This window comes from Molothrus ater, chromosome 1, assembly GCF_012460135.2.
Source record: "Molothrus ater isolate BHLD 08-10-18 breed brown headed cowbird chromosome 1, BPBGC_Mater_1.1, whole genome shotgun sequence".
In the NCBI taxonomy this organism is placed as follows: Eukaryota; Metazoa; Chordata; class Aves; order Passeriformes; family Icteridae; genus Molothrus; species Molothrus ater.
Genome location: NC_050478.2, coordinates 113,234,117 through 113,378,295, shown reverse-complemented (window position 1 = coordinate 113,378,295; position 144,179 = coordinate 113,234,117). Strand labels below are relative to the sequence as shown.

General features: G+C 36.7%; 1 protein-coding gene across 2 annotated transcripts; it reads left to right on the top strand.

Annotated features, from left to right (window-relative positions):
* Positions 1 to 27,234: 27,234 nt before the first annotated feature.
* On the top strand, positions 27,235 to 93,726 carry RB1CC1 (RB1 inducible coiled-coil 1). Of its 2 annotated transcripts, none has more exons than XM_036400594.2 (24): positions 27,235 to 27,483; positions 40,256 to 40,364; positions 42,366 to 42,493; positions 44,895 to 45,021; positions 45,287 to 45,457; positions 55,180 to 55,382; positions 56,443 to 56,878; positions 60,755 to 60,925; positions 62,726 to 62,910; positions 63,880 to 64,066; positions 64,148 to 64,229; positions 65,073 to 65,134; positions 66,143 to 66,246; positions 68,676 to 68,802; positions 73,867 to 75,782; positions 79,594 to 79,753; positions 81,979 to 82,087; positions 82,207 to 82,447; positions 84,028 to 84,079; positions 85,147 to 85,194; positions 88,197 to 88,255; positions 90,010 to 90,137; positions 91,681 to 91,751; positions 92,083 to 93,726. In XM_036400594.2, exons 3-24 carry the CDS (start codon positions 42,423 to 42,425, stop codon positions 92,158 to 92,160), a joined length of 4,788 nt encoding a protein of 1,595 aa, XP_036256487.1. In that variant the 5' UTR covers positions 27,235 to 27,483; positions 40,256 to 40,364; positions 42,366 to 42,422; the 3' UTR covers positions 92,161 to 93,726. The 2 variants fall into 2 exon arrangements, with proteins under 2 accessions (XP_036256487.1, XP_036256478.1); XM_036400585.2 differs by having other exon boundaries at positions 90,010 to 90,146.
* The last annotated feature ends 50,453 nt before the right edge of the window (positions 93,727 to 144,179 follow it).

The following is a 144,179-nucleotide window of genomic DNA, read 5'->3' as shown; positions in this document are numbered from 1 at the left end:
GTTAATAAAAACTTAAGAGGTAATTTGAGATATGTAGGTTTAAATCAGGCTTAAAAAGTTGCATTTATGCATTTACTATATTTCCTATAGTGTGCATCATACGGTAACAAACCTTTAAAAAAATGTGGTAGGCAGTGCTATGCACAGATTAGCAGGATTGGCTTAAACAACATCCAAAGCATCAGACTTACCTGAAGATAAGTCAGAACTTCTGACTTTTTCTTTGACTTCAGTAGGTGCTAAAGAAGGGTTAGTTAAGAGGCTCCTCATATAATGACCCTTAATTTTAAAATTAAAGCAATGCTGTAATGTCTTAGGTCTATAAATGTGTATTTAAGAGGTGGCTGTGACATTCTCACTGGCAGGGAACACACAAAGTGTTGTGCCTAAATGCTTTTTGTAAATTACCAGCCAACCTGCCTAAAGGTGGCATCTGATTGAAGCAGATCAGTAATAAATATCCTTTTTAAGGATTAAAACTGGTCTGTGAGAAGGGAATGCTGGGGCATTTTCAACATTTTCATAGGAACAGTAGGATAGAGGAACACTACTTCAGTAATATCAATTCAGACCCCGTGGGACCATTCCTCGTAGCAGATGGTAGGACACTCCTGTGCACAGAAGCATGGACCCCTCAGATGTCTTTGGTATTTTTCACTCCATTTCTTACCATTGTAACTCTGATATTTTTTCAGTATCTCTTAGCCTATTTTGAATTTCATTAAGCTTTTGTCTTCACTACCATTTGTGACAGTTAATGACAGCATCCAGGACATTTCCTTACTCTGTGAAAATTTCTGTTTCTGCTGTGAAATGTAGATTTGGTGCTTCTGGTTTCATGCACTGGCTAGGGACTCTCACCTTGGCATTTCAGGCTTATCTAGCTTTCTTTAGGTGTTTTCAAAAACTGTGTATATGGTTTTATAACTATCCCACGTACAGGCACAGTTTGTGTATCTATACTGCCTTTGACAACTAATTTGATGCGCATCCCTAATTTGCTCCCTCTAGAGGGATTTAGTTTACAAAGCCTTTGCAAGAAAGAGATAAGATTCAGTCCTGAAACACTGCATGTGCTTAGGTGCACTGGATCCATGCCTAAATCAAACTATAAAAAGCAGTGGCATTGTCTTGGAAAATGCTAATGGAAAAGGCAACAGTCACACAGAGGTGATTGTCACAGTACTCTTCCATTGCATTTTCATGCCTACAGAAAGGTAATTTTACAAAAAAATTCAGTTACATTGAAGCATAATTTCATTTTGAAGTTGCATCTTCATTTGATTTTAATTCATGAAAATACAAATGCATTTACATTCAGTTTCCTTTATTAATTTTTTGTAGATCAGAAAAGCTGACTTACCATTCCTTGTTTTTGAGGCTGACTCTCTCCTCATGCTCATGGTGATAGCACTACACTTTTTCACAGTTATAATAGTACTTAACCAGATGGATGAAAACAGATGGGCTGGTTTTATATCTTCTTTTTTTCCCACCCTTTTAGTCTCTAAATAAGGCTAAATTTCCTGCACCTAGTAAATTGCTCCTACTTTTGTATGGGAAAAAATAATTGGATCTTTAATAAATTAATTATTTAGCCATAATTAGCAATTCATGCGTGAAAATTTTAAAAAATTCAGAAATATGTTCATAAAAATTATGCAAAATCCACAAATCAATACAATTCCTCCACTGAACTGTAAGAAACTATTAAAATGCAAATTCTTTTATTATTAACCTTTTATTTAAAGTTATGGCTTATAGTATCACGGATGCATTTAAGAAATTCAATTGAGTACTTAATTTTATTAATTCCTCTTAACAATACTGTTAAAATGTATCTTTACATACCTTTTAAAAAGGTATGTTTAAAAAGTACAAAACTGTGTGAAGCCTAGGACTTTTGTTGCCTTTAAATGAGGTTTGTGCCTATGAAATTCTTCCTTGGTCCACATTTTATTCTTCAGAGAGAAAACAAAATCACTAACTCCTTCATCAAAGAAATTTTATGCACTAGTGAAGAGCTGACCAGGTATGTATAATTTCAGAGATTTTTGCTGTCTGCTTCAAGGAAGCAGCATCTTCTAAAGAGCAATTTGACAAATTGTCTGCTCCAGCCAGCCCAGATGTGATGTGTTTGGCGCAGGGAAGATGTGGGCAGAGCTGCAGGGAAAGCAGTCACTGCCACAGGCTGCCTCTGCCATGGTCTCTCTGTGTGGAAATACAGTTCAGCTTCTTGTGGAACAAGACAGCTGAGCCTGAAAGAGCTGTGACCTCGGAGTAGATCTGCCTAAGGAAACAACTACACATGCAAAAAGAAGCTTTTAGTAAGGAGGCTGAAGGTAAACACAAATTGGTTTGTCTTGGTTTTGATTTGTTTCTGTTTCAGCAGCAGCATGTTTGCAACAAGCAGTAAAGTCTTGCAAAAGAATATGTAGAAAGTGTTTGTAGGTACAGAAAAATTCCACCTCCCACCCGACAGCAAGTAATAAAACACAAAGCCTTTTGGAAGATTTACAGAATCATAGAATCATAGAATGGTCTGGGATGGAAAGGACCTTTAGATATAATCTAGTCCAACCCCCCTGCAATGACTGAGGACATCAACTGGATCAGGCTGCTCAAAGCCTGTCCAACCTGACCTTGAAGTCTACATTTGTTATTTCTAATGTGCTCTCTTTGGGAGAAGCACAGGGAAAAAGGCTTGGACCTGGCAGGCTTTTGTCACAGTCCTTCACTGAGGCAGCTGGACACATCTGGACAGTCTCCACCTCTAGACTGAGGATCTTGTCCCTTTTTGGATGTCAGAAGGTACTGAGAGGAAGCAAAGGGTGCACATTTGCTGTGGTATGTAGTGTTCTTCTCCAGGGAGGTTTCAGATCATCTGAAGCTCTGACTGGAAGGTCATTTCTCCTGAAAAGCATTTTACAAAGGCTTGAAATGAAACTGAGCCTACTCATTTTTTGCTGAACAAGGTTTTTACATTTTAATGATAATAAAAATCCCCTCTACAACAAATCCTTTGCTAACATTTTATTATCTTTTTTCCTTTTGGACAAAATCACAAGGCATCAAACATGTCTTAATGATGGGACTTGGAGGATGACACTATGACTCAAATACATTTAAGAGTGTCCTGATTTCAGCCACGACAGAATTAATTTTTGCAGCAGCAAGGAGAGGACATGTCTGGGACAAAAATTTTATTCTGTACCACTTCATGTTATTTTCCAGGATGAGGGAAGGGCTCCCTTCTGGGTTGTGCAGTGTGGTGGAAGGGGTGGTTGGGTATTATGGAGGTTTCTGTGAGAATCATTTCCCTGTTCCTTGTACCCCGAGTCATTAGTATTGCTGTTAGTGTTCTGTTTTCTTATCTCATTGTTGGTTTCAGTAAACTGTTCTTATCTCAGCCCCTGAGCTTTGTGCCTCCAATTGCCCTCTCCAGCCCATTTCAGGGAGAGACGGAGGGGGAGTGGGGTGCAAGAGAGTGGCACATGGTTCGGAGAGTCTCAGTAGAAGCACTAATCTGGGGAGTACCAATCCTAAACCACAACAGCTTTATTTGAAAATTAACTCTGTCTTGGTTGTAACCCGGACAATGAGTATTCCAACCACCCTACGTAAAACTCCTGCTTTCTGCAAATGCAGTTGTGATGGTGCCAACTCTATTGAACCTGTTGTTCAGTAGAGTTGGACTTTAGTGTTTTTAAAATACTAAAAAAATGCCATATTCTTAACCTTCCTGGGCATAATTTTAATGTATTCCTCTTTGTAACCATCAACTTTATTTGCATTTCATTGTTATAAATTTGAATTTCTTACCTCTATTTCCTGTGTGCTAGGTATTGGAGATTTATTTTCTCACAGTTTTCTTTCCAACTCAACAACTATTGAGTTTTAATTAAAAGCACTTTCCTTCTCTGGAACATGCTGAAATATTTTAAAATAATTCCCCTTTTTTTTAGTAACATATATAAAATTTTATTTTTCTCCTCTTCAGTCTTGTATATATACATTCCATGGAAAATGAAAAAAAAATATTTACCTTGATTTGTGTCTTATCTTTCTAAATTAAAAATTAACCATCTTTTCACTTTTTACTGACCATATTAGAAATGAGTTTTCAGCTTCCAGACCCAGCAGCAGCATGTCAGCATTTGGGTATTGGACTAATAGCAAGTAGTCATAATTTTGTCATGAAAATATTCAGGACAATGTAAATAATTTTTTAGAAATGCAAAATATAAATCAGAGGGAAAACTAAAGGATTAACCTACCTGTCTACAACTGTTAATAAAATTGCTAATCTGCTGCTTGCTCAAAAAATGAAAATCATCAGCATTTTGATCCCCACAATTTTCAGTGACAGACAAAAAATTACAGGGAAGCAAAGCTTACAACAATTCTAACTTGGTTTAGTGCATATATTTATCTCTCTAGCCACACTCAATTAAACAGTGTGGTATGCGGCTCATCTAATTTCCTTGTTCCAGCACAAAGACGCCCACCACTGAAGTTAATGGGGTTTATACTATTTTACAGAGCTATTCTAACTAAGTTGAATTAACAGGAAAATTTTACTCAGTGTTGCAGTGGAGAGTCTCTTGCCAGTCTCAGGGGCATTACAGCTTGGTTCACACAGAGGGTGTGCCTGGTAAAACACTTCCAAACACTGATATGTGCTCAACTCATCTCATGAACACAGACAAACTGGCTGAATTGTATCACATGATCAGAGCTCCAAGAAGCTTGAGTTAATGTCAACATTACCTTTCTTGCTATTTTCAATCTGTAGAATGAAATCACAGGTGGAGTATTTGGAAAAACATGTCTATTATTATTAATCTTTGGAAACTAATGGATTGACCACTGGTAAGGCTAAGGTTGAAATCACGACAGTTTCTTCAGGATCTAGAAAACAACCCTTATAAGCAACAGCTCAGGGAACTGGGGTTCTTTAGTCTGGAGAAGCAATGGCTCAGGAGTGACCTCATTTCTCTCTACAATCACCTGCAAGGAGATTGCAGTGAGGTGGGGTCAGTCTACTCTGCCATGTCTCAAATGAAAGGGTGACAGGAAATGGCATCAAATTGTCCCAGGGGAGGTTCAGATTACATATTAGAAAAAAAAAATATCACTGAAAGAGTCATCAGGCATTGGAATAAATTGCCCAGGACAGTGGTGGAGTCAACATCACTGCAGGCATTTGTGTGTGGGAATATGGTCTTGGGGTGATTATGGTGATGCTGGGTTGACAGCTGGATTAGATGATCTTAAAGGTCTCTTTCAACCTTGATGATTCTGTGATTCTGGGGTTCTTGCCTTGCTGTACTTTCTCCAGCATGGAGATGTAGTTTAATTCTCAATTGTACATTGTGAAACATTTGGTGTTTATTTTTTTTGTAATTTTTAGGAATGGTACCTCAATAAAACATCTAATTTTAATGTTCACTTGTTCAGTAGGAGCATTCCTGTGAGACCTCTTGTATTTTCCTCTATCACCGCCCACCAAAGATGAAGTAGAAAAGATACAACAGCATCTTTTCCTGAAAATAAAATTGACTTAAGCGAGTCTTAAGTTATTAACAAATAGCACTATATAACTAACAGAAGGCAAGTCTATTTTGTCTTCTGAAAAGAATAGAATTACTATTTCCTATGTATTCCTAGTCTTTTTCAAAAATTGCATCAAAAATCACAGGAAATGTGATTGCATTAAATGTGTTCAAGGAGTATATTTTCACACTAGCCACATAGAAAAAAAAGGTCTTTATTTTCACACATAATACCCAAGATACCATCCCAAGAAGACAGAGACTGGTTCTTCATAATGGAGCAGGAGGAGTATGAGAGAGCACAAGTACAACATGAAAAAAGAGAGAGGCTGCCTGGATATGCAGAAGAACTTTTCCCCATGAAGACATTATCCATCACTTACTTGGATCTGGTAAAGCACATCCCATTCAGCTGCACCACGTGAAGTAACGAAGCCTTGCATATGGTTTATAGACATAAAATCAGGATAAGTAAAAATTCAACTCTCCTTTGGAGGGTTTCAGTTAGTCCTGAAGAATTCTGAAAGATTTATAAGAAAAGTATTTCAAACTCAAAAACACCTTAGTGATGCTTTAGATAGCTAAAGCAGATGGAAGAGCCTGTGAACATTTTACTTAGGCATTTGGAAAGGCATCAAAACCTCCCAAATTTATTGCTCTGTACTGATCATCTAAAAAGAAGAGAGACAATTCCACTTCTCTTCTGTAAGATCTCAGGTAATTTCTTTACTTAATACTCTCTCCTCTTTATTAATAATAGCAATAGGGTTTCATAGGGAAAAAATCACGGGGAAGTATTTCAGTGTCATTTCTCTTAAGAAATGACACAAGTGTTGCATTGTACTGACCCAAAATGTAGTCTGAATTTTGTATTTTATCAATATTAATCAATATATCTAGATCACTTGCTGTTGTATTTCATGAAAATTATTGTTCATTCACACTTTCAGTCTCCAAGAGATCAACTTATCTTGCCAAGTATTTAATACAGCTCCTCAGTGTACCATAACCTTTTCCTTCTGGGTGAGCTAGGGGAGGATTTGATGTGGAATAAAAGTAAAATTAATTAATTTTGGAATTTTCTGTAGGATAGGATTTCAGTTTTTCAGTTTCTTTTAAACCCAGTAATTGTGTCCTCCATAATTCTCCCTGATCATGTTCTGAGAGGGTAAATAATGTGATCAAGTTGCACAGGCAGATCTCAAAGGATGAAAAACACTAGTTGAGAAAATTAGCAACCTGAAAACATTGTAACCAAGTTCCCAAGCAGAAGAACTGAAGCTGTGTTTCAAACAGGAATTTCCATGTCTTGTACATTCCAGATGCCAAATTGTGCCAAACCTCGAAGTAGAGTTACCAGCATATGAAGCAATTTCTTACAATAAAAGAATGGGCTGCTTCCAGCCCCGAACCCTGCTTCTGTCCCACTGTCTTATTAATATACTGTGATCAATTGGAAGGGGAAATTCATGGCTGAAAATTAATCCAGTGGTGAAAACAGGCTATTTTTACCTTGTTCCGCTCCTTGCCTATCAAAAAGCTTCACAAACATAGTGATGGAAATGAAGCAATGAACTGGAGCAATAGCTGACATGACTGTTCAAAGAAATATAAATATAAATTCATGATTTTCCTTCATCATGATGAGCTGGGTATAAGTGCTTGTGAGTCTTCTTTCCCCTTATAAAATTATCCTTTGAGAGCTGTGAACTGTGAACTAATTTTAATGAAATACCAACTCTGAAATTTAAAGATGTTAAGGTTACTGCTGCACATCGCTTTGTCACAGCTCATCCTAGCAGAAGGAGCCAGTTAATGGGATCCTCTCCTGATTCTGCATTTCCATTTCAAATATTTGGAACTCAAATGTACATAAAACGTTCAACAAAATTACCAAGAAATTCTTAGTTTCCTGTTCCCTCACTCAATTTCTTTCCAGACTTTATGGATGCATCTGTTACTGACCAACTGGAACTATGACTTTCCTATGACACATACATGGTGAAATGGATATTAATATTGATTCATGCTGTCTTCTTCCCTGAGCATATTTTCGTAAAAAGATTAATATTGAGTAGATATTGTGCCATCTTTTCTTTTCAGAACTACTTAACTCCTAACAGCATTCTTCTCCCTTGCTTAAAGTTATTCTTTGATTTAGGCTCAGCTTTTCTGCACGTTTCATTTTTCCTGCTGTTTGATGTGATTATTGAATTGTCTTGAAGACCGAATATCTCAAAATAGCAGCAATCTCCTGGCACCAAGCAAAAGACAGACAAACAATCTAAGATGGTTTCTTTGTGCTCACATTAACATGCAGCTCTAAGGTCCTCTCAAGCCAGTAATGAAACATTCACTGAACATATTCATCAGACACTGAGAAAGCATGTGAATAACTCTCCAAAATCATGTAGCATATCTTACTGTTACAAAGACATATTTCTTATTAAATAATGTAAATGCTATTGCCTAAAGGAATCCTTAAGTACTTCCACTGTAAAAATTAGTTCTACTTGTAAATGGATAAAATAAAGTTTTCTTTGCAGTAGTCTTTTGTAAGTCAAATAGTCATTCAACTGACTTTTTGTTGTAAAATTTAAATTTAGGTAAATGGTCAGGTTTTTAACTCTTTTAGATCAAATGCACGCAGAAGTAGGACCACAGATTTTGAATTGGTTTTGATTGACCAATTAGTTTAGAGGGAAAGAGGCCTGCTTTGCTCATACAAAATGAATGTGACCATAAATCTGCATTTAGTGATGACTTGTGAAAGTAGTGCATGCTCAGTTTATATTTCAGTCACAGCTGTACAAGAGTAGTGCTGTTTCTTCCACATTGTCATTCCTGTTTTTGCTCCTTTCTGCAAACTCTATGTTGCTACAGTAGATTCCCCTTCTTTCTCAAAAATTAACTTCAATTTAAGTGTTTGTTTTTAAAGAATTGATTCAAAAGTACTGTTTCAGAGCATTTCTTTAAGCCTGGAATTTCACTGAGTATAATTACAGTTTTCAGTCCTTTATCTTTAAATAAATAGAGATATTTAAATAAATATCTGTAAGTATATCTTCTAATAAATCCCTTAAGAAATTTGGAAGAAGAAGCTGTGCAAATAATTTTATATATTAGTTAGAATCATCAAATAAAGTTTTTTTAAAAATTAATTTTCCCCCTTCCATTTTTTTGGTCTGTATTCCTGTCTGATTCACAGTATGTATGTGGGAAGACAGAATTTTTTAGACAACTATTTCTCAGATATCACTTATTTTGACATCTCTAAATCAACTTGAGCATGACTTTCCATACTAAGAAGTTATCTTTCCTGAGTTGAACTTCATTCACCTTTACTAGCAGTAGGGTGAATTTCTGGAGGGGAGGAAAAACATGTTTTTAAATAGATTTTATACTCAGGGATGGAAAAATGAAGATAACAAGTTGTCACAGTTACAGTACAAATTTTTCATTCCTCATGATGTGGCTGCTTTTGAACCTGCAGATTAGCTTTAGGTGCTTCCATGCAGGCATCAATTTGGAAAGAATTAGCTATGGGCATGAGTGAATTTATTGGCCTGATACCACTAGGAAGAATTTCTAGTGAATTTGCTCTAGCACCAAAACTGTTGCTGTTCCTTGTCAAAATTTTAGGTGTTTCAGTAACTCAAGCAAATTTTTCAAATTTCACACATTTTGTTAAGTCAATACTATGGATTTAATCAGTGGAAGTGTCTTTCCTTTATATATGCACATTACATTACTTGGTTTTCCATTACTCCAGTCTCTCTCCTGAAGAAAAGCAGCTTTTTCCAAGGTGCTGCTGTTTGAAGGAAGATTATTCAGGTTCCCAAACACTTGTTGCTATACCAACCCAACTGATGGCACAGCCTTGTTGCTGAGCAGCTGGCTTGATACAAATTGAGGTTTTACAAGCTAAACCACAAACACATGGCTTTGTTCCAATAAATGTTTTACGAGACAAACTACAGCCCCTGAAATCTACCTTAACACATTTGCTGAACTAAAACTCGAAGTTTTCATTTAAATAATTCCATTTCTATTCTCAGGAAAAATAAGCTGTATTTATGAAATTTAGTTAACAAAATATAACTATTCTGTAACAAAACTTCCTACTGTCGTTGATTTTCATGATCTGTCAAGACACTGAAATAAAAATTAGAGAATTTTCATATCTATAATCTGGAGAAAAATCTTATTTGCTCTTGCAAAATTCTCTGCTCTTTTATCACCCCGGAAATTATTTGATAAAGTCTCAGTACAAGAATGAGGTAGTATTTCAGAATCTCAATTAGAGCTAACTTACTTAAACAAATATAAGGGTTTTTTTATTATCTTATTTCTTACTTAACTAGTGTGCTTTATTACCTCTATGTTATAAAGGATGCGCAGTCCCAAATAAGTCAGGGTCAGGAGTAGAGGTTTGGTTCTGGCTGACTGAGGATTAGCCCTGCAGAAAATAGCCTGGGATGATGGAAGACTTTAGGTGATGGAAGAATTTAGGTGAGATTGCAGTGTTCCCCTGTAGTGGTGGTGTGGCTGCATTAGCAAGAATGCATCAAGAAGTTAAGGGAAGTGATTATTCCTTTCTCATTACTATTTGCAGGGGTCCTCCTCCTCCCCAGCACAAAAGACAGTCTGAGGTACCAGAAAAAGTCCAGCAGAAAGGTTCTAACATGGCTGGGGTGATGTAGTTTAACATGAGACACTAAAGAGGGTGGCTTGTTTCAGGCTGGAGAAGACTAAACATGTAACTGGTCTTCAGCTACATAAATGCAGGCTATAGAAGATTCTGACTCGAGCTCCTCTACAGTGCATAGAATAACAGACAGTACCCTCAAGTAGTAGCATGGGAAATTCTGACAGGTACAAGGAAAAACAAAAATAAAAATGAGAGAGGTTAAGCACTGTAACATGCTAACCAAAGAATTCTCTATCCTTGCAGATATCTAAAAGATGACTGGACAAGGCAAGAAATCCCTCCTGGACAAAAATATTTTGTGATTCTAAGGTCAAGTTAAGCAGAGAGGATATCTGCTCTTTCCCAGGAAAGTAATAAATGGCTACATTTAATCACTCTGATAAGGTCAGCGAAAGCAATAAATGCCTCCCTATAACTGCTGAAAATGAATTAAACACTGCCTTCAGCTAACCCAACATTAGAGCCATCACAATCTGTCTACTCTTTCCAACTCATTGTCCAGTGACACATTTTGGCAGTGATGATTTCAGATAAATGTATCAATTGCAGAGGTGAAACTTCGTTTAGTGAAACTTCCCTGGACATCTCTATCATCTCATTGGCTCTCCATGTACTATGCTTAGAATTAGTCTGCCTCAGAGATGAAGGGGTTTGTGTATCTTCTATCTCTTTAAAACCATGACACAGGCACTACTGTACGGCATTACACTGATATTTATGAATATAGGTCTTCATAACAATGTAATCTTGACCTTATTGAAACGAGTGGTTAATCCCCACTAATTGCAGTAAGGAATGCACACCTCTCATGGAAATGGTGTATGGGGAAGAGTCTGGAGAGAAACACCCACAATGATTTCCAACACTTGAAATAAGGAATGAGTAATGCTTTTCCCAGTCATTTATTCAACAGTAGTAGCTGCAGCAGTTTTATAAATCAGATTCAGAATGTATCTCTGAGAATATATGTCATAAAAAATGCCACAGGAGACTGTGCTATTAACCCAAAATGTATAGAAATGAAAAGTTGTATGTCCATGCCATAATAAGTTTCCTGTTCTTTCAAAATATACTTTATGCTTTAAAAAGGTTGCATAAAAATTCTTGAGTTTAGCATTATTTTATGCATTATCTATGAACCATTTATTTTTCTGTGTCTAGCTTGCTTCTACACTTACGACAGCATTATGTCAGGAATGCCTTCAATTTGAATCTTTTCCAAATGATGACACAAACCAGATGGACTGTATTTTCATTTCCCAGGAATACTTCCTGACTCTGTTTAACAGTTTTATCTTTTTTAAGTCTGTGAAATAAAACAAAAAAAAAGCAAAAGGTTAAAAAAAATTATTCCCAGGCAAAAATCCCTGACACATATTATTTGCTATCCAGACAGTGACTATGGCTGTCTGTAGCACTGGAGCAACACCATTTCACCATTTTCAGGACACCTCTGAACACTGAAAGACTTTTGACATTCCTGAAGAGGACTTCTGTAAGGACCCCTCACTGACTTGCAAAATAGTATGTGGCTTGGAAAGATATCTCTGGGTTTAGTTTCACTTACTTTTCAGAGAGAAGAATATGGGGCAACACTGGTTTAGCATATTTCATTCTGCCTTAAAGTTTCTTTGACTGAAAATAACCAGTCCTCTCTTCAGTTTTTTACCTGCCTTTTTAAATCAGTATTTTTATCAGCATTTACCATTAACCTTACATGAGTGTGACAGTAATGAAACAATTCACCCATCACTTTTGGATTATTTGTTGTGCTACAGTAAGAACTGCTTGCTGGATATGAGGAGCTCTTTGTACTATCAAGACAAGACATACTGCTCTATTGTACTCAATATACTACTCCGCTATCCTGAAACCAATTAAATCATGTGGTATGTTAAAAAAAATATATACTTTCATTCACTTGTTGATTTAGACTCACTGAAGAAATCTAAGGTAATTCTGTTTGTCATTTGCTCTAGACCATGTTTCATAAAAACCTCAGTATTCTTGAGATACATCTTGGGTGTAAATTTGTCACTTTTTAATGAGACTGGAAATAGTATTTTCTAGTTTCCCCTCTACAGTCTAGATCTGCTCTCCAAAGGCAGTCTGGATCTCATATCAAAACATTCCAAACTCTTCTGAGACCTGGAAAAGGGGTTGTGATCCAACCTCTGGAGAAGGCTTCCTTTTTCAGTGACAACTATATGTTTGAAACAAAGATTGTTAACTAGTATTTTCAATTTAACTTTCCAAAATATACTGTCTCCATTTACCAAAAGGCATTAGGATTTTTAAAATTAAGTTCTGGTAGTCTATCTCATCCATCTAAAATGCAGTGTCCTATTCTCATAGTTTTATATATCTTTTCCATTTTTATTGCAAACAGCATATTTCTTTTATGTCTGCCCTATTATTTTTCTTGTTTTCCTTTGAAACAGAAATATGTTGCCAGTTTCTTGGCTCTGCTACATGTTTAACTATTCTGACTGGCTTTATTTCACTCCTTCCAAAGATGCTTATTAAAAATATGCTTTTATTCATCTATTATTACTCTGGATTTGTTATTGATAACAGGAATAGCTCAAGGCAAGAAAATTTGGATGAATGCTTTTTCAGACTGCAGAGTTTTGTTGCATTTGAATTCATAGATAAAGTAGCTGTTTTAATCTAGTTTTCCAAGTCCTTAATGATAAGACTGCCAGTGATGCAAAATTTTGTTTTCTTTCCTTTCATACACAATGGAACATTTTTTCTTTTGACCGAATAAAGAATTCAGAAGCAGACCTTTTACCAAAGTATACTTTACATTTATCTGGTTCTTTTAACTCTGGCTGTGAGCTGGATGCAGGAAAAATAAAATTGGAAATGATGGAATTGTACCTTAACAACAGTTGATGTAGACACTCAGCATCTAAGATTTCGGATACTGGATTAATTTCAGAGGTGGACATTGAGTTTTAAAATGACTGTGAGCCAAAGCACAAGCTTACTTCACCCAGAACCTGTGATTTTCAGAAATAGTCATGGAGTAGAAGGAAAAAAATCTTTGGCCTTATCAACATATGGTAATTAGAAATAAAAAGAATGTTTCTTTATTGTCCATGCGATTACTTTTATTTTTTTCTTCTGTTATCAACCTCTTCTTTCAAGTCTAATATGAAATGAAAGTGCAGTATGGGTCCTGTCATTCTGTTGTACTAATTCAGCTCTTAGCTGTGTCACAGAACCAGTAATCCCATTTACCTTTGAATTAAACATGCCACAACTTTCTAAGAAAAGGAATAAAATTAGGTCATTAACATTCAAAATACTGAAACAAAAACATATTTAAGCAAAATTGACGACATTGATAATATTCCTTTTTATATGCAAAATATCTAACACCATAAATATGATCAGCGATCATAGTGGATAACCTTACAGGATGTGTTCCCAGTTATCAGTTATCAAAATCTTATTTGCATTTACTATCTTTCACTGTCATCTAGTGTACAAAAATACTTTTTGCAAGTGCTTGGTGAAGAAGAAGAATGCAAGAATGCACAGAAGAATGAAACACTAATTTTTCCCAACTTAATTTAAAAGCTTTTAATCACAAAGTAATTCCTAAGGTTTACTTCTGTCCATCTAGTTACTCAGTCTTGAAAAGTTTATATTGCTGAACATGCATGGCCAGCAAGGAAATATGGAGAGGAAATACAGAGCTTTAAAGACCAATACCATTACAGAACATAGTGGAGCAGAGATTTCAGTCTCAGTTGTATCAGGGCTTTAAGGGCTACAGGAAAGTACAGTCAAAATTTGTCTGTCAATTTGAACAGAAGAAATAAGTACCTAGTGAAGAAAACCATTTAGAATATATTGCTAAATAAAACCCCCAAGCTCCTCCCCCCCCCCAACAACTAAAAATTTAATTGCCCAAACAAGAACATGCATTAAATATATTTCATATTTTCCCATGAATGGTTCATTTTTTCTACATAAATTAGCAAGGAAGCAAACGTGGCAGGTTTGAGTCAAGCTCTCTTAGGGCATTTGTGAGGTATTTCAGTGAGGAGTGTCTCAGTTTCCACAGTGAAGAACAGAGCCATACTCATAGCTTATATGTTTGAGCCTTAACCCATCACAAACACCCATGTTTATAATTTTAATTAGCAATATTGCACTGAAAGTATCTGATCACCTTTTCAAGGAAATATATACAAATTTTCAAAATGAAAGATCATATGAAACTATTGCTTCTACATACATGCTCTTGCCACAGCCACATGATCAAATTCAGTTTTCACTTCACAACATTCAAAGACTACACAAGTTATTCTGAGTAAAGGGAGGACTATATTCACACACCCAAAAGGAAACAGGATTAAAAAATAAATGGGAGTAACTTGAGATGATATTAATCTATTTAGTCCTGGTAAAATTGGCCTCAAGGAACCATGGCACCAGATACTTAAAATAACAAACTTAATGCAGAGCATTAATATCTGTTCTTAAGTGTAAGTTTGGTGCCAAATCTTCATTACCTGTTCACTTCATAAATGTTACTCAAAGGGCAAAAGGCAGTATAGTGAAGCTAAGTAACCCAAAATTACATAAGGGCAATTTATTAACATGAAAAACATTAATAAAAGGTTGTTTTTTTAAAATAATATCTAAAGAAATTGCCTTTGCAACAAAAATCTCGACCCAAATCCCACAAAACAATAAAATTCCACCAATTATTCTCTGAGTAATAATAATGATAATTGTAGAACAGATAAAAGTTGCACTGATTTAGAGTTGTACAAAGAATGGATTCATATTCATCTTCTCATCCTAGCAAAGTGGCAGAAATATTATTGCAGGTTCAGCTGAATGAATCTGGATTGGTGTCCATACAATTTAAGATAAAAAAAAAAAAAGTCCTCACAAAATTTAATTTTACAATAATAATTTTACAGTTAGTGGAAGAGAAATGTAAACCGAACATTCTTTATTAAGGTAGATATTGAACTTAAAACTTTAAGGAAGATAAAGTTTTCAGCCTACTTAATATTACTTTTCTTAATTAATTTTTTCCTGTATTTACTATATTTAGAAGTAACCAATGGCATTGACCAGTTTTCAGTGAGCAAGAAAACACTGTTCCTATTTCTCCACTCTATAACTAAAAAAATTTCATTAGCTCAAGGTTCTGAAAGTATTTGAACTCATTTTCTGTAAAGAAAACAATTTCTTCTACAAATTTGTAGTAAAATTTCCTTGCATTTTTTTGTTGCGGTTATCTTTGAATTATGAACATGGCAATTTTCAATTGGAACATAACTTGAAATCCATTAAGCAGTTCAATCAACTTCAATCCTTTGTGAAATTAAGTACATATATCAAGTAAAATATCTCTGTATCAGTACTTGAACATTTGATGGCACACTGCATTGAACCTTCTGCTTGCTGTTTTTTAATGCATTAGAAATATTCAGGGATATAACTTTTGTAAATAATTAAAAGAAAAAAATCAGACAACTTTGCAATCATTTGACCATAAAAGAAATATAATAAAGTTAAAATAACTTTCTGAAAACTCTCCTAGGCTCACAAAGGAGTCTAAATATGATATTCTGCATTGGAATTCAGTAGATATTCCTAATATTGTCTTATTATGAAAAATATCAAAAACCAAATCCATCCTTGCTAAATGAGAGTTTAGAAAAATACTTAAGAACAAATTAGAGAGAAACAAATAAACTGCACAGGACTGGCATGCAGGTTGCTAAGACCATTATGCTTTTTAATGTATATATTTTCTTGTCTCTTCTGGGATGGCTGTCTTGCTCCTAAAAATCCTTAAAAAAATAAAAATACAGGAACTCTTTTAAAAATATTTCTCAAAAAATCCAAAAGGAAGTGTGAAAACTTATGAAACTATACATCAAGAATGGATATTGATACCAGACGTACTCCGCATTCATGCTTGTTTAGAGAATTTTAAAAAGCAATTCCTGTCACCAAACTGAGAGTTCCCAACACTTGCTTTCAGACAGATTAAAAATGTAAAGACTAGCAATGACCTCTAGTGTTGTGGTTTCAGTACTGCAAAATACTCTTGCTAGCAATAAACTACAGCATCCATGGAGCATCCAGGGAATTTTAGACTGTATTATTCAGTTACTAGTGCAGCACACAAGAAGCTTCTTTAAAAAAGAGAAAATGTTTTGTCTATTAGCTAAAGCTAACAGCAGCAGAAATACTTTGCTATTTCTCCAGTTTAAAAAAAAGTAGTTTACTGTTTGAGTTGAAAGTGTCTGCATCTGATGATACAGTGGGTAACTTTCTGTACTCTTCTTTGCACCAGTTCAAGAACAAGGATTATGTACCAGGTGAAATGCCACTCTGGCTGGGCATTACAAGCCCAGGGCAAGTAGGACAAGGGGAGCAGGAGATAGTGAATGAAATTTCAAGAGGAAGAGTAAATAAGAAGGCATTATATTTCATACTCTTGTTGGACACACATATTTTGGACCATTTGCAGAGAAGGGACAAAGCAGTGTTGCTTTCTAAGATGACCTTCATGCCATTACTGTCCCCTCCACAAGCAAATGTCCATGCTGTTGTGTATTGGTTTTGTTAGCTGTGAGAGTAAACAGAAAAAGCTTCAATACACAAATGTTGTGATAAAATGACAAAATGACAGTACTGGGACCTAAACCAATTGCCCATTGAGGCTTGAGAGGAAATGCACTACTTGTCTTTGGTAATACCACAGAATTATTTGCCTTACTCCTACAGCTCAGACCTTGCTTTTGGATTTTTTTTGCACTTATTTAAGAAGCAGGATCTTTTTTTTTATCTACTACTTTTTTTATGTTGAACAAAAAATCTCTACAGCTTCAGTGAAATATGAAAATGGTCTTTAGGGACACATTGCCACAGCAGAATGGTTAAAAAGATCACATGAAATTTGCTGAGAAATCCTTGTGTGGGTCACCTGATGATTGAGGGGTAGAGCTGAACTGAAAATACAAAGTGATCTTCTGAGGTTTTCCAGGGCTTCCTCTCATCACCAAGCACTGAAGAGAGTAATGTTTCTGTGTTTAATTCCACTTTTGGATCTTGCTTACTCTCACTTGTGCCTCATTTTTGTCCTTAATATTTCTTTCTTTTTTCTCTCTAACAACAACATTAAACACACTGCTGAGTTGTTCTTTACAGTAAGAGTTTTTATGTGCTCTTTATCACTTTGGTTTTGTCTAAATGCCTCCATTTTACTGCTAATTTCTATATCAATGTGGATATGTTGTTTTTTTCAGAGTACACCTGTTCAGTACTCTAGCCAGTCTTTATCTGCGATTTGAGATTATTTTTATCACAGAATTTCAGAAATGTAATCCTGTAGTTAGACACCATAAAACCTCCTGCCACAGGTTTGACTCTGCTAGCTGTAAATTGATAGCAGAACTGTGGTGCCATAGCTGCAAGAACACGGAGCTCAGGTTGGGCTGGCCCTTTGTGGACTTCCCCTTGGCTGGCTCTGCAGCCTTGCCTGAGCCACACCATGTTTCCTACACTTGTGTGAAGCAAGTTCCCCTCTGCTTTGATGGTTTGAAATCCCATATAGAGCATTAGCAGTGTGTGCTCATCCTTAGACTAACTGCCTGCGGTAAAATCACAAAACACCCCCCCTTCGTGTTAGAATATACATCACAAAAATGTTAATAAGCACAATGACCTTAAGGCTGTGTGGGGAAAAAAAAGGCTTTTTGAGATGGTAGTCTGGAGAATTTCTGAATTACAGATAATTGCATGAAATCCTTGAATTTCTATATGGCATTGGAGAGCACAATGCAAACCCAAATTTAGGCAGGCTCAGATTATAAGAAGTATTTGGGACAGACCAAGGTTTCTCCTCTTCTGCATCCTAAGCAAACTCATAAATTGAGTTAGCATGTAAAGAAATAATAAAAAAATTTTATGACAGTTTCTCCAGCACTGTCTTTAAAAAATAGCTTCATGACTAAGCTGGAAAAAAAAACCACCAACAATTTCTTCTTTAGATAAATCCAGATTAACTGAGTCTTTGTGACTGTTGAGCGACCACCAACAGTTTTTATGTTATATTCAAAACAGATATATTTTGTTAAGATTAAAGGACACATGTAAACTTAGCAATTACTTTTGACTAAGTTTCCAGAGATCAAAGTACTGAGAAAAATTAATTGAAAACACACATACAAATTAAAACATAGACAAAAACTGAGTATCTTAAAAGTGATTTAATAAGCAGATAAAACCCCCAAATTTTGCAATCTAGAGAGGGCTACTGCTAAAAGCTTTCTTTTCCAGATTCACCACTTATATAAAAATACAGTTTGAAATTAAACAACAGCAGTAACAAATCTAATCAGTATTATGTAACAAAATATAGAGGAAAACAGAGGAAAAGAGAAACTGATAGGAGTAATGTGAACTCAAAGCTATGAAACACAGTCCATAGCCAGCCAAGGCAGGGGTTGGTTGCTCTTTTTTTCCCCAGAGTCCTAGAACTAAACATTGAGCCTACAACAAATGGCTGAAACCATTAATAACATGAAAATTATCTGCTGCTAATTAAGAAAGTGACTGGAAAGAGATGAAATTTAAGGAAGTTGAGCTAATTTGGGGTTTTATGCTGTGGTCCACTAAAGTTAGTACTAATAAAAATGTGAAAATCAGGGAAACTTCAGAAAACTGCAAGTATTAATATTAGGGAAATGTTCAAGAAAGGCATATAGATAAAACCAATTAATCTATAGTCTGATGTCTACTTTTCTTTGTGATGCCAATGGTGCAATTCAGTTACTACAGATAGAAGGATTAAGAACAGGAAGTGTTGCTCAGAAAGGTTTTGTGAAAATGGACTCCAACCAGTAAATTTTAATTGACTGTAATTATGTATTTGAATGGAACACATACTGCTCACTGAAGTTCATTTCTTCCTTTTTAAATAAGAAACAATTCTAAGCTTTATGTACAAATCCAATTTTGTACCTAGAGTGCTTAAAAAAAAAAAAAGAAAACCAAAACTCCAAACCAGTCCTCAAGGAAGTAAGCAGGAGCAGGGATTTTGGGCATCTCCAGCTGAAACCTCAAGCCACAAGCCAGCCAATATTGCAGCAGTCAGCCTGGAAATCTACATCACCAGGCCCTCCAGTCAGCCAGACTTGGCTCTACAGTTTTGACACAATTTTCTTTCTTTCTTTCCTGTGCTCAAATAATTAGGCAAGTATTGATCTCTATTACCTCTAACTTGCTTATTTCAGTAGAAGAGAGTAACTTGTAATTACTAGAGATTTGCATGTGTCAGTTTCTATTTGGTTGTCCTTCATACACTGCCATAAAAATGTACTAAATGAGATAATTTTAGAAATTTATTTTAGAAAGACATTAATTTAAGAGCCTTGGTATTTCTAACTGCAAAAGAGCCTACCACAATCTCCATCTATCTAAAGAATTCCCTGTCTACACAGATTTGAACAATTTATACATGCTTTTAAAATGCATAGGAAACATAAATGATGCAATCAAAGCAGAAACCATCTGAGCTGCTGTGTTGGAAAGCTCAAGTGAAGAGCAGATTCCAAGGCTGCAAAGCTCTGAAAGAGGACTCCACCAGCACCCACGCCTGAGCTCATCAATGAATATAAAAAAGCTCCTAAGAATGAGTAATGAATGCAAGTGCACTCAGAATAGTCAGATTTCTTTTTTCTTTTTTTTTTTTTGAAAATGATTTAAAACCTAGTTTAAATTAGTCTACTCCTACAGTATCTTTTAAAATAATGTAGCTAGGTATTTAGGAATATTTGAAAGGTATAGTCTCTTCTGGAAATGCAAAGAATCACCATTTCAGTATACTTAGGTCATCATTTCAGTTTACTCTGTAAATTGAGGTCAGTGACTAATTCTTTGAATTGAGACCCTGGGAGCTGCAAAAAAAGCAAGATGGTTTTGTTTCTATTCCATTCAGAAATAAAAGTGAAAGAAAAAGGACTGAATAGTACAAGTCAGCAGAACAAAGGACAAATAGTATTCAATATGTTAACAGATTCTATTTTCAGTTAGCAATTCATCTTTATGTAAGTACAAAGTGGGTTTTATTTATTTGGTTTAAGGCTCTTTGTAGTTTATTTAAATATGCTAATAAAACATATTAAACAAAGAGTTTTGGTATCATAAATTTCTAGTTTGCATTACTAGAAAGGTTGGGAAGGAGAGGGGAATTTAGATGCTTATTTAAAAAAGGCAATTAGTACTTATTAACAAAATGTAAAAAACCCCAAATGTCTAAATTAGTGACTCAGATTAAATATAACCATACTTTTCTAACCTCTAAAAATAGACTGCACATTAAAAGCTAAATATAGAAGTAGTGGACATAGTCTAGAAGCATATGAGTTTAACTCTCTGGAGTGCTTGGTGAGGTACATTTCCAGGCCAGCTGCTGTGATGCTGGCTGGCTTGTGGCCTGTGGTTTCAGCTGGAGATGCCTAAAACCCCTGGTCCTGGCACAGCACTGCCATTTGGATCTGGATTCCCATACTGTTCCATGGGTTATAGTGAGAGACAGGTCCACTGGCATGCAGGGCTAAGGGAGAAGCTGAAGCTTCTATCCCTTGTTTACAGATTCTGTCTTTATGGTTACCAAACCAGGAGAGTGAGTGATGTGAATGATGAAAGGATCAGAGTATTTCATTTGTGAACAGAAAGATCATTAAAATGCTATTTTGTAAATGGAGACAGTATATTTTTTTTCATGACTGTAAAAAGAAAAATACATCAAGTTTCTAGCAGTACAGGCCAAACAAATTCCTGGTATATCTTCTTCAACTGAAATATCTGCATACGTAATAATTTTTTGTTAGCAGGAATTAAACTTAAATTTTAAAACCATGATTTTATATATAAACGAGGAGACCTGCAGAGATTAACAAGGAGCTCCTGGACAAAAGCAGAAAGGGGAAGCCAACAGAGGGTGGAAGTGAGGAACCTGAGAGGAATGCTGGCAAATTGTCCCAGCAACCGAGGATAAGGTTAGGACAACTAAAGGCCTGAAAGAATTGAGCCTAGGGGTCTCAAGGACAACAGTAAAAGCTTCTATAAGTACAAAAGTAGTAAAAGGAAGACTAAGGAAAATGTGTGTCCTCTCCAGAAGGGAATGGGGAAGCTGGTTACCCAGGAAATAGAGAAGGTTGAGGTACTCAGCCTTTTTTTTTTGCCTCAGTCTTCACTGGCAAGTGCTCCAGCCACACCACCTGAATTGCAGAAGGTAAAGGCAGGGACTGGAAAAATGAAGAACTACCAGCTGTAGCAGAGCAACAGGTTTGAGACCATCTAAGGAACCTGAAGATACAAAAGTCCATGGGACCTGATAAGTTGCATGCATGAGTCTTGAGAGAACTCACAGAAAGTGGCTGAGGTACTTTCCATCATATTTGAGAAGTCTTGGCACTCCAGTGAAGTTCCCACTGACTGGGAAAGAGGGACCAAATCCCTTTAAAAGAGGAAAAATGGAATACCTATGACTAATAGCAATATGCCTATGACTAATAGCAATTTGCTCGCTAGTGTCTCCTCAACTCCAGTCCTTATTAAAACTCTAAGATATAAGAAAGAATTTTTTACAACAAAGGTTTTAAAATGATAGAATAGCCTTCTTGAGAGGTGGTGGATGCCCCATTTCTGGAAACATTCAAGGCCAGGTTGAATGGAGCTCTGAGCAACCTGGTCAGGTTGAAGGTGTCCCTACCCACAACAGGAGGGTTGGAAGTAGATGATCTTTAAGGTCCCTTCCAATCCAAACCATTCTAAGATTCTATGAACATGACTTCAGTGCTTTAATATAAAAAAAACAAAGCTGACAGACAGTAAAGAATGGGAATTCTATTCTCAGTAACACTAAATATTCAGTAATGCTTACACATCTATAATTTTCTATAAATATTACTAACAATATTACTGTTCTACATAGTGTACACTGTAATGCTTGTTTGACCTTGTTGTACTCATCTGAGTGTTGAGAAGTGGTGGTATTGGAAGGTCCCTTATACAATGGAGCCTCTTAAATGAAAATGCACACCAAGGGATTTTCACAGGATGATTCAGGCTGCATGTTTCCCCTTGAGAGCTTTTGTCCTTAACCACTTCTGAGGGTATGTCCATTCTGACTTTTTAATCTGAGATTTAAATGTCCTTTGCATATTTCTGCACAGGACCAAGAACTGATCTCATGACCTATATGTTAAATTGAACCTAACTATTCCCTTCCTGCAAGAAGCTCTCACAGAAAACAAGAAAAATAACTTGTGAATTCAAAACTTGTGTAGTCAGAACTACTGAAACATTGGGAAGCCACACGATGTTAAAATCACTGGTTAGGAATGATCCATAATGAGGTCAGAGGGAGTGGCATGCTTTCAAAATGGCATCAGCTGTTCTTGAGTCACCAACCATTCAAAAACAAATTAGTGATTGCTTATGGACCAGTCAGTGCTCTCAAAAAGAAGCAAGAGATGAGACAGGATTTGGTGTTTGCCATGGACTGCCAGGCTACATTAAAGGATAACCTAAGTTCTTGAAGCCTCTCTCAAAACACGCAGGAGCACTGGTGTTGTTGGATACTGCTGTTCATTTTGCATATTCCAGGTCAGAACAGTACTTTGTCCTTTAAAAATATTGGTTTCTGACGTGGTTGTTTAGCTGGAGGGAGTCTTAAATTGAAAACAAATACTTGTTGAAGCTCACTTTGCAAGATGCCACAAAGCATCAACAGAGAAGGAAGGAACTTGGGTTTAAAGCATTAGCCTGACCTAGCAGAGGAATGAATATAGCTGTTTTCAGTATTTGGAAAAGGGGAAAAAGAAAAAACAAACAAACAAAAAAAAACCCTAACAAAACAAAAATCAAGGGAAATTGATGAAGATAGCAATGTGTTTGGTTTTGACTGGGGCAGAGTTAATTTTCTTCTTAGTATCTGGTACAGTGCTGTGGTTTTTTAATTTAGCGTGAGAATAATGTTGATAACAAACTGATGGTTTAGTTGTTGCTAAGTAGAGCTTATCCCAAGTCAAGGACTTTCCAATTTCCCATGCTCTGGCAATAAGCAGGTGCACAAGAAGCCAGGAAGGAGAATGGCTGGGACAGCCGACCTGAATATAAACTGGGGGGAGTTGAGGCTGGGAGGGGCTGATCACTGATCCAGGCAGGGCTGGGCATCTGTCGTTGGGTGGTGAGCAACTGATTTAGGCATCACTTGTCTGTTTCAGGTTTTATTCATCTCTCTTTTTGTTGTCTCTATAATTATTATTTCATTTATTTATTTAATTTTAATTATTAAACTATTTCTATCTCAACTCATGTGTTTTACAATTATTTCCTGCTTCTCCTCCACATCTCACCATAGAGGGGAACTCTGTGAGCAAGCAGCTTTGTGGTACTTGGTGGCTGGCTGGGGTTAAACCAAGAGACAGCAGTGCAGAAAGCAGAAGTACACAGGGCGAATTTCTGGCAAGCAGGGCTAAAGAAAATAGGAAGATGTGGGTTCTGAAGTACATTTGGAACTAAATAAATACTGACAGTACCAGTCCCTTACCAGCATGCAGATAACAATTGTACAGAAAAACAGTCACCAGAACTCACTGATACTGTGGGACTGTGCCCCTTGTCCATGACAGTGCCCCTTGCTGCCAGCCTTGGCTCCCAGTTTGCTTTCCCTTAAAGAGCAGCCTGCTCTTTTTGCTCTCTGACTACAGCTGCATAAATATGTAGTTTAAGAGACATATTCTTTGGTATGCCAAATTTAGCACTCAAAATTAAAAGCACACAGTGGAAAAACCCCTCCAACCTTCCTGGTTATTTTACAGAATGTTAAAAAAAATGTATAGGTGGATCCTAAACAGTATCTTGAAAGAATTCTGTACACTTTGTACAGAACCTTGAAAAAGTGAAGAATTCTCAGTAACCCTGATTCAATGCTTTCTTTTTGTATATCCTAGAGCAAAAACTTCTTCATAAAATGCTTTTTTTTTAGGATAGAAGATAATGCTACATTTTAGGTTTTGTTCAGACAGGCTCATGAAAAAACCCTGTAATTAGTTGTTTGGCATGAACTGGCTCTGGAACACTTTGAGAGGAAGCAACATAATGAAATGTTACAAGAACAAGCCAGAACAACCTGCTCTGCTAGCAGCACTTTGCTTACTCTCCAGAACTGAAGTTCCTGCTTCAGTCCTGCCTGAGCTGCCTCTCAAATCAATCAACAGTTGTCCAACACGTGCTGTAAAAACCAGAACCATGCTTAAGTGCCTGAAGCCTCACTTTATGCAATTGTTGAGAGCCTGACTGGCAGAGGTTCTTTGCCAGAAAACTACAAGCCCTGTTGGCACTGACACTTCAATGTTTGAAGAGATGCTGCTGCTTCTCTTGCCAATGTCTCAGCTTCTCAAACTTCAGGAGGTCACTCTCAGCAGTTTCTCCTCAAGAGAATTTTAATGATACTTATTTGTGCTTCAGGCTTACCAAACATCACAATTTTGTTTTTTTTTTTTTTTTTTCTTGACTTCTGACAATAGCATGCATGCCACTTGTTCTGTATTATACTTCCCATTACATTACATCTGTTTGAGTACTGCTGTCTTCCCTCCTCCATTTATTGTACTCTGAACTGTGATAGGTGTCTTTCAGAATTTGGATGCATCTCCCAACAAGCTGCAGAGATGGGGAGTACTTGTTTATGGGGTGCCACAAGTTGGCAATTGGGGGCTTTTTTTAAAAGGCCAAGAAATTCCTGTCTGGACAGGCTGTGACTATTCAACATAGTCTTTAATGTGTCAAACAGGCAGGAAGCTCTCCAACATAGCAGAGGTGGCTACTACAAGTTTAGTGTGAAAACCATAAGCTTGCTCCAGCTTGTGAGAAGTACCTTAAGGTATGGAAGGCCACAATTAGGTCACCCCAAAGCCTTTTATTTTCCAGGATGAACAAAGGAAATTCTCACAGCTTTTCCTCATAGGAAAGATCCTCCATTCCTCTACTCAACCTGGTGGCCTCCTCTGGACTCTTTCCAGCATGTTGATGTCCGTCCTGTGCTTGGGATCATGACATGCTTGCACTCTTTTTTGCAATTCTCCTCTTATGTGCAGAGTATATTCTATATCTGAATATACCCTGGCCACAACATTGCTTTGTCATGACTTGCTGTCTGTGGTGTATGTTATGGAAGGAGAGGTGAAGGTAGGCAGCAGAGAAAGTACAATCCAGCTGTATGGTGTTCTCAAGGGATCTCGGCTAGAGGATGTTCTTGATGCCAGCATTGGGATCCTCTCCTGGATCTCTGAGTCAAACAAGCCTCTTACATGTACTCCTCTCAAATTCACTCTTCTCTAATTTATGTGGAAATGTCCTTATCCCAAAGAAAAGTTCTGTGGGCTAAACCTCTAAAGAAACTTGTAATAAAACAGAAACTAAAAGTGATGTGTGTGAGGTTTACTTTTGTTTTCTCAACAGGAATAAGAGGTCAGTTCCCATCCCAAGCTTCTGGGCTGCTTTATGTCAAAAGCTCTCCGAGGGCCCATCCCTGGGGGATGGGAGTCCAGCCTGGACAGTGAGTGCACCTGGGGCCACCCTCACTTGCTGGCACAGGGATGAATTGAACATTTGGTAAATTCTGCCTAACAACAGGAAATGCAAACAGCCATCATCTTAAATGCTGAAATAATAGTCAATGCCTATAGCAGTAAAAAGAATATAGTGACAGAGAGTCCCCAATTCCCATCCTATGAATCCTTCTCTTTTTATTTCTTTCCAGTTTATCCTTGCTAGCACGTGTCAACTTTAAAAAATTTAAAAAATTCCTGTGTGTTTGGGAAATAGACACATCCTTTGGTTGGACTGGCCATGGTGATCTCACTTTCTTCAAGTGACAGGTGATACCTAGAAGTTTGGTAGGAACTGGTAGCCCTGTAGTTGTAAGTTACATTTATAGCAAAAGTGTTTGATAAGTTTCTCTAGTAGAAGCTGACATTTTTCTATTTGTGCAGAGCATAAGAAAGTGTCATCTAAAACCATCTCTTTTTTAAGACTTCTTTTTATAATTCCAAATGTCAGTGAAGCATGTAAGTTATTTCAGTATATCTCTTTACAATAAAACTCAAAACACACAGGACATATATTTTAACTTCTCTGTAGATTTCCTAAACTTTTGACCTCTTGTCATCCCAGATTAAAATTAAATTGAATACACCCCCCACTCGGGTAAGGCCACGGGCCTGACTTCCAAATGCCAAACATGTCCTGGGTTGGATCAAAAGCAGAGCAGCCAGCAGGACAAGGGAGAGGATTCTGCTCCTCTGCTCTGGTGAGACCCCACCTGCAGTGCTGCATCCAGCTCCGGGGTCCCACCAAAGGAAGGACTTTGACCTGTTGGGAGTCCAGAGGAGGCCATCAAATTGATCAGAGGGACGGAGCACTGCTCCTGTGAGGAAAGGCTGAAAGAACTGGGGTTGTTCAGCCTGGAAAAGAGAAGGCTTCGGGGCGACCTGATTGTGGCCTCCCAGTATCTCAAGGGAAGGAAGGAGGGAGGAAACACGGGTCAAGACTGTTTACAAGGGCATGCGGGGACAGGGTGAATGTGTTTAAATTGAAAAAGAGTAGGTTTAGATTAGACACTAGCAGAAAATTCTTTAGTGTGACACTGATGAAGAAACAGGTAAGGTGGCAAGATCTTGAACACATCCCTGGAAATATTCGGGGCTGGGGTGGATCGAGCTCTGAGCAGCCTGGTCTAGCGGACGGTGTTCCTGCCGTGGGCAGAGGGGCTGGAACAGGAGCCCTCCCGGGCCCCTCCGCCCCAACCACTCCCGCTTGCGTCCGCCGGGGCCCGCGCGCCGCCGCCGCTTCCGCCGCGCGGTCCCTCCCGCGCGCCGCCCCCTCCCGGCAGCCCTCGCGCCGGAAGCGGCTGACGACAACAACAAACACCGGCGGCGGCGGCGGCCGCCCCAGGCAGGGCTCCCCCGCTCCCCGCGGCCCCCAGCCCGCCCCGCCGAGCCGCCTCTCCCCGCTCGCCGCCTCTCCCCGCTCGGCCGCGGGTCCCGCTGAGGCGCTGCGCGCCCCCGCGGAGCCGCCGGGCCCGGCCGCGCGGCGCGGGGGGGGGGACGCGCCGCCACCGGCGCAGGATGAGCGGCGCTGCCCGCGCGGGACCCGGGGGTGAGTGCCGAGCGCTGCCGGGGACGTGCGGGCTCCCCCCGCCGCCCCGCTCAGCCCCTCCCAGCCGCGGGGAAGGCGGGGACTCCGGTACCGGGAGGGCGGCCTTGGCGAGGGGCGGCGGTCCCGGCGCTGGGCGCGGGGCTGTACCCGTGGGGCGGGCGACAAAGAACTGGGAGGCGGCGGAGCGGGGGTCGAGGAGGACCGGGATCATCCCGCGGCCGGAGCCGGTGCCGGGGCGGCGGAGTGACCCCAGCGCAGCTGCTGGGGGGGGTGGGGCGGCGGCTGCCCGGCGTCAGAGGGGAGCAGCGCCGGGCGGGCCGGGGTGCTCCTGCCTGCCCAGGGCTCCGCTGCCAGGGCGAGGGATTCGCGGTGAAGTTACTACAAGGAATGACTCAGCCTGGCAGCGCCTCCGTGCTCGCCGTCGGCGGCGGTCGGGCGAGCACGGTGCAGAAGCTTTGAGTGTTTACAAACGTTGTTCTGCCTCTCCCTCGGTTGTTTACTTGGTCCTGCTCCCGAGGAAGCATGTGTCCTGTAATGAATTGTCCCTTCGGTTTTTTCTTACGGCTCTGTAGTAGGCTTGCAGGATGTTCTTTGGATCAGTGCTCGCTTTTCTTTCTCACTGACCCCCAAAAGTACTGGCTGCCAGTGATCCAGAGGTAGAAATACTAATATGAATGCTGTGAGAATTAAATGAGCTGACCTTTGTAATGTTCGTGTTTCATACTTAACATCATCTAGACATGAAATAAAAAGTCATGTCTGCTCCCAAGAAATGCAGAAATGTTAGTTTAGACCTCATATGACCATAGCTTTTTTTTCTCCTGTATCATATGTTTTTATCTGAAGTAATTACATGGTATGTCCTGGCCATGAGCCACTTCTTGTGGTTCATATTTTAAGCTTTCACCTTTAATTCTTTGTGGGGAAGAATGAGGAGGTTGAGGTTTGGTTCTTTTTCCTTGTATTCATATATATGTGTGTCAGAAGTAGTTTGTGCTGTTGGGTTTATGGAAGGACTTACACTTCTGGAGGTGTGTGTTTAACTGTATGGTAAAAGGTACGTCAGCAATGCTGGAGAAATGGCAAGGATGGAAAAACATGTTTCAGACAGCTGAATTTTATACAGCTGAGAAGTATTGTGAGGAATAACACTATAAATAGAATCAGAATTATAGAATGGCCTGGGTTGGAAGGCACCTTAAAGATCATCTAGTTCCAACCTGCCTGCCAGGGGCAGGGACACCCTCCACTAGACCTGGTTGCTCAAAACCCCATCCAACCTGTCCCTGAAGACTTCCAGGAATGGGACATCCACAGCTTCTCTGGACAACCTGTTCTAGTGTCTCACCATCTTCACAGTAAGGAATTTCTTCCTTATATCCAATCTAAAATTATACTCTAAGTTTAAAGCTATTGCTTCTTGTCTTCTATACATACCCTTCTAAAAAGTTCATCTCCATACATCATGGAAGTACTATGTAATAATAGTGATAATGAAAACGTGCACTATTATGGTATATTTCCATTGTGAATTTTAAGACTATTTAGTATGTAGTACCTTGGGAAATTTTTAAAAGATGAAGCACATAAAGAAATGACTTTACTCTTATCCTGTGGTCTAAGACAAACTTTTGTGCCAAGAAGCAAATATTAACAAGAAAGGATTTAGACATTCTAGCATTGTTTAGATTAAAGTATGCAGAGGATGTATTTGTACTTACTCTAAATGCTGCCTGGAACTTGAAATGGCTTTATTTTATTATGTTGAAAGTAGTAAAGAAAATTACTTGCTGAAGAACATGTAGTAAGGGACTTCAGCTATGCCAGTTTTAGAGCAGGAAATGCAAATGGGTTCTATTGGGATAGTGGATTATTGTAAGGTAGACCTAATTGTGCTTTGGAAGTCCATTATTGTTGTCCACTCTGTACAAGTAGCTGTTTCTTTTGTAGATTGTAAAATAGTAATCTATCTTGGCCACAATTGTGTTGCTCTAGGCTTGTGCTCAGCACAGATTTGGGTTAGTAGTTTCTGAGATCGTGTCCAAGGGGCTGTCTCTCTCCCCTTGTCAGGTTACTATATTTATAATTAGAAGTGTATGCAGCAGACTTGTGCTCTGACTGGAGAAGAGGGCAAGGGTTATTTTGAGGTCTTTTGTGGTGTCTGTTTAAAAAACGGTGTGTCCCTGCATGTTGTCTGAACACAGCTGTTACATGGCCTTGCAGAAACTAAGGCAGAAAACAATTTCTAAACTGAAATTCAGTTATTTTGTTTAAATAGGGGACTGAATGCATGTTGGGGATAAGGCAGTAGCACAAGTTGATTTGTTTTTGATAAGAGTGGCAGTTACAGTGGAATCACTGGAAAGAATTTTTCTTTATGTTATCAGTGTGTCCTTAAGTCTTTATTTGCTTTTAAACTAGCAGTTACTTTCTGTGAAAGAGTGGTGTGAGAGTCTTGAGATTTAAATTGCCCAGGATGGGTTCATTAGCATGTTGAGGTAAAGGGGAAACAAGTTAAAATGAAAAACTACAGTGTGTGAACCCAGTTGTTACATGAGCTACTTCAGTCTTTTGGATAGTGCCCAAGCAGTCATGTGTCTCCTTCTGCATTTGCAATATTGCTCAAGAAAGTTGTGCTCCTGATTTTTGGTCCACATCTCAATGACATTATATGAATGGTTTCTGAAGATGAGGAGGGGTAAAAACAATTAATAACCTTACTACTTTCAAGGAGCCTATTAATAGGTAGCATTCTGGTGCAGAGTTGCTAATCAGTATTACTGAGTAGCAAACACTTGATTACAAGATGCCAGCTTACATAATAATATTGTATTATACTGCAGGATGTGATTGAATGCAGTGATACCAAACACACCAAAAAAAAATCATTAATATGTAAATTACTAATCCAATTGCAAAAATTAGAGTTTTTCAAATCAGCCTGTTTTCTAGCTGATTTGCCAGACTAATGTTTTTGGTGTACAAGTTGAAAGATCTTCACATGAATTGCGTGTTGTAAAAGCCTATAGCACAATTAATGGTGATAAAGAAATTGCTAGCAATTATTTTTGTGAGCTAATTAACATTCTGTGGTTACTGAGACAGTCACTTGTTTATTTATGAGTTAATTCATCGTGCAGATCCACTCTTTATTTTGTTTTAATTTAAATTTTAGTATATTTAATGTAGCTCAGTTGAAAGACAAGTTGGAAGACATCATGGCCACAAAGCAACTCTAAAATTTTTTCGATTTGTGAGCAGGGTTGGAAGTGGATATGCTTTGTGTTTTCTAATAGGATTCAAGCATAACTGTATTGTTAATAATACATGAATAATTTTTCAATACTAGTTATTGGAAGTTGTCAATAGAAGTATCTAAACAAATTTATTGTTACCACATTTATGTTCGTAGGTTGAGACAGGGCTGGTCAGGAGAAAAACCAAGGCTGTCAGGGCAGTTCTTGCTACTCTTGTGTCCATCTCCAAGTGTATATTTTCCTTTAGTTGTTCAGGTTTGCTGTCCATGGTTCAGAAGGGTTCTGAGCTCAAGCAACAGCTTAGTGTAGCTTTTTATGTCCATCCAAGATGTCGACAGTTTCTTTTGGAAAGAGATTTTGCAGCTGGGCCTGCTGTCTTTATCGCATCAAGGTGAAACGCTTCTGGTGTGCTATATATAAAGCTCTGGTAGTTTGTGCATCTAGAAAATAAACTGTGGTAGAATGTGGTGGACTGTTTGCTATGAGTTAGTACAAATAAGTAAAAAAAAAAGGCTTGTTTGAGTGCTGTATGAATTTCTTTCTGACCTGTGTAAATTACTTGTTAATGGAAAGTAAAATGTGAAACTGCTTTGTTGAGTAGTTGGGTTCCAAGTGTCCTGCATCTGTCTTGTTGTGTAATGCTATAGGATCAATGAGAAGAGTGGTGAGTGAATATTTCAGAGCAGCTCTGCCTAAGTCATGTTCTAAGGATATTTTAACTGACTTCAGAACGTGGACGTATTTTCTCTTTATGAAATAACTCATGTTTTCTTACCTCTTAAGACTTTCTTTTGAAACAGAATTTTTGCTGTTTCAGGAGAGTAGGAAAGCTGTGGTGGCAATAGTGAAATAGCGTGTTCAGTGTTTTGATTGCATGTTGCTTTTATTTGGAGGGGTTAGGTGGAATTAGTATCTGTATGATACATCAATCTTCATTATTTTTTTTAAGATGTATTTGACAGGCCAGTATGCTGTTTTCTTTTTGAACAGATTGAAAACTGTATTTTAGAGGTAGAATGCAGTATTGGAGAACTAATTATAGGGAGAGTTTTACTTACATCATAGATTCAAAAAGTCATACCACCCTCAGCAAAGCAAAAATATAAATTCTGTAAGAATTGCACTTTGCTGAGGTCTGATTTTTGAATGTTTGAGGTAGCTGTTTTTAAGTTCCCAACTTCTATTTTGATTTAGTTCTATGATTGAACATGTTATGCTCTTTTTGTGTTATAGATATTGCTGCAGTACTTTTTGCTCTTTATAATTTGAATAGTGTTTTTTCTGATATTGCAGGGACTTTCAATGTCGGTGATTTATCTTGAACTTTATTTTGAGTTTGTTGAGGCCAAGTAGCTGTGCTGGTACATCAAAAGTGTGAAAATTTGACCCTTATTTATTGTAGTTGGTTTAGGATAAACAGGTGATGCTGACAAAATGGTGCTTTTGTTTATACAGTTATTCTTCCATCCTCCAGAGTGTGTATTTTTATTAAATTCAGATGAAGGGAAGATTCTTACATAAGAATATATTGTGTAACAGGACTAGAAGCTGTCTTCTAATACATTCTGCTTATGTTATGTTGTAAGTGTTCTACTAGTAAATTCAAGATGACTTCTCTATTTAAAAATATTCTTCACAAGTACTTGTGTAGTCTACTGATTGAAAGAAACTTGATTCTCACCCAGTGAATGGTTTGAAAATATGACTCAAAATTCTCAGTTCTTTCTGAATGAAGGGGGGGAGGGGTAGTGTGTAAACTTTCCTTTTTAAATGAAAGGCTTGGTGGTAAAATACCTGTACATTTCAAAAAGCAAATGTATTGTGACAGTATTTTCACATGCATGTTATGGCTCTAAACAGCACAACCAGGGTTCAATAAGGCAGGAATATAGTTGTAATACCTCAGTCATTGTAAGTTGTGGTTTTCTCTGGAGTTTCTTTGGTGATTGTATAGTTCTTATATTGGTAAAACTGCCTTAAAGAATTTATTGTTGCACATTGTTAGCTGTTAGAAGCTACCAATGATTTATATTCCAGGAAGGTAAAGAAGGGCAGATGAAGATTAGAAAACACCTTCTTGAGATTAGAGGCAATTTAATATTCTGCAAACTATCCTGCAGTTTTTCTCATTTCTCAGGACATTGCTGTTATCTTCTTTCGCACTGTTGCCAGTAGAGATATGAAGGTGATTTGTAAATGTGTGATATCCAAAAAGAGTTGATAAATTGATCTGAGAAGAATCTCGACATTTCTGAATATATATACCTAGGGAGACTGGGGCTTATATCAGCTCTGCATCTTGCTGATGGTCCTTTACTTTCATATACCACTGGAAGTAAAAGAAGGTTGATGAATATGAGGAGGTTGGTAGGTGACATATGAGTTATAAGTAACTTAAAAAAGAAAAATTTGATAAATTCTATCTTTAGATCTTGAAAGTTCAAATAATGATTTTATAATTAATGTAGGATAAGAAAAGTTTGAAACAAGTTGTAAAGTTGCAAAGCAATTAAACAGTTTACCAAGATGGTAGAGGATGTCCTTATTACTAGAAAACTTTAATCGTTCTTTTAAAATCTGATTGCTTATGAATAGCAATTAAGGAAGAACCTGTGACTTTTCTGTAGGCAGTCAGACTAAATCACAAGAATCTTTACTTGCCTTACATTTCATTATTGTCAGTCTTTGACTTTCTTTTCCATCTGTAGTGTTTTCATTCCTGTGAAGTAAATACCATTTAATCAGTCCTATGTTCTGTATTTTCATATTTTAAAAGGTTCTGGCTAAGATTTTTCTCTTTTCCATATAAAAGAAAGCAAGAAATAAAAAAAAAAAAGTTGCAGCATTAGGATGTTGTATCTGAAGAGGGAAGAACAGGGGAAATGGCCTCTTGGACTAAATTTTGAGAAACTCTGTCCTTGGTTGCATCTGTAGTAATTGCAAATTTTTAAGTTATCTTAGCCTGCTTTTTAGGAGGGTACTGATTTGGGCTTTTTTACTAGGTTTCTAAGAAGTGATCTATTAGTGGATGGCAAGGGAGTTAGAAATATGAATGATGCCTTCTGAAAATTTTCACTTGTCTTCTTAAATGATGGTTCTGATGTTGAGTAACCTCTGTATTCATTGGCTTTTCTCTAGCCTTGGTTGATTGTAGTTTGTGGAGTTATGTAATGAACCAGATCATGGAACCAATTTGAGCAATCAGTATCCTGGAGAAGTATGATGTTTCTAACTTACTACAGCAAAGTCATCCAGTTTATTCTACAGATATACAGGTAGTTGCACCATTGAAAGTTGATGCAGGGAAAGGAGCAGAAGAACTGTCTGAAGAAAGGGAATGAGTCTGGTGCGCTTTTAGTTTGTGTTCCAGAGTTTGTGTTCTTGTTTGATCAGAGAGAGTGTTAGTGGAAGAAGTGTTGGTGACTTGTCTGAGTTGGGTATAAGAAAGAATGAATTTTTTGTTGTCTGTTTCTTGCAGAATTGTTTGCCAGCACTGGAAGATTTTACATGCTAATTATTTTAAAGAGTATGTACCTACAGGAAGAAGCTTCCCACCACTATGGAGTCAAGTCAGTGACTTGAATAAAACCACCTGAAGCTCCATGTACCTGAGAGTACCAATCTTTGCAAAGAGAATGTATTAGTCTCTGTAATTCAAGGGAGGCTTGTACTCCACAAATGCTCTGAAATGGCAAAATTATACATTTAAAAAAGAAAAATCTGACAAAACCTTCAGTTAACTTTGTCAAAAGTAAGGCGCAGACAGCTGTGGAAAGACTTGTTTCCATCAATTAAAAAGAAAAGAAGAGAAGGGATACTTCTGCAGGCTGTGGGCTGTTTCCTAGCAATAAGATTGTCAGAAATCTAGGTTTGTTTTCTGGCTTGTACCTGTTAACTGAGGCACATAAGTTTCACTTTTTATCATGTAAGAAATGCGAGGTTTTGAAAAATAGGGTAAAATTGTATTTACTGTTGGAAGAGGAGAGCTTTTGTCTGGTCTTTTATATGGGCTGTGTTTTGGCAGCTCCTCAAATCAGTGAAAACAGTGATGTGAATAGATGCTAACCATCAGATTTGAAGCTTTATAATCACATCCATATGTATTCATGACCCAGTGCCTGATCATGTGCTTGTTGTCTTATGAACATGTTTGAAACTATCGCGTTCCTAAAATTCAGGGTAAGTTTTGTCTGAACTTGTGAGAAGCTGCATTGTTTTGGCCCACACCTGATTTCAAAGCACTCTTCAATGCACAGTGTTTTCTTACCTGCCCAGATTTGCTTTTGGTCTGCTCTTTCACCCTTGATGTTGCTGAGGACTCCTGAAGGCATTGCAGCACCTACTTGGCTGAATGAGGAGCTTCCATGTAATTCAGAGTTGTAGGAGCAACTCTGAATATGATGGCCCATATGTAACTGAAGTATTAGGTTAGTAATATATAAAATGATTCATCTTAAAGGAGGGGAAGGAAGGAAGAAGCCTCTTAGACTATGAAATACTGAATTATTGACTTTTGAAATTCCTCTTTAGTGAATTGGGAAGTAGGGGTTTAGGAATGTGTCTTGGCTGCTCTGCAGGATTGCAGCTTGGCTCTTGGGTTGAGTGGAAAAGGCTTGCTGTGCTGACCGGCAGCTGAGTGTGAGAGCTGTTAAGAACACAGTGACTGTTGGAGATGCTGTAATTAAGTAACCGCCTCTGTGCCTGATGCACATCTCAACATATAAATAGAGCTCCAGATGGCTGCAACCTTACAGATGTCAGGGATTGACAGCCTTTCTTTAAGACTACAGTGTGGCTTGAACATGAGGTTTATAGGCTGTGATACAAGGTGGCGGTGGGAGATAGGATCTCCGCCTTCAGTAATATGTATCTTATGATTAAATGTGGTCTTCTCATTAAATTTATTTTGAAGGAGAGTCAGGAGGAGCCCTACTACTTATTCATCACACAGTTTAGGGGTGGGGTTTTTTTTTATTTTTTAATTTTTAAGTTTTTTTAGTGCCTTTTCAAGCATATTTCCTTTCAACAGTTGGCTATCCAGAAAATTATATGCATTTGCACTGTATTTTAGAAACATATCCATTTCTGTTGCATAAAGCATTACTAAAGAATGTGTGCCCTCACAATGAGGTCATACTTTCTATTCTTTCTATTTCTTCTTCGTGGTGGTAGTAGTAATGTTCTGCAAAATTAAGATATTTCTGGTTAGATACATTAGGTTGCAGTATTGAAGAAAGGTTCTTGAAGCCTACTTTTAGAGAGGATCTTACAACTGACATTAAGAAAGGTGTTAGTTGCATTAAATTTAGCTTCAGTTTCTTTTTTAATTTTCCTTTGATTTATGTGCTATAAAATACTGTGCTTCTGGGGTCTGCAAGTTGAAGCAAGAAAGCATTTTTGAGAAGGGCACTTGGAAAAAACAAAGAAAGTGGAGGTAGAAGGCAGGTTTATAGAAGAAAACAAAATGAATTGTAAGGAATATTCTGCACTGGTCTTGTACCTTTGTCTATTATAGAGTTTATTACTAAGTCGAGGTGAAGCAGGAAATCCTGCTCTGAAAGGTGAAATCACAGAAACTGTAGCATCTGAGAGGCAAACCTTAAGATTTGTGGTATGGAAATGAAGCACAATTTAATAACATGGTAATGTGCTCCAAAGTTGACTCCATCTTGAGAGGTAATAATGGTATATTTGCCTTGAGGGGAGATGTTACCCTGATAAGATATTTACTGAATGATGAACAGCACTTGAGTCTTTTTAAGCATGTCACAGACTTGTCAGCCTTTACCTCAGATGAATTGCCCTTTCAACAGTCAGAAATTCTGTGGTGGTGTCCTGTGAGACTCCTGACGCTGGTAATTGGGGGTAAGGAGACACTGCTAACCTGTAGTGTAGCCTCAGTGCTTCTGCAGTAAAGGAAGTGAAACTTCTTTATCAGCCACACACAGATGGTGATCACACAGAAATATGTGAATGCCTAGTAGCAGTGTGAAAATGCAGGCACTGAGTAACCAGTCTTGCCTTGATCAGTTCTGTCTGCTTTAAGGCTTGAGCCCATTTTGACCTGGAGATACACACAAGGGGAAAAGAATTTGGGCCTCTTGGTTCTGTCTGGCCTGGCAGATGAAGCATTGATGAGTACAACACTTAGCATACAGATGTGGAGCCAACACTTCCCTGCTCTTCCCTGGGAGCAAAAAGCAAGATACCATATACTGCTCGTGTGTTGCTGTTGTGGATGGAATTTCACACCACTGGGTTTAAAGGAAAACCATTACTTTGGCATAGTTCAGTTTAAATTTTATGGTGTTAAAGAAAAATTTATCAGTATCTCTGTTTGCTCAAGTTTAATTTGTAATCCAGATTATAAAGGAAGTATGGAAAGTGAGATGTCGGAAGTATGAGCGTGAACAATTAAGATAATACAAGGAAATTAATGACCAAAGTGAAGTTGATTAATGTCCCATTAAACCCAAACAGCATAAATGTTGATTTCTGTCTTTGTCCTGCTCTGAATGCCATGATTCAGTGTTTTGAGTTTGTGAAGTTGGAAAGAATTGTACCATGAAACAATGGAACAGTCAACATTAGGTAATTAGAAGTAGGGATTCTGCATTTAAGGGCAGAAATAGATGGTTAATGTAGCCATAGGATTATATGTAGGGTAGTGTGAAACCTGTGATGCCTCTGCTGTAATTGCAATAAGAGTCTGTAAGCAGACATTAATTTCCTTTTAGAGATGTAACAATGAGCAAATTCTGAACCAAGATACATCTGAATGCTTGTAAACAGCACGTGTTGAAAGTATTGATCAACACCGACTTCAAAAGCAGTTGGTTGTTGAAGAGTTTATATTATAGAAGAAAAGATTGCAGTAATTGCATTGCAGTGTAGAGTGTAGAGCAGTGAAATATGTTGGAACCAGCACAATGTATTTGTGGCTGCTTTTGGTGTTTTATTACCTAATGTGACACTATACATATTTTCAATTAATTGTGGAAGCTTTTTATACTTTGTGCCATTCTTACATTCTTGTAATCTCATTTATTTTCTTTTATTTATGCCTACCATATTCTGTCTGATCTGGCAGCTGTTAAAGAAAATTTCAAATGTTCAGCTATTTTTTTTTTGTATTACTGATAATTCATGACAGTTGGTCATACAGACTTCTATCCCATAGTGTGAAGGATCTAGTTTATATGATAGCATGAATTTAATGCTGCAAGTCACACAGTTTAAACAAATAATCTGAGTAGATTAGTTGTTTGTGGTTTTGTTTGATTACATAGGAAGCAGCTCTGTTTTCAGTAGCTGTCAAATTGTGTAGTTGTTGAACCTCTATTAAAACAAATGAAAATAATTTCAGCTACGTAACATTATAAAAGCCTTGAAACTTGTAACACTACCTAAGAGTTTAAAGCTAAAAATAAATCAATGGCCTGTTGTGGTAATACAAAGAGAAGAACAAAATGTGTATGGATATATTCTGTTGTAACTTGGTGTGACTTTCACTCCATGATTATGTTAAGAACTTGTGTTACTGCTGGATGATTCTGGAATATTGGGAACAAACTTAAAGGCTAATTTGTGATATGTAGCTGATCTTGCCTGTAACAATCAGCAATAACCTGACCATTGAAAGAAAAGAAACTTAGGCAACTGTGATAGGTTTTCATGCATACCCCCTGTAACTTTGAACACAGTCAGGCAGATGTTGTCCAGAGATGCAAGACTAGGGAGAGCTCTCAAAATTAGTTTTCTTCCAAAGCTGTGAAGACAGGCAGCTGGAGAGAGGCAGTTGACATAGTTCCTGCTGATGGGAGGAAGGACATGCTGCAGCATGTGTTTGTTGGACATCAGTGAATCTGCAGGAAAGGTTGCTGCTTAAGGCATATATTCTCTGGAACATTGCTTTACATCATTCCCCTCTTCCCTGAAATGTTCACTGAAGTTTGTAACAGCCTTGAGAGTAGGTAAATTTAGTGGAATTATGTGAATTCTATCTTCTTTTTTTTTTTTTTTAAGAGTAATTTAATACAAGTTTGTCCTACCTGCGTTAGTAGAGTTCTTTTCCCCCAGCATGATTTGATGAGATGTTGGGTAAAGAAACAGCACCTGTTTTTTCTGTCTTAGTGGTTGCAAAGCAATTACAAGGCAAGAGATTATTGTGTTGTATTCCTGGTTTGTGGCAGAAGTATTTCAGCAGTTTTGTGTTAATGTGCATTACTTTGACCTAAGGCAAGTATTCATAAATTCATTTTGCTCAAGTACAGCTACTGACTGCTGATAGCTAAACAGGAGGAGGACAGTTCAATTACAGTTTTTTTTAATGGTAGCACTTAAGCACACTGGTTATTTCCCTTTTATTGTATCTTTGCTTCTGATAAAATGTCATGTATGCATTTTGCATGGGTTTGATGAGGGAGTGGACAAAAGGGAGGAAGATAATTCTTCTGTTCCGTGACAATAAAATAATTTTTTCATTTATTAAGGTTTTAGAATGTAGGGTGGAGTGTTTTTGATTTATCTGTAGTAGCACAGGTTGTGTAAAATCGTTTACATGTTCTAATGGTTTTCAGGCTTCCGCAAGCCTATTTTTAGTAATGGATTATCACCCTTTATAGTGCCTGATCATCTTCTCAGAAAGCTTGCTAGGGCATTAACATGATAGAAATAATGTTTGTTTGCAGTCTGGAATTTGTGCACTTGCTTCACTGCCCTGAGCCCAACAGGTTGTCCACATGTTCTTTGCCAAGGCTCCTTCTCCTTTGGCACTGCTACTTAACTGAACATAGTTAAAATGAACTAGGGTAGCTTAAAAAAGGTCACCTTTGCTGATCTGGCTCATTTTGTAGTTTAAGAAGCAGTAGTTGAAGAAGCAGTTCTGGGAGAGGAAGCCCCTGGCCAAGATGTAGTGACAGTCTGGGAGTGGTAACATCTTCAGTTTATTTAAAAAAATAGAATCAATAAATCTAACACATGCTTTGAAAGTAGGTGAATGGCTTAGCAAAATAGGTAATGTGTCAGGTAAGGAAGGTGATACTGATTCCTGAAGGAATCTGTGGGAGGCAGCTGCTGGATAAGACTGTTCATTCAACAGCAGTAGCATGTATACCTTATAATGCTGGGTTTTCTTAGATAAATTGCATTGTTAAGACTTTCTCTATTGCTCTCAGCATCACTGTACCAGCTTTCTGCACGACTGCTGAAAATAATTTCAGTTAATGAAAAAGGAAACAGTTCTTTATAGTGAACTAAATTTCTCTCCTTGTAAACACTCAAAATTATGATTAACAACTATTTTAAGCAAAAATGATGAGCAGAAGTATTCAGACATATAGCAGATCTGGGCAGACTTGGAAGTGGAGAGCGTTGTTAATTAACAAAACTCCAAACAACTACCACATAATTATTCTTCTGGCATTAACGTACACTGATTTCTGTATTAAATGCAATTATGATCATAAAATACTGACATTTTAGTAATAATTGCATTCTGAATCTTTTCTTTGCAGATCTTCTTCTCTGGCTTTGAACAGCCATGCTACTCTGTTGCCAAAAATCAAGTAAAGTGAATGTGTGCTTGAATTTGAAGAAGGCGGTAGCTCTGTATAATGCCTGAAGGTAATTCTTTCTTTGTCAGAAGTTAAAAAGTTAGAGACTTCTGATGTATGGCAGATGCTGTCATAAATAGCGTTGATCTTAATAATGTTTCTTCTTTCTATGTTTTAGTGAGGTTTAGTGTTACGGTATGGATGCGTAAATGCTTGATTAAAATTCTGCTTTGTGTATGTCTTGGACACATTCTCTCTTGAATATTGTTTTAGCTTGGGTAGTAATGTTCATATGAAAACTAGGTACTGTACAAGCCTTTACCTTTTACTATGCTTAGATGGAAAGAGTTTCTTTTTTTTTTTTTTGTCATGTGGTCTGTGCGTGGAACATTGTATTATTTAACCCCTGTTTCTAATTCTACCTGGATCACAGTCACGAATACCCTTTGGGAAGAGAAGAGTGTGCATGAGACTGATAATTCTGAAACAGGGTCCAAAGAATTTATTAATAAAATCAAAAACTTTTACTTTATTCTTGGTGTTCAGCAGTTTTTACCTGTCTAGTAGCTTAGTTTATAGAGTATGTTCTTTTTCTGATTCAAAATTAAGTTGGTGCCACTAAGTACAGTAGAGTTCAGGTGTAAGGACAACAAAACTCTCTTCAGATCAAATTATTTAACTGGTCCTTTTTTATTTGATGTACTTCTGTTTCTGAAACCTTTTTGTAAAAATACGTATTTTAACTAGGTCTATAGTTAAAGCTTGAAAAGCATGAGGATAGCTGTTCTTTTGTAAGCAAACTCTTATGACTTTCTGGAATAAATTTCTCATAAAACTTCTCCCCCCTCCTCGTCTTAATGGCATGTTTGTTATTTTTCTCTGTGTTTGTCAATTTTTCTATGTCTAGACAAAGAGATAAATGCACATTCAGACTAGTTTTCGAGTAATATGATTGGACATGGCATGGACACGGCATGTGTGTCCTATTAATATTTCAAGGAAAAAGGGATGATTTATATTACCTGTGTAGAAATTTAATCCAAAAAGTAATTTTTATAATTATATAAAAATATTGCTTAGTGACTAAAACTTACAGCTTAACTTTCTGTAATTCCTTCCACGTAAAAATCTCTGGTCATTAGTGACTGCAGTGCTTGTATTTCTGCAGCTGCTTTGGTAGTGTGGTGGAAATTACTCATAAGCTTCCTAGCTCCTAAGGAGAAGAGCAAAAGGCTCAGGAGTGTGAAGTACTTCAGTAATAGAATCTCAAATTAAAGCCCAGTGCTTTATGAGGCAGTTTTTCATTGTCACACACATGATAAAGTTTTTCATTTGTCACATACACTGGAAAAACACATGCGTAGAGTTACTCATCCAGGTTCTTGTAGGGCACAGGACTGAAAATATGTGTTGACTTTCTTGCTTGAATACTTCATGTTTGCTATCAGTAACAAAGAAAGAAGCTACAGATTTAGCTAATGCTGATAATAGAAGAAAAGATTTTTAAAGCTGTTACTTATTGTAGAGAAATACAAAAAGGAATTTCGCCCTTTTTCTTTCCTTTTTTTTTTTTGCCTATGCTTCAATTTCTGTGGGAATAGTATGGATAGGGATAGCAGTTAGCAGATAGACTTAGTAGCTGTAAGTTGAGGAGTTACTAGATTGTATTGCTGTTTGTAAAATCTAAAAAAGATGTCTGGAAATTACTATCTGGGGTTTTAAAAGGTATTTCATAATCGAAAAAAGCCAGGAGATTATCTGGGATGATGGCTTCTGCATTTGGAAGTCATATTTTCTTATATTTTTCTAATTTAGTTTCTTTTATTCTTCTCAGTGTATATTCTCATGTATTCTCCTAACTGTCTGTGTATGCATATGTATGTGTATATGTTACCTTGCCCATGTTTCTGGCAAGAGGAACAACATCTCTGTCTTGGGTAATGAATAAAGAGCTGTGGAATGTGAGCACTGATGTATTCACACACTATATATCTGAAAGAGTGTTTTTGAAAACATATGTCTGTCTTTTTCATAACTCCTGTGAAACTAACTCTTGACATTTTTGTTTCAGTTTCTAAATGATTTTAGCAGTGGAAGTTACAAACTTCAGAGACCTAAAGAAATCATCATGAAGCTATATGTATTTTTGGTCAACACTGGAACTACCCTTACATTTGATACTGAACTTGCTGTACAAAAGTAAGACAGTAAATTAATTGTGTATTGTTTGTTTTAAATTAAAAAGTGTGTATACTTTTATATAGTAAGTATTTAAGTATTTGACAGATGAAGATTAGGGTTTTTTTTAGTATGTCATTGTAGTTTTCCTCTAGGTTTTCTGGTATTTTCTGGAGTGAATTTTGGTGTGTTTTTTCCTTAATTTTTTTTATGATTTTCATAAAAAAAAATTAATTTCAAATGATTTTCATTTTCATTGCCTTGCCAGGTGATTGTGTGTGTGGAAGAGTAGAGAAGTTACTTTCTGGGATAGTGGCAGAGGCTGACCTGCTCCTCACTGAGTGTGGTGTGTTTGGTGATTTTTGAAAAAACTGTCAGAATGGCTTCTGATCTTTTTTTCCTTTTGTTTTTGAATAATATTTTTATGTGGGATTTCTCTAGTAAAGGCTTATTTTTTACTGTCTGGCATCATAGAGGGAGTTCTGGAGGTTGTTCTTTCTCTTGTCAGTACATTCATCCTGAAGAAAATATGTGCTCTGGAATGTTTCTGGATGCTAAAGAATTGGCCTGAAGGTTTTTGTCTCATGGCTAGATGGGTAAAAGTTGGTTTTGTGCTAAGTTGTAAGGCTCCAGACTATTTTACATGATTTTATATGTAAACCATGAACTTCTGAATGCCCATCTGCCTGGAGCATGATCAGTATTAGAGGATCATGGTTAAGTCCCAAGAAATTTACTGTTTCTATTTTTTTTCCCTGCATTCTAAAAGCATCTTGTAAATGTATAGATAGTTTTCAGAGAGGTTTGTATTATATCCTTTTTCATTGTTCTCATGTGCAAGACCTTGGGGTAGCAAGGGCCAAGCTCACCTGCTGTTTTCATAGTTTGTTGGTGATGAATGTGTTGCAAGTAATTGGGTAAGAAAGTTTTCTACCATGGATTTTTTTTAATAATTAATTGTTTCCTTTCTCCTGGATTCCTGTTTGTAATTTTCATGACTGAAAAAAGACTGTCCAGACTGTTTTTGTGTGCTCTTCTCTAAAGCCAACTGACAGTCAGGCTATTACTGAGCATGAAATAGTGTTTCAGCCATTCTGTTTCTGCTGGGTCATTTACAGATGTGCCCACCCCCCTGTAAGCTGTCTGATACATTTAGACATTACATTTTTAAATCATGATAAGTCAGGTGCAGCATCTAAGCTGCCATGCCAGGCTCTTAAAAGTTTGCTATGGGCCCACTTTTTGCTCAGTTGAATTGTTCTTTGAGAAAGCTTTCCAACAACTGAACCATGCAAAATCAGACTCTTCAGTTGAACAGTGTAACTGCTTATTCTGTATATCTGCATGTATAGACTTGCATTTTCTAGTAAGACTGACTTTATTGGGTTCTTTGCCTGTCTCCTTGTACACGGACTGGCCAGGTTATCTTCCTGAAACCCAGGGAGGTGCTAGGTGAATGGTTACTGTAACACAGCTAGCAAGTAGAAGCTTGCACTCATGAGAGGTTTGTAATGCATTTGTGATGTCATGCTGAATCGTGGTTGTTTTTAATAACAGATGTTTATGATCTTTTTCAAGTAACAGTAACACTTATTCTTCCTGCTAGTTACGTAAAAACTGTTGCTGCTTATATTATTCACTTTGTACTCTGAAGCTTTTTTATACCTTTGCACAGATGCTGCCACAGTGTGTTTTGTTAGCTGGGGTCAGTGACTGTATCAGATTAGTGAATTCTTGTTTACTGTGTTTACAGGTGTCTTAATGACAAAGTCTAGAACTGTCTAAAATATGCAGTAATGTTAAGATGTCATCAGCTAGAATTAAATGTGTAAGGCTGGTGAATGAAGACCAGAAATGGTCTATTGATCCACTGTTTCTCTGTTAAAATCTGTGATATTTATGTTAATTTGTTGTATACATATTGATTGTTGAGTTTCCTGTTATTGTTAAGTGCTTTATGTACAGTAAATCAGTCAGTTTATTAGGTGGAATTGTGGTTGTGTTATGAATAATGAAGTGTTGATAGTCTTGACTTCTAGGGCCTTATCAAGTCAGCTCTTTGGTCATACAATAAAAATTCAAGGAACACAATATGACTTTTACTGTTGCTATCCTAAATGCTTGGTGTGACTTAATCCAGAATTTCAGCATGCTAACAGATCTGGGAAAAAATATTGCTGGTGATATATCAGCAATGCAGAGACTGTTTTCTTTTATCTGATAGTGTATTAATTGGATATCCAGAATGCAACACATCACAGCACTTATAAAATTTATAAATATGTCATTGTGCAGAATGAAAATACTTCTTTTAAAAATGTTCTGCTTAGACACAGGCAAGTCACCTGTGTCTGTTACAGAAATACGTAAAATTTGAGACATAAGTAATCTGATAGCATCAACTTCTCATTTTTTTTTTCAGTGTGGCTGATCTGAAATATGCAATTCAAACAAAATATAAGATTGCCATTCAGCACCAAGTACTGGTTGTCAGTGGAGGAGAGTGTATGGCACCAGACAGAAGAGTGTGTAGTTACAGTGCTGGAACAGTAAGTGCATGCTGCATTCTTAGTCTAAACTTTCATTTATAGGGGAAGAAAAAGACATAATTAAGGACCATGCCTTAATTTTTAATTTTGCTTCCATAATTTGCTGGATTTCTTTCATTTGAGAAACAGGTGTTTATATATTCAGCTTCTAAGTGTAGATTTTAACTTGTTCTCAAGACACATTACTGACATGAGGAAATAATTGATAATTAAACAGGAAGTTACCTTTACTCAGTGTTTGGTTTTGTTTCCTTTTTGAGTGTAGGACACCAACCCAATTTTTTTATTCAACAAAGAAATGATCTTGTGTGAACGTCCACCAGCTATCCCCAAAACCACATTTTCAGCAGAGAATGAGATGGAATTGAAAGTAGAAGAATCTCTTATGATGCCTGCAGTGTTTCATACAGTAGCATCACGAACACAGCTTGCTGTGGTAAGTAGATTGTTACTGGATTTGCACACCAAAGGAAAATGTCAGAGGGAAGGCTTGTTGTAAAATATGAAATAGTTTCTTCAAAAGGCAGTAAAAATGCTGTATTAGTGATGATGTACTCTTCAGAGCCTTTGTCTGAGTTTCAAGGTAAGTTTTGAGAGATGTGCTTGCTTCTTCAGCATGTTCAGAGCTGCTTTCAGAACTGTAGTGTAAGGCACCTTTTGGATGTGTACATTTGCAGTATTTACAAAACAAAAACGATCAGATTGCTTTGGACCATGCCTTAATGCACTGCCTTAATTTCAGTGTCCTTAGTCTGCCTCAGCCTGAAATGAGAAAAGTAACTTTGGAAGTGATGTTAACTCAAGTAGAAAATTAACACTATAATTTTTAAAAGCATCTTGCCACTCTTCTGTTTTATGCTTATATTTTATGTCTAAACTGGTGAGGAATTAATAAAACAAAGCTTTTTCCCACAGTTCAGGTTGCTTATTATTGAGTACTGCCTCTTATTTGCATATTGCATATATTTACTTGCAAGTTGGTCAGAAGTGCAATTTGATTATTTCTGTGTTGTTTTGATAGGGAAAAGTTGCTCACTGCAACATGGTCAGTAAGATACCAAGTGTGCATGCAGTAAAAACCAGCTGCATGCTCAAGACACTGACACAATGCCTTCAGTAGCTATGTTTTATTTTTACAGATTGTATTTCTGTACTAAAAACTGATCTCATTTTCTTTACAAATTTTAATTTAATTTTAAATTTATTAAGCATTTTTCATATTTCTAAAGATTATTCCAGTGGTTGGCAGCAGGAGAATAGTTATGTGGAGCACCTCACACAAAATGAATAGTGATAAATTTTTTGTCTTGGTAAAAAGTTTCTTTGTTTCAGTGACAACTTTAATGCAGTTGAGAAAAACGTGTAGCACTTGAAGTGGCTGGGATTTAATACTACAAAGCAGAATTTAGAAAAGTGTGTTAACTGTTGTATAGAGAACAGGGATTTTGGCATCCTGGCCTGTCAGGAGGGGGAGGGTTCTCCTGAATAATGTGAAATAATGTGACCTTGACATACTGTCTGATTTAAGGCAAGGATTGAGTCCCGTAGACTCCCTTTCTCTCTCCCCCAGCTGTTGACAGTTAGAGCTGACTTTGTAAATAGGACCTTGAGTTATTAGGTGTCTGTGAGTCATATGACTGTCATAGGCAAGAGTAGATATCAATGTGAGTTCAGCTAAGGAGTAGGAGGTTTTCAGTTGTGCTCTGGTTTTACCAGCTGAAACTGAAAGTGCTTTAAAACCATTCTTTGTGAAGTATTAAGAGGAGGTTATAAAAGTAAGGAAGACTGATAGCTTCTAAATACTTAACATTGATTTGATGTGAAGGTGGGGCTGTAGTAATTGCTACAGTCTTTGTGTTTTGTTGAGGATAATGGGAGTGAATGGTGATGATACTCAGTTTCATGTTTCTCACTGTTCATTTATCTGGTTTCTCTGCTCTGTACCCTGTTTTTTGCTCTTAGATTCTTAATTTGGCTTTCAGTTTGGTAAAATTACTATACAACAGTGGAACATATTTAGTCCCTCTGGAGTAAGCTTTTTTTTTTATTCCAAGGTTTTATAAAAAATACTCCTATTTAAACTTGAAAAGAATTGTTGGTGCTGCCTAATATTCCCCTTTTGAGTCTGAAGACTATTAATACACAGTGCATGCAAGTTTATTTCAGTATTTATGCCTTTTAAATAGGTTACTTAGAAGATCTTTTTAAAGATCTAAATAACATTTATAGTTGTTTCTACATTCTGGGTGCAGGTCTATAATAATATTTAGCTAGAGACTGGAAACTTTATATAGAGAGACTGATCATGAGTTGATTTGCAAGGAGAAAATAAATCTTTCCATACTTACTGTCACCTATTAGTAGTATTGCAGAACTGGAGGAAGCGGGGACAGGAATTGTCTTTGAACATGGATCCAGGTAGAATGCAGGTGTTATTTTTAGCTTGCAGATTTATTTTCCGGAAGATTATTATTTGTTCCCTACTTTTGACAGTTCTTCCCTGCTTATAAAATTATTATAGTGATGGTATTTGTTTTCTTATTAAAAACTTGGAAATTTATTTAAAGATTAAATTTATTTAAAGATTAAATAGGTAGTAATATTTTTAATCTGATTCACCTTTACATTGACATTTAATTTTGTCCAAGATTTTTAATGTTCTAAAGCCACAGGCTGTGTGTTAGGCTGTGAAAATGAATTGAGTACTTCTCTGGGATGTCAGGGGACTGATAAATCCATCATATGTAATAGAAGATTAGTAAATAGTCTGTTGTGATTTTTAGATGTACCAAGGTGTGAAACCTGTATAAAGAAGTATTGCAGTGTTGTACTAAAGTAGTTTTTCATGCTGCCTGCTTGAAGAATATTGAACAGTAATTCAGAAGAAGCTGAGGGAGGACTGCGAATGTGGTTAGAGCATTAATCTTCTCCAAGGTTCACCATAAGCCTCTTGCTTATGAAGGAACATGGGATATTAATCCTTCTCAAAATTGATTGAGATCTGGGGAGAGCTGGAAAGGCTCTGAACCTCTGTGGTTGTGTGATTGATGCACCCAAAGTCACACTGAGAGTACTGTATGGGAGAGTTCCTACAAAATAATCCAAGCTTTGTCTTTTTATTAACTCTAGAGAAATGGTAAACCTGCTTTACCAGAAAAGCAGAACGGCAGTACTTGATGATGGAGAAGTTTTTGCCTGTTGTAATTATTTAGAGCATTTTGATTAATTAAATTTGACTAATTAATATTTACTGCTAATACATGTGCTATTATATGGTAATGTAGTAGGAAAATCAAGGTTACATTCTAAATTATTGCTTATGAAAAAGTCTTACCTGTTCTTGTCAACAACAAGGAGCAGTGATGTGTAAATATTAAGGGAATAATATTTGATAGCTACTTGTTTCTATTTAATCTGGTATCTGCTCTGCCCAGAGACTATAGGATATGATCTTTAAAAGCAGACTTGATAGGAAGTTGCAAACATAGAGTGATATATGGCCTCTAATTTTTTTTCTCTCAGTAAAAGTAGTTCTAGGGTCTCCTTTAACAAGTATTTTTATGAATCTGTGCATTGTGGCCTCTTCATCATTTTTTCTATGTCTGTTATTGAATTAAATTATGTTTTTGCTTTCTGCCTTTTTTTCCCATAATCTGTTGTTGCTACTCAGGTATGGAAGTCATATTTTAGTTCATAGTGGAGGCCTTGGCATTCTTATGGCCTGTTGCATATATATATTTGTAGGATATAAGTATATGTAAAAGCAGCCATTCCCCCCCCCACCCCCCACTCAATTAACACTAATTTGAGTTACATAAAAAGTAAAAAAAGCTGCATCAAAAAAGTTACAATCTTTTTTTAGGTTTCGTAACTCCTAACCAAAAATTATTCCTGTGTAGAATGTATCTTGCATTTGGTTTTCCATGGTACTGTGTTTGTCATACATCCATTTTCTGTTTCTTTCTGTTTTCCTGATTTTAACATCTATTATGGATTTTCTTAAGTTCCTGTTCACCACCTATGATCTCATTATGTAGAATTCAAAGCATAAAGATTAGGTAGCTTAAAGAAGCTACATCTGTTCCCTTAACTCATTCCTTTACTATTTAAACTGAAATTCTTTTCACAGGTTTTGTCATTTGCAATATGATGTCTTTGTTCATATGTTTTTTTAAAAAGCTCAGTTACTTCAACTCTCTAAGCCTTTTTTCATTTTATGTCTTGGCATTCTGGTTTCTCCTGGGCTAAAAACTTACATTTGAGATGTCTCTGCCTGAAGGGTTCCAGGTTGCCTTTTTTGCAACTAGCCTGGTCTCCCACCTTTCTTGCAGTTGAGCAGTTCTTGCAGTGAGCTGCAGTATGTGGACAATGAGGTGCTCACAGTGTTTGCAAGAAGTTACGTGCACACCAGCTGAGAAAACAAGCTGTTCTCTACGCAGTATGTTGTGCAATAGGTTGTGTTGAGTCAATCTCATGGTCTTTTAACACCACTACTTAAAATAATTTCTGGTAGCTTAGCCTTTAGGAAAGGATTTTTTTTTTTCCAAGTGATCCAACTGAAGTTCCCATGTCATTTGTCTGGGAGGGATATTGAACTTTTTGGGAGCGGGTATCTTTCACACTTCATGGGATACTGCTACTGTCATGATCAAACTGTCAATTCCTGTCAGTTTTTCTTTGAGAAGTGGAAATGAGGATGCGAAACTGTGTGGCCATTTCATTTGGTTGCGTAAAACCGCGACTGTAGTCATAGTACATAGTCATAGATCATTCTCAGTTTAGTTTCAAACACTTCAGATATTTAAGCCAAGAAGTATAGTCATGCTTCCTGAAAACTGTGGATCTACTATTTAGAGAAATGTTTTTTTCTACTAGAAAGTTGCTTTGAGACTCTCTGGAAAGAATTATTTTAAAATATTAATGTTATTCATGGTGTGTAGTGTTTGAAATAATTGTGCGGCCAAATCAATTTTGACTGAATTATTTGTCTAATAGTCAGGCACACTTCTGGCTCCTCCTAAAAAGTCCAGATTTCTCTGTAACTCAGATCAGTCTCAATCTTTTAAAGTAATTGAGCAGGGTGAGGTAAAATGGGTTTTAGTTTATCCCAAGGTATAATGAAAGATTTACTCCAAGGTAGATCTTTCTAAATGCTACTATAGCAGTTTTTTTGACCTTTGTAACCAAAACTTTAGATCAAGCTTTTAAAAAATTGATCAGAATGAAAAAAGTTGGGTGACTTGGAATCAAGCTAGTGGAAGCTGTCTACTGAAAGGAGAGAAGTTGCCATGAGATATCAGTCTCCCTCACAGTGAAATTAACTGCTCCAATTTCAGGTTTTAGAAACTTAAATGTTGAAGTGTACCTTAATTTAGTAGTTTCATGTTATAGCTGTGTATGTATTAGAGATAATTGTCTTGGTTACTAGTTTTGGTAAACAAGGTAACAGTTCCTTGTTGTGAAAGCATTTATCTGCTGTTGCAGTGTGTAAGTCTGTGGAATTTTACTTTCAAGGATCATTTCTATTGGTCTGAGGTTGATTGAAACCTGTAAGGAGTCCCTTTTACAGGATTCAGACACATGGCAATAGAGGACTTTGACTTATTTCCTTCTATCACAGGGTTTTAGAAAATGGAAAGAACCCTGCATTTCCTGAGAACTTTTGTTCTTTAGAGGTAAGTCCAAAGACCACTTAAGACAAACATACCATTGTCAGATTTTGCTCATTCAGATGAGCAGAATTACGACAGGATGCAGAGACAATCTTGAAATTAATACTAAACTCTTCACCAGTTAATTTCTGCTTTAAAGAAAACATACTTTGTTGATTCTACTGATTTTTGGTTGAAACCTAGAAAAAGAATTCATTATAATAAGATTGTTCATCAGAAGAATCACCTACATTTAATTTGTGATTCTCAAAGGAAATAATTCAGCTACACACTCTGTTACAACACCTAGCCAAAGATTAAATGCATTGTGGTGGCCCTGTGGATTTCTTGAAAAATTGGGTCATGAAGATGTCATTATTTACTCTTCAACATAGCAGCATGTGGGGATTAGTCTGGGTCTTGGTATTCATGTTCTGCTAGTAGTGCTCTTTTAGATTCTCATTCCAGTGGTGCAGTGAGGCAATTGCTGTTCTAGATATGCTGCTGTACCTCTGTAGGATGATTGTAGCCCTACAAGGCAACTGAAGTTAACTTTTGTGCTCTGTGAAGCGTTGGGTGTCTGCCAGTAAGACTTGAGTGTGTCTGTGAATAGTCAATGACAAAAGCAAGCCTGTTGTTAGGCAGGCTTCCTTTTCTGTGCTGGAGCTGGCAACCTTACTGAGAAGCATTAAAACATATGTTGGATTGCAGGCCTTTATTTCTGTGCTTGATATAATTCAGTTTTTAGACTTCATTTAGCAGAGAGCTGCTTAATTCTTTCTTGTATAGAGCTATACAGTTATATAAAATTGGTCTAGTGCCTTCTAAAGTAGCTTGAGATCTCTCACAAAAATGTTGTCTATGGAAGTAGACAGTGTGTAGGAAGAACAAGCCACATCACCTGAAGGTTTATTTCAGAATGATGGCAAGATAAGAAAGGTACATTTGTGTAGCTTTTATTTCATAACTTCAAAGAAAATAGTTAAAGTTAAATTACATAGAAACTCCAAATGATGCAAAACAACTTCTCTGCTGTGTTTTCTTGCTGTGTGCTTTCACATTTTGAAAGCAGGATGACTAAAACAAAACAAATGAAATTGATTTAACATAGTGTTCTTCTTGTATGCACTAGTATCTGCTTAGTGTAGAAGAAGTCTGAAACAGTTCTGGCATGTGCACAAATAGTTACTCCATGTGGTTTGACCTTCATTAGAACCATCTGCTTGGAACCTCCTGAATTCAGAGTAATATTCTTTACTATTTAATGTAATAAGCTTATTTCATGATATAGCTTAAGAAACCAGCATCAAAAGCACTGCTGTGCTGTGTTTCTGTGGACTCTAATTCCATGCCATGCTGACATAATTCTCCTGTTTGCCTCCTGCCACCTAGACAGAATTTCTGTGGCACATGTAAAAGTAACTTTGAGAGGATGATACAGGATGTTGTTGTAATACCTTGCATATGTGCCCTGAAACATGTCTGGTCATTTGTACAATCTGATTTGCAGTCTATTAGCATATGGATAACTTTGAATACATGTTACTTGAAAGAAACTTTGCTAATGAATTTTGATCTCAGAGTTAGCTCAGAAAAAAAATCTTTTGCCTCTGAGAGACTTAGTATGTCTCAATGCTTATGATTGACATGATTTATGAACAATATTCATGATGGCTTTCATAAGAGGATTTTAATGTCCATGTCTCCTGTGTATACATTAAGAAGCTGCAGCGTATCTGAAAATGAATACCTGGTTGCATACTTAGATGGCCTTGGAGTATTTTTATATAATAGTTCCTTTGGGCATGTATCTGTTTATATGAGAGATTCTGACACTTAGTAGAATGTCTTCCTGTTACAAAGTTTCTGAAAAATTAAATAGTATTAATTTGCTACTCTGGGAAATACTGTTCACTGTTGCATTTCTAAGAACCAGACTGCTGGGATAGGAGCTCCTGTTCGGGTTAACTTTGAGTAAGTTTCCATAGGTTAGACTCTTAGATACAAAGTGTCAGTGCTGGTTTTCAGTTGTGTGTACCAAATGGTTTCAATTGTGAGGATTTTTTTTTCTACTTGTAACTTCTGTTTTGTGTTTGAAAGTGTTTTGCTGGGGAAACAAGCTTGTTAAAACGAACATCTTAAATTGGCAACACTTAGGTTCTGAAACGAGTATTAAAAATGACATAAAATAAAGCTTCATAGGGCAGCTCTGACTTGTAACTTTTGACTTCTATTGTGAACACAATGAATGGATCTAGCTGAAAAAGCAAACCTTGCCCACTAGTTAAGAATACGTCTCAGGGTGGAAAGTGGGGTCATATGAAGCCTTGTGCATACTTTAATGTGTTAAACACATGAGCTGCGCTGTGAGCTGTGCTAAGTGAGCTGTGCAAAGTGAGCTTGTCCAAAAGAAAATAGAACTGGCAAAAACATCTACTCAGGGCATTTAAAGAAACAGCTGAGTCCAGTCTTTCCTTTGGTTGATACTCATTTGGAGGAACTGCATAAAAAGACTTTATGATTAGTTTTGATTTTGTAGGTGGCTTATATTGTTTTAAACTATTTGAAACTAATGTATGTTTTTGTATATTCTCTCACTTCTGGAACTGTGGCTCATAGTGATTTTGAGTGGTGTGGCTTCTCATTTGGCAGAAGGTTGACTTTGAAAGAGAACAATTTTTGTGAAAGTAAAATGTTTGTGTACATTTCCAGGATGTACATTAGAATGCAGCAGAGACATTCAGTTACCTTTTCAGCTTCATATTATTGGTATAATTTTTTTGTATATCTTAGGGTAAAACAGCCTGTTCTTTTAGTTCCTAATATGATAACCGAGAAAGCAGTAATTTAGCTTTTTTTTATATACTGTGCAATTTGCCTTTGTTCTTGTATACAAAGTCAATTTAAGACAGTAAAAAAATGTTCAAATGTTTAAGTCAATATTGCATTGGTCAGCTTATGTACATTTAAATTGTACAACCAAACGTGGGATAGTCTGGAGAAAATGACTTGCAGATTTCAGCATTGTCTGGATACCATCCCAGTTGTGTTATTGGTTGATTTTTGACTTAGGAAGCAGGAGTTCCCGGAGCAATTAAAATAACCATTCTCTTCAAACCGGAAATCATCATTCTCACATGCACAGAAACCTGCCAAAGTTCAGAAAACAAGAAGAGAAATACCACCTTTACTACAAAGTGATAGATATTTTTATTAACAACCTAGGATTTCATTGGAGTTGCATATATGGCTATTTTGAATATTCATCATTCATCTGCTGATAGCTTAGCTATCAGTGATTTGAGGACAGTAGAACTTTGTCATGCTGCTTGAAACAAGACTTGGACTTCTGAAACAGGGAGGATGATCATAACTTTCAGTATGAATTGTGAAATGTTTGTTTAAAATGCCATGCAGTTTTGTGGTTTATTTCAGAATGTAAGTGTTGTTGGTCCCTAAATTTTTTTGAGTGTGCATATGTGCTGCTAACCATGTGTTAGGCAGCAAATGCATTCTGAAATACATGGATGTGTTAGGTTTTTAACACTGCTTTCTCACTGTATTTTGTATAACTTGTTTTTCCATGCATGGTTTTCTCACATGTATGATGGCACAGGGGAGTTGTGTTCAGTCCTGATTTAACAGCGTGCTCAACCTGCAAAAAGTGAAAATACCTTTTTCTTGTAGGTTAGATAGATACTAAAACCTAAAGTACAGGTGTGTGCCGGAAAGTATTTTCCAAGGAGTTTGTAACTGGTAATGTTCTGAGCTGAAGGATTTATTCTATGCCTTTTTTGTTACTTTTTACTGTTTTGATAGGCTCTTTAAGGGGAACAGCCTTTTTCTTAAATTGCTGAATTTAAAGTAGTTTCTCTTCCTTCTAGTTGAAACTTTGGAATTGATTATAACGGGCATTGCTGTTAGTACACTTTTATTAAGATCTGGTAATTGCCATATGTAGACCTGTTTTAATTTTGCCAAGTGGGGCAGTAAATTCTCACCCTATTATGGCAGTAAAATGCTTCTCTGTCACCCAGTGCTTTAACAGAAAACTTAACTTCTATATTGGTTTGCAGATGCCAAGTTTCAGGATATGTTTTAGAGCTTTGTGAACACTGTACTGCTTCTTGTCATGTTGCATCTGGATATTAATCAATGAAAGACTTAAATTATTTGCCCTTCTGTTTCCTCTTGCATCTGTTCTTGCACCTGACCCACCTGTGCTTTTTGCTGACTGATTGTGCATTTTATTGTCTTGTTCTGAGCTTCTGCTTAGCTCATCAAAAATGTACTCCTTATTGGACCTTGATTGCCAGTTTTTTTCTATCATATAATAATATGATAAATAAAATGAGGTTATTATTCATGTGTGTGTACCCTGAATATTTCATATTATCAGCATTTGATTCATTTTATAAGGTGGTTTTGGAGCTACAGTTTCCACCTCTCTGTTTTGAAGAGTTCTACAACAACAGCCTGATTATTATTTTGTTGATTGTTTTTTCAGGAAATGTATGAGGTTGCCAAGAAGCTTTGCTCCTTTTGTGAAGGTCTTGTACATGATGAACATCTTCAGCATCAAGGCTGGGCTGCTATAATGGCCAACTTGGAAGATTGTACAAACTCTTACCAAAAGCTGCTTTACAAGTTTGAAAATGTGTATTCAAGCTATTTGCAGTCCATAGATGATATCAAATTGAAACTTACACAGTAGGTTTGCTGTTAAATTCATTCTCAGTCTCCAAATTGACTCAATTTTAAACTTAGTTTCTTCAAGTGTTTTATGTCTGGTGCTTATTCTGATTAATCAAGAATGTCTTTGTTTGATTATGTGTCATGGAGAACATTCTTTTTGTTCTATGCTAGTGCCTTTTTTAAACTGACATTTTTCCTTGTATTTGTCAGCACAAAGAAACCTGTATTGAATTATGTGGAGATGATAAGCTCGTTAATGAACAGCTGCTTAAGAGCTGGAGTCATTCCAAATGTGCACAACAAAAAGCTGGATAACAAATTTAGACATTAACATCTTTAAATACCTATTTACACTTTTGAATTAATTGGTTTTTAACAGCTTGAACTGATATTTAGACTTACAATCTGTGTTGAAAGTATGAAGTCATAGCATAAACTTCGAGTGCATTTGTATACTTTTGAAACGGATAGGGGGCATGTATGTAGATATATATCTATTGTTTGTGTGTGTGTCTGTACTTGTGTCCTGCAAACTCTGGGTGTTACTTCAAAGAAAATCTTTTATATATTTGTAGCCACTGTAGTATTGTGGTATTTCTATGAGTTCTTTGCTTAATAGAATATACATGGATATTGGATCCTTAAAAAATACGTTTTAAAATATGTTTTGTCTTAAAAAAAAAAAATCTGCTTCATAGATTTTACCAAATAGAAACTATTCAAACTTTGCAGAAGTAGTTAGACAGAGGACACTCAAAGCTCTGATAAGAAGTGTTGATATCCATGCAGATAGGACACATAAGCCCCAGTTGTGCATTTAAACAAAGAAGTGAGTGTCTCTGTTTATCACTTTTTTTCATTCAGTATAAGCAGAACTTTGACTTCTTTAGCTGTCCTTCTATGATGTTGATATTCAGCACAGAAGTTTTAAAGGGCAGTCGCAAAATCATCATGAAATCTGCTTCAATTCTAAAATGAATATCAATTCATATTGTGGGTGATTTTTAACTAAGATTTCATATCATGTTGGCTTCTAGATACTGATAGGTTTTTTCTTTTCACTTTTTCAAAAAAGCTTGGGTTCTGCTGTTTCTATCATGGCCAAGATACCACTGCTGGAGTGCCTAACAAGACATAGTTACAGAGAGTGTTTAGGAAGACTGGAGTCTTCACCTGAACATGGAGGAGCAGAAAGTGAAGAAACTGAGGATGGGAAATCTCCTGAATTGGTGCTTTATCCTGATATACCTAAAGTGAACAGTAAATCAATGTTAGCATCATTTTGCAAGTCAGTTGAACATTCAGCTTTGGAAGGCACAGATCCTGAAAATGTAAAAGATGATAAAGAATCTGGTCAAAATGCTACTGTCCAGGACAATGAAATGTCAGTAGAATTGAAAGATGATGATCAGCCTTCCTTCAATGTGTCTTTGTTAGACTGGATAAATGTTCAAGATAGACCTAATGATGTTGAATCCCTGGTCAGAAAATGTTTTGATTCCATGAGCAGGGTAAGTTAATGATTTTTTTTTTTTTAATCAAATTGCATTGCATTGAAGGCTACAGCTTTTTTCTTCCACATGCAGGTGCTTTTGAAGTGACTGACTCATCTCTTTTGTGGCTTGTTTCTCGGATAACTTTCTGAATGAAAGCCAAAGCAGAGACTGGGGGGGATAAGTGTGGGGAAAGTGTTTTATAAGTTTGAATGTTAAGAATTCGATCTTTAGGAAGATGTATAATTTTATGAATGCTTGTTGTCTTGCTTTTTCAAATAGCCATTTCTTTTGGAAAGCCAAAAGCTTCTTGTAGTGTATAAGCAAAGGGACACTACTATTATTTCTTTGCCGTTTTCATAGAAGCTACATTTATAATAAAAAGATTTTCCTGGACCAAATTAATGTTGAGTTCAAAATAGTTAAGTCTTTATTAAAATATTAAAAATTATATGGTTAATTGTGATAAATTTATAATTTATATCTCAACCTTCTTTATTAGCTGATACAGAGGTGCTCAGAAGGGCCCAGTCAGCCAGTTTGTATTTCTGCTGCTGGAAGAATACAATAGTGCTCACTTTACTTTCAAAATTAATATTTTAATCAGTGAGCATTATAACCGTTTAAATTTCTTTTGCCTATATTTTTTCTTCTCTCTTTGCTTTCACTGTAGCTGATGTTTCTTACATTGTCTAGCCTTGTTTGCATCGGTATAATATACTATTACAACACAACATAGCTTGAACAAAGAAAACATTTTGTGTTGTCTTTGACACTTTTATTTCCTCTGTAAGGTAGGACTGGAAGACTGAATCAGTGATTTCTAAAATCCATCTGTTGTAGGGAACATCATGGTATGGTCAGTTCTGTGCATTGATATTTTGATTCTGTCTTAAAATTAATTGGAGAGTTTGGCTTAATTTTAAGGGCTAAGATTTTAGTAGTGCAGAAAAGGCTAAGGAAAAGATTGGACATTATAAGTTTGGTTTTTTCTTCAACAAAAACAAGAATTAATTTTGTGTGCTAAAGACTTCCTATTGGCTGAAGCCTGAGACAGTTCTCCATCCTGTTTGTTCAGTAAGGCTATAAGGTGCTTTCTACTATTATAAAGCAAGAGTAACAGAACCCACTAGAGGGGTTGTGAAACAATAAATTCCATTTCTACTTAATATAAACGGAACACAGATGTGTTCTAAAAGTTTTAAAAACCAGTATTGATGAGATGGATATTAAACAATTGCTTCCAAATAAATTATAGCATTCCAAAAGACACAAAAATGCTAAGAACACTTTGGTTAAGTACATACTCTACCTTTTTTGATCAGCTTGTAGTCTTATCTGACATATACCATGTGTTTTAGAGGCTTTGTCTTGTACTTGGCTTTTCTGTCCTTGTCTTATCGAAGATTAGGCAGAAATCCTTTATTTTGACTATTGTAATTGTTTTTTAACTGTAGTCAATTTTTATGGGAAAAAGTTGTGATTGAACCTGCCAAAAAATGCAGTTTCTTTTTGTATTTGTGGCATAAGCAGAATTGGCAGGTAAGGAAAGTACTTCAGTCAGAGTATTCTGGCTGTCACCAGAGCAGTTGTGATTGATCAGTCCCAATCCATTTTGGTTCATGAAAAACTCCCAGAGCTTTGAAGTAATGCGTTCCTGATTCTCCATAGGAAAACATTGATTTACTCTGTTTTGATAGCAGCAAAAGCAGACAAAGCATTGAATCTTTGCTTACCACTGGTTTAGAATTAGTTGAAAACAGAAGTGGCTTGCAGCTGAAAAGGAAAAGAAAATCCTAAATAAATATCTTGCAACACAATTTTTCTTTGAATATTCATTTGAGGTGACACTTTAATATAAAAAAATAGAATAATAGAATAAAATGGCACTAGTTTTTTAAAATTGTTTTGCCTGCATTCTCCCTGTGCCCTTTCCTCCTTAGAAATATGAGCCATACAAATGGTTTGTGATTGCAATTCTTATTTCAAAAACTGAATTCAGGTAAGATTTTCCTGAAAGCTTAAAGCACAAGAGTAAGAGGTAGTCTTGACATAATTGGTGTGTTGCACAGAGTGCTGCTAAGTTTCTGATGGTTCTAGCCTCTTGATGTTTCTACAAAATGGCACTTCTACTTCTTTTGGCTGCAGTAAAAGCACTGGGTAAGTAGGAGCTAACCAGATGTTTTTGTTAAGTGCTGTTATAGCCTCTTAAGTAAGAGGCTAGATTATCTGCCAGTGAAAGTAGAGATGGATCCTACAGATGCAGTTAGGGTAAAGATGGGATAAAAAGAGTGGATGGAGGAAATAGGTAAGAAAAGAATGAGAGGAATAGCCACTCTCTGTAAAAAGACATAAAACAACATTAGTTTAAGAAGGTAAAAAGAAAAAAAAAAAAACAGTATATTGTTCTTTAGTATTTTGTTTTTAAAGAAACTCTTCTGGATGCTGCAGTGGACTAATTCAGGATGTCTTAGGGATGGCAGTGAAGATGATCCTGTAAAATCAGTCTGGTTAAATACTTCTGTTACTGTTTCTTGAAGATGGACTTGAGAAAACACCAAGATTCAGAAGACATCACATATGAGAAATTAACCTTTGTTTTCAGAGAGTTTGGATGTATTTTGTCACATTAATAACAGCACTATTGTTTATTCTAAGGAGTTCTGGGCTATTACTAGGTTTTGGTACTTTCCCATTAAGTTCTTGGTTGGCTGGTTTTGTTTGTTTTTTTTTGTTTGTTTATTTGTTTGAAGTCAATGGAAGACCTGTTCTTTATAGTTGCTCCTTAATTTTTAATGTTTCTCCTCTCCAGATTCCTCTCTAGCCCCCCCCAGAAGGTTGTTTACAGGATGAAGTGCTGTTGTGTGTGAAAACTTAGTTAAATAGTAGATTGAGGGGGAAAGAACACTTTTTCTTATGCTACTATTGAGTCAAATAATTGCTTTTTTTTGAGGATAGGGGTTGATTAGTATGCTCTGTAAGTGGCATAAACTCTGCATGTTGATGAAAGAAGCCAGTGCTGTGACAGCTCACAAGTAGCATCTTTTTCACTTGTTGATTCTCTTGTAAGAGATAGCATACCGTAACCATTTTGGATAAATTTGGGCAAATTTGTTCATCTTCTGCTATCACCTAATGGTTTTAACTATGTCCTTCACTAATGTATTTCAGGTTTACACTAAACTCTGACCTTCATAAGAAGCAGCAATTGCCTATGTTGTTTCTAGAACTGTTATTTTAATTCACTACTCTTACAGTGAAGTGTGAAGAGTCACCCTTAATATCTGTGGATATTGGTAGACTCTTAATGTTTCCAATACTTCTTTTTTTTCTCAGATATTATGAAACAACTTCAAAAACATGTTTCTGTTGGGAAAAAAAACCCTCTAGCTAAAAGTATGACAAATATGCTATTTTTCCATGAGGTCTTTTCCAGTTGCTTAGAAATTATCTGCTTTAAGTAGTCAATTAAAACACTTATGTAGTGGGAAAAGATTTGCAGTTCTTGCAGCTTTTTCTGACTACCCTCCCTTCTGCATTTTCCATTGAGCCACATTCATGATGTGTTTTGACTGTAGCTGTATAGACTCTGTCACAGGTCAGACTGTCCATTAGCTACTAAGTGCCTCTTCCTCCTGCACCCCACCTTGTCCCAGTGTCCCTTCTCTTTATAAGATTGCTCTGATGGTCTGGTTGGAATACTTCAGAAATATTCATGCTGTGGTATAGAATCCACATACTCATTTACTCAGAATTCTGAAACAGATGATAGATGTATTCATACATGAGATTAAAAAAAAATTAAAAAGGAAAATATTTGAGGTTAAAAAACCTCATTTGGCTAACTTAAATCACCTTTCAGTGTGTCAAATACTAATAAATTTCCTTTTTTAGCTTGATCCAAGGATCATCCAGCCCTTTCTGGCAGAATGTCGCCAAACTATCGCCAAACTTGATAATCAGAATATGAAGGCTATTAAAGGTCTTGAGGATAGACTCTATGCATTGGACCAGATGATAGCAAGCTGCAGCAGACTGGTGAATGAACAAAAAGAACTTGCTCAGGTAATACACAGTTGTGTGTGCAGCATGGCAAGATGGTAGGCTTTTGATATGTGTATGCTGTTAAAGTTACAATGAACCAATTGCGTGTCTTTATGCAAGATAGTTTTCAACATACCACACGGGGGTTAGTCAGTATGGTGCTATTTCATAACAATTTGACATTTAATATTAGCAGTTTTTACATCTTGTCATGTTTTCATGTGGTTTAAAGGTACAGCTAGAAAATCAGAACTTTAGTTAGAGATAGGTAATAAATGTTAAGTAGATCAATTTTACTTTTGAAGGGAGATACTGAATCCTTGATCATTTATTACTCAGTCATACAGGATCAGGGAATAAGTTAATGGTTGATCATCAGTATTGTAGTAAGGAGAAAAAGTAGTATGCCTTCACTGGACAGTGTGATTTTAAGTGATTAGAAATTTAGTTAAAGACTATTTTAAATATAAAATATGTAGCTCCTATTTTTAACAAACACTTCAGTATCATGTGAAAGTTATTTTATTAAATACAGTTTCTGTAAAAAGCTTCAGTTAACTTGATAATTAGTATTGTTCTTTAATGTCTTGTTTGCTACTGAAAGTAAATAAAAGTCTATTTGGCAAAACATTATAATGTTCAGATTTTCACCATGACCTTGGAGTTGCAACTCTGAAAAAGGCATGAGTTTCTTACTCCTGCTTACACACTGATATATTATTGGTAGGAATAAATGAACAATCTTGACTCCCTATTTTGAGGAAGCTTAGAGAGGCCCTTTTTGAGAAGGGCAGCACTGGGCTGAAAGTTGTGTAGGACCATGCTCCCTGTTGCCTCTTTGGTCTGGTATGTGAAGGTGGATACAACCAGTACTTCTGGCAGCATTATTGAAAAGTGGAGCCTGTCTCCAGATAAATTCAATGAGTAAGTTTAGAAGCGAATGCTAAATCTCAGTCTCGTGGTCTTTATATTGTAGGCCAGTGCTAAACACAAGTGAAGTTAGCATGATGGCTAAGCTAGTCTTCCCATCCCTATGCTTGGTTGCCCTTTATTGTGAGTGGTGCTTTTAGCTATTTTTACCTTCTTCACCTGGGTGAAGAGCCTACCTCAAGTTTATGAATCCCACTTTGGAGTAAGAAGTGTTACAGTCAGCTGGAAAGAGGCTATGTCACCTTGTTTAAATGCTACTGTAAATTTAGAATTTGTATCTTTTCAAGACTTGGCAGAGACTTCAGCTTTCAAACCTTCTTCCTTGACATTTCCTTTTATAAATCATCTATTCCTTTACTTATGATGTAAGTGTACAGTTTGCATGCAAATAAGATGTGTGGCTCTTGATCTTGGCTCTTGAGAAGACTTAGTTTCATGTGGGAATTTCTTTATGCAAGAAATAGAAATTCTTTAGCCCACGGTAGTATTGAACATGCTCCAAGTTGATGTTTAATCTTTCAAATGCCTCAAGTGGGAGGAGGGTGGTTAGCAGAAGTTAGAATGATGGTTGATCCTCTCCATCCTAGTAGCTATGTTTCTGCTGATTTAAGCTTTGTAGTCTTTCACTGGTGTTGGTTAGTTGTGTGAAGTTCTGTTAGGGTTGTGTTGGTAGCTGTTTGGTAGGGAAATATGGAACAAAATTGATTTGGACTGGATTATAGAACTGAAAGAAAGCAGCTCTGACACTTGCTTTCTCCATGGATCATTCTTTTATACTTCACAATGGTTACAGTAAGTTTGTTAAAATTCTTGCATTCTTTGAGAAGATGTATCACTTTCACACTTCTTGATTGTTACAAAGCTTGTGTAACAATTTCTCTCTTCCTCTAGGGATTTTTGGCTAATCAGAAGAGAGCTGAGAACTTGAAAGATCCTTCTGTGCTGCCTGATTTGTGTTTGAGTCATGCAAATCAGCTGATGATTATGTTAACTAATCACAGAAAACTGTTAGATATTAAACAGAAATGTACCACTGCCAAACAGGAGCTTGCAAATAATCTGCAAGTCAGACTGAAGTAAGTTAAAACTTCACAACTTTATAGTACTTCTACTTGCAGCAAGTCAGTTTAAGGAATGTGTGTCTGAAGGAAATCATTACTATGAAAAGGTCAAGAGTGCAAATCTTGTAGTGTCTCTGTTAGTATATATTCCTAATTGCTTTCTGTTAGTATATATTCCTGATTCTTGATGTTGACTTGTTTGTGTTTGTTGTTTCATTTTTGCTCCAGTTCTGTCAGTTAAAGCAATTTCATGTTTTTTGTTACTTGTGGAATATACCTCCACCTTAAGTATTTTCTGGTGGTAAAGTTGCTGTAATATTTCTCCTCAAGCACACCAGTAGATCACCTTCCGAATAGTTATCCTGTGGTTTAGTTATATTGGTGTCTGTGCTTGGAATTTTTCTATTTATTATATGATTAAGGGAATTGAAGATGTGGTTACAAGATGTGAGAATTTGTTACAGTGGCTGTTGCTTGTAGTGCGTGAGTACATTGTGTGTGTACATTCCCAAACAGTGTTGTGTTCCTATTTCTTTAATAGCATTCTAATCTTTAATACCGTCTGCTAAAGCTTTTCAATAAGTATTTTTAAGATCTATACACAAGAAGTGGTCTTTTTTTTTTGCCCAGGATGTATCAGCTTTTTTTTAATTCTACTGGAGAAAGTTGCATTAATATTACTCCTAAAGTTATTTATGCTAATAACTTGAATGTCTTACCAAGACATTCAAAACCAATGACTTAACTCAAATGGTGGTAGATATCTGTTTTTGATCACTGATACGGATATTCTGTGTGAGAAATTAATAGGAAACTGCAAGGTGACTACTGAATTCTGTACAGCTTGGTACTGTTGTTAGCCTCTTGTCATCCCATGTGAAATGATGTCATTGTTCATTTCATCCAGACGTGTTGCTGGATCTAATATAAATGAAAAACAAATTGCCAAGATGTGATCTTCTAAAGTGTAGTCTACTTTTGTAGGTGGTGTTGTTTTGTAATGCTTCATGCTGACCAAGATGGAGAGAAACTACAAGCACTGCTTCGTCTTGTAACAGAGCTCCTAGAAAGGGTCAAAGTTGTAGAGGCTCTCAGCACTGTTCCTCAGATGTACTGTTTAGCTGTTGTTGAAGTTGTGAGGAGAAAAATGTTCATAAAACACTACAGGGAGGTAAGTAAATAAAACTTTGAGACCAAACCTTTGTATCAGCATATAAATTAACAAGTAACAATGTATTTTCCCCTTTCACAGTGGGCAGGTGCTTTAATAAAAGATGGCAAACATCTATATGAAGCTGAAAAGGCAAAAAGGGAATCTTTTGGTAAACTCTTTAGTAAGTACTTTCTCTTCTGTGAAGTCAAATTGTGTTGAAGTATGTCTCTTGTCTTTGTAGTTAAAATAATTTTCATCATATTCTTACTTAAAGACTTGAACATTTTCTTTTATTTAAATAGGAAGTACATGCTGGTCCTATTACAAAGAAAATATTTTTCCATTGATCAAATCAATTAACTTTTTCATATAGATTATCCAAAATAATGTGAAAGCTGTGAAATGATTGTAAAAGATACGGATTCTCATTATCACACTTTAATGCAGTTTGTGCTTAAAAGTGCATTGTGAGCTTTTATGAGCTTTATTGTTCTTTTAAATAACACTTCTAAAACCATTACTGAATATTTGGATGCTGCTGTGACTTTCTCTGTACTACTCCAGGAAAATCCAAAAACTAAGGCCCACGTCTAAAGACCTTCACTAGAAGTTTTAAGCACATAATTAAAAATAAAGATTCTACTAAAAGAATTTTGATTACTTTTTCTGCAAAGTCTGGCACTTGTGTTCTGAATAAACAGCTAAAATAAGAGAATTGAGTGAAAGTTTATCAATTTTTTTTGGAAAGGAAATGAGGAAGATTACAGTGAAAATTTCAAAAATAACTTGAGGCTTTTGCCTGTGTGTACATTAAGCAAAAAGAGACTTCTGTGAAGGGAGTTCTGCTTGAATGGTGGGTTGTGTGATGTTCTGTGGTCATTTACGGTTTTATGTGGACATCAATATAAGTAGTAATGCTTCCAAATGTAGTTCAGCTATTAAAGTGCAATAACTTCAGTTGATTTCTCTTGAGACATTGCATTTCTTCCTTTAAATAAGTTGTTTGTTTGGGTTTTTTCTTCAGGGAAGTCGTTTCTAAGGAATCGTTTGTTTAGAGGACTTGACTCCTGGCCTCCATCCTTTTGTGTATGTATTCATATTTTTGGGTTTATTTAATTTCTAAATAGTTCTACAAATTAAAAACCTGGGCTTTTCATTGAAGCTATATGCCCTGTGACACATGAAGAAGCTGGGAGCTAGTGTTCTCTGCCATTTGAAGTGACCTATATTAACATTGGCTTGTAACTTGCAGTGCAGTGGGAGAGGAAATGTCAGCTCTCCTTTTTAGTAGTGCAGTCCTTTTTTAGTCTGTGGTATTGAAAAAAAATTAATCGTAATGATCAGAAAAAAGAAGCCAGGAGAATAATTTGATCATCTAATTGTCTTGTGAATAATAGAGCAATAAAATTAATTGGATGGTAAAAGCAAGTAAAAGTTTTCCATGTAATCAGTGGATGAGTGGAAAAGCATTTTTGCCTCTTAATTAGCTGATAACGTGAGGGCATTGTAATTAAATATTGCCTGTTAGCTTTGATTTCATACAGCTTGGTTAATTGAAGTAAGCTAACTCCTTGATTCTAATGTTGCCATCTCACTTTGTCTTTTTAACCTTTTCAGCTTCTCCTTTTCAGCCTTTTTTTTAATTTAAAGGATACTTGGAAAATAAGAATGGTACTCACTTCAATGTCTCAAATACTGAACTGAATTAATATTTGTATGTGTAGCAGCACAATAAATAAAGCTTCAGTGCCATTTTATATCCCTTAACTTCTAAACTCATCTATAATGTTTATGAAGCTTGGTAATAGGGAGGAATTTGGACTAGATGCTCATTGTAGTTCCCTTCTAACTGGAATACTCTATTTTACTGCTGCCCAAGTACTATGGATAATTAATCATTACAAATGTAAGGAGTGTTTTTTAGGGGTAAAGGACCAGACATGGTTTTTTAAAAATGTAAATCTTTTTAAGATTTTTAAGAGCAAGAGATCAGTTTACTGCTGACTTTTCCACGTTGTTTATTAAGCTCTTCTTGATCCTTCTTTAGTCATCTGATACTTTACAGCAATGTGTAAATTAATATCTTCTTTACAGACACGAAAACCTCGCAGATTTGACAGTGAGCTTCCAGATATCTCATTGAGTGACTTGCAGTTTTTGCAGTCTTTCTGTCCTTCAGAAGTACAGCCATTACTCAGGTAAGGCACCTCTTTACAATTTGTGTGTTACAGAAATAGGTCTCCTGGGGGTCCCATCCTCATCAGTTTTCCACCCCCTTAGGTCATTTTCCATAAAAAACAAACAAGGATTTTCTGATCTTATTACCATTCTTAAGCAATGATCTTCACTGACTTAATGCAGATACATATGTATTCCAAGTTCTGATGGTTTGAACATACCTATTCTGTATTGAGATGTAAAGGATTTTGGGTGTTTCTTTGATCTACCTCAGAGATAAAAAGCAAAAAAATTGCTATCAGTTTTAAACTGAAATAAACTCATAACTATGTTTTGTCAGATCAGAATGAGATTTGATACTTGTTTCTTTTGCTCTTTGTTGTGTGGTATTCTGTAGGAAATAAAATAATGTCTTTAGCTCAGCATGAGATCATAGAGATCTCCTATATTCAATTACTACTTTTTCTCCAATTTTATTAGCCTGAATTTGCTAAAAAGTGCATTTTCTTAAGTGCCTCTGCTGTCAATGGAAATCCATCATTTTGAGTAGAAGCTCTATTTCTATGTTTCTTACTTCCCAATAGTGAGGCAGACATGCATATGTAGACAGGAAAGCTACTGGTTTGTCTTAGAAGCAATTTATGGAATTAGTTCCTTATCTAGAACTTGGAGCTATCTAGTGAAAAAAGATGACTGCTAGTGTGAGCTTCCAAACTCAGAGCAGTCAAGGTGGGGAAATGCCAACCAAGATAATGGGCCAGAAATGGGTAGTAGCAAGTTGTGTGTAAGGTCCTGCCTAGGAGGAGATCTGTCAGTATGACCGCATTCAGATCATCATCCTCCTCCTCCTGAAAGAGATCTGCAGTTAGAGATTTGAGATTTGCTGTGATTCCTGTTTTTTGGTTTTTTGTTTATTTGTTTGTTTTGGGTTTTTTTTTTAGCCCCAGGCCCACAGTCCCACAAAACTGGGATTGCATTTACAAAGGTAAATGCAAGAGGAGGATGCTTCACTGTCATCTGTCAGGTCCACCAACAGTGTCAACCTAATACCTGTTATTGGTGCATAAGGCAGGAGCTGGATTCACTGCTTTTGTTCACCTGTCTTTTGGACTGGCATTCTTTTTGATTCAGAATTCCTGGCTATCTTTATGATAGTGTTGGTGGAGTTAACAAGTGTAGTGAGCTTAGTCACCATCACAGTGGATTTGCCATAGGTAATTTTATAGCTGATGTACCCTTTTAATTTCTCTTGTTCTGCTCCTTGGGTTGCTCCTCATCTATTTTGTGGGGAAAAAAGTGCAAATATAAGATCTTATTCCTAATGCTTACCTGATTTTTTTAATCTGTGAGAATTTTACAATCTTCCTGGATGTTTATACTGAGATCAGGAAGAATTTTGCCCTGCTATAGTCAGAAAACCAATCACTGACTTAAGACGTTTCATTTGGTTTGAATTGTAGTGACATAACTTTCCACTTGATGGCAATAGAGGTGGGATTATGTCATTCCTCCTGGTTTCTGGGCTCAGGGTTGCATTTGGTGAAAAATACAGAGGATAGTGTTGAACTTGTAACTTGTGTGGGTAAAAGCTGTCACACACCTTGGTTCGATGCTGATCTTCAGGAGAAAATTGAGAGCAGTACTTTCTTTGGTGTTTTCATTTAACATGTAAGGAGTAAGCAATAAGCAAAACTGAGACCCACCCAAAGTCCTTTTCTATCAGCACTGAACCTCTCAGCAGCATAATTAAAATGATGTTTTCATTTACTTACAGTGCTTCTGTCTTCTGAAATTGTGTTTGAGCAATGATTGAAATCTTAATTCTTCAAAAATACACTTAATGCCACTTGCCCTATATATTGAGTAGAGAATGCAGAATACATTGAAGTGTCATCTGCTTTTACTATATTGTTAGTCTAGATGAACTCTTGCTTCATGTTTTCAACTTATCTTGCCACACTTGAAATGTGATCAGGATGCATTAATCAGTTGTTTAATTTTAGGTTACCTGTCATGAAAATAAAACAGTAGAGAATTAATTGCTTCTTCAGAGGAAGAGCTGGATTGGAGAGAATCCAACTGGAGACAAAATATAGTCATTTGCAAACACAAGTGCTTCAATTAGAAATCTAATTACTTCTGTTACTGTCATTGGAACTCTAGGTACTACTGGCAAATGATTTCCTTGGGAGGAAAGACTGGAATTACTTGCTCATTACTGTGTTTATTGTTACAGACTCCTTAAAAGTGCCCAAGTTTTTAATTTTAAACAAAAATACCAGGGAGTCTTCATAGACTTTTTTTTTCCATATAAAATAGATGAAATTAAGAAAGTACAGACCTTACACAGAGGCAAGCTTAGTATTGTTGAAATATACACATAATAATTTAGTAGATTGGAGTATTAAATTAACAGCGTGGAAAAAAGTAATCCTGTACTGTTTTTAAGGGTTCCCATACTTTGTGACTTTGAACCTCTTCACCAGCATGTACGTGCTCTACATAACCTGGTCAAGGCAGCACAGAGTTTGGATGAAATGTCACAAACTATTACAGACCTGCTGAATGAGCAAAAGGTATTTTTGCTTTTCTTTATCAATAAAAAAGATAATATTATATTTAAAACAGTAGAATATTTTCATAACATTGTTTTATCAAACACTTTAGAATGCATCTTTTTTTTTTCCTGATATGAAGATTACCTGCGTAAGTTTTCTTTCTAATCATAAACTAGTAAATATTCTGAGAATATTTACAGATGTTTGTATTCCACAGAAGTTGTAGAGGTAGAGTTGCTCTGTTCACGTTTTTGTTTTCTGTCACTTTCAAATCTTCTGTCTGCAGAATGCATTGCTTCAGTTTGTATTCAGGGAATTTTTTACTTCTCTGGATTTCTGTGTTTCTTAGGCCCTTTTGGCACAAGCAGTTAAGGAGATTTTGGGGCTTTGGTTGGCTGTTGTGCAGTCTTTCTCTTTGAGTACAGAAGGAACAGATGGTAAAAAGATCCCTTCCCTAGTTTCACTCTGCCTGTCAAGCAGATTCCTTCCCCTAGAAACTGTGTTTCTGCCAATCACTTCTGCTTCTGTGCATGCAGCCTCTAAATTCCATAGTATACCCAATAGGTTCCTTTTAGCTTCTGACTGTGGCCTTTCTCAGGGAAACACTGGGTGAATTTAGCAATGCTTAAGATTTTTTTTGTGAAGTTGACTGCTTCAAACTGAGTTTCTTTTGCTGTAGAAAATCGATAGGTTTTTTCAGGGGCTGTGTTATTGTCTGCAGTGTAAATTCTTGAATGCACTTGGCTGACTGGGAAGCATCTTATATAACAGATAAAGCTATGGTCATGTTTAATTTTGAATAGCAATTTCCTGTTTAAAGCAAGTGACATGAAGTTCTCTATCTTTTGATTTCTCTGGGATTTGAACAGGAGATTTACTGAAAATCTTTTATTTATGTAAAATATGAAATCTGGGCTGCTCTTTGTTCTGTAATATAGAAAAGGTATATTACTTAAGTATTATTTCCCAGCTATTTTCTCTTTTTATGAAGATTGTTTTTCAAATGAACAGCCATTAAGAATAAGAATATTAGGGCCTGAACACTGTAACAGCCATTGAAATTGCTGGAAGTGAAAATCTGTGAAATTTTGGTGTTTTCTGAACATGCCCTTACAACAGACCTTGCTCTAAAATATAGACATTCACTCCCAATATGGAGTCCCAAATCCTGAAATTTATCTTGTAAGAAATTAGGATAGTGACAGTTGTTCTAATAAATTATTTTTTTCACAAAGGCTTGCAGTGTCAGAAGAATGTGAAATTTAGGTTTTAATTCAAAATAGGCACAAAAACATTTAGAAAGATAAGCAGGAAATATATCTGAATTTGTGAAGTTTGTAATTTCCCCTTCTTTCTTCAGACATACTTATCTGAAAAAAATGTATAAGTATCTGGCTGTACTGAAAAAGATGTTTGCCAAATCAGGAAAATACACTCTTTTATTTTGCTTTTGTTTGACTAATTTGGATTCTTCACTCACACAGAAATGTCAGGTGCTCAGACAGATTTGGATAATTGTCTCTTTCCTTGGAACAAATTTCATTGCACAATCAGAGCTGGGCCATTCATGATGTCATCTTGAGAATGCCCATCTCTGTGTGTCATTTCAGTGATTCATTTGAACTCTTTTTGGAATTGAAGCAAACAGATTTGTCAGAGATCTTTTACTTTTCAAAGGCAATGTTGTTTTTACTACTTGATGAAAGACACAAGGTCTTTCTCTGTGTTGTTTTACTCTGCAGCTAATATAGAAGTGTTTTTTTAAATTGTATTACTTTTGCCTGTGTAGAATTACTGAAGTAATTTTTAAAATGCTCCTTTTTATATCTTCAATATTGCTGAGAATTCACAATAAATAATTAGAAGAATAAATAAACATTTAATAATTGTCATGAAGATACCTACATCTTCATGCATCCACTTTTTCTGGTGGTGAACTGTCACTCAGCTTGGTGCAGAGTTGGCTGTGCAGGTGTTGAGTGCTGCCCATATTATTATTCTCATACTCTACAGAAGAGACACATTCGACCCTGGCATTTCCCTTTCCATACTAGTGGCAGCAGAAGCTTGGTTCTTCAGATTTGACTGGGATAGTTTCCCTGGATTGTTGGTAGTGCAGCAGTTTAATTCTGTCTGGGTCAAGTGAAAGTTCATCCTACTGCATCAGCCACAGCAAGTGTCCTTTGATAGTTGCTTTAGGCAGGAGGGAAAAGTTGTGGCTGCAGACAAGGGAGTAAAGAGCAAGTCAGAGGAGATTGAATTACTTACTGGGGGTGTTGAGAGTATTTCTTTTCAAGTGTCTCCATAGGTCTTATTATTTCAGTTTTCAAGTTCATAGAACATTAATGATAATTTTTTACTTTAGTACTACATTGGAGTAGTTAAATGACACTTTTTGTGGATGTTTGTTTAATTTGTTAATACTTTGAAATCTATTTTCATTTTTAAGACTTTCTGCTTATTCTTTGTAATTTAATAGCCTCAAAGACGTTGCTGTGCCCTCTTATTTCCGTAATACAAAGTTTAAGCAGTTCAGCAATTGGCTTAAAGATGTCCAGGAAAAGCTAAGGTGCCCATGGGTAAGATGATTAAGGTGTCTTCTCAGTGATTAGTAGGTAATTAACATATGCAATCCTTTGGTATTAAAAGTTTTTGTTATAAGGGAAGCTGGCTTTTCAAATCAGATCATAAATCTACCATTTCTTCTAGTTGAGTTGGAATTGAAACACTGCTTGTAATCTTCCTGAGAATTGCAGTATTCCTGATTATTGTTTTTTGTAGTAACATAATTAGAGCAAGGCACGTAGTCTTGCAACACCTGAGAACTTGGAAATTAATTCTGGTTTTCTGTCTCTATTTTTTTGTTGTTTGCTCTTGACTTCTCTTCCTTTGTCATGACAAAAATTAGTGTATGACATGTGGATACATTGCTGCCTGTAGATTGTGAACAGACTAGATGGCAGGCACAGGCTTCTCAGTAAACAGTCTTTGTATAGTTTCAGACACTCAAAATGTGAAGTTTAACTCTTCTCTAAGCAGTAATCTTGTGCTCTCATTAGACTCCCAACTCACAGAAGCCACTGCTGAGGGCATGTAGTGTTCTACAGCCCCAGGTCATGAGGAAACAGAGTTCCTTATTGCTCCACAGAGTGACTATTTTTTTTTTCTTCTTTATGCTAAATCCTTACTCTTTATCTTCTAGGATGATTCTGCAGGGTTGCCAAAAGTAGATACTATCATTCTTTTGCATGTGAGTTTCTGTAGGACTTTCCCATATTCAAAGTCTTTGAATTGCTTTTTTTAGTGTGTGGTTGACATCTGTGATGATAGTTTTTGTAACTGTTTCTGGTATATTAATGGTAGATGTTTGTCACTTAAAGCATGCTTTGAACCTAGGCATGTATCAGCATACACAGTATCCTTCAACATCTATTTTTGTAAGTTTTCTTAGATAAACAACAAGATGAAATTAAGTCCAAGGGAAATGCTTAAACCTGGGCTAATAGGATCATTTAGAAATGAGCATTTCCTTTTCATTTTTTTGTTTCATGTCCTCTTCACTTTTCGTAAATACAATATTCTATATGCAATGATCACAAGGGTTTTTTACAATGTATTTAAAAACCATTGTATGATTTAGATTCATAAAGATACAAAAGCTAAGAGAGCTGAGGTGAAAATGCAACTTTGCTAAATAGATGAGTGTTGAAACTGGAGATAGATTCTTCTTAAATCACAGCTGAGAATTGTTAAACATGCTATATCTCCTTTAAGGAATATTTCCTTGGTGCAGAGGAGGGCAAGATACCTCTTTGAGTAACAATCATTTGTACAAGATGGAGACAGCAAAAAATGGCTATTTATACCACAGCTGATCAATGTCTGTCACTTCTGGGATTTTTGCTGTTGCTGAACATTCATTGCCAAGCTCCACTAACTGTTGCCAGTCAAGTAGCTGAATTCAATGGATGGCAGAGGTCTTTCAATAATAGCAAACATAGTAAATAACACCAGACATGCATTCTAGTTGCATTGAGGCAGTGTGGATGGTTTGGGAAAGAGGCATGAGCAAGATCACAGAATTTATTAGCTGGAGGCAATGTTGGATTGTTGAAGAGCACCCCCAGATTTCCAGCACTTTGAGACTGAACACTTTATGGGAGTTTTCTGCTAGAAAAATTCCCATGAGTTTTTCTTCAGGAACTATTTCTTTTCAAGATTGTCACATTTCTTATATGAATAAAATCAAACAAGTTCTTAGTGATGAAGGATGGAAGAGCAAGGTAATAGTTGAGCTATGATGTTACAGAGAATGCATCTGGGATCTTTCAGAGCACTGATATGTTCAGAAAACTTTGCATCTCTTCCAGTTTGTGATCCTGATGATCCTGTGCATACCCCTTAATTGTGTGTCACAGCTACTTGCCTTATGTATTTTAACTGTGTGTGTTTCACTATAATTTTCCTAGGAAAAATTGGCTTCTCTATCCATCCTATTACAAACTTTTTCAGGAATGCGTCTTTGTTGGATACTGAGGCTGTACATTGCTTTTTGACTTACACTGGAAAGTGTTCTGCACTTGCTGAAGCTTAAGGTTTATTTTTTTGTCTTAAGAATCTATAGATGTATCGTTGGCATTAGGGCTTCCATATTCTATGTTGTGTATAATGGTTAATAGCTTAAAGGTACTAAAGGAGTTTTTAATTACAATATTGGCAATAACAGAATAAAAATATTTTAGTAATGAAATTTTTAGGAAAACTGAAATAAGTAGGCTGTAAAGAACCAGTGCTATTTCTGACTGGTAAGATACAGTTGACTATGCTCTACGTAGGACTTTGGGCTAGGTGAACATTTAATATTTATGTGTTTACAAATGATGTTTTTCTGAAACTTAATGGAAGATCTCCTTGATTTTCTGCAATTTTTGCTTAAGTTTTAGTAGTACATATTTTTGATTGTTACAAATAATAAGGCTGATTTTTTAAAATTCTTGTTTTGCCTGGTGGTTTTGAATTAATTTTTAATATTAACAGTTCTGCTTATTACTTTGTGTTCATTTCTTGTTTTATAACTTGTAGGCCTCCAATAGTCAAGCATCGCCACAATCTGCTACCACGCCAAGGACGGAAAGTACTACAGGAACCGCAATTGCTACCTCTTCAAGAACTCCTCCATCACTCAGTCTTCAGGGTCCCCTGTGTCCTCCTGTGTGTCCCCCAGCTCCTTTGGAAGAATTGTCTCCAGACAGCATTGATGCTCACACGTTCGATTTTGAAACTATTGCCCATCCGAACTTGGAGCAAGCTCTTAAGCAAGGATCATTAGACTTGGATTCATTGGCAGAGAGTCCAGAATCTGACTTTATGTCAGCAGTAAATGAATTTGTAATAGAAGAAAATCCAGTGTCTCCTAATGTCATAAGTGACCCACAAAGCCCAGAAATGATGGTGGAATCTCTTTATTCTTCAGTTATCAATGCAATAGACAGTAGGCGTATGCAAGATACAAGTTCTTGTGTAAAGGATGTTTCAGTAGAAAATGCTTCTCTCAGTGTTTGTGTGGAGAAGTGTAGGGTTATTGCTCAAGACTCAAAGGTACATTTAAGAGGTATAAAAGAAGATCTTTGCCATTTCAAAACACTTGTACAAAGAGAACAGTGTGACTTTTCTAATTCATTAAAATGTACCTCCTTAGAAATAGTAAATACAATTGAAAAGGTAAAGCTTTCACTTGAAAAAACGCTAAATGATAAACATCAAAATGAATTACAGTCTTTGAAAAGTGAGTATGAAACTAAAATTAATAAATTACTGGAGGATGGTGAAGAAAGTAAAAAGAAAATCAAAAAGTTAAAAGGTGACCTGTTAGGTCTTGAGGAAGTTCTTCAGAATAAGAATGATGAATTTGCAATAGTAAAGAATGAGAAAGAAGCTGTGGTTTGCCTTCAGAATGAAAAAGACCAGAAATTACTTGAATTGGAATGCCAAATGGAGACACAAAATTCTGAAATCAAGGAACTGAGACAGTCACGTGAAATTGTACTTGAAGACTTGAAAAAACTTCATGTTGAAAACAATGAGAAACTACAACTCCTGAGGGCAGAACTTGAGAGTTTAGAGCAAAGCCATTTAAAAGAACTGGAAAGCAACCTACAAGCCAGGCATTTACAGGAATTTGAGAAGGTCCTAGCTGAGCACAAGGACTGTTTGGATAAGTTAAAAAAAGAGAACGAGCATAGACTTGAACAAATGCAGGAATCTCATGAGGTAGTTATGAAAGAGAAACAACAACAAGTAGAAGAGTTACAACTGAAGGTTTCAGATCTGTCTGATTTGAGGTGCAAACTAGAAGTTGAACTTGCCCTGAAAGAGGCAGAAACTGATGAAATGAAGCTTCTTTTGGAAGAAAGCAGAAACCAGCAACAAGAGACCTTAAGATCTCAGGTTGACAAGGAAACGGAAAGCTTAAGAAAGGAGATAGATAAATTAAACAATAAAATACAAGTCAGCAGTGATGAACATCAAGTGGGCTTATCAGAACTAAGGACTCTGATGACAATTGAGAAAGATCAGTGTATTTCTGAGCTAGTAAATAGGTATGAAGAAGAATCAAATTTGCTTAGAACTGAATTAAATAAAGTAACGCTTCTTCATCAAAAAGCTGCTGAGGCAGAAAAAAGACTTTCAGAGCAAATAACAGAACTGAAAAGTAAGTTAGAGTTGGAAATGACTGCCCTAGAGAAGGAAAAAACAGAAAAATTGTCTCTCAGTGAGAAGCAGGAAAAATATGAAGCTATTATCCGTAAGCTAAAGGAAGAGAAAGAACTGTTAATATCTAACCAAGAACAAGACAGGCAGTTGCTCATTCAGAAGCTCAATTGTGAAAAAGAGGATGCAGTACAAACTGCTTGTAAAGAGTTGGAATTACAGAGGGAAGCTGCTGAAAAAGGGCTTTTGGAAAAAATACTGCAACTTGAGATGCAAGTGAATCAGAGGTACTGTAAGAATTAAGTTACTGTGTTTTCCTAGTATTTTAATCAGTATGGTATATTCATGACATGCTGTGCAGTAACTAAGATTGTTGTATTTGTAATAGTGCTTATCTGTAATGGTTTCTATATTCACATTTTAAAATGTTTATAGGTAGTGGTGTTCCCATATCTGTGGTTAGTCTCAAGGATGGTAAAATATCTTATACAGGATTATTTCAAGACAGCAATGAAGGTTTTATATTTCAGTCATGTTGAAGGAGTGTTTTCACAGTAGCAAATTGCAATTTTGGTGGTCTCAGCTCCTCTCTCTTTTCCCATCCTTGCTCTGCTAGCACTGTGGGAGCATGTAGTGGCTGGCTTTTTGGTAGCCTGATAACTTTCTTTATTGGCTAACTGTACACCAGCTTGGTGATAATGGGGCATGAAAACTTGTGTGGGAGTTGATACAGGATTGACTGAGAGCTGTCCCATGGCCACATGGACTTCCAATGACCTTTGCTGCCCCACTTACCTATTTCAGTTTGTCTTCAGTTTGTCTTCAGTTTGAACTTCATAATGAAACACCAAGGTGCAATATAATCTTAAAGAACATCCTAACATCACAATTTTTCGTTGTTAATTTCTGCAGAGATTTTTCCATTTTAAAAATACATTTTTTCCCTAGCCAAGAATGTGTAGAATTATTCTTTTTATTGTATCTTACATACTTAGCAGTTTGCCAGCAGCCTACATTATGTTGTTATAGAATGGAAATAGTAGAATTTTTCCATGTGACTAAGGCTTAGCAACAGTATTTTTTTTAAATGTTAGCATTTATCATTTATGTACTTTTGGTGTGAATCAATGCAGCAGATAGATCTTGTTTGTAAAATATCTTAATAGAGAAATTTTTTTCCCAGGTATTAGGCTATACCAAGTATGTGAAATGGGAAAAGATCAATAAAATGGACAGAATTGACATAAAAGCAAGAATACTGCAAAAAATGAGTACAGACTTAAGTTAGCTTTTAAATTTTTAGTATCAAGGTACTGTTAAAAGAAAAAAAGGTAGGAGAGGGGAGGTCATGCAGAGTCCAACAGCATAGTCATAGTCCAAGGGAAATGAGAGTATCTGTTTCACTGGAATTGTCTGCTACCTCAGGATTTTCACATGCGAGCAAGTCCATGATTATGTGATGTTGTGTTAGTGCCTATGTTTGCTTGTCAGTGTATAAAGAAATGCATCAAGATAATATTGCTTCTTTGAATTAAGATTGGGATAATGAAATCTAAGAACAGCCCTTCTTAATTGAAGAAAATATTCTCTTAATGAAATATGGTGTGATGAGAAGAAAAAAGATAAATTCTGCATTCTTTTCCTTTTCTGTGTATTTATGCATTGTAGAAATTTGAAGAACTTGACTCAACAGGAAAAAGATGTAGCTGTGTCATCAGACTTTTTAAAAATCCACCTACACTTAACTTTCAACTTGTGATTACAGCTTTGTGTATTCTTATCCAAACTGGATAAAACAGATAATGTATTTCAAAGAATTATTATCTGCTTCCATCCAAAGAAGTGCTGTTAGTTTGTTACAAAGTTCTGTAAAGTAATTTAATTTTTAGTGTGACATTGAAATATATTTTGCCTCCTCAGGGTTCTTTTTATGCCTTTGTTCTGCGATTATTTTTTTTTTCTCTAGGAATCAAGATATACACTATGTTTTTATCTCCAAAGTGCTCATATGTTGAGTAAATCTGTCCTATGATTTCAAAGTCACTATTTACTTGTTTGATTTTTGAATTCTTAAAACCCCAAGCTATGTCAATAACTCAGGTTGATTTGTTATTCTCCCTCATTGTTTAATAGTTGTAATGGTAGAAAACAACTTTTATTTGGCATGTGACTATATGTTTGTTGTTTTCTGCAAGACTAATGTTACATAAGCCATTCAGAAGAGTAATATTACATAAGCCATTCAGAAGGTACAGACAGAGAGACAGATTGTTAAATTTTACCTGAGTATTGCACTGGTGTCAGGAATTTAGTTTTTTCCATGAAAACTAACATAAATATTAAGAGGCAACAAAGGAATATTTGCTATCCATGCATTACCACAGTATAAAAATTAACATAGTTTGGTATGTCTGAAAATCAAGTCATTTTGATTAAGAAAGATAATAAAACTGCAAGGCATTTGTAGTTTCATTTACTCTTTCTGCACTACGTAGTAGTGTAAAACAGTAGAGAAAATCACAATATCTTTAATGACTTGTTGTTAAGTATTTTGAAACAGTATTCTGGTTAGTACTCTAAAGAATGTTAAAAGTAGAATAGGAATCCCAACTGCTTTAAAGATGGAATTACTGCTTTGGTATCTTGCAGTCTTAGTATTGCCCAGCCACTTCTGTCAGACCACCATATGTAGTGGAGCTTCACAGAGTGCATGTCCTCTCTCTCTCCTAGCTAGGCTTCATTTAGAAATAAATTGAAATTTAATCAAGCATGAAAATGTTTACTTGGTGGCACAAAAAATATTTGCCTGTTTCATGACTTTGTTTTCTCTGCTTATTTTACTTCTGACTTCTATAATGTCAGAGGCTGTTTAGCCACTCTGAGAACTTCGGTTGGCTTTTAGAGCTCTTTTATTTAGAGGTTCTTATGGGCTTTTTGAGTGCTTAGCTGCTGCATAATAGTTTGTATATTCAGTATATGCCCATGTGGTAGAACAAGTAGAAGTGTTACTAAGTACATTCTTTGTCATCTTAGAGCAATGCAAGTGTTTGCTTGCAAAGAAACCCCAATCTGAAGATATGTGCTTTTGGTATCTTGAAAATAATGAAGCCATTAGCCATTGTCACTGTTGCTGTAGTTGACAAGAGCTTTTCAGTTTAAATATATAAACTTACTGCCTGGTACAGTGATGAGGTATAAAAACTAGTAATGTGCTAGCATCCTTTGCAGAACAACAATATCATTTACTTGGCTGTCATTTGCAAGCAGTACTCCAGGCAATCCATCTGAGAGGCAGACAATTTCTGCTTTGGTTTAGTTCAGCTAAGAGCTTTGGGTTTAAATATGATTAGTTGTAATATCAATATGGTTTAAATATGATTCTGGTGCAGATGAATAATAGAAACTTAAAATAATACAATTTTTCACAATTGTTGCCCAACAGCAGGGTTTCTCTATTCTAAAGTTCTTCAGAGGTGTTCTTGATAACTCAAGCCAAAGCACAGAAGAGTGTAGTTAGTTTTTGCATCAGTGGTGCAAAAATACTTGGCTTATGTAACATTGTTTTAAAAGCCATTTAAGGTCATTATCCTGTCTTTGTGACTGTTGATGGTTTCCTTCCTTTATGATCATCACTGCTGTCCTCCAGATTCTGCAATCCAGAGTTTTGAGTTTCACATCTGGATTCCTTAGCATCAGATTTCTGCTGAATTATTTTCCTTATGTGATATTTCTGAAGGCTTTGCATTTTGACATACTTAGTATCTTTGTGAAGTTGATAGTTTCTTTTTACTACTTTCCTGACTTTCTGTTGCATTACTAAAAGTATAAACAAAAGTCCTCTCCCACCACAAAACTTCAAAATTAAAGCCAGCATGCTATGCTAAAAACAGAGAAAGCCCAAGTAAGAATTGGTGAGATGCTCATGATTAAAAAGTAGAACTTGAAGTTAGTAATGGTTTAATTGTAATATAGTATTTTGTAAATATTTCAGAAATAATGTCTCAAAATGAACGTCTGACTTCTTGTGTGTATGTTTATTTCATGTATTGTGGGGCTTGGTATATGCTGCACATTTAAAGCCTAAAATTTTCTTTTAAGTCCTCCTGCTGAATCATCTGCTGAATCAAACTTAGTCGCTGAACTTCAGGAGAAGCTTCAGGAAGAAAAAATGAAGTTCTTAGAGCAACTTGAAGAACAAGAGAAAAGAAAAAATGAAGAAATGCAGAACATCAGAACATCACTCACTGCAGAGCAGCAGGTAAAGCTGATTTTTTTAAAAATTATTTTTGCTTCCAGGACAGTTGTGTTCTTTTGCTGCTTTGAAGTTAGAGTACGGTTTTCTCTTTTGCTCTGTAACACTTGCACATTCTAAACTTGTGTGATTATCTGAAGCCAGGATATGATGTGTTAATGTAGTCAAACATTTAAGCATTAAGGAAAAAAAAAATACAACAAAGAAACAAACAAAAAAATTCCACTGGAAAAAAAAAAAGCAAAACAGAAGGCGAAACCAATTACCAAACAACTGGCAATCCAGAATCAATTTTTGTGACTTCTTTTGCTTAAGTGCTTGGAATCTATATTCATTCATTTCTTCAACTGCAGAAAGAGACCAGGTATTAAAAAATTTGTGGACAACACTAAATTAATTATTTGAAATACTAATTGATCTGGAATCAATTAGTATTTCACTAGCTTTTAAAGTTTATTACCATGGACAGGTGGTGTTTTGAGGTTCAAACAATGTATGTTGCATTTTAAGTAATAAACTTAAAGCCACTGTGTAGTCCTTATCTTGATGAAAAATCACATTGCACTGGATTATTATTTTACATCTGTATCCACACATTTTTTTCCTTTCAAAACATCTTGAGCCTCTTAGTTTCTGTAGAGGAGTCTCAAGTTCTTAAATTAAATCTGTTAGTAACAGCTATTATCTGCAACTTTGTTGCATTTAAACACTGAGAAAGGATTTTCTGTTTTAAGCACTTCTCCTTACTGTAGCTGTGGTAGGATCAAATAAGGACAAAGAGACAAGGGTGGTGATCAGCCAGCTTGGTGAATGAATGCAATGAATCACTTGATGCAGGGAGTAGGGAACACAAAATTGCAGATGGCTGTAAAGAAAGGGGTCTTACTGCAGTTGGGCTGCAAGCATTAATGCTGAAGTTAGCCTTACATAGTAAATCTAATAGGAAATTTTTTCCTAGATTGATAATAATTCGATTTATTTTTCCAATATTTCTTAGTATTCCATTTTCCTCATTATCTAATAGTATTCTTCATTTCTGGAGCAGAGCATGGAAGGGAGGGTTCTGAGGCATTGACAGCAAATTCCAAGGAAAGCTGGAACCTTTTAAAAAAAACAACAAACAATAAAAGACCCCAACCAAAGCAAACAAATACCCCAAACCCAGAAAAAGGGTGTAACAGTCAGTGCTGACAGTTTACTTCACTGCCTCTGCTGATTACTGAATATTTTGGCTATTTAGTCTTGCCTTTGTCTTTTTTGGGTTTTGTTTTTTTTTTTTTTTCCTCTGGGAAGTTTCCTTAGAGGTGTCACTTATGCTTTTGTTATGTAGACATATAACAAAGTTATATACATATGTGTATTTGTTATATACGTGTATATAACAGTTTTGTTATGCAGACATATAACAAAGGCTGCTGTGCCCTATGTAAGTTGTGTAGCCCACCAAATAGTTTGCATTTTAAGAGTTGATAGGCATATATCAAGAGAATCTTCAAAGTCACAGAAGAATTAAAAGTAATTTGAAATATCCTTTTAATAGATGGTTGTTAGTAGGTTTTGTCTGTCTCTTCAGCAGCACCCTAAGAGTTAAAGGGCACAGTGATCAGTAGAAGGACTGAAGAACTGGAAAGATTTGTTAGACTGGTACTGAAGGCTATGCTGGCCACTTCTTATGTTCACCTATTCAAGCTATTAACCAGGATTCCTGTGTGTCTTTTGCAATAATTAGTTGTTCACTGAAGAATTAATGCATGACTTGAAATGTATTTTTAATTCAGTTTATACTGTATTGGTAATGGTATTTTTTTTTCATTTGATGTAACATATCTGGATGCAGTTCAGCTTTATCTTAATAATATGAACCCTTCAAGTAACTGTTTTAAATATAGAATGCTCAAGTAATTTACATTAACTGGAATAAAAAGTATTCGTATTAAAGAAAAATCAACAACTTACGGTTTCTTAAAATTATTTCTTACTATACTACTTGTATGTATCAGGCTTGAGGGAATGAGAGGGTTAAAAATGAAATTAATTACAAAAAAATTTTAAAGAAAAACAAAAAATAAAATGTACTGGCATTTTATTTCTTCATCAAAGCAATAAGTAAAAAAGTTTTGATTTCTTCTTTTATTGTAGAAACTGAAATGCATGCTGTCTTTTTGTACTATTTTGCATTACGTTTTTACAGTACGTTCCTTATTTCAGTAATACTTCCTTTCTGTTTTCAGACCAACTTTAACACTGTTCTGGCAAGAGAGAAAATGAAAAAAGAAAACATAATTAATGATCTTAGTGACAAATTAAAAGTGCTTACACAACAGCAAGAAAAAGATAAGGGTAAGCAAGATTCTGAAGAAGTTTCATCTTTTCTAATAGGACTGTTCTATTCTTTGCAGATTGATTTTGATCCTTAGTGCTGCTGTAATTAAAAGAAATTCCGTTTATTTCTGTCCTAGATTTGATTGAAACACTTTCTGAAGATAGAGCTCGCTTACTTGAAGAGAAGAAGAAACTTGAAGAAGAAGTTAATAAACTGAGAAGTAGTAATTTTTCTCCATCAACCTACTTGGCAGTAGCATCAGAAGCTTGTGGAGCCTGTGCAGCTGATGTGCCCACAGACACAGAGAGATTGGTTGCTGACTTTGGGGCTGAGGGGAGAATGGATTCCACGATGGAAACCAGTATGATGGCTGTGCAGTAAGTATGGGGCATTAGAGTAGAATAAAGCATGCTCTTGTTCTGGAAATGTGTGCTCTTGGGGAGTGTGAAGTACAGGTGAGTGTGTTTAACTCTCCTGCCTTTGATGCTCTTCCTGTAAATATTCTTTTAAACATACATGTACATACAGTTGTGGTGTCACAATCATTAGGAATGTGTGGGTTTGGTGACTTTCAAGTGTGCAGCTTCAAGGTGAAACTTGGCCCTACAATCTTCATGTAAAAGAATATACCTAAGTATTCAAAACTTAAGTCAAACAGAAGGAAAATTGTAATGGTGAATGAGCTGGGAGGCTGCATTTTACTAACACATCTTTGGAATAGTGTCTCACTTTCATGCCACCAGCATTTTAAAGAACCCCAGGCTTCTCCTCCATACCATTCACAGAAGTAAGAAACCTGACAGGCAAACACACAAGAGGAGCAAGGTTTTTATCAGAGGACAAGAGCGAAATAGTTAGATGTACTTACATTGACTTTAGTCAGTGTGCATCACAACCAATGCTGCCTAACCCAGAATCACACACCCAGAGCACTTAATTGCTTTGTAGAAATAAAGATGAAAACTTGTCCTTGCCAAGTTAAACTTGCACTGATAATAAAACCAGGAAGTACCCCATCTTTAAAAAAAGAGCTGTTTCTTATAGTAATCATTCTAGCCCTGCACTCTCAAAACAGATGTACAAAAAAAAATTTAAGGTGAGATTGTGAACAAAAAAATTATGACCCAAGGTATGATTAGACAGAAACTTTCACAGGTTTCTGTTGACTGCTTCCTATTACATGAGAGCTAAACAGCCTTTTAACTGAAATGAAGTAATGATTAGTATGGTTTATTTATAATCTGTTAGTTTTCTGATAATTTTGATTGGATTTATAGCATGTTTCATCCCAAAACTTGTCTGTTTTCTCAACCAAATCACTTGGACTAGAAAATCATTGTTTCTTCCCTATTTAAACTGCTTTTAAAGTACATTATAACTGTTTTAGGAATTACTGTTTATGTTCTTAAGCAATTACTTGGGATGTTAGCATTTATTTTATCATGCTCCAGTACTCAGTTTATCCCACAGATGAAAGGCAACAAGTAGCAAGTTCACATTAGTGTCTCTACCAGAGAGTACCAGGGCACTTAAGAGTACTCCCCAGTAGCTTTTGAGCTACATACCAGGAAAATAGGACATGATAGAGCTGAATTGCAATATCAGGGGTTAACTGTCAAAGCATGTGGGGCTGTATCTTTCATCCTGGTGTCTTAAAAACAATGCAAAATACCAAGAAATGCCCTGATATAGCTTGATAAACTAATCAATGGCTGAAAATGCACTGGCTTGTTGCAACAAAGAACCTCTTTAGTTTAAAGAAAAGGAAAAAAAACTCCAAAACCCCATCCAGAAATATCGATGCTGATTCCTAAATGTCTTTCTATGCGGTTTCTTCTGTGCTAGCAAATGTATAACACTCCTCACTAAGTGAAGATAACAGGTGAGTGTGGAAAAGACAATTTTTGATTACTAAAAAAGGTTAGTTTTTAATCTCTCCATTTTCTTTCTTTTTTAGTGAAAATGTTCATATGTCTGAAGAAAAGCAGAGGATAATGTTGCTAGAAAGAGTGAGTAGATTGTTTGTTTGTCAGGTTATGTACTTACGACTAAGTACTTACAAGTATGTACATGTGAAGTGCTGTGGTCAGTTATATGCTCTGATGCATCATAGTGTCTGCAAGGATTATAAATATGATTTCAGGGAATCGTTTTTATTGTACTTTTGGATCACTGTAATTCACTGAAGTAATTCAAGATAACTATTAAAACTACTCTTGGCCTATCCTTGTTAGGTTCATCTGGGCTTTAGTACAAGTAACTGATCTGTCACTCTTTTTACTGATCTGTCACTCTTTTTAGGAGTGACAGATCATTGATACAGAGAATTTATATAGGGGGAAAAAAAGTTACAAATTCTTTTTCTAATTAAAAAACACAAAACAGCTGAACAGGATTTAAGGTTGATTTGCTACTTTCTCATAAAAATGGGTAATTTTTCCTCATAGACTGTATTCTTGGTAAAATGTGAGATTGACCTCTAGTAGTTACGCTGGAGTATTTCAGATTCTAGTAATTTTTAATTGGCCAGTCATATCTAACTTCATCTCAGTTGTCTTTGAAGTTGACCTTTTTTTTAAAAAAAAGGTATCATTAGCTTCCAACTTTTTAGGATCACTTGGACTGAAATCTGGGACCAAATAAAGAACAGGAATGCTTTCTGTTAATGGATTGTGACACTGTATGAAGCAACTGCCTGGATGTTTCTGACTATGAGCACATACATGCTTTTTTATGTCATTTGATTGCAAAGGTTTTTTCATGGGTAGAAGCTATAACATAATAATGTATTAGATTTCTTTTGCTGTTCTATTTACGTGTTTTTCTAACTGAAAGAGAAATATGACTATGCAGGTACAATCTTAGCATGGGGGTTTGTGTCACTAGGATACTTTCTAGACTTGAAGGGGTTTTTTGCATGTCTTTGTTCAAAAGATGCTTTGATAATTGTTTTAGAACTGAAGGATGTAGTATTGTACAAGTAGTTGGGCTCTAGTCATATTAGAACTTTAAAAAAAAAAAGTTTGTACTCTATGAAGTATAATATCCAGTTAATCAGATTAAGGTTTTCTTTTAGACTTTGCAGTTGAAAGAAGAGGAAAATAAGAGATTAAATCAAAGATTGGTAAGTATTTGTGCAATCCATTTTTTAAGTCTCATAAAAAAGTAAGAAAAGCTTAAAAATGTTAAGTTTGTTAATATCTAAGATTTTTTTTATTTATTTAAAAAATATTTAAAGTGTTAAGGCTAGTGGTGAATAGGGAACCTGATAACCTTCCAGAGGTTACATGAGCTTAGTCTTCTCATGGAAAAAGATTCACAGGATTGAAAAGTGACTTCTTCCCAAAGAACACAGACCATCCAGAGCTGGGGTAATGGGGTGGTAATTTCCGGGGCACCATGATTCAGTTTTCAGCAGCAGTAGATTGAAGGCCAGTTTACATGAGTACAAATATGCCTACACTTTAAGCATAATTGGGAGTGTTAACAATAACTTACAGATTGTTTTGGGAAAACTGCACCTGCCACCTTAGTAAGGTGTGAAACTGTAATTCTGCCTATTAGCTGGTGGCAGGCAGCCACCATATGAAATGCTACAGTAAATGCCTATGGAAGGAAAAATAATTTAGTGACAGAGTGCCCTTGATGCCTGTAGTATAAATTCTTCTCTTTTATTTATTCCCACTTTATCTGTGCTAGCAGGTCTCAATTTTAAGTCTTAAAAAATTCCTATGTGTATAGGTGTATAGGAAACAGGCACATCCTTTGGTTGGACTGGCCATGGAGATCACACTTTCTTTAACTGACAGGTGATACCTAAAAGTTTGGTAGGAACTGGTACCTCTGTAGTGAGAAGTTAGACTTCATACCAGGTGTAGGGAAAGATTGCAAGGCATCTAAAAGTATAATTTTTCAAGGATGATTTTTAATTCAGAATGTCAGTGAAATACACAGAATTTATTTAACTGTAATTTTTACAATAAAAACTCAAAATACACCCAGACAGTTTTGTAAACCTCTCTGTAGATTTCCTGAATCAAACCCTTGATCTCTTGTCATATTAGAGTAAAATAAAATGGAAGAAACAGTGTGTATGAGACAAATAGAGGATTATTCTTGTTATGATTAATACAAAGCCATGTAGGAGAAATTGGTGGTTCTTTGGTCTCTAAAGCAATTCAAATTTGATTTCTAAATGGAACTCTATAGCTTTGCAATTCCTTACTTATAAAGTGAATTTTTACATAGTGAGTTTTTATCATTTATCTCTTCATCCTTCTTTCCCTCTCCCCCTCCTTTTAAATGCCCTTCTAAAATTGAGGTATACATCAACACTTCAATACCCGTGTTTATTTCTATTGAGGTACTTCAGATAAGGAGCTCAGAAGGCATTATGTGTGAAAAAGAAATCTTCATGGGTCATTGGCTTTTGCAGAAGAACTTGTGGGTTACTTCTACAAGGACCAAAAAGGAGCTCATTTTAATACATGGAATGTTATTACAGGATTTTTGTTATAGTAAATGAGTTATTGAGAAACGAAACAATTTTTTCTGTATAAAGGCTATTACAATTGTATTAATAAAATATTCCTTACTAGGTTTTAATGTAATTATTCTCAGCATTCTAGTTTGTTCTGTTTTTCTTGAAGTTAGAAGTTAAGGAAAACTACAGAAATCAAGCTATTTTGTGTTTTCATTTAACACTTATTCCAGTTTGAAAATATAACAAGAAAATATCTGGTCTGTATATCTGAGGAGAACTCTCAAACTCTTCTGTAAACAGTCTAAACAAATTTGACAAATTTCATGCTAGCTGTGACTTTTTCAAGAAAGAAAGGTAGCCTCTAAATTTTTTTTTTAAATAATAAAAAATAAAAATTAAAAACAAAATTCTGAAGTTGGATCCTGTAAAGAAAACTGCTGAAAGTGTCATCAAAATTTGAGAGCATTCTGTCATGCACTGCATTCAATTTGGACCCATTCTTTGAAGAAATGAAGAAAATGAGCTGTGGATAGGCTTCAGGCTCATACAGAAACAGGCTGGTACTGCCTCTGGGGAAGGCAGGGGGCAAGATTGACAATAGGAAGGAAATTCTCTGTAGGGAACAATATCTGAGTTACAGCTGAAAAATCACATGCTGAACTTCAAGTGTGAGCAATCTAGATTTGAATAGCATGTATAAATGGTCCAGGAAGTAGGAATGGATGGAAAAACTGCAGGACCTCTAGTCAGAGTTTCTGTGGAGCAATTATGAATTGTCTGTTGTAAGGAGGTTACCAGAGGGTACTGGAACTGATACATTTATGTCTGAACAGCTTCCCCAGCTACTTGCCTGCCCAGGGGATAGGTGTTCCTTCAGAGATAGAAGTAGCATTAATTACCCATTGTCATTTCTTATCACAGTCCTTGTAAAAACTTTGTGTGCACTTCTGTTTATTTTTAGGTCTAGTTTGTCCTATTGAAGTTGTTACATGTGCCAGTGTTTTATTAATTTAAACAGAAAAAAAAAAGCAAATATACATATAGGAGCTATTTCTTATGTCCAAGACCTTACAGAATTGAACTTTTGTTTGGTCTTAGTAAATCTGACTTCAGTTTTGTTCCAGGGAGTGCTGCCCTGTTGATAACAATAAACTTGAGATTTTGTGACTGTAGAAAAACTGAGAGACTCTCTTGAGCTCAACGTGTAGAGTTTAATTGCAATAAACATGTTTAATCTCTGGTGTTCTGCCATCAGCCTTTCTGGTGCCCGTGACTTCTCTGTTAGAATGGACAGTTTTATCATAAGTCTTGTGTATGCTCAGAGTAAATCTTCACTGGCACTGATATGAAAAGCTCTTCCAAGTTTTAAATAATGAGGGAGAAGTTAGTTATGCAGGAACATTCATAATCAAAGGCAGCCATTAAAAAAAAAGTACAATAATAGAAACCAAAACTGAACCAGAAACAACCAAACCCACTATGAACAGGATCACAAAAGTATGGTGGGTTTTCTGAGTGAGTATAAAATCTGCAAGACTAGGCACTGTTTGAAATCAATGTAAAATCACCTTGCCATACTCTTACCTGCAATGTACATTTCATCATAGCTTGCCAGTACTTTACAGCTTTTTCTCTTTTTATAGATGTCCCAAAGCATGTCATCAGTATCCTCAAGACATTCTGAAAAAATAGCAATTAGAGAGTAAGTACATGTTAATTTTCATATAAACAGATGGATATGCTTGCAATAAATTAAGTGTACAGTTAATGCTATAATTCTGCTGTTCTTGCTCTGTGGTGAAAGGTTGCATAGATCACTATAATTTAGCCATCAGCTCTTGAACAGTCCCAGTTGAGCATAAATCAAATTTTATAAAACCTTTTTATAAACAATGAAATGCCTTTTTGAATTCTCTGTCAGTGACTTTCTTCAATTCTGTACTTCGTAGGATTTCTAGAATTCTCTGAGGCTTTTTTTAGATTACTTTTTTGTTTACTTGTAACCTTGAAGTCTAAGAAAAAGGAAATCTGTTCATCCTGAATATGCATAGTGCTGTGTTATATTTCAAGAGAAGTCTTACCTTCCTGAAGTCTTCCAAGTTCTTGTCTTACTCTAACTGAATGGAATAAAATAACTGAAACATTTTGTTAAGTGTTATCAATCTGTTAGCAGCTGCATTTAGAATTGTTGCTGGAAAAAGAAGTGTTCTTGAAAAATGTAAAAGCTACAGACAACTTTCAATTAATATTATGCTAATATATTACTAGAATAGTAAAAAAAAATCTTTGGAGAAAGAGAAAACCTGCACAGATTTTTCTATTCATGTTTTCTGAATTACACCAGTTTTAATTTTTGCTGTAACAAGATCAGGATGTGAAGAATAATTTTGTTTTCTCTGTAGCATCTGAAAATTGTCCCAAGTGTCTTGGTAGTTTTTGAGGAGGAAAATGGTATGAAAGAAGAATTCATCTGTCCAGTAGAGATGTTTTTAAGTCAATATAGCCTGTCTTCATAGTAAGTCTAGGCAGAAAAGTTTGGAGTATTGTTTATTTAATCCAAAAATGAATTTTAAAGATGATGACCTAAATTTCTCTAGATTTACTCGATTGTCTGTGTATCTGTAGTCTCCTTCTATGGAGAAGTTTTTTACTTTTTTTTGCACTTCCTCCCTCATCCCCAGTGGAGTACTAATATTTATTCCTAGAGCTCCCTTGTGATCTAATGCTTAATTTGTCACTAATTTAGATTTCATTTCATTAATGGGTAAATAATTTATTCGCAGTACTTTACACTGTGGAACAAGAAGTTTGGAGACAGAAGTTGCTCTCTGAATTCTGTAATTGAAACTTCACATGAGAACTTGGTTTTTTGTATTACCCTGGTATCAGAAAAGCAGAATTATAAAATGTTTTATATACAGTTGTCACAGTGTTTCTTTGGCTTTTTATCATTTGATCAAAGATAAACACTTCATCCCTTACTTGTCTTGTGTGCTTAAAATTTTAAGATTGGAAGCTGCATTAATGTTCTTGCTGTATTTTTCTGTGTTCAATTTTGTTTCAGTTTAAAACAACAAAAAAATGTTTTTAAACACCACTACAGTGATGGCTACCTTAAGTACCAGTGAATAAAAATAATAGAAAATTGAAACACTAGCATTTAGTTAGCTATTTCTGATTGTGTTAAAGAAAAAATGAAAGTTCTTTTGAGAAAAAGAATCTGACCTGATGGGTGTAGAACATTTCAAAAACATTTTTTAAAGGTAGCCTGCTTTTGTTGTCCTCAGAAAATAGGAAATGTATATGAGTTGGCATAGCACATGGAAATGCCTGCTGCTCTTCAACCTAGTCTGTCTCATGCAATACATGGGGGAAAAAATGTAGTGTAATTAATGTAGCTTTAAGCTTCTGTGCTTTTTGTTTAGTTAAGTTCTGTGATTTTCTTTTTTCCCCTAGTTTTCAGGTTGGCGATTTGGTACTCATAATCTTGGATGAAAGGCATGACAACTACGTGTTGTTTACTGTTAGTCCAACCTTGTATTTCTTGCACTCAGAGTCCCTTGCTGCACTGGATCTCAAACCAGGTGAGTGTGGTAAGTGTCAGATTTTTTTCTAATTATCTCCTCTTACAACTGACAATCTTAACTTTCTAACACTAAGTGATTTTTATGTGTATATGATAAATACAGGAATAATGTAAGAGTTGTCAGCTATCTTTGTAGCTTTTGCTACTTGTTCTGGTGCAAAATATTTTTCAAAGCAGAACATTTTTAATTAAAAATTTATATAGATGTTAATATCTTGGAAAACTGGGAAAAAATGTCTGCATCTTCAAAGTAAGCTGTGGGAAAAAAAAAAGAGGGAGAATATGCCTATTTGGTATACACACAGAGTATGTTAACATTCCCATCAGGCTGCTTTAACTACTCAGCATAAATAATAAATAAAAAAATGTAGACAATAGTATATGGGAGTTTGCAAACAATATTTTTGCTCATATTACCAAATTAAAATGGTATTTATTATAATATTTTCAGAGAAGACTTCCAGTATTTCTTTATGTTCAAGTTGATGACACATTTACTTTTTTTATCCCATAATTTTCAAGGCTTTTTGTTGGCTTTTTTTGGCAGCTATCTAAACTTAGCATTGAAATCTTTTTAAATTGAAATCTTTTTAAATGAGGAAAAATAACAATGCTTTGCACTAAACCATGGGCTCTACATGAAGTGGATTGAAGAAATGTCTTTAAACAATCGTGGTTTTTTGCAAACCCACCTGTGCTGCCAGCTTTGTAAAAACATCTTAGAATATGCGTCAAAAGAAAATTTGTATTAATTCTAACTTATCAGTGAAAGTTTCTGTGTTATTGCATGTCAGGTGTCAAATAATTTCCCTGAGCAGACTCACTGTAGATGCAGTTATGATGAAAGATGATAGATCTTGAATAACTGTGTATTCTTCAGAAGACCACTAAGCCCTAACTGGATTGTGAGTCTGCTGAAGGATCTGTGCCATATGTCATCTGTGAAACCTGAGGGGAAAATGCCTGTCTTACTTCCAGATGTAAAATATTCTGACCTATGGCATTAGTAGTGCATATACATAGCTTTGTGAAATATGGTAGACGTTTCTTACTGGTTTTTGACATACATAAGATAAAAGCCATGTCAGTTTGTATGTTACTGTGAGTACTTAATTCACTGTTTTTAAATGGATTTGGCTTGCTCTGGTCCTTACCAATTGCTGAATAGAGTTAATCACAAATCTAAGAAAACTGCAGATAAAACAAATATCAAGAATTAACAACTGCCTGAGGAACCCATTTGTCTCTGTCTCACTGCTTCAGGAAACTATGTCTTGATTCTATCCCTGCATCAGGGAAGTGGGGAAAGTGAAATTCAGAACACTAGTTGTATTTGTGATAGGTTAAAATTGGTGTTGGCCTAGGTACTGCAAGTTATTCTTCTAAGGGCCACCAAAATGTTGCATTTAAATCTGATCTTACTTAATGTTTGTTTGTTTATTTAAGCTGTTTAAAAAAAATCTGCTATTAATGAAAATAAAATCTAATATCCTGGTACCTGTAGTTGCTTATCCAAAATATTAAATACATTTTCTCTTTAGCATCGGGTGCATCTAGGAGACCATGGGTGCTAGGAAAAGTGATGGAAAAGGAGTATTGCCAGGCAAAAAAGGTAAGAAAATAGTAATGAGAAGTCATCTGTGATTAATAGAGAAAAAAGTATATTTTAGTATTTTTAACAGTTATGACAAATGCTCTCTGCATAAGAAGTTAGATGAAAATTGTCCTAAGTTCTGCTATTCCTGCTTTTCTTTTGAGTCAGTGAATAGCAAGAGTAGAGGAACCAGAAGAGTTGAGCAAGCAGTGGGTTGGGTATTTGCATCCACACTGTCCAGAGCCCTGCCAGACTCCTGAATACTGAGTAGTGGGAATCAGTTTCAGCTTAAAAGTACAAAAATCAGTAGAATAATTCCACATTTAATTTTTTTATTCTTTTTTTGTAGGCACAAAACAGATTCAAAGTTCCTTTGGGTACAAAATTCTACAGAGTGAAAGCAGTACCATGGAACAAGAAAGTATAACACAACCAAGTTTTAGTTCATTCTGTCTCCATTCTTTTTTGACTTGTCCTTCAGTGCTCATTCATCGCTCCAAATACCAGGCCATGTTTTTTATACTGAGGTCATGTGACAAGATACGTCATTGATGTACTGCTTTTACTTTTTAACAGGTGACATTTTAGAAATTCATCAGAAACTCTGGCCCTAACTGCTTCAATTTTTTTACCCAGATAACTTTAAGAGTGTGGACCAAATGAGTTCATTTTCTCTAAGGGCAACCACATGAAACATGGTTTGTTTGCCATGTTAATTGCCTGTTAAATATACATTAGCTTGTATTTAGATGTTAAATGTTAGTTACCATTATTACCAGCATATGTCCTTTTGTGAAATCATTATCAAAGTACTTGCACTCTTTAACAGATTCTTTATATGTGTAAAATTCATCAACTATTTAAAGAGGGTGTTCATTGCATGCAGATAATCATATAATTTTTCTTCAACATGAGTTTGCCTCAGTAGATGAATAAAAATAACTACTGCAGCTTGTTTCATTACATGAAAATGCTCTTTAATGTTAAAAAACCCTTGTAATTTGATGGACTGATTTTGAAAATCAGTCACAGTTAGATCTGCAATCTTCAAAAGCACTTTCGATGGATTGATCACACAGATTCTGAAGGGAAGACACCTGTGCTATTTATTCAAGGTGAAGCACTTGTTCTTCCCAACAAAACAGAAGTCTTGTATTAATCTATTTAGAAAAATCATATTGATGAAATTGTATTTCATGGTTGAGTTTCAGGAAAAAACTCATTGTACATTAACCATACAAGAGTCATTTAAGTAACAAATTATTGTAATTGTAAAAGACATGTAGAATTTTAAAACAATAAAGATTTGAAACTGTATGTGTTTGAAGTATTTGTGTGCCTTTTAAATACTATCTCTAATATTTATTTCATGCTAATCTCTTGCATCTTCTCTATGATTTCTCCAGCTGTTTCATTACATAGAAATACCCAAATTTTCTATGAGAGGTAGCAATTTTCAAAAGCATTTGGGAATTACAAGAATTACCTTGTAATCATAAAAATGAATTTAAGTAGACAGAAATTTTAATTTTGTCAGCATATTAAATGCATAAATGACATTTTTTAGTAGTTATACTGCCTACATTTTTAAAATGTAGTCTTATTTATTTTATTTTTAATAACAGTCTAAAAGGGATGTACCATAAATATGTAACCAATGGGAAGTGAATTTATGAGTTCACCTATGAGCTTATGCCTAGGATTCAATCCATAGAGTTATTCAGCTGTGATTTATCTTCAGGTGTGGAGTGGAAGAGGAAGAGAAAAAGAAACGATCACATGAAAATCTCAATGCTTCTGCTCATATGTTTCAAATAGTATTTCTCTAGACTAACCAGTCCAGTTGAATACCCAGAAACATCTGTATATGCTTTATTTAAAATTTTGTTCCATAAAAATTTTAAGTTCAGATTTTTATGAAATGCATGGGCTTGTAACTGTATCATATCTTTGATTAAATAAATCTAAGATAATTGATTTGTGGAAAACAGAATGTCATTTCGTCAAGTTGCCTTCTTACCTGGTTGTTAAATTTACTAGTTGATGTACTGACTTTTTAAAATTAGTTTTCTAATGTACCTTGTTCTTTAAGAATAGTATTACCCTAGTTGAGTACTGCCCAGTGTCAAACATGTAAATAATATAGATCTATAGGACAGGTCTAATGCAGAGAAACAACCCATGATGCAATGGTTTTTTTTACTCATTGAATTTTTCACCTCCAGCTAAATGGGAATACAGTTCTGTCTGCAATTTGGTGCAGTCTTGTTCCTTAAGTCAACTTAGTCACAAGTGGTTTAAGAAGTTGCACACATAGTAGAACTCATTTCTTTTAATATGCCAAATGTTTAGAAGCCTTGATGTCTTTTACCCATTGAAAAAACTTTCCGAGCCTCAGATACTACTGCTGTGAATATTATAACTCTTGCAGGGATTAGTTGGAAGCCATCAGGCTTTGCTAAGAGGCACTGAATCTCCTTCCATTTCTGGGAGGGCAGTTATTGAGTAGCAGCAATGAATCTGTGTAGCAAGGGGCAATCCAGTGCTGTAACATAAGACCCGACTCTTGTTATTGAATAATCTACTTCAAAGATACATGAAATGTTGCCTGGAATTTTCTCCATGGAGGAAAGGATGTGTTGTCAATCAAGTTCTTCCAAGATGGATAAAACTGCTAATTTGATGATGTCCCTACATGACAGAGTACCTACAAGGGGCACTCCTCCTTTTAGGGCATACAAAAATACACTTTTTTTCTTACACTGTGAATCATTAATCACTAAGGTTTGTGTGTTTTTCTGCTTTGTGTTGATGACATACCATGAAGTTTATTTGTTGTAGGCTCTGAGATGGTGCCCTGAGTGCTGAAGTGAGGTGAGTACAGAATTCATGCTGAGAATTGACTTCCTCGCCAAAAAATAAAAAAAAACACCCTCAAATTCCTTATCTTTGTCTATGAAAACATCTAAACTTTCAACTCTTGTTTTACTGTTGCCTAGATTAAAAATACATACTTTTAAGCTTATATATGGACAGTAGCAGCAATGATTTATGATACTGTGAAACTTGGCTTGATTTCTAGTTTAAGATAAAAAGACATGACTGAGGTTTATATAACTCAGAAACACATGAACAATATATGAAAGTGAACTTGGGAAGCACCTAAATAAATTGATTAAAATAAATTGCTGTAATGCAAACTATGAGGGAAGAAAAACTTCTTCCCTGCTGATATCTGCCACTTAATAGAATGCCAGGATGTATCTGTTATTGTTACATGACATAATATTTTAAAAATATAAATAAACAGCAGTGCCTTTGGGTTTTAGGAATATTTGTCATGTGTTTCATTTTATAATCTTTATGTATATTCAAAATGGAAATTCTGTCAAACAAACTCCCAACTTATTCAGTAATGATTCTGAACAGTCATTGAGAAAAATGTAGTTTACATATTTTTGTATGTCACAGCCTTACTAGTTCTTGAAAGTATGTTTGTTATGTACCACCTATGTGCTTCATCTTGCACCATAATAAAAATTTGTATTTAGCTATATGATTTGGATGAGGAGCATGGTCAGAAGGGGGGGTGGGGGAGGAGTTGGAGGATAAATTTGATGATCTCAAATTTCCCTAATTCTTTTGTGGAGCAGCATGTTGGAAACATAGCAAATACCAAAAATAAAAGCCTCTTGTGCTACTGCTAATACATGTTTATTCCAAAGTCTGGCTTTAGAGAGAGGAAATTTATTTCTCTGAACTGCAGAAGGGAAAATGAATGGTAGAAAAAGTTGATTGAAAGCAAATGCTGTCCTGCAGACTTAACACAGAAGGGATGTGATAATTTAAAAGGGATTTTTTCCAGTGTTCTTGGAAAGCTATATCCATTTGAATACTCTGAGAAGCATATTAGTTTATGCACTGCTCTGCAGTCAGTCTCCTGTCAGGAGCTTGTGCTGTTTAGAATTCAGCTGTGTTGCATTTGAATCTTAAGATGGTCTGAGTAGGACCATTTTTACACTGAAGTACACACTTTTCCCTAAGTTACCTATGTTGTATAGTAGAACTGGGAAGTCTATCCTCTGCAAAATTATTCTGTGCCTTTTTGCAGCACTAGTTTTCTTTGTGACCTATATTGCTGCCTTATTTTGTGGAGTTTAGCTAGAAGGCAGATTGGCTGTGAGCAGCTACGGCAAAAATTGATTAGTACTTTGGAGTGCTGTTTCGTTCCTATATTTTTTAATTAAAAAATTTTCATTTAATTATTATTTTAATTATAGTATTGTTTATTATTATAGTTAATATCATAGTGCAGGCAATTACTGCTTAGTGCCAAATTAATAATTCAGAAATAGACCATTCTCCATATAAGAGCTCCTTTTCCTTCTCAAGCCTTTTAAACTTCAGTGATCTATCTCAGTGCTGCATTTTAAGGTCGCTGATTTCTTTATCTCACTTTACAGCCATTCTGCAGTCCTGAAGCAGTGATGATAAATGGGAAAGGCTAAACAGTTACTTCCTTTAGCACTCACTCTATTAACACTCTCTCATATTAACAACATCCACATAAAATACTGAGGAGCATGGGAAAGTCTAGTCCCCAGACTTCAAATACTCCAAATACTGGCTAAGAACTGAGTTCAATGTTGGTGCTCTCAAGCAGTGTCAGATTTAGAGAACAGTTGAGGTTGTAAGGAACCTCCTGAGGTTGTCTTGCCCAACTCTCTGCTGGGGCTGGAATCCTGTGATGTTTTTAATAAGGGTCTTCAGTTTGCAACTGATGTGGCAATTTAATGTTTTCAACATTCAATTTAGTCCTTTGTTTTGAAGCCTGGATTGAAACTGCTATTGTAATTTGAGTAATTTTTAAATTCTCCCTTATTTCTGGCTCAATTTTCTGAAATTAATCATGGCTGGCATCCTTGCTTTCCTTTTCCTGACTTTTGCTTCTTTGGACTTAAATTCACTGTGGGTTTGACTTTTTAGGCAAAATCATTTAGTAAGTAGATTTTTTTCTGCACTAAGAGCTGTTTTCTTATCTCCTAGTCAAAAATTGGTACTGTTTGCAAAAGGGTGTTAATGAAGACCTTTTTTTTCCCCATGCTCAGATCAATAAGTTCTTTTTCTGCCCCAGATCTCTACATGAGCTCTACCTGTTCTGAATACAGGGATGCATGCTTGTGCACACAACCCAAGCTCCTGTGCTGGGAGCATTAGAAGTGCAGAAAAAATTGATAAGTAATGCTTCATTTTTATTATTTAATGAAGATTAGGTACAGAGCTATGAGTTACATATAACCAAAACATTCTGCTGTGTTGGAATTTTACAGTTATGAGTTTACACATTGTATAGTCATTATCAAGGACATAATAATAATAATAATTTATATATCAGTTATCAAGAAGGGACCAAAAAAATGGCCTGAAGATCCTGGATCCTTAAGGGGTAGCAGTCAGTTTTAAGTACCAGTCCATCTCTGAGCCAGTTAATTTCGGCAGTTGAAATATCAGCTCTTAATGTCTAATGTAATCGAAGTGCTCACGAGGAGACTGCTAAGCTATGCTTCTTGTGGGGTGCTGGTCAGCATTAATTGTCTACCATGTCTCTTGTGAATGGTGGGGAGTATTTTTAGCAATGACTTAACAATGATTGAAATGGTAGAAAAAGGGTATACTTATATTGAATACAGTACAGAATACTGCAAATAACAAGTGATAATTTTGTAGACAATTGATAGCATTTTAAGCTTCAGAAGAGACATTTATTTTATGTAACTATACAGAAAAAAACCCAGGTATTTATTTTCAGTTAAAATCAGCTGACTAAAACCAACTGTCTGTTTTTAAAAGGCTGTAAAATAGAAATAGCCTTTTTCAGTATATACTAAGATTTCTTGAATTAGGCTGAAGTAATTTTTCAGAGATTGTATTTTTTAAAATCAACAAAACAGCTAAGAAGTAAAATATTTTATTTTAATTTTAGACCATGTAATACTAATAATATTTCTATTCCTTATGTTTGTAGCTCTTACTTATAAGTGAATTTTTGGAAGCTCAAATAATTTGCCCCAGATATGATACATGCAGTTAAATATGCTTCTGTTGACCTTCTAACAGTGCATTGTAGAGCTTGAAAAAAATTTCCAAATTACCAGTAGAATGTAAGCATATATTCAGTGTTGTTGCTACTCTGGAACACAGGAGTTCCAGTAGATCTTTTTGTCTCGGTCCCTCGGCCAGTCCCGAGTCGGCAGACACCGGGGGGCAGCCCCGACACGGCCGACAGCGGGGAGACACTCTGTGTGTGTGCCCCGAGGGTGCTGAGGGCACCTGGGCTGGCAGCAGGGAGACACTCTCTGTGTGCGCCCCGAGGGTGCTGAGGGCACCTGGGCTGACAGGGAGACACTCTCTGTGTGTGCCCCGAGGGTGCTGAGGGCACCTGGGCTGGCAGCAGGGAGACACTCTCTGTGCCCCGAGGGTGCTGAGGGCATCTGGGCTGACAGCGGGGAGACACTCTCTGTGTGTGCCCCGAGGGTGCTGAGGGCACCTGGGCTGGCAGCAGGGAGACACTCTCTGTGCCCCGAGGGTACTGAGGGCACCTGGGCTGGTGCCTTTGCAGCACAAGAGACACCAGAGACATCGGTAGAAGAGAAAGGGCCGACTCTTAGCAGGGGTTAATCCAAGGCTTTATTAGGAGTCCCAAAGGAGCTCCTGCACCTCAGGGGGCCTCCTGCCGAGAGCCCCGGGGAAATGTGCCAAGGTTACATTTAAAGGGAGGTGGAAACCCAAAGTAGAGAACATTTTACCAACCAATAAGTAACTCTAAGGGATGGGTACTGGGGGATAGACATATAGGACAGCGTATGGGGCGAGGCTTGGGGGGCTGACCCCTGGCCTCTGGCTAATCACTCGACGACTTGGACCAAAACTTGTGGATGGAGGGGATGGGAGGCTGAGTGATTGCCAGAGAGCCAGGGTGGGGGTTTGGGGATGATCTCATCCCAGGAGAGGGATAACACAGGTAAAGGGAGGGGGGTACAGTCTGGGATAAACCATTTGGGAAAAATAATGGGAATACAAAATAAAACTACTTCAAAGTATTACAAAATATAAAAACACACTACAACATCTTTTGAACATAGGTATAGGATAGGGTGATTGGTAATAGTTTTAAATGAGAAGAGCGTAGATTCAAACCAGATAAAACCAATTTTTTATGATGAGGGTGGTGGAACACTGGGACAGGTTGCCCAGGGAGGTGGTGTGTGCCTAATCCCTGGAAACATTGAGTGTCAGACTGGATGAGGCTCTGAGCAACTTGCTCTAGTTGAAGATGTCCATTCACATTAGTGGGAGTTGGACTAGACATTCTTTAGAAAGCCCCTGTCAATCCAGAATATTCTACAATTCTATGTATGATTACAGAATGTGTTTGTATACTGTAATGGCATATGCTTCTATTTTGGCAGTTTTAAAGCACTGAAATATTGAGAAATGTCAGCTTATGACTGCTTGTCAAACTTGGATTTTATATGCCTGAGGATGCGCTTTTCAATTAGCTAATTAGGTGCTCTTTTCCTGTGCTTGTGCTTCCACATCTTTTCCCAGTTATGCATAAAAACCTTGCCTTGAACATATGATTACATTCTTGTCCTTTTTATGGTGGCAATTTCTGAGCAGAATGCTTGCTATGTATCTCTTACGTAAGACCTGAGTTTCTCCAGATAATTTACTTATTTTTGGTACCTGACAGAGTGACCAATTTGAGATACTTGGGCTGCTCTTTCATACCACAGCAGTTTTATATCTTCAAATCCTGTGCTCTCACCATTTTATTCTCTCCATTATGTAAGCAAGAAGGTAAAGCAGTGTGCTCAAAGGCATTTGACGCTTCAAGTAAAACTTACAGCCTTGCTTCTCTGCCCTGTTTGATACTTGTGATTCTCAGGCACCTTTGGGAACTGTTGGTATCTGTGTGGGTCAGTTCTGACTCTGTAAACCAGTTTTCCATATTAATGCAAGACGCACTCTTGTAGTGTAGCATGTGTGTTAAATCACATACTTACTGTTTTTCTTTGACTGAGACCTAATACGCCAAAAATCAATTTTTTACAATTTTTTACCTGAAAATGTTAATTTATTTTCAATGGACTTCTATAGGTTTCGGTATCTGTCTAGAGATCTTCTGCATTTTTCAGCTTTATATTAGACTTCCTTAATGTATTCAAAAAAAGGGAGAAAAAAAATCAATCTTTGCGCTTCTCCATCTGCCAAATTATTTCTTTGCCAAGCTACAAGTGTCATCTTAAACTTTCAGACTTTTGTTCCTATAGTCACCTAGAAATCATCTTGAGAAATTTTGTTTAAGTTATGACCCAGTACTGCACAGGAAACAGGATGAGCCATGACTCTTACATGGTGCCTTTGGACTGTCTATTTTAATCTTTCTTCCTATACCTTTTTAGTGTCACATGTCCTCTTCCCAGCTCTTCAGTGAGTTCAGAATGAGGAACTCAACATTCACAACTCAACTCCATTCCCTGTATGGTTAAATGAAGCAAATGTGTTTGTCTCATTGTGTAGATGAATCACATTTTCCATTGCACACAGGTAATTTGACCTACTCACTGGTGGAAAAAAAAAGTTGGGCAGAAGCTTTGATGTGCTGGAACTGGTTGGTTAGGGTGTAGTGCAAAGTTCTTTTTTGGAAAATCTCAACTCTTAGAATCTTGAAAAGTTCCATGGATGTACATGGAAGCTGCTGTGAGCAGAGATGCCACAGTGTGGTCTGGCATGAAAGGGGCTATGTGGCTCTTGAGGGAAGACACCTCACTTCTAACTCCTGGGCCACTGATTAAATAGCTTTCTCCAAGGAGGCTTGGCATTTGGGGCTTGGTTGGGTTTTTTTGGTTTTTTGCTCCTTAACTGCAAGAGTTAAGCATCAAAATTGCAATGCTTTCTGTAAAGAGGAATAGCTGTTTAGTAGGCATTGGTAGCATCAGTCTCTTGACTGCAAAACATTCTTATAATCAAATATTTTAATTGATATGTTAAGAAACTATGAGAAGGGGAGATGTTAAAATGCTTTTATTTTCTGTAACTATTAAACAAAGTGTGTTTTCAACATTTTACCAACTTATTTTGTTATGTTGTGTTCCTTTATCCATCACATAGTGACTTATTTATTGGTTTTGTGTTTCTCAAGCAACTGAAATCAATACATCTGTTATCTCATCTTTTGTTTTAAACAGCAGGCCACAGCAGTTTATTCTGCAGGAACATCTTGGGATGCCACAGACTCTCAGCCTAGCTTAGATAATTCTGTAATTTCACTGGCAATCAAATTTTGAGACAAAAACCGACAGTTTAGAGATGGCAATGTCTATTCCTTCTTGCTTCCTATGACAGCTATAGAGGATGAAGTCATAAACCTATTCAGGTATTCAGTGCATAATTTGATTTTTTTCCTAAATATAGAATTTTTTGTTCAAGCATCCTCAATATTGATATAGAGAACCAAAATTATACTAGGAATTATTATTTTTATTGTAAGGAAAATCAATCTGTAAAGTATGTCTTGTACTTCTAAGCATAAATTAATATAAATAAGAAGGAAATGTAGTGAAGGGTTATTTAGTCATTGCTCAGTAGATTTCTTGGACACTTGATTTAAGTGAAGAAATCAATTGTGATTTCTTCACAATTGGTGAGAAAAATGACAAATCTGTTGTGCTGATGGCTACATTTCTCATTTGCTGAACTTTGCATGTTGGCCATTGAGAGAAGAATATCCTTAAGAGTTTATGATAACCATCTTCACTGGTGACATTTTGCCTTCTTCTCGCACAGATTTTAGATCATCTTCCGTAAATACTCCTCACCTGCCCTTCGTGTTTTCAGTTGCTCCAAATTTGTTATGTTTAACCTGTTAAATTGTTTCCCTGGGTTGGTGGGATTTTAATCTCTTTTTCTCTTGTGAGGTTTCTGCAGAAACTTGAGTTGCTTTGCAATGGGCTGGATGTTGTTTTGCTTTATGGCTGTACTTTGCATGTTCAGGAAATGTGGCACAAGGGAGGGAGTGGATGTTGGATGCGTGCTCAGGAGCAGTGGACCCCAGTGGGATCAGAGCTCTGATGCTGGCAGTGGCCTGTGGTCATACTCACAGCACAGGGTCACAGGCAGGTTCTTTAGGATGCTGATTTGCTGCAGCTCTCTTCTTGCCTTGATCCAGGCTTCTGTGGCTGTTCTGACCCTGGATGTAGGGGTGAGGAAGATGACATCAGGAAGAGGAGGGGGTTGAAATAGCTGTGCCAGAGGCTCCCTGTGATTCCTCTTAACATTAATCCCAGAAATTGGTACCAAGATAGAAAAGCCATTTTAGCACAGGTTTTAGAGCCTTGGCCAGGGGAACTAAAAGTAATTTCTAAAGCTGTTCTTGAAGTTTCTTCAACCCTGAAGCATGTCCTCTGCAGGATCACTGGTAAAGTAATTCTGCACATGTTGTTCTGAAAGAAAGTAAACCCAGGACACTTTAAAGCTCACCCCATTTATACAGTGTGATGCTGCAAGAGGTAGAGATTTATGAGCCCCCTCAAAAATGCAGTTGGCTGCTCTGCAAGCTCTGATGTTTCCCAATTACAAATATTCAGTTCCAATGACTTGTGGCTGTGGCATTTCCATCCTTAACACACCTCCAGAAGGTACAGTCTCCACATTTTTACCTTCCTGAAATAGATGGATAGTTTCAACAGGATGATGACTGTCACTGTTGCATAACCTCTGTTGAGTTCTTTCCGAGAGAATATTTTTTTAAGTCTATGAGCACAGTTATTAGATAAATGACAGAGCAATAGTAGCACTTCGATTTCTGCATGCTTAGTTACTCTTTTTAAACAAGCATGTGACTACGCTTCCACATGAAAGTGGAAGGAGTTGATTTAGTAGCTATTTTCATTTGAAAGCCTTTCTAGATGTGGAAAAAAAAATAAAAATTCCAACTCAGGGATGGGCTATTGTTAAATTTTTGAATGCATAAAATGAATTGTTGTAAGTTACTATTTTAAATGTGTCCCAAGAATCCAGAAGTCTTTATAACACGAAATCTGTGGGTTACTTCAATGAAAAGCAAAAAAAACCATACTTTTATCCTCATGCAATTCTCTGACTTAAGTAATGTTTAAATTTATTTTAAAATATATAGAATTAGGTGCTTTCTTATTTTTGTTTTAAACAGCAGATTTAAGAAAATAAAATTCCCTTTTATTGGACTGCATCCGATTATGTATGCAGGGTGGTTAAACATTTATTTTGTGGGTTTGAGACAATTTCTGGTTGTTTTTTGTGATCAGTAAAAGTAGAGAACAAATGTGGAAACCCCTTCAATGGAATTCCCTGCTTTCTTCCTTCTGTGCTTCATTCTTTGACTGAGGCAATATGCCTGAGCTGTGACTTCAACATATATTTCTGTATAGGTTGTGTAGCATGGAAACAGCATTGCTGTTACTCTGTGATACTCATGAACAGATGTGTAACTCTGTGATATTTTGGATGTGCTTAATGTAAAGCTGATAATTCTCTTTGTCTGTTTCTGTCTGACTTGAGATTAGTCCTTTCTTTAGACCAACTTCCTCTAGGCCTGCTTTTAAAAGTTGCATGTGTTGAAGATGGACATGAAAAAAGGGTAATTTTCTGCAAGAAATTAGTTTAGCCTCTGTTTCCTCTCTTTCCACAAAGTTCTAATTTTGACTTGTGAGTGAAAATCTACTTAAAAAGTTAGATGAAAAGAATTGTAAGGGAAGAATGGGTCTACACAATCTTTGTGCTTTGTAAGAAGCAAAACCCACAGCTTTTTGAGAAATATGAGTTTTGGAGCAAATCCCATGAGGAGAACGACAGATAATGGATAAAGTAATGTGCTGACTAGCCACAAGAAAATACTTTCCTAAGAATAAGTAACAATATTTTACTATAGAGGATACTTTCTTTAGGATAGGTAACACTGTTTTGCTATACTGTAGTTTCATTTCTTAAGAGCTGTTACTTATAATTCCAGTCAATTCTCTGTATCACTTTTTGGTAGGTGGAAATAAGTGTCTCAATTGAGTTGTTTCTCCAGGTCCCTGTTTCGTATAAACCAGGCCTTACAAGTCTGCAACTGCTCAGCATATTTTTCCTATTCCCCAGTTTGAGATTTTCTTCACCTTCTTAGCCTTCATTTTTTTCCTTGTCTCCTGATTTCTAATCTCTATTATTTGATTCTGTGAGAGAATATATATTGATTTTTTTTTACCTTGAAGAATTATATCCCTTGCTACCCTGAAGTGCTGAACTGTGAAAGAAGAAAAGCAAGCAGTGCCCTGGCAGGCAGCTAAGGTCATCTTGCTGATGGTTTGCTTCTGACCTGAAGACTACACACTTTGAGTGACTCTTTGATGGCAAATTAAAGGAGAAAAGGCAAATTAAAGGAGAAACTTTTCAGGAAGGTTTTGAAGCTATGAAGGGGCAAGAAAAAAAATTTGTTTTCTTCAGAGTAAAAAGCTATAAATTTGTTTTCTTCAGAGTAAAAGTGAAAATTCATTATTTGTGGTATTTTCTACTTGGAAAAGCTGCCGTATTTTTAAGGAATACCAGAAGGGAAATGATGCTCTTCAGGTTTGAGGTGAATATTAGCAATATGGTACAGATTCTAGAATGGTCCTGGAATTTCACAGATTAGGTATTTCTGTGACAGAAAGAGCTTTCCACTTCAAAGGAGGAAGGAAATTTTTTTCTGAAGGATTGCAGGTGCTTCACTGAGTATTCCAATGGGTCCTCATTTTCCCAGTGTCTCTGCTTTTCTGGCAGGGTTCCCATAATCCTCCCTGTTCTTAAGATGCAAATACATGGAGCAGTTAATAAAGACATCTGATCCTGCATGGGGTGGTATTTCCAGAGCAAAGTGACATTTCCTCACATGTTACAGAAAGATACATTAAAATAATATGTGAAAGTCTCTGGCCCTTTCAGAGGTTTGAGGAGCCCTCTCCAAATAGAGCTTTGGCTAGAAATCCTGAAGAAATGCTCAAGATTCTGCTGTACATGTTAAAAATAAAGATCAAGACAAGCAAGAAATCCCCAGGCTGGTGGCTTAGGAAAGATCAATGTTATCCTAACTGGTTTGGGGGGGAAAATAGGCCCTTGCCTTACACGTGATCCTTGAGTTCTTGCACCATTTCCCTTGTTTAGGCTTTGGTGCAGTGTTACCTACTACAGAAAAACCTCACAAGGACTTCAAATGAAGGGTAGTCTAATGTTTGCAATGAGTCACAGTTTGAGCATGAAGTGCAGGACTTTGCAGAGAAGTTCAGGCTTAGACACATGATTCCTTTGGGATTCCTCATCCCAAAGAAATGAGAGGGAAGAAAATTTCCATAGCATTCAAAGATCTAGGATCTGTGCACTCAAGGGTTTGGGGTTTTTTTTGCCATTTTCTGATTTGTTGAAAGGAAAACCCAGAGTAAAAATGTTAGAAATCTACCCATCTGCAGTTCATCTCACACTGAGGTGTCAAAGCATGCAGTGGTTAAAAATTAAAAAAAATGGATCCATCAATCAATCAATCCTTGTTTTTTATGATGCCAGCAGCTGACACTGTGGCAGCAACATGAGAGATGCAGAGAGAAAGGTGGTGCTTTCTGATAACAATGTTTACAAATAAGTTACCTTCATTTTCTTACAAGATTATCTTCTGAGAAGGGCAAATAGAGAATTAAATTACTTCAAGACACACAAGAAAGTGAATTAAAAATGCCAGATCTTTCTGTCCTGCTGAAGGAAAACATCTCTCTTGCTTTGAGGCCCAGTGATGCCAAATGAAATTAATGTAATGTCTCCTGATGGCAGAGCAGTACTATTTAAAGAAAGACCCACAAATCCAGGCAACAGCAAAACATCACCTATAAACTGAATTTAGAAGAATGATCCTAACAATCCAGAGTTTGGAATGTTTTTTGTCAATTTTTAGGAGGCATGGTTTTATCTTCTTTTTTTTTCTTTTTGTTTGTCTCTTTTTGCCTATAGTAGGAATTTGTAAGTTTGCACAACTGTTTCTTTATTATTGGGAGAAAGAGGCAGAGATTAATCTTTGGGAAAGCAGTTACAACTGGATCGGCATCTGTGAGAAAAACAAGGTTTTTTTGATGCTTTATAGGTCTGAATATCACAACCACAACTGTGGGAAATTCCCATGAAGTTATGAAACTAATAAAAAAACTGCTGTGTCTTTGAAATATTGTTTTCCAAATTAGGAAAAAGTTGCCTGTGACAGGAAATACGAGCCAAGAGACAACTGATTAAATTGACTTCGATTTCTTTTTTTCATTATTCATGAGAAGCCTTATCTTTAGTAAGAATGGTTTCTATTAGTGTCTTGCTGAGATGAACCATTGACTGCTCTAACATCTGTAATGCCATGGACAAGGTTGTCTGTTAACTGGTATGGAGTGTTCTGCAAGAATTCAAGCAGTCCTGGATATTAAACACACCATGGGAGATGTTGCAAGATCATGCAGCCTGGTCAGAAAGATGGTGCAGCAACCTTTCTCCAACATCTTTAAAATAATGAGGGGAATCAATAACCTTCTACAAAGAAATAGATCCACCAAAATAAAAATACTCTTGTTAAAAAAGGCTGCCCTTCAGAATTTTATTAAACCTGTCTATCTCTTTTACCTAATTTAATGTTTGGGTTTTCAAAAAAAAAAATCTAATCTCATCCATGAAAAAGAATTTTAAATTTGCTCCAAATATATTCTTAGAAATCATCCTGCACATCTGATACTTGAAGAAAGGTATTGAAGGAGAAGAAAAAAAAAAAAAGAGAGGAGTAAAAAAAAGCTGATGATAATTTATCTTGGGAAAAATAAAACAGTCATGTAAAAATATCTTGGCATTATGTTCTGAGACTAAACAAGTGTGCATTCATTATTATGATCTTAAACATCTAGATAACTATTTTGGAAACTGACCCTTTAGAGCAGTCTTCCACTACAAGATAATTAGATGAAGTGCCTTCAGAAACAAAAACAGCCATTGAGCAGTGAACAGTAGCTAGAATTTATGTTCTTAGATAGATTAATCTTCGTGGTGACAAAGTGTCGCAATTATGGATAAATTAAAATTTATTTTTAGTAATTCAATAGAGGACCTTGTGTTAAAAAATAAATAATGAAAAACATTAATAATAGTTTTTGTTTAGATGGATCTATTTCTATAGTGTTAAAGAAAGGCTTTAGAATAACTGTCTTCAGCCAGCATGAGGAATTCTTCCATCTGACAGAAAAGAATGGGATAGCTTATCTTGCTGCTGTTCTAATGAGTTATTTCATAATTAATTATGTTTTTATAATTTTATAGCATGTAAGTCAGAAAACTGATTAGATCACTTAATTTGGCCTTAGTTTGGCACTCTACAGGCCATTATATTTTTCTCTATTAGGACAGAACTGAACTCAACTTGCCAAAATAAAAATAGCTTAAAATATGAGTCTGTCTTTCACAAGGACACTCGGTCTTGATGTCAAGGCTCCCACTAATTCATAAGTATTTGTACAGTGGTTAATCCTACCTTCTAAAAATAAGAACAACAACAAAAAAAAAAAAGGGGCTGACTTCTAAATCCAGTGCTCATGGCTTATTTTCCAGCTCATGTTCTAGTTTTGCTGGTCACTGGCCCAGGATACTTTCAAGAGGGCCTGGAGGGTATGTTGTGCTCAAAAAAAAGGTTGAGTGAGCCTGTGTCTGCTGGCCTATGTAGAGCAGAAAAGCATCTTCTCTTCCTGAAGGCCTTTGAGTCTTGTTCCTGTATTTTGACTTGCTTGCATAGATTGATCTCTAGAAGTATGTAAGATGTTGGTGGTTTGTGTTTGGGGATTTTTTTCTGTCTGTGGAATTCTCAGGTACATTCACAAAAATCTACTAGCCAGACTATTACTCTAGCCAGATGCACCTCCAAGGGCAGCAGAGATGCCCCATCTCTCAGGAGGGACAGGTGGTCCTGTTCCTGTGTCTGCTGTGTGTGTCTTTGCCAGTGCTCCTTCAGTGTTTGTACAGTCTCCAGCTCTCACAGAGCTGACTGCCAGTCCTGAGGGTGGATTTCAAACTATCTCTAGGGCAGATCTGCATTGGCTCAGTGCTCTGTTGCCAGGGGAGAAAATAGCTGGAGATGCTCTCATTGTGTTTAATGTGTAACCACCATACTGAAGTATTTATTTAGAAATTTTAGAAATTAGAATATTTTTTAAATTAGTCTCTATTAAATTCAAAAGCAGTAACCAGAACTGATGTGTTGAGCAAGTTGAATACTGACAAAAAGTGACTCCAAGTGTCAGTGCTCATGTGACTGACAAACCTCCCGGGAGATGATTCCCCCCCAAGTCCCATTAGATGTGGTGGCAAAATAATTTATCATGCTGGCCTTCTTGAAACATGATGAACATGATAAGCTGGGTTTATTGTTTGGGTTTCCTTCTCCTTAACTATATTTGAAGCTATATTTAGCCTTTTGATCTTTCTCTGATTGGTTAAGTAAAATGATTGCCTAATTATTGTGATAGTATAGGTAACATTCAGGAGTCATTTAAACACAGATGATGGGCTTCTTGACAGCAAATGAATGGCAAAGCTTCCCACACCTTGGGCTTTGAGTCTTTGTGGAACACAGTGCCACTTCTGGGAAGGAGCAGTTGAGTGGGAGGTAGTGTGCTCCTCCTCTGTGAGCATCTTTGCTGCTGCTGCTGCTGTAGATTCCAGATGTGCTGAGATCTCCAAACAGGCTGCATCTCCTGTGACACTCATGCTGTGGGAGATGGAAAACATCCAGTACAGTGGGACAGGTTCCTAGAAGCCACGAAAGATAATAAATATACCTTTAAAAAAGGAAAGAAAAGGAAAAAAGTTTTCTCAGATATTAGTCCATCCAGAGAATTTGTCACTGGGGTAGCAACAGCCCTATTTAGCAAGATATAAACTTCCCTTTTTCCTAAACATCACGGGCGTTATGGAATTTGCAGCTTAAACAGCTGAAAGGAGCAGCTGAGGTATTTGAGGAACTGCATTGCATAGACAAGTAGGGTCATAACTTATTAAAACATTTGCAAAACACATTCCAGTGAGATGAAGTTAAACAGTTAGAGCATCTTCCCACGTAAGAAAGACATCGCAGACCAGAATGGGTCATCATGGAAATAGGCTGCTCAGACACATTCCTTGGATGTTGAACTTGCTTTTGGTACCGCTGAGCTCACTGTCACTAGCTTTCAGGGCAAATTCAATTGGTATTACAGGAGGTGATGCTGGAGCTTATGTAAGAATTTTTTCCCCCTATCACACCGTATTTCTAAGTTGTATGTGGTTGTAGGCTGCCTTGAAAGCATATGTTTTGGTCAGAAATAGAGCAGTGTGCAACATACACTTCCTGAACATCCTGCATATAAATAGCACAGGTGGGAAAGATGAACTCAGTTGTCCTCTAGTTCAATGGCAGCTTGAAAACTGGTCTGGCTGTCCTAGTGCAGTGATGCAATATTGGCAATGGCAAGCAGGAGTAGAGCCAGAGATTTCAAGATAGCACACAGTGCTCCAAGGCTGCTTCCCTGTGCCCCATCCAATGCACAGTCAATGCAGCAGCAGCAGGTCATGGCTCTCTCCCCTCCCATTCCTGTTTGCTGTGGCATTTTGAAGGGCTAGAACACTGGATGGTGTATCCTCCAAAGAAGAGGCAGAATAGGTGCGGAGATTCTCTTCATCACTTCCTGAATAAACAATGCAGCTGCCTGTAGTGAAAGTGCCTGCCCTGAAATAGCAAATGGCAAATGTAATGTTCATAATGGTGCAGAAATGTGTCCTGTTGGTGGAGATGAAAGTGAGAAGTTCTCTATGAAGTCTCAGAGGTGTTTGGTGAGCTGGAAACACAAATCTCTTCAGAAATCTGCAGGCACTGTTCTGAGGGCATGTTAGATAGATTTTGTTTATTTGTCTTGTGTCACAAAGTTGTTCTGAATATTGAATGATAATCACTGCCATACACAAAATATATTCAGACTCTACACTCTTCACAATTAACAATTTAACCACAGTCAAATTTATTTAATCACCTCACTTCCTAACTGCAGAATTCAAGTGCATCATCATCATCGCTTAAATGCTTAGTTGAATCATGCTTGAACACAATAATGAGTAAAACCTGCAAATAAATCAATGAACACTGTGACTGAAAGTGAACAAAAAGCAGAGATTCTGGTTGTCATTGGCCAGTTCCTTAAGACGTGCAGAGTTAGGATTAGTTACTCTTAAATCAGCAGTACACTTTCTGCAAGGCTGGCTGCTTAAGTACAACATGCTGTTGTATTAAGTGTAAAAAATTGATTGTTTTTCTGGCTCTAAGGCTAATTGTTATTAGGCCAAATGAGCTATCAAGGTGATAAGATAAAGGCCCTGTTGAATATTTATACAGAATTAAATTAAATACGCATGTGCCACTAGCTCTACAAAGAGCATAAGGGAAAATATGACTAATACATAGGAGCAAAGATTAGTTTACTTCTCAGTTTGTGATCATGATATAGATGGAATTTCCTTCCATAAAAACAGCATGACAAAGAGTTCATGAATATTTTCATCAGTAGCTAATGTTTCCATTCCCAGAGGAGAGCTCTAGGCCCACAAACAAGAAGGGCTGCTGCAATTGTGATTCAAGGGACTGTCATCACAAAATGTAAACTGTCTGTAAGAAACTTCCAGCTTTGATAGTTTTACCTCATTAGAGACAAGTGCATCCCAGCTGTGAAGTGCTTCATAGCACAAGCTTGACCCATATTTATGAAAACCTTAGGTTAATAGAGCATTTTTTTATACTGGAAATCTGAGCTGTGCTCCTGTGCTACTGAGAGCAATGAGAGTTTGTAGGTGGGGGCAGTATTTTGTTTCCATTTTGTTATCATTTTCCCATGCAAGGTGCAGCTTCTACACGGCTACAAGTGTGAGGACGTATTTTCACAGAAAGGCATGATAAACTTTCATGCATTTACTGTCTGACATTTAGGTTTTTCCATAAATGTAATAGATTCAATTGTAGGTGAGTATGTAACATGAAGGTGCAACATATATATGTTTTGATTTTGGCTGTGTCATAAAAATAATTGACCTGGTTTAGTAGTTTAAAGTCATTCTCTCCTAAAATAATGATTGTTCTCATAAGTAAATGTGAATTAGTTAATTACAATCTGACTTTGAAGCCTTGTGTAAACTGTTCATGCACTGAGCTGGTTTGAAATAGCATTATCAAGTATTTGGAGCTCTGTTAGCTTCTGCCAAAACTATACCTGTGAATTATTTTGATTATTCTTGTGTATTTTCCTCAGGCTTTCCATCCCTTCCTCTTGAAACTGGAAGGGATAGGCAAATAAAATTGGACAGAATTTATCCAAATATGGGTAATAAATAGTGCTGCAGTAGATCTGCAGAAACTAGCACATAAGTGAGAGTAGCCTTAATAATAAATGAAGGAGAAGGGTGAGGGTAAAGTTGGAACAATATTCTTAAAAGTGGATGTTTAGCAGAATGAGTTAGAGATGACATGGGTGGGGGGAATAGTTTTACAAAATGTATTATGGGAAAAGGCTGGCAGCCTTCAAAATGTGATAATGAGAAAATCAGCAAGTTTCTATAAAGAGAAAACATCCACAACCATCTAGAAATATTTTTATTTTCAGTTGAGTGCTGTGACATCTTTTCCACAGAAGGAGTATAGAAATTGAGGAAGTTCTTATTATAACTGCTGAGCAAACCCAAATGGGCAAACACTTAGTTTTTTCCAAATACATGTAAGCTCTCTGCAAAAAGCAAAATTCTAAGAAAATTAGATAATTAGGTTACACGATCACAGATATTTAGTTCTAAGGCAGTCTTATAGAGCATTGTGCTACATTTCCATTGTTTATATTATTTCAACATCTCTACTAAAGAGACAGCTGGGCTATGTCTGTAGGCCATGTTAATACATAGCCTGTTACTATTCTGTTTCACATAAAGTGTGGTCCCAGAGCAGCCAGGATGTATTTGGAGTGGGATAAGGAGCAGTGTATCCAGAAAAGCAGGGGGTCTCTGGGCTCCCCTACTGGTGCTCTGTGCTGAGGGGACACTTGGAGGCAGCTCCTGCACCACGTCACAGGGTGGGCCCACAGTCCCAGGTATGTACACGCTGTGCCTGGGCACTCGTGCCCTTGATGCCCACTGAAAATCTGTCCTAACAATTTGTCCTGCCTATTTTCCCAGGATTCCCAAAAATTCATGAAAATAACAGTCATGATGGGAAACCATGAGCAGAATGATAATCTCTGGGCTCTGCTGGCTGGGTTGCTAGACACCAGTTGAAAGCTATTTAATCTGTCTCAGTTTGGAAATATTTTGTTGCTAAAGGTTGCACTGTGTTAGAGAGCAGCAAGACCCAAAACCAGAGTGTGAAGGAATAGAGCAGAATCACCTGGAGAAAGATGCTGCTTTTTCCCCTCTTGAGCAGCAAGAATTATCTAGGTCCATTTCAGTTTGGTTTGCTTTGTAAACCCTAGGCACATGCACTGGAAATACACTTTTTCTTTGCAGAATCTATATTTTTGAAGCATCTACTGAGGAAAAGCAGAAACTAGCTCTAAATGCTTTTTCTGCACTTCATAGCCTAAACACACAGACTGTTGTATTCGTTGAGCAACAACATCTGTTACTCTGGGAAAACAGATGTGTGAAGTATATTAGCAGTTGGGAAGTATTAAAAAAGGTGAAGATAAGGCTTCAGCAGCTTCAGAAAGAGCAAAGAAACTGGGGCAGATGAACAAGGCACGGAAAAGAGAAAAAATAGTGTGTGAATTGGTTAATTTTGAATGAGAAAGGAAAGTTCTAGGAAGAAAAGCACTACATTGTGAGGCCTTGCTTATGTTTTGTTATCTTCAATCACATTCCTTATTTCTAACAGAGTTGATGACTTAGAGGTTTCCCAGGAATCCTTTCACAGTTCTGGGTGCTGATTTATGCTGAATCTCAAGGGTTTGCTATGAAGGAAATGTTGGATTAGTTGAACAATAGCTAAGTATAATTCTTGGCCGTGTTATAACAATTCATGAGATGAAAGTCTGGCTCCAGGAGATCAAATAGCAGGTTTTTATTTGCTATCAGGACTTCGCTCCTTTTTTTCATTTTTTTCACAGCTTGATCAGAGAAGAGGAAAAAAAGAAAAAAGTGCTGGTATGCTGAATGTTTGTAGTGTCATTAGAAGTGAGATCTGCCAGACCTTGTCATCTTGTGATTACTTTAAACAACAAAAAAACAAACCCTTAAATCATGGAATTTAATGCTTTATGGGTATTTGTAAACCTGGAAAATTAGTTTGACCAAGTGTTTTAATTTCAGATTAGTAGATTGAAATTTAATTATTAAGAAAAAATTATTTTGCTTTTAAGTGTATGAAGAGATGGTGACCCATAGTACTGGAATGCTTGGGAAAGACAGTCTTGGATCTCCCCAGGCTTCTCAAATCCAGATGTCTTTCAAGACAGCCTTCTTGGTGGTGCAAAAGTTGGCTAGAGGTCTTTGCCCTTTCTATCCAAATCCAGCATGAAAAACTCAGAGTTCAGAAAAAATTAATAAATCAGTAAGTATAGTTCAGACAGCACATTTGAGCTTCTATAAGTTTTGATCTGTTCTCTGTTTTCCCTGAATATTTGCTTCTCCCTTTACAGTTCTTAAAAATATGAAAACTGGGAGATATTTTGATACATTTTTTTCCTTGAGGTAAGGATTCCTGACTCTTACATGATGCACTGGCTCCTTGTGTGTCTTCAAGACTGTTTTAGTCTCAAGGCTGCAAGTTAAAACAAATGCTGGCAATAGTTGCTCTGCTTCTGGGCACCCTGGAGGGGGATGGCAGAAAAGCTAAAAGTAGAATTGAGCTGGCATAGAGGAAATACATCTTGGATTAGGTCCAGACCTCACCTAATCCCATACTATGTCTCCAGCAATGATTAGTGTCATATACATCAGTCGAAAATGGGATTACATGGTTTTGGCTAATACACAGACATTTGAAATCTTTTTCTTAGCTGTAATCATTTGAAATTTGCTTAAATCCTGAAGGCTGTGGCTTAATGTCTCTTGCACGGAATCAGTTGTAATGAGTGATACTGTGGAAGTTCCTGTCGTCTGCAGAAATGACCAGTCTCTCCTCAAACTTTGTTGATGTCTTGACCCCAACAGTTTTTCATTGCATCCATCCCCTAATTGCACTTGGGATGAAAACAGTTTTGGAAGTCTGCTTTGTCCTGTATTAACTGTGAAGGAGCAGAGAAATTTCCTGACTACATGCTATAGAGCACTGGTTATTTCTGTGATAGTTAGTTTGCATGCTGTTATGATGGCACCACATTTTCCTCCTGTTTTTAGGGTATTTTTGGTCTATTGAGCTTATCTATGCTAAAATGGCTGAAAGGGTTTGCATTGAAATACAAACAGCAGTAAACTGAAACCATTTCCAACCACAGTCAAAGCTCTGTTGCCCATTTTTTGTATAATAGTTGCAGCTAAGTGCTGGGTGTTTTTTTGTGACAATGTTTCAGCCTCTTTCAAAGAATCACATGCGGGCGCCTGGGATACCTGAAATTGGTTTTCAGACTGTGTACAGTCGTTTGAATAATTTCTTCACTCTTTCACAGTACAGAAATGCTGTTCTCAGCAATCCATGTGCTGTGCCCAAAATACTTGTCAGGCCTGTCACATGAAGGTCACTGCAATGCTCCTTGCTTTGCAAACCACTGTAACCAGCCAGGTGGGTGACCTTGCTGGCCACTCTTCTGATGCTGTGATGCACCTGAGGGTAGCAGAAACCTGTCTCTGAGGCTGCCATAGAGCTACATTGAAGCAACAATTATTCACTGGGTTTCTTGATGCAAAAAGTGGGGTAACCAAATGCAATTAGTAGGCAGCAAATGTAAAGTGAAAGCAAGTATGTTTTTTAAATAAAGCCTAGTAAAATTGTGTTGCTTAATGCAGTAAGATATGTCTGTACATAAAGGTGTCAACACAACTGCTCCTTGGGGTGCTGGAAATTGGGCACAGACAGGGTTCATACTTAAATTCCCTCTCTTTTGTTAGTGGCCATCATGAGAACTAACTGGGGCAAAGCACCTGAGCTAAGGACCTTTGTCTGGACCTTATGGTCACTCATAGTTTCTTAGCTTGATGAGATGGAGCTTTGCAGGAGTTTAATTGTTTCACACACAAACATTTAAGTATTATTATTGGCTTCTTTGTTTTTTTTCCCACGAGTGTTTCACCAAATAAATGCTTGTGATTCTGTATGAAGTAAATTAAATGAAACTAAACCAAACCAACCAACCAACCAACCAACCCCCTTCCCCAAAGCACCCTCCAAACCTGGTGTTGCAAAGATTAAATATCTTCTTACTTGTGTTGTAGTGATGCTATGGGCACAGAAGCAGCTGCTCACCTGACAGTTCAGGATCCAACAGTGTTTTTAAAGTGTCAAAGCACCTGCAAATAATAGAGGTGAAAACTGCCTACATAAAGTATGTAATTTTTCTAGGTACCCAGTGAAGTGCCATAGTTTATCTGGAAGCCATTCAGTACCAGGCATTTTAAAGAGGAAACTTTTTCTCACTTCAGTTTCCTTTTGAAAAAAAAGAAAGGAGAAAAAGGAGAATTTTTTAAAACACTAAATTAAAAGAGAGTGTTGTGGGTTTTTTCTCTGATCTATTGCTCTCACAGCATTTTTCAGATGATTCTCAGTGTGAAAATTACTGTATCCATATGCTTATCAAATGTCTTGCTCTTTCTTCAGTGTCACTCCTGGGGCAATGAGATGGGCTGGGTTTATGTCTACCCAATGAAACCAGTCTAAGTCAAAGATTCTCAGACATCACCTGAGAAATCCTTGAAGTTTCCATTGCATGTGACAATTTTCCATAAATCTTTAAGGAAGGACAGTCATATAAGCAATGACTAAAACATCATCAGTCCTGTTAGTAGATGGGTCTCTGTTAGTGACCTTCTGGTTTCTCTGCAGGTTCTACTGGACTTAATTCTGGACCACAAGGGGTCCCCTAGGAAAAGGCATTTGAATAGGCTTTCCTAGCTGTGGTCTATGTGTGTATTTCTATCTAGATTATGGACCAGTTTATGCAAATAAAATAAATTGAGAAGTCAATATGTGCCAGAGACTATTAAAATCCCAGGGAGTTAGTGATATCTGTAAGAATGCTCACATTTTTACACTGTGTTGCCAGTATTATAAACCTAAATTTTGTGGTAACTTGATAAAACCAAGCTCTGTCTTTTCACCTCCAGACTTTAACACAGAGCCAAATGTTCCCACTGAGTGAGCCCAACTTTTTTAAAAAATCAACACAAATGGAAGTAACTGTAATTGTGTGAGATCTGAAATACAGCCTGTTTGATAAAGTGTTTAATATCCCTCCTTAGCTGGTTTCCTGTTTACTTGCTGTGATACTGCATCTTCTGTGGGGCTGTTAAAGCTCTAAAACTCAATTCTAGTCCCACACACAGTTCTAAATCTAATTCTAATAAACACAGTTTAGATCCAGTGCTTAAGCTTTAAGGTTTATGGATGGACTGATGAAACAAGGAGTAGAAACCTATTACCTTCTGGGCACTGCAGGTTGGGTTTCAGAAGCTTGTGGGCTTGGTGTTCACCTTAAGTGGTGACTTTAGACTTTATACAAAAGTAAAAATTAAACCTCTGCCATTCAAAACTTTGATGTGTTTTTCAACTGTAATAGAAACAGGCAGATCAGGTTAAAACACAGCTGCCTAATCTGAATTGAATAAAAATCACTTTTCCAGTTTCAATAGATATTTTGGTGCTGTAAAAATGAGGAAAATTCTTCAAAATATTGGTTGGCTTTATGTACAAGTTATAAAAACATTCAAACAGAAACTTATAACTTAGAGAAAAAATAGTAATTGTGAATGATTAAAGGAGGTTTAGTAGGAGTGATTCCTGCTGAGCTTTGTGTTCTTGCACTTCATTAAAAAAGACAGCCTTTCCTGGGCAATCCTTCACTATTTAAATGCTTTAATGTCTCTTATAAATCATAATGAACTAGGTAATTTCCTACCATGGTCTTAGTTGGTATAAGCTTCTGAGTTCTTTGACTGTTAACTGAAGCAATGACACACTTTAAATTAATGGCTGAACTGACTAAATTGACATGTAGAAAATAAGTCTGTCTTTTCATATGGGAGGCAACAAGGCTGTTCTTACATCTGTATTTCTCTGAAGACATTTAAAATATTACAAGAAGAGAAAAATAGCAATCACTGCATTTTTCAGTATAGGAAAAAAATGTCACTTTCCACATACAAATTAACAGGAGGGTTGTTCATTGCTGTCCATAGTGTTATTTGGCTTGGTACTACAGAAATCTATTTACTGTATCTAAGAGTACTCTTGTTCTAAAACTACCATATTCAATTTAAAATTCAAATATTCTTTGACAAGCAAAAAAAAAAAATTGGTGAAACTTCTGTTTTGGCCTCTTCATCAAGAAATTAGATTTTATTCACACCACTTTTATTTTAACTTTTTGTCACCTTTTGGATGGGTGTGTTGGATAGTGTGAGTTTGGAATTAAGAGACTGCAAAGTTTACCACTTGAGGTATTTAATATATAAATCAGAGGTATTTGGAGGCTACATTTGCCTTAATTACAAAGATGGTAAAATGGTAATTTTTACTTGCCCTGATAGCTCTAAGTTCCATAGGAAACTGTTTACAGACTGATGACCTTTTCTTTTTTCTCTTTGCTATTGGGATGTAGTCAAATGTCTGAACTTCAGTATTTTGAAGACAACCCAACCTCTTCTGGAAAGAGTCCAAAGCCTGCCCTGCCCCCTGCTTCCAATGTAAAAACATACATTATTCCTGCTGGAAAAATAACAGAAAGGAACTTCTGAATTCTGGAAGCTGCTGTCTATTTAGGGAGCAGGTATAATATGGAAGAGTTTTGCAGACTTCCTCCAGATTATCTTTAGAGTGTGGCTCATGCCCTGTGTAATGCAGTCAGTTTCAGTGCTTGGCCTCAAAGCATTCAGGGGTTCCATTTCCTCTTAGACAGTCCAGCCTGTGTGGCAAAAATTATGTCACTATTCTGCCTTATCACTTGAAAAATTAACTGGTCACCAAATTCCTCCCACTTTAAAGGGTTTTGGCCATTAAAAACATGGGCTTAATTAACACTGTCTGTACACATATATCATCATATGCTTTATGCATATGGTTTAAAACTGGTTATGCCATTTCCAAAAGCCTTTTTTAAAACTCTACCTGATAACACCACTTTCAAGGCATTTTTTTAAGCTCAATCTTCCTCTCAAAGAAGTTCTAAAATTTATACTAGTGCCTTGTTCCTGAAGGCCTCCATTAAGCCAAAGCATTTGGTGACTGTAGAGAGCATGAGTAGCTCCAGCACAGGCAGCAGGACTGTGAATTTTCAGGGCATTTTGTGCTTTGAAGGCTGGAGTAGTTTGCTGGCACTAATGCACATTAATGTGTCTGACTTTAAAGATTTTACAGATCCATTTGACCAGTGAGGAAGAGAAAATTTAGGGTTCCTAAACTTTTTTTCTCTCTTCTCAATTAAATTGTGCTGATTCCTTGTTCCCCAAATGCTGTCTTAGACCAGAATGGGTTGCTGTCAACTCACCAGGCAGGTCTGAGTCGCTCCTGCTTTGTATTTTGTATTGCTCCTGCAAGTGAGCAAGTACTTCCCTCTTGAATTCAGTTGCTGCTGGACTCATCTTTTTCCCACTAACTCAACTAATAGCATTGCAAAACAAAAAAATAAAAAAAAATTCCTTTATTTCAAAGGACATGATTGTTGAAGTTAATGAGGGATAGTGGTTTGGATGCTCACTGACAAAGACTGGTCTTCCAAGGTAAATGAGAGCTTTGTTTTTAAAGTTTAGCTATCTTTTTTTGGCTTTTTACCCCATACTCACACTGTGGTAAAAGTAAACAAAGTTTCTGGGGAATTATCTATGCAGACAGGGAATAATGTGCTCTGACTCCATGATTCAGAAGGCTGAACAATTGCTTTATTGAGCTATATTATATTACACTAATACTATACTATATGAAAGAGATATTAAAAGGATACTAAAGAAAAACCCGTGACTGTCTGAGACAGCCAGGACACAGCTTTGACCCAATTGGCCAAGGAATCAAAACAACCTTCACCAGTGTCCAATTAACAAATCACTTTGGGTAAACAATCTCCAAAACACATCCCACATGCGCAAAACGACAAGGGCAGCGAATAGAGATAAGAATTGTTTTCTCTTCTTCTCTGAGGTTCTCACTGCCTTCTCCAGGAAAAATCCTTGGAGAACTTGTGCCTGCTGCTCTCTGTGAAGAGAGCTGTGGCCAGAGGGAATGATAAATCCTTTAGAAAACTTATTTTCTAGAAAAAAAATGTCTGTTAGAGAAACAAAACCCAAATGAAGCTATTAGTAGTTCTCCATTTGTAAGACCAATCATAGTACCAGATAAGAAAAAACAAATGTGGATGCTTTATTTTGCTTTTATTGTTGCAAAAACTGGAATAGAAGAGGGTGCTATCTTCTCTACTTTCCCTTGGAAAAATTTCTGATGATTTTCCGACTTTCTGAGCCCTGCACTGAAGAGGAGAAAAGTGGGCCCAGTTGAAGAGTCTAAAAGAAACTGATTGGACTTCTAGCTGTGACAGGCTGTGCACATTTTTTTTGGAGAATGTCTTTGTAGTGTCACTCTCAGTGGAGCCAGGAGGAGCTACTGGGATGCTTTCTGTAATAGGACCAGGCCACTTGGTTTATTTGCTTGATGAAATGAAGCATTTACTGTCATTGACCTGATATGGAAACAGAAGGAGGTAAAGAAGAGAAGGAAAAGGTAGTTTAGCCTAGGTATGAGAAACAGCTAGAATTTCTATAAATTTTGAGTCTGTGAAGATTCCATGGTATTTTATGAGATTCAGGCCCAGAAAAAAATGCATTTTCCTCTAACTTTCAGAGCCACATGTGTTTTGTTACATTTCTTTTCAGTAGCTTCTAATCTGACTAACGATTATTTTTAAATCAAAGTGATGTGGTTTCAACAGTGAGAACATCACACATTTTGAGCTATTTTGCCATAACTTTCTGTCCAACAGAGCATTTTGCAAGGAAGTTTGCAGTGTGATGAACTCTGAGGAGTTTTTCTATCTGTTAATTTGCAGGTGTCTGCCACAGAAAGAATGAGAGCATTTCCCAGAGGATGCTCTTCAGACATCTTATCCACAGATCTGAGTAAAACTGCTTTCGAAAAAGTTCCATGTGAAAGAAAAAAGATCAGACCAAAGAGTCAGTACCTGAAAAGTCAGCTCAGTAGTCAGGAAGTTCGCTCTTCTGTTAAATATTTTCTCATCTGAGATGGAAAAAAAAGATATAAGAAACAGAAAAATTTGGTCTACCTTTACAAAATAAGAATTTGAAAAATTTAAGTATTTTACCTTAACAACATAGATACTCTAGGACTGTTAAAAGCTGTGAAAAAAAGTTAATGTATTTAAAGATCTCAGTTTTATTTATCAGCACTGGAAAAAAAATGCTACTTTGTTATGATCAAGATTTTGCATATAAAAACTACAATGATAAAATAATAGATTAGGCTTGTTATCAGAAAAGTATCACTTTTTGTGATTTTAGTGAAGTGTATGACAATTAATCTCTGGCATCTGAGGATATTTTACACCTACTAGGCTGCATCTTCAAAGGTGAATTTAAAGGTCAGCCTAATTGAGAATTTGGGTACTGAAAATTTAAGAGAGGACTGGCCTATGGCTTGGTTGGGGGCACTTTATCCCCAGTTCTTGTTTGCTGCTGAGCTGAACAAATAATGGTTTTAATTCAGTTCATTACTTTTTTGGCAATTTTTAAACTTATTAGCAGTTATGGCTGAATCTATGTGTAGATACCCAAGTTGCCTGGTACCTGTGTGTGATTTGGGAAATACTTCTCTTTGCCTTAGCTGTGGAAATCACCTCTCCTCTGACACTCCCATTGCTGGGGATGTCTGTGAGGGGAATGAAGTCAGTGTCCTCCTGCCCAGGCTCTCAGTAACCCAGAGAAAACTGGGGTGTGACTGAGATATTCCCATCTTAGCAGTTCTCAGCTCTGTGAGGAAACGGTGATGCAGACTGGTTTGGGGTTTCACTGACCCCTTAGGGGAGCTGGGTGCTGCAGGCTCAGGCAGCTCAAGAAAAGCAGGTGTAAGTCTGGAAGCTTCCATGGGGACAAGGGAGGAGATAGGTGGTGATTTCTTCTTCCTATCACAAAGGGAGAGGACAACGAGTGTATTCAAGCGAGCAAATGTGTACAGATATGGACATGTCAGCTGTCACAAATTAATTACAAGCTTAGAGTCACAGTGGCAAACCTGTGGTGGCCTACACCTTTCAGAGCGTTGCCCTCATCAATCAAGGACAAGGGAAACGCCCTTCAACAAGTGAGCAGCCACTTTCTTCTGGGAAGAATGCCACAAGCAAATTAGGGGTATTGTAAACAACCCTGGTTTTATGTGTTTGACATCAGTGCTAATACTCAAAAAAAAAGGTTTCCATTTTTTCTATTTAATTTCAGCTGCTTATGTTGTTCTTTCTGTAGTGTGTCGCTGATATCTGTATGTTGCTGACAAAACAAACCGAATTTATGTTGCTGAAATCATCACAATGAGTCATTAAAATCATTAAAATGAGTCAATAATATGAGTCATCAAGTGAGAGAGCTACATCTGCAACCAGCTCCTGTCCCTATGTTATGCAATTAAATTTTTGATGATGGGCTTAAAACTTATGACTGTCACATTGAAGTGTTTCTTAACAGCTCATACTGCCACTGGAGTTACAATATTTAGTACTGCTGAATGAGTCTTTGTGATTGAATTAAACTGTTAGTCACAGAAAATAGAACCTGCCACACACAAAGGGAACCTCGATGCTCAAAGTGAAGTGTTCTTTCGAAAAGTTGTAACAAGCCTATGCTTGGGCAGAGATTATTGGTATATCAGAGCTGGTGTACAAAGCTAATGTATATTATGAAGATATACCCTGCCTTCTAGATTTTAGTTTATTTACCTTCATTCTTGCCCTAGCAAACTTTTTTATTTATGTGAATTAAAATGCTTTCAGTTTTTTGGGGAGGGAAATGATATTGAGAATTATAAGTTGTATTTGTGTCATATAAACTAAGCACTTGAACTTTTTAAGGAAGGGGACTACACATTATAGGTATCAATAAAATGCCTGCAATACCTCTTTCTCACTCTTATAGTCGGTGTTTTGTTAATTAAAAAAAATACAAATATTATCCTTATTTTTATGTGTTGGGTATTATTTGTCAAATACTGAATATCAGAAGTTACAAAACTTCTAATGACTGAAGATGCATCATTCATTTCAACAAAAATTTGTTCTGTGTGTTATTGGAGCTTTTTTTTGACCATTGGATGCAATTTTTAAAACTTCAAATTGGTAAACTCTCTTATTGAAATACTGACTTAAATTCTTTTCGTTTTTGTAGATTTGTTAATATTTTGCTTGATTTCAGGGACTTAAACACAGATTTTGTTGTCCACTTTTACAAAGCATGAAAAATTACATTCATGAAAAATTTGCCTTTAGGTATTGTCATCAGGCTTTGGAAAGGTTAGACCAGAAGAAAAAGAACTGTTCAACCACTCTTTTTTATCATTCTAGGAGTCTCTTTCCAGATTTTCCCTGTTAGTACTCTGAGATACAAACAAGCTTGTAAGAAAAAACACATTTCCAATTCTTAGCTGATTGATAAGAGGAAAATTAAAACTGAAAAAGACGAAAAAGCTCAGTGGATCAAGATGTTCTTTTGAAAAAGTTTGGGCTGTTTCATAAGTGGTTTAAGATGGTGGGGAGGGAATCTGCATCTTTCTTGTTCCTGCCCAGTCCTTTTTATTGAGTGGCTTTAAGAAGTTCACTGAGGAATTAAGGAGCTTTAGCCTTTCCTACAGTTTCTTCAGCAGAAATTTATACCATGCTACAAAATGCCTTTTCTAGACAGATTACACATTTGTTCTGTGAGTCTATTTCATAGTCTGTCAGATCACAGAGAGGTACCAATGGGAACTGCCTTTTCTTCTGTGCTAAGCTTCTATTTTAAAAGTGATTTACAATTCCTAAACAGAAAATCAGAGCAACAGAGCTACAAAATTTATGACTGTGATCATATCACCTTTCTCGGTGGACTTCTGAGTATTTAGTAAGTAAAAGAGAGAAAATCAATATTTCATAGGTAGTATATAATCTCCACAGAGATGACAATCTTTCATTTTACTTTGTCTTGCATGAACAGGGAGATACCATTGCTATGGGAAAATCTCTATCAGGTGGACACATCACTTGGAGCTTTCTAGAGCAAACACTGCACTTTTAGTTTGTTTTTACCAGTTACATGTCATGAAGGAGAATAGTGGTTTGGCCACTAAGTAATGATCTTTTCCTCCACATCTGGTTGCTACCCAAGTACATTGTTTGTAGATGGACATGTAATGAATGTTGTGCTTTGGATTAACATCTAATACACCTTGAAGGAGGTGAAGAAGAAAAAGAGGGAGAGAAAAAGAAGAGGGAAGGAGAAAAAAGGGGATTTTGAGAAAACTAATTTTTGGAGGAACTCTTTCAGTAAGGCTCTTTGTGAAGCTAGAGTCAGATTTGTTAAGCTAAGGCAAAGCAACCCTAGCAAGAGCCCCAGATCTGTGAAAATGCTGATACTTTTACATTAAATTCCCTTTATTTTCTAACTGCTAGTGTCAGAATATTTCAAGTAAATGCATCTTCCAAAAATAATGCCTACAGCTGAATTCTCTGCCTTGCTTTATATTTGCTTTCAAGTTAAATAATACAAGACAAAAACCAAGAGCACTTTTATTCCTGTTCTTTTCTCAGTCCTAATGTTCCAAAAGTCTTAAGGGAAATTCTCAAAGGACTCTAATAGTGATTTCAGTAATACAGCAATGTTATAGATTCTTGGCTTTTCTGTAAGGTGGACTATGATTTAAGAGACAGATCTTCTTTTATTTGCCTTAGTTTTCTATTAAGGGGTTTCTGCCTTCCTGGAAAACTGCTTATTTCTTTCATTGATTGATGTCTTCAGTGAATCACAGTTTAAAACCTGGTTCAAGGGTTAGGTAATTCTTAGTGATATGATTTAATATTTCTAGACAGTAACATTTCCCTTTAAAATCTAAAATATTTATATATTTTAGGAGATGATGCAGACTTTGTTGTTTTACTAGCCATAACAAGAGCCAAGCCTGCAGCAATAGTCATGACAATTTTCTTGCAGAAAAAAACCCCAAACAATAAAAGGCAGAAAGCTTCTCCTGGATTCTTATTATGTCAGAAAAAAGAAAAACAATCACGGTCACTTGTCCTCCATAAGGATGGCTGTTGCCTAAGGGAAGAGAAGACTTGGGGAAGATTTGATAATAGTCTTCAGTTATGTTAAAGGTAGGTGTGGAAGAGTAAGCACTCACCCTTTTTAATTGGGAATAGTAATAAAATATTTAAATTATAATAAGTGACAATAAATTATATAGAGTAAATCTTTCTTACAGCATTGAAGTAGTTTGCTTTTAGAGATGAGAGAGTGTCCCAGCACTGTAGGCTCTTCAGAGTAGACTGTGCAAGCATCCATCAAAAATGCCAGTGCTGTGTTTTGGAGAAGGCTGAGAGACCAGATATTACGTGATAATCACTTCCAGCCCTACTTTCCTGTGAGAAGAGGGAACTCAAGAACTGCATGTAGAAAGAGTAACACTCTTCTAGAAGAGGAGAGTGGAGAGTGTGCTTCCCATGGTGCCAGTGCCAGATCATCAATCCATATGTAAGGCAAGTGGGAGAGCAGCATTATGACCTGTAATGGAAGGATGACGAGGAAGGCAGTGCCATTTCTCTATTGTGCCTGCAAGCAGTAAGTTCCCTCTGCTTTCATCTGTGCTAATGGAAGAGGAAGCATTTGCTAGCTGCAGGCTACCTCCAGAGGAGGCACTGACACAATTCCTGTGTCATCCCTGCAGGCATCAGGCTCTGAGAACTCAGCTATTGCTTCTGGCCCCCAGCAGTTATGGCTCAGCCGAGCATGGCACAGCTGTGCTCACACAGAGTCTCTGCTGAGGAGCTCAGGGTGCTACTCAAGCAATTTTATCCCATTTTGCAGAGAAAAGAAGTGGCTCACAGAGTGCCTGAGTGACAGTTCAAGACCACACAAAAGCAGTCAGGTGCTCACTCCCTGTCAGCCTTGGATAAAACACGGGAGTTTGCTCCGTAGTTTTTACCTGAATGAAGCCCTTTTGGTGAATGGACCAGTACTGTATCCCCAGAGACCCTAAAAGAAATTTGTTGAGACTTCTTCAAGTTTAAGCCTCCCTTACATATGTTGATTAATTCCAGCCTCAATAAACACAGAACAGTGAAAAAATGCCTTCTCCATGGAAGTCTCTAAAAGACTTGCAGATGTGGCACTTAGGAACATGGTTTAGTGATGATCATGGTGGTGCTGAGTTAAAGGCTCAACCCAATTATCTTAGAGGTATTTTCCAACCCTTACAGTTCCATGAGTCTCTATTACTAAACATAATGCCAAACTAGGAGGATTCTTTTAACACATGTTTAAAACAGCAATAGAACTAGAACAAAATTAAACAAAATGGGTGATTTTAAGTACATTTTACTGACGGTAGTGATGTTGCTATAATTTTGAGAGACTAAATTTGTTCAAAAATATTTCAAAACCAGGCTTCTTCCCTTGTATATTCTATCAGTGCCTTGTTCCATATCCACTTCTGGGGTTTACATTAACTGTGGTGGACTCCAGTAAAATGTATCAAATTTAAACTAGAGTTACATTAAAAGTTTCGGTGAAATTGAAAACTAAGAAGTCTACAGGAAAGTTCACTCTGCAAACCCAGTCTGAAGTTCAACTGGCACAATTCCCATTTTTCCATTGGATGTTGCTTCAGATCCCTTCCTTTATGAGGTGAATGAACCTTTGTTTCTTTAGGCACCTACTGCTTGTGCTATCTCTGTGCCTCACAGTCAGGACAAGAAGTAGTTAAATGTTTGTAAATCCTTTCCTGATCTTTACATTTACAGTAGAATTTACATTTCTACTGAGTGTGATGGGTGACTGCAGAGAAGATCTGTCACAGGCCCCTTTTGAAAGAAAAGTGGCAAGATAAGTGAGTCAGAGGGGATTGTTGTGAAACTTATCTTCCTACCATCTCTTTTCTGAAATAAGGATCATCTGACTTGACCATCCTCTTGACCAGACTTGATCAGAGCTCAAAAGGAAGTAGATCAGGGATGTTTTGTCTCAAAGGCAATAGATGTATTGCCTACTAGGGAATTACTTTTTCTCCCAGAGTCCTATTTAGGGCATTTGGATTCTCAAGTGAATGTTGGTATGTTAGCCATGTAAACCTTTTTTTTTTTGTCATCCAGTTGTATATCCCTATGGTCCGTGGCTGTAATATTACTGTTTTGACCACCTCTTTTCCATTTGCAGCCGCTCATACTCTCAATAACTTGGTCAACTCTAGATCTAATATTTTCAAAATTTATTTAGAGCTTTTAATCAATTATTTTCCCCAGATGATATTTTTGTTTTAGTAGTGTGATCTTTATTGCTTTTACCCTTACTAAACTTTGTTGGTTAGAACTGTGCATGGTGTTTTGATAGAAGGTATTCTGAGGTTTTACCCTCTATTTATATGACTCAGAATGTGTTTATTCTAAGATTTAATTGCTGTTTGTGAAGGTGTTGTGTTGTGTTCTAATATTAATGGGTTAATATGAAATATTTGCTGTTCACAAATGAGATTTTTCTAATCAGAGCCATAGCAGGTTGGTCAAAAACCAAGAGAGAAATAATACCTTACGTATCTGTAATGATCAAACAGTCTATGTTGTCACCAAGATAATTGTTCTAGGACAGATCCAATATAAGAGTTACAAATTTTGGGTGAAATATTAAAATGCATTTGTTGTTTTATGGCATGTTGAATTTAATCTTCTATTTTTAACAAAGCCATTCCTTTGAAATGAATAGATTTAAACCTAGCCCCAAGTCTTCTGTAAACTTTATTCTAACTTAGAACACACAAGAGGAAAGGAATCTTTAAAAAGCTACTGAAGGAGCTAAACCACCTACTGTTAACAGGGTGAGCACCCACTTCTCTGTGTGACCTGGAAATGATCCTCACTGGTCAAGTTGTGATAGCATCAGTCTCAGCTTGCATCACTTTGCCTTCCCTCCCATCCTGGTGCATTTGGTAAAATTCTATATTAACTATTATATTAATTATTTTAATATATTAATTAATTATACTATTAAATTATATATTAACTTCTATATTAACTCAACTAATGTTACAATTAAGTATTTTTCCAATTCAAGTACAACTTCTGCTTTAAACCAGGGATGGACAGAGGAGCTCTGATTTTTGAAAACCTTGAAATGGTTTGCTTTTCGAAAGAGATATCAACCAATGACAAAAATACATTTCTGTCAGTGACTAACTACTCTGGGTTGATTTTCTCTTTTAAAAGCCTGTGTGTTATGCATGGGACCTCATCAAATAGGAGCTGTTCCTCACCCAAATATAGATTATATATATATATATATATATATATATATATATATATATATCTGAGCTGCTGTTGTGTTCTCTCTTCACTGAATCAAGGACTGTATGGTTAGAGCAACAGATAGTTTGAGACCTGTGCTCAATTACTAATCTTAGTTTACTAATCTTTATTATGAATGTAGTAATTCTAATATATTAAGTGCATTGTGATATATGGTTGTTATGTATCTCAATATAGAATTAAATATCTAAATTATGTTTTCCTACTTTTCCAAGAATTCAAAATTTTAAAAATGTGTTTTCAGACTCTTAATGACTTCTTTTCCATTCAGATTTATCTTAGATCACAGCAACAAATCTGGCATCTGATCTTGAAGTCAGTAAAACCATAAGAGTTCTTTTGTAGCCAATTAGATGAAGAGCATGTATGTTTCAGAGCTACTGTATCAGATCAAAAAATGAGGTAGATTCTTAGGTTCTAAAACAAAAAACCCTCAGGCATATTTAAAGCATGCAATAACGACTCTGGAATTATTCAGAGGTGAATGAGAAACCAATGGAATTCATAAATAAACAGAAGTACTGCTGTTCTGGCAACTCTTCTGGCACAGTCTGGAGACTCAAAATATCATCAAGGCAATCTTTAGCTGGAGTTTAGGAGTGAGAAGTCTGAACTCCTTTCTAAAAACGTCAAAGAAAAATTGTTGACAGTAATCAAGGCTCAAATGAAAAAAAGGATTCTGAACTGAGAAAACTTCCTGGCATCTTGTCTTGATGATTTTGAGCTCTGTGTCATAAATTACATTATTTATGGATGCCATGCACTGAGTCAGCTGTGAAAGTCTGGGCCACAGATAAGTTAAAATTTTACACTGGAATAAAGTCTAGTAAAACATGTGTCAAAACTATGATCTATGTTTCTGGCTGGTTCTTTAAACTCATGCAGAGAAGAAGTGTAATGAGAAATTAAACACAGACGTATATGAAGAGAAATTAGGCAATATATGTGCACTCATTAAAAGCTTCCTGGCTAATTAGTTTTGAAAGCTAAGGCAGAAGGGCAGAGAAAATTCAACTAATTTTCTTTGTCTTCTGTTTCAGATTCTATCCCTTCTTTTCTATTCTCTTCTTTTGAACAGTATTGAAAGGGGAATGATACTGAATATTATTGGTACCAACTATGAAACAGGTGCAATAAAGGAATGAGATGTTAGAAAGGACATTAGATACAAGTTCTGTGGTTTGGGTTCAAATTTTGCCCAATTCTGCTGAGCCTGTTATCTTGGAGACATCCTGAAAATACAGTGGATTATTTTTACTTTCCTTTCGTCTTTCATGAGCTGTTTGTACCATGGTAGTTATTAGTTCTCCTCAGCATACTGAGACTGGATTAGTTTACATGGGAAGTCATATCAGATCACATCTGTTTCTACCAGAGCAGATGAGCATGTAACTGCAAATATTGAAATATCTTGGTTTTGGTGATATGTCAGATCTAAATGAAAAACCTACTATATCAGCTGAGTCATTAGTGAGCCACAGAGAGAAAATGACCATCTATGTGTTTGCATTAATGTATTAGAAGCTTGGTAGATGAGAAATCCCTGTTCATCCCTACCATGATCCATCTTAAACCCCTGAGATATTCCCACCCTAAGACACCAAAAGTGGTAAGTAGTTCTCCTCATGTATATACTGGTTCATGCTAATCAGTACTACAGATGAGACCTGGAGAAGGTATTTCTTTGAGTAGAAGAGACCTTTGTGACTAGGGAATGTGTGCTGGATCCAAATTCAGTCAGGTGTACTAGAAATTAAACAGAAAATCAAGTTGGTATTTGCAGTACTATAGGTACACATCCCTTTTTTGTTTCTGTAAGTCTTGGACATGGATATTCAGCCACCACTACTTCCTCTAGGAAGTCTGACATTTATCTCAAGGCTGGAAAAGAGGTATTTCTTTTTGTGATGTTCATATCCATGACGTTTGTCCTGTAGTTAAGAAAACATTAATGCAGTACAAATGGTGGTGGGGAAAAGGGGTATTGAAATGATGAGTCAATGACTTGGGTAATTTTTAGAAGGAGGAAAAGTGTGCTCACCTCCTGTGAATTCCTGTGAATTTGCAGCTGTACAGATTAGAGCAGCTGTCAAATTTCAAAGCTTTTTATTTTCAAGCAGGAAAGGAAGCTAGCTTTGATTTTCTTCATTCCAAGTAAATTTTTAACCACAGTATTAATAAGCAAAAATATGCTGCCATTGTTGCTTCTCTTTTGCTGATGTGTGTACAAATACTGTTCTGAGAACAGTCTCATCCAACTTGGAAGAGAAGCTCTTAATTTGTTAATTTTGCTGGAACTCTGGTGCAGTGACAATGTCTGGCTGATCATCAAGTATATAAAGAGTCTGTAAAAACAAAAGTACCTTCAGACTACAGATGGAACCATGATTAGGTGATAGATAAGTGTGGCATTTTGAGGATCTAGAGATTTGACTTAGGTATTTAAAGGAGAAGTAAAATGTCTAAGTCCCTTAATGGATCTGTGGTGATTAGTCTATTCAAAGGCTCCTGAAGTCTGAATAAATGTTTGGGAAGGGTTCATTTTCCTCTAACACAGTGGAAAGTAAACAACTGAGAGTGGTCATGGAAGTAGTTAAAACAAAGAAAATAGTTAACTCCTTTACCAAAGCTATGAGATGTTTTGATATGGACTGAAATATGCTGGGAGAAGACACATCTGTCAGATATAATATTTGAGCTGAAGTCACCTTGTGTCTTGGCAAGCTGTGCAACTGCTGAAAAAGAAAATTTTGAATGTGTTGCATATTTTAATATTTGCATACTCAGACCCTTCAAGAGGCTGTCTGAACTTTGTGAAGGAGTGAATATTTGTGTGCTCTGAGTCACTCAAGAAAACACATCCATACTGCTAAGACCTACAGAGGACTCAAGCACAGTAGGTACCATCTGGATCAGAAAAAAACCCACCAGTGACTTGGTGAGGATTTGCTCTTCTCTTCTCTTGCTTTCATGCTGATGGCACAGCAATCCCAGCTGATTCTATTTTGCTTACAGGAAGTGAGTGAAAGGGGAATTTTTGAATCTATTTCACATGCCAGATGAGGAGATCCTTTGCATCACCAGTGACACAAACAATTCAGGCAATTCACCATCCTCAAACCCCAAAGCTTCCTGTCCATCAAGTTGGCTTTTGACTGTACCTTTCCAAAGAGAGTGGCCACTGCCTGCTGAGCTGCCCTTGGCAGCTGCCCATTAAGCAAGAGACACATGTCAGAAACCAGAAAGGGAAGACTGCAGGGAAGAGGTGTCCACAAACTGGGATATGAGCTAGCAAAGGAAGAACACCTGCCCACGTGCCTCCTGAGGAGGGAGGAGCAAGGTATGGGGAGGGCTTCGCTTCAGGCTGAGACCAGGCCATGAAATTGGCTTCAAAGGAAGCACCAAAAGAGGTTTCCTTAATCCAAGGACTACCTGATGTTGGAACATATGAAAGTAAGGAAATGTTCTGGTTAAACACCCAATAGTCATAACTTCAGGATTTATAGAAAGATCTGCCTGAATACCTAGACATCTCCCGACGCTTTGTAACAGAATTTTTATTCCTGAAGGAAACTGAGTGATCACTGCCATCTATTGGCAACAAATAAGCTAACATTACTATCCCACTGAGAAAATGCACTAGGAATTACACAATTGACCTGAAATTGAACGTGCTGCTGTTAAATTTTTTTGTTTTTCTTTTTTCTCTTTTAATGAGAATATTACCCCATGTGAAAAGTGCACTTCTTATGCTAGTTTTCTTTGTCTTAGTTGGATGTTTTTGTCTCTTACAACACAAATCTCCATTTGTATGATTTGCATGAGATTGTGCTCCTGTTTCCAGCAAACACCTAGCTAGGACAGCTCCAAGGGATTAAAAAATTGAACTTTCCAAGTATGAGATAACTTGGTTGCTTGAGGGGAAAAAAATCATGCTCATGACACAAATCTCGTGAGAAGAAACACCATGAGATCTTCTCAAAGAAGGCACTGAGCACCACATTTAGTTCCTTGCTCATGGCACAAATCTTGTGAGAAGAAACACCACGAGATCTTCTAAAGAAAATGCACTGATTGTCACATTTTGTTCATTATTAGTACACTTGTCTTAAGAGCAAAGAAAGGAAGAGCCTTGCTGCATGGGAGTTCCACTAATTTAGACATGTAAAGGAGAACTGACCCTACTAGCAGCTATGAAATTAATCACAGGCAAAACAAACTAAGTGACAAACCCCTTATTAATATCTTAAACATTTTTCTTCAATATCTGAATATTTAGGGGTACCAATTGTACAGAACTAACAAGTGTAATAATGCACTAAGTAATGTTTTTCAACACTTTTATTTTGAATGTTCAGTGTTTAGGAGATTTTCATACCTACATATAAATAATTCAAAACTAAGTTTAGACACATCCTCTATGGCTCAATGTCACTAACTTTTTCAGAATTTGGACCTATTTACGCTGCAAAGATAAAATATAAATTTACCATGAGTGATGCCATTACTGCAGTTGTGTTGCAACTAACACAAAAATAAGTTTTTCTGCTGTGTGTAAATTTATACTTTAGTGGCATTATTGCAACTATAGATTAGAGAATTGGTCAAAACAGATTTGGAAGAAGGAAGTTTTTTTCCAATTTGTAGTCAATGGTGTATAGATCTTCCTGAACACATTCAAGGTTGTTAGTTTCTCTTGAAAATTAACAGATGTATTTTTTCAGAAGCCCCAGATTTCATCCATATTTTTGATCCAATTATAGATTACAATTACTTTAGCTGACATCATTTCCCCTAAATGGCCGCTGCACATTCACCAAGTAAGATGCCAACTGATGTCAAAGCAGAATGGTGATTCAAATAGCCTAAAATTTCATTTCTCATTTATTTAAGATGAATTTTTTTCAGGTGCTTGGAGCAGTAAAGAAAACTTTGTCAATTTGAACCATAAATTAAAATAAAATTGAAGACTACTAGCTTGTAGGAGAAAAGTGCTCAGCACAGACCAAGGATTTCAGGATCTTGTGCTACGGAAGTACAAGGCTAGTAAAGCTGCCTGACAAGTTTATGAATAGTTGTTTGAACTCTGTAACAGAACATTTTCATATAGTTGTAATCCTTTTATCTTGAAAGGATTGCTGCTTAAATTACTGTGAACAAAATCAAGAGTGGGAGGCAACAGAGGCCTGCCAGCATTAAGGGGATCAAAGCATGCTGGCGACAATGGATATATTTATGTTGCAGGTTTATTGTATTAAGTTATTGAGGTATTTCAGAAGAGAAGAAAAATTCACTATCAATAAAAGAAATATTATATTGTTAACTTTGGTTTAAACTTCTCTTTAAAAAGAAAGTCTTCTTAATTTGCCATTATCTAATAAATTTGCTGTCAACAGCAAACTGGGAAGAGCTGTCAACTCCTTCAGGGGCAGAGAGGCTCTTCAGAGAGACCTAGACAAATTAGAGGCCTGGGCAATCACCAGCAATCTGAAGTTCAGTGAGGAATGTGCTGGATTCTGCACCTGGTATGGGGCAACCCTGACTGTCTATGTAGACTGGGGAGGAAGATGCTGAGAGCAGCACTGCAGAAAGGGACCTGGGGGTCCTGGTTGGTGGCAAGTTGAACATGAGCCAGCAGTGCCCAGGCAGCCAGGAGGGCCAGCCCTGTTCTGGGGGGCATCAGGCACAGCATGGCCAGTTGGGCAAGGGAGGGGATTGTCCTGCTCTGCTCTGCACTGGGACAGCCTCACCTTGAGTGCTAGGGGCCAATCTGGGCACCACAATAAAAGAAAGGTCTTAAGGTATTAGAAAGTGTTGAAAGAAGGGCTAAGAGCATGGTGAAGGCTCTGAAGGGGAAACCTTATTGGGAGTGGCTGAGGTCACTTACTCAGCCTGGAGAAGAGGAAACACAGGGAAAACCTCATTGCAGTCTACAACTTGCTTGAGAAGGGAAGAGGAGGGACAGGTAACAATCTCTTCACCCCTATGACCAGTGAGAGGACCCAAGGGAATGGCCTGAAGTTGTGTCAGTGGAAATTTAGGTTGGATACCAGGAAAAAGTTTTTCACCCAGAGCATGGCTGAATACTGAAATGGGCTCCCAGGAAAATGGTCACTGAACCAAGCCTGACAGAGTTCAAGGAGTGTTTGGACAACACTCTCAGGCACATGGTGTGACCCTTGAAGTGTTCTGCACAGAGCCATGAGGTGGACTTGAGGATCCAGGTGGGTCCCTTAAAATACAGCATATTCTATGATTCTATGAAATAATGTTCAATTATTTGATTTTTTCTTTAAAAGAATACAAAGTGTAATATTTTTCTGTACTTGTTTAAGGCTTAGGGGAAGAAACGATTTCCATATCCAAGACAATGAATCTTCATATGAAGAGATTTCCTGCATCTTTTATACTTCTTTCTTGTTATAATTTCCCCTTGTTCTACATACAAGGGAGTTTCTAAAACACAGTAGTTGTGGTTTTTTCCTTCGGGCTGGTCTCTTGTGCTTTCCAGACCCAGAATGACACAGAACCACAGAATGGATCAGGTGGGAAGTGACCACAGTGGGCCATCTGGTCCAACCTCCCTGTATGAGTAGGGTCATCTAGAAAACATTGAAAGGTTTGTATCCAGATGGTTCTTGAATATCTTCAGAGGGAGGCTCCACAACCTTCTGGGCACTGTGTTCCAGTGCAGGGTCACTCACAGAGTACATGCCTGTGTGTCTCTGCCTCAGTCTTCTTTCTCTCCCCTACTCTGTGCATCGGCTGGACAAAACCACTGACTCATTGGTCCACCAGCCAGGACTGCATTCTTCAAAAAACTGCTTTTGTGCTTATGGCCAGCTGAAAGCAAGACCCTCAGGACATTTCTTTGGCTCTGCTGGCCACCTCCATCAGTAGCTGCCAAAATTGAGAGCTTGCTCCTCTGTCTGAAGCAGTGATGTATGTATTACAGCATTTTCAGCCTTTGCTATTGTTTGTTTTTTAGTATTTCCATTAATTTGCCCTTTGGTTTAAAAAGCCAGGTCAGAAAGTCCTCAGAATGAGCTTATTATCCTCTCAGCTCATGTTTTATTTTTTTTCTCAATGTTCCCAAACAGAGGAATATTTTTTCTTACAAATAGGAACAGGAGAAATGTAAGAGCAAATATTGCTGACACGGAAGCCCTACTTCACATAAATATATATTTTAAAATTTAATTAAATTACTTACATTTTTTCCTCCTGCCTTCATATTTTCCTCATACTTAATAAAGCTTGAAAAAGAATTTAGTGATTGTTGTTTAATGCAGGACTAAAAAACTCTCTGCTCTATCAATCGAATCTCATGCCCTGGATGATATTTTATTGTGATAACGTGCAGTGACAACATCATGACATTTTTTATAACCATCTTTTTTTTTTGCTTATATATCAACATATGTACACACATGTGTATATTTCATCCTGGATATGGATGAAAAGTCAGAAACCTGACACTTTTCATGGGAATGAGATCCTTCTAATATCTCTTGTGATTTGCTAGCTGCCGAGCTCCTTTTCTTCCCACAAAGGAGCAAGTCCAGGATTATGGGGAGCAGGCACCCCACTGCCAGCTGGCTGGAGCCTTGTATATGGAAACCTGTGTTATTTCTGTTGAATTTTTTATGGGCTCCTGCAGGATTCATATGTGCTGTTTAATTCATACTCTCCCATGGAGCAGCAGTCCTTCAGGGACAAAAAGTAATTTTCCTCAGTAAAACAAGTAATTTTCTGTGGTATGCAGGAGTGCTCTTCTCAAATGTTCCCTTTAGCTGCAACTACGCTAATGTGTGCTCAGCACACTTCCAGGATGTGCCAATGTATCAGAACCATATTCAAATAGGGCTCAAGAAAAACTGAAAAAGAACCACAGGAGTCCTGAAAGCTGACAATAGTGAAAGACACTCAGGTATTTCAATATATGAGCAAGCAGGGCTTTCAGAAGGATAGGAATGATCTCAGAGAATGGGAAGAAGCTGGGGGGAAACCCTGATGAGCCAGTGTCTTCAGCTTTTAGACATAGAAAGCTGTAATTGTGTCCTGCTTCAGAAATGCCCAGAGCTAATTTATAAAAGCTCAGCATTGTTGCGTGAGTGGAGGATAGCTAAAGGAACATCTCCCCTGGTTATGCAACAGCAAAGCCAAGTTCACCATCTTTCATTTACCTCAGTAGCAAACAAAATTCCTCTATAATGCCCTATGCCAGAGAAAATGTTTTGCTTTGGGATTTTTTTCAGCTAGTAAATGACATAAAGTCCAACTAACATACCAACCAAATCTATTTAACACAAATCATATTTGAGAAGAGTGCATGAAAAGAATCTGACCTATCCATATATGTTTCAGGTATGTATTTGGTGACATTTTGACAGTGTTCTTTCTCCATAAATTATTATATTTAAAGTGGTATTTCTCTAGTAAACACCTCTCCCTCAGTTTATAAAAGTCTTTTGCTTGGGATTTTTAACTCCCGTTTTCAGGTGTTCAATTCCAACTTAACTCTCCTGTAAAAAGACCCCTTCATTTTTTAGGAAAATTCAGTGAATATAATATTTAAACCAATACCTGAGCTTCTTCCCCTTCATATGTCAAACACATGATTTTTGCTTTTCATAATTTCCTTTCCTACCACAGCCCACTATTCTTTTCTTCTTGTCTACCTCATGTATTCCAATTCCTTCATCCCTTCTCAATTTGCTTCAGTTTCTTCACTTTATGAAAAAGCTGTGGAGCAAAACTTCCTTCCTTCAGCCTATTCAGCCTATTCTGTCTTTCCATTTCTTTCTCCTTGCCCTTCTGATTTCACTCTAAGAAAAATCTTCCTTCCTTTTCACATTCAACTTTTTGGTTTCTTCTTAATCACCTCCTCCTACTCTGCATTGACTCAGACTTCTGCTGCTCTTTTAACCCTTCTGTGCCCTGCATCTTTCCTCCTCCCTGCATCACTGCTCCTCACTGCACTCACTCAACATTCTTTTCAATTTTTTCTCTACCTCCTCCACTAGCTTGTTATCTTCCCTAGTTAAATTCTCTCCTTGACTCATTCAGTGTTATTATTGTTAATAATAGCAGTAGAAAAGAAGCCTTCCATAGAAAGCAAAAGAGGCCTCTGCCAACGAACCTGACAATATAAAAAGAGACCATAGAGACAAAGGTGAAGTGAACAGAACTGAAGAAGGCATTGGCATCTAATGGGACCATGAAGTCCTTGTTTAGTTTTCTAGAATTTTGTTGTTTCAGTAATACTCTACTGAGGGAAAATTGGGCTAGATATTGAAGTATCAGCAAATCTCACTTTAGGTAGGTAGCTGTTTCAGATAACCAAGTGGGAGTGATTTGACTGTGTCACTGGAGCCATTTGTCAGAGACATCCATATTCTGCTTTCTTTTCCAGTATTGTCTGCAGTATTTATTCTTCTGCCTTACAGAGCTGACACTTTGGCATACAAAGCAAGAAAGGTTGGTTTGTTTGTTTGGTTTTACTCTAAAGTGCTCTTCAAATATTTATCAGGGCTTACATCCAAGTAAGTTAAATTTCCTGAAATCAGATTTAGTAAAGGCCCATATGTTGCAGGCAGGCAGTGTGGCAGGCTATTCCTAATCTTAGTCTTTCTCCTCAAACAGCTAAGGGTCTTTGTCTGGGCCAAGGAGATCTGCTTATCTTAGATCCACTAGCTTTAGTAACACATTTTTCACAGCATTTTATAAACTCTCTAAACATCTCATCTGGCAGATAAAAATTTATTTAACAGGTTTTTTTTTTTTTTTTTAGAAGTGTAAGGAAGAAAGGGGCTTTGGAAATGTAGTACTTGCCTAGCTTTCTGTTGGGTTTTGCACATCTTGGTGTCACCTACCCGGTGAGTAGGCAGCACGTGAGGAGCCCAGCGCAGTTTGCTCAGCAGCATATTCACATTCTCACAATGATAATGAGATGAGAATTGTGGAGGAAGGAAAACAGGAGATGAGACAGTAGAGATGGAGCAGTAGTGAATGCAGTTCTGGGTCCACCTCCTGCTGACTTAATTCTGTCTTGAGCTGGGAAGGAGAACAGAAGAGCACAGCATCCCTCACAGAGGTCTTTGGTTCCTTTTGCTCTCCACGCACTAATGAATTGCTCTGACTTGGTCTTTTATATTTAGAAAAATATGAGCATATCTTTAACTGTTATACATCTGTCAAAATGGTTGAAATGTCCAGTGCACTCAAACATTGTTGAGATGGACAGAGGGCACCACAGTCTCATCTGGACCCACAAATTTATCAATACTTTAAGACAGAAAGGCTTCTGAAAGGGGCACTCCTGCTCTCCTTTGCTACCAGCAATTCACTGACATCTCCATGGTATCTGCTTCTTCATATTCTTCCCAAGAGGAATTGTGAGCTATCCAGTGGGTCTGGTGGGGGAACCAGCCATTTGGAACTCATTTCAGCTCAAAATGGTTTCTTGAGCCCGTTCAGCTTCTTTTTTTCCTAACTCAGGTTTTTCTGTGACTCTATGATCATGGTATGCTTCATATTAATCCTGTCCATGACTGGAAAGGATTGATAGATATTTGGGATTTTTTCTTTATTTTTCTGGTCCATTTGGTCCTTTCTCTATCAGAAGTGGTCCCATTTTGACAGAGAGATGACACTGGTGTAAAGTGTGTTACCTGAATTGTGGAGGCCCTTCAGTGGTGAACAGAAAGGGATCCAGTGGAAGCTATTGGGTAGGCACAACTTCACTCCCATAGGGTCTCACTGCCAGGACTTATGGCAAAAGATGCAGTAATTCAGAATAAGGAATGTACAACCTCAGCACAACTTCCAGTTTTAATATTATTTTCAACTAAACTGAAAATAATCTCCAACAACAATACACTGTGTAATTAACACAGCTTGACTTTCTGTCAGTCAATCTTTATTCTTTTAAAAATGTCCAAGTCAATTTGGAAAAAGAACTCCACAGAAAAAAAAGAAATACATCACCACCACCAAAATTAAAAATTATTATTAAAATGAAATAATTAAAAAACATTTAAAGTGTTACTTAGCTTCTTTATTAAGTTGTCGTAGATCAGGAAAAAATTAATATTTAGCAGAGATTTTGGATGTGTTTAGTATGGTTTCTTCTTTCATTCCTTAGTAACAAAGAACTTAGTAAATGGCTTTCTGTTTGTTAGAAATATGAGGGACATGTAAAAAACTGCATGGGTGAACACATTTGGTATTTCAGCTGTAGTGTCATGTGTCATTTTAAATGAAAAGAAAAAAAATAAAGTGGGGGATGGATGGCTTAAAAGAGGAAGGCAGGATCAAAAAATGTACACCAAGGAGAAGCTGAGGCAGTTGAAGGAACAGGTTAGGTGATGTTTTAAGATTTAGGAGTAGCATGACAGAAAGTGCAATAGGAAAGAGGACAAAAAAAGTCAAATTGAAGATGCTTAGGAAGATCTAGTTCTTATTTTTTTTGTATGATTTTGGAGCTGAGTTCTTCAACAGTCCAGTCTTGCAACACGGTAGAAAGGAAGCAAAATTAAATGCTTGTTCTTTTCAAACTTACCAGAAAAAAACCCACATAAAATTACATAATGTGTAATTTATTAGTTCCTCTTATGATAATCAAAAGCTTTAGTTGGATCAGGGATATGGCAAGGTCCTTAAAAACATTTCAAACCTGATGCTAACAAATTAAACAGTTTATTTTATTTATAAGGTCTAAAGACACTTTTACACAATTTATCATAAGGAGATTTTTCTCTGCCGTTGGTAGAGGTTTTTACAAAATAACTTTTATCAAAGGATGGACATCTTAAGAAATAAGGAAAATCTATGATCAGTTATTCCTTTGAACCATTATTTAATTTAATAAGAAGTCTGAGGGGTGAGAAGTGATAGGGAGAAGATAAAGCCATTGGTCCCACTGCCCCACTACCAGAAGAGTGCCAGACCTAGAAGTACTCTCTGAAAATTAACAGTGACCATATCCAAGTGAATTTAGAAGTTATAGGAGCACTGCTCACCTATTTCATTCCCATTGCTTTAATCCCATTTTCCCACCTGATGAAATAGGAACTATTCCTTAGGTGTCCCTTTGATGCCTTCTTTGCCTCAGGAGGCAGAGAGGAGGAACAGATTGGTATTTTTCCCTTCCCTTTGAGTCACTGGAGATTTTCACAGCTGGAGACAATATGTCAAAAAGATCCATTAGTAATTTATAAAATTCTCAGCTGCTTGGCTGTGTATCATAATCACAGGTTCAGCTTTAAGTCAGTCACCAGGGCTGGAGTCATCATGAAATTTTTCCTCTAGGTCAGGTAGGCAGAAGAATTCTGAAATTCATAGCAAGGGGATGACCTGCTTCCTCAGGTTGGTTTATTTTAAAAATCCCCTGCTCATTCAAGGCTGTGGCATTGTTCTGGATATCTTCTTGAAGTGTCTTCAGACATTATAGATTTACTTTTGACCTGTCACAGGCATTTTAAATTTGCTCTAGACTATTTAATAACACTGTGTCATCTGAAGTCTGCAGGGGCATGTGGAGGGCATGTTTTGTCCTCTGTCTGAAGCAGGTCTCTATTGTACTCTAACAGCTTCAGATCTGTGGACTAAATTACCATGAGGGTCTTTTACAAATTCATGTTCCTATATTAAAGAGATTCCTAACATCAAATTTCTGTTTTCTGAGTAGGTATTTTTAGACCAAGCTCAAAGATCTTTCTCATAAGCTTGAATCTTTTGCTTTAAAGTATTTTTTTTCCAAACTTAAAAGCATATTCCTTAATTTTCTTCAGTTTCTGTTATTCTTCCCGAGGTCTGAATTGATGATTAAAGTACAGGATTTGATCAGCAGTCTCACCAGTGAGACAGTATTATTTGAGATTCTTCTTTCTGGACATCAGCAGCATTGCTTGGCCAACTCTTTTTCAGGCAGGAATGCACCCTCAGAGAGCTCCTCTCTCTGCATGGGGCTGTGTTCTGATTGATTGTGTCCCCTCAGTCTCAGTGCCCATATTGGCCAGCAAAACAGAGACCAATTTTCCTTACCTCTTTCCAGTCTAAAAATCAATTCCTGCTGAAAATGTCTTACCAAATCAACACTGATGTGCATTTCATTCAAATAAGCATTATCCACTAACATTTTTAGTATGAAGTTCCTCTGAGAACCAGTTAATCCACTGAATTCAAACCATGTTAACTTTCAAAGTTCTTGTCTAAACTGTCAAGTGGCACAAAGTCAAATGCTCATAGAAATCTTTTGCATTGAAACCATCAATATGCAGCAGGTCTGGAAAGTTTGCCAGTCTGATGAGAAATCAGATGAGAAATCAGACAAGAAATCAGCAAGGATTTACAGGACACCACTGTGGAAATCTATCCTTAATGTAATAGATTATCAGAAAATATCTTTGCTGTAGGGGATGGCATCAAATGTCTTAACTTCTGCTTTGGAAGTAACATGAACCTAAGCTGGAGGACTTTTTCATTTGGAGTGGTCCCTACAGTTCATTTTTTCTAAAAGTTTTCAAGCCTCCTCTTTTATCACTGACACAACACTTGCATCCAAATTTTCTTGTTCTTATTTAAAAGTTGATCACTTCAGCAGTGGAGGTCAGTGAGCTCTATACTCAGACCACTCTGATGCAGCACACCTGGGGTGATTCTCCATCTGCATTGAAGGTTGATCTTGAAATTTTCCATCCACAAAAATCCCTAGGTTCAGGCTCCCCTGATGAAGGCTGTCACTGCAAGCTGAAATTAAACTTCTTTTTTTTCTGAATCAGTGACTCCATGGTTTGAATGTAAAGTCCTGATGCTGCCTTTGTTGCCAAGCCCTGAAAATGTCACTCAATCTTTGGTGTTGTTGAGAGGAAAAGTTTGGGTAACGATCCTCATGTTGGTCAGATGGATCTCTTCAAGGAAGCCATGGCACCTGCACAGCTTTTCAGTGTCCTTTTCAGCTTTTGGTGTTCTGGTCACAAGTCAGCTTTTTTGGTGCTGTCAGGAAGTTGCTGTCATGAATTTGCTGTCCCAAGGGGCATTATGGTGAAGATGTCTTCTGTGCCAGGCAAGAGATTTAATTTAAACCTGCTGCATCTGCAAATAAACTCTTTTAGCTGCTATAATGACAGGTGTAATAAGCTGTCATTACCTCAGAAAAAGAACTTTTGTCTTTTGTAGCACATCTGACAGAGCTGAGGATCTGGGTTCAAAAGAAAAAGGCTCAAACCAGTGGGACAATTTGGTATCTATTTTTGGTATTCTGGAGTCAGATAACAGCAGGTACCTGCAGAAGGATTCTTGTGGTGGAGGGTCTGCTTTGTCCTTCTTACATGTAATTCTGGCCAAAATCAAAAGGTGACAACAAACCATGCCACTATTGGATATTTTCTAAAAATAAGCTAAGCTGTCAATCTTCAGAGTCATGTTAATACAAATAATTGCCTTCATACCTTCTATGTTCCAGCATTTGTGAAGAACTGCAAGCAGCTCAAAGGGTCCTTTGACCAGACAAATTATTTCTCAGCCCTTGAGACCAGTTGTCCTCAGCACACAACTCTCAGGTCCTGGAAAATCTTTCTAGGTTTTAAAGTCTTTTTATTTTTCTTTGGAAATCTTGCAGAAGATTTTGTCCAGGGAACAATTTAAAAGGCAAGCCATGTTCATTTCTTGCTATTAAGTTCTCAATATCAGCTACGCTAAAAGAAAATAACATCTACAGACTCAGACTGGTGGTTTGTCCCATGTGCCACCTTCAGCTGAACAGTCCCAGCTGCAGACAGTCAGTCAGTGCAGACACAAAACCTTCACTACTGAAACTGTTTCAGGAAAAATAAAAGAATATAGGACCTATTTCATAGTCCTACCAAACTTGGCTCCTCAGTGTTCTCCCTAGATCCTCTCTGCCTCCTGCTAAACAACTTGTAGGTTAGTTTTCAGATTATTATTTGAGATCTCTATGTCAGAAACGTCTTCATGTTTCTAGCTCAGCCTTCCAGAGCACAAAGGAGACAAAGGGCCTAAAAAAATGACTCATTATATTGTAATTGAAGGTGCAAAATACTCCCCAAACCTTAAAGGTGACTTAATTGTAGAATATCTTAATGATAAGGCCAGTAAAGATCATTACAGATTTGTAGTTAAAAATGCTTAGATAAGTTTGTAATAATAAAACTTATATGTTATTCTTTAATGAGAAAGATGATGATCTTTATTGTATGGAATAACCACTGGAAGCCTCTGTCTAGAGTTCAATGAAGAACATGCCACAATTCTCTGCTGTGCTACTTCTACCAAAAAATGTTCAAAAAATAACATCAAGTTATGAGATGCACTAAGTTTTCATTTAAGATATAAATACAGCACACTGATTCTCACATTTCTTTTAGTGACACTGTTTTGCTTCTTTAGCTGTATGGCCTTCCCATCAGAGAGTTCATTAGCATGACCTGTGCCTTAAAAGCCACTCACAAAAAGCTTCTATAGATTGATAGAAACAAAGGACTGCAAAAAGTATTCAAAAGGCCATCTGATCAAGTCCTCTGCACTGAGCCTCAACAGGCACATACATATATGGTTGTGTAAAAACTCTGATTTTAAGGAAATGCTGTGATCTGAAAACAGCTGGAATCCTCTGTTACTTATCAGAAATTACAACAGCCTTGGCTAATATGTTCATATTTTTGAATGTTTACTGCCTTTAGTTTACTATAGTTTACTGCCTTGGCTAATACGTTCATATTTTTGAGGTGATTTCTCACTTATTCACCTCTCCTTTAGTAACAACCCTGCATTACATCCCTGCTCAACAAAGTCAACAGGAAAATTCCCATGAACTTCAACAGAAACAGGTATTCTCTGTTTTTTTTCTTGATTTAGATGAGTGGCCATGGAAATCTTTAGCTGACAGATTTATGTAGAGACAGCAAGACATCTAAATTTTAAATCACTTTAGCCTGACTTTTATTTGAGTGTGTGCTTTGGGAATACATTTAGATAATTTTTATATTTCAGTGTAAATCCCGAGGTAAAATGTCACTTCTGAACCCACATTTAGCAATTTTTCATTTAATGGATTTGTGATGACGTGTTGAGCTTAACGGGAGAAATTAAAAGTTTTTTTTGCTGAGCCCTGATGACACAGATACAGTTGTCTCTGCCTTGAGCAAGGGAAAGCACTAGATCATCTCTCTGAATCTCTGTTGGCCCTGTGATACTTCAACATAACTAGTTTGCTTTTAACTTCAATCAGACATACTTGTGGCTAAGGCACACCAGAAAATAAAAAGAACATGTCACAGGAAAAATAATGTGATGTACCTGTTTAAATCTGTTTGCTACAGGAAGCAAATAACCAGACTTATTTAGGCTCACTATTAACAGGTTTTCTGTTCCTAAATAAGGTACTGAGTGAAGCCCTAAGATGGTCTCTTTGATGTAAATCTCATGCTGAGATGCTTTCTCCATATAATGATGAGGAGAAACGCTAGAGCTGCTAACAAAAGGGCCAATGAAAATGGGGTTTCATCCTGCCAGAATTGCCCAGGATTAGTAAAACATCATCCTTTGGATGCAGTCTGGTCTTCCTTCTTTCAACTGCTCTCTGATGAATTCAGATATCAAAACAACTTAA

Coding starts and splice junctions, on each gene's coding strand:
- RB1CC1 (XM_036400585.2), top strand. CDS start 42,423: ATGAAGCTATATGTATTTTTGGTCAACACTGGAACTACCCTTACATTT. Junction 45,458..55,179: donor CACGAACACAGCTTGCTGTG/GTAAGTAGATTG, acceptor TTGTTTTTTCAG/GAAATGTATGAGGTTGCCAA. Junction 85,195..88,196: donor AGAGATTAAATCAAAGATTG/GTAAGTATTTGT, acceptor CTCTTTTTATAG/ATGTCCCAAAGCATGTCATC.